Raw genomic sequence first — 144,179 nt, forward strand, 5'->3', positions numbered from 1 at the left:
CCGAGTTCATCCCATCTTGCCACGGCCGTTTCATTTTGACGCGCAGGCTTCATTGGGCTAATTGAAATTTCATTACGCGAAAAAAAAAACACCTGGGAGGAATTCGCCGATGGGAAAGCCAATTAGAAATCGTTTTACGTACAAATAACTCGGAGAATAAAAAAAAAAACCCGTCCGAACTGTGTACACATGCGTGGAAGAGCTGATGACCTCAGCTCTATGCAGAGAGAGAGAGAGAGAGTGGCAGATTTAGTTGTTATCCTCTCAGATTGCAGTGAGCCCTTCAAACCTCTCCCGAGTGGCAGACCAGACGGCGGCCCGCCGCTCTGTATGCATGCCGGCGCGCGCACATTCCCCTAACCCTTTCACCCGCGGCCTCTTTGTCGTCGCATTTTTACCCGTGACCCGCCGCTAACGCACGCTATTGCCAATTAGTGCTGGCAACGGAGCCGAGGGCTAATATTGTTGCACGTGACCCTCTTTGCTGCGGCCCCCCCACCCCCATCAACCGACCAAACCAAAAAAAAACCCGACCGCCGCCTCTTCAGTCTCGTGGGATCAAAGCTGCGCGGATTATCGCGCGCGGCAGTCTCTGCTGATCGTCGTGTCGTCGCCACCGCCTCTGATGGCGTGGAAACGAGTCGAGGAGTTGGAACCAGGTGCGCCGCGGAAGACGAAGGAACGCTTCCCAAGATCGAAGGGGAGTTGCCATGCTGAGGTGGGAATGAAGGCGTTGAATAGCAAGTGCGGCTGGCGAGGGGGGCAGAGATCAGAATCAGAAGATGTATTTCTACCGGATGAATCCGATGAGCCATGAAGATCTTTTTCACACGTGTCCAGTCGGGGCGTGTAAGAAGGTTGCAACAGCAAAGAATACAAACGCATGATCGGAGTGCAAAGTTGAAGCAACGTAGACAAATCACCAAAACACATGCAAATAAAACTAAACCATCCCCATCCTATCAGACAAATCCCACTGAGCTATTAACTATTTTTTTCAAAAGCGACCTTAAAACCGTGACTTATCATTTTGGACATTTATAGCAGCAAAAAATAATTTAAATACTTTTAGTCAGAGCTCCGTCAACAGATGGTCTCTCGTTGGGCTTTAATTAGCAAACTGATTTATATCGAACAGTTCTGAGAAGGCGATGCGAAAAAACAACCCTTATCTTAAAAAAAGTAATATATATTTTGCACGCAAAAAAATCCCTACACGTAATCTGTACTGGAGGCAATGTCAGAGTCTTAAGAGATACGGTCACACTCCCCAGAAAATAAAAAAAATAAAACCATTTTTGTATTTGATGCCTTTAATCACAGCACTTGGTCGTGACACTTTATTATAAATATCTGATCTCGGGGCCAAATGGTAAGCAGGGAAGTTATGACGGGGACACTGTATCTGCCCGATGCGTTATTGTGCGCTCTTATTACAATAACGCGTCTTGCGATGCACACGGAACCGAGACGCGAGCGGGTAGAGCGACCATCATCATTCGCGCGCGCGCGCGCGCACGAAAATAAATCGCTAAGGTGTTTTCGCCGGGGCAATACATTCAGTTTACCTAATTGTTCTGCATAATTTATGATTGGAGCCATTACACCGTCATTCGTTCTGCCTCAGTCGTGTACCTTACGAATAACCGCATGTGCAATATTTCCCGTTTGCGGACAGCACTGCTTATTTGTGCTATATTTTATGCCGCAGCCAAGCCAGCAAATTACAACCTCGCTTCACCGCTGCGGATTCTTTTTTCTTCCTCCCCCCTTTTTTGTTTTACCCCTCTTCGACAAGCAGATATGGGGAGAAATTAAATTTAGTTGCACCGCTGTGTGATAATGTATGTCATGAATGTTGGCAGTCGCAATGGCCCGTGCGTGTAGTTTTTTTTGTAATGCTGGCTGGCGAATGAGCGAGCTTGCGAGTGAGCATGGTGGCCCATGGAGAGACAGAGACGTGGATTGTCCTTTTGAGCAATGCGGCTGTTCATAATTAATACCGCCCGTGCTCATCGCAGAATGCCCCCCGCCGAGTGGTGGATGTGCGGACACTTAGCTCGGAGCTTTCGCGTCGTTTTTTAATCCCTTGTTTTTTCTTGGATATTCCCTAAAGCCACCCAGCGTTTATTTCAGGGTTTCTCAGACGCCCAGTCCTCGCGACGCACCACGCTACCTCTTTCTGAGTTTACAGATTTACACAGATTTACTTCCCATAAAAAAAAAACTCGTTTCACGCTGCACGCGCCCGATGATTGTTCGACAGGTCCCACCTGATGCGCTAAGCTATCGACGCTGGCTGCGCCACATGGAACACGTGCACACGCACACTAAGACCTCGATCTTAATTCGAATCGGTTATATTAACGCAGGCCTCGTCAATTGCTTAGCGCGTCACCTGGAAGGTGTTTAACAATCATCGGACACGTACGACGTAAATTGGTGAACGCGGAAAGACGTCGGGTGAGGGGTCGTGAGAACTGTGGTCTGAGAAACACGGAATATTTTTTCAAGGTTCCCCAACACCCTCAACCCTGCCACCTTCCACCGACGGGAGGGTCGGGGTCGCACATTTTTTTTCTGTAGCTCAGCCCCGGACGGCTCCTGCTGAAATTAAACTCAGCATCCACCGGTCCGGAACCAATGCCGAAGGGTTCAATTTACTAGAGCAATCTTCTTGTTGCTGTATTGAGACAGCTGGTTAGAGTTTAATTGTGCAAAGAGATAAAATAACTTTTGAATTAAATATACATTTATTTATTTTATTTATCTAATGTGATCGTGATAGCGATGATGATTAAATGCATAAATGCGAGGGCGTTTTTAATTTAATTTTCCACAACAACTCCATAAATTACCAAATGTTCAGCAATTGAATTTAGGGCTTTTATTTTTATTACTATTATTAGACCTGGTCATAACATTTACGAGGCAATTGCCATCATTTGGTAATCTATGTGTGCTGCATATTTATAAATATCACACGCGAGATGTAAGGCTATTCCATAAAGCATCATTAAAAGCTAATTTGGCCGTGTAGAATGAAGCATGCGCGCATTAAATTTTCAGATGCCTGCAGATCTTCGTGGTTTGCCGTACATTATTCATCGCATTCCCTTGTTTAGTGCAGAATGACTCCATCACGGGGCAAAAAGGGCTTTCATCACGCACGGTAATTGCGCACGCCGTGTCAGACGAGAGTGCTGACGTCCAGGTGATCAATTAACGGTAATCTTCCTGCAGCACTGCCTACTCCGGTCAGGTATTCAACTTGAATTTTGGTCGAAAAAAACATTTGGTTGAGAGATGTTTTTTTCTCTCTCATAACCGTTATTGCCACGTGTGTGTATGTTTCCACCCCCCCCCCCCCATCCGCTTTCACCGCCACCACCACCACCACCACCCCACTGTCGCTCCCCCCGATGGGGGACAAAAGCCTGCGCTGGAAATCAGAACCTGGGCCCATCGATCGCCGCAAAGCTGCCGGCTTATGGCGCCTGCCTATCTCTGTAATCCGGACGAGAAAGCCAACGATAATTGGCCTGCCGGTTTCCCCCCTCCCTCCATCCCTCCCTCACTTTTTTTCCTCTTCTACAAAAGTGTCGCCTAATTCCATGCACGAGAAATCCGATACGCCGCGGGCGCGTGACTCGTCAGAGAGAGGCGCGCGCGTGGCGAAGAGTGGCACAAGATCGAGGTGGCTTGCATCAACATTCCTGTGGCGGAGAGTGTCTCACGCCCGCTCTCTCCTTCGCCTCGTCCTTCTCGCTGATTGTCCCTCTTACTCGATCGGTCTCGCCGTCTCGCCTCACGAACCGCACCTCCACCAACCCACAGACCCTCCCACCGTCGCTCACTCCATCTTCTTACTCCCCCCGGTGTCTGCCTTGCGATGACTTTGTAAATTGACCTGGCACGCACCATCATCTTCGCCTCTCGCTCTTCCGTCTTTTCCCCTCCCCTCCTCCCACCCGGCTCCCGTCTCCGTAACAGGATAAAATAACCATCGAGAAAAATAAATACATGGTGTGTGTACGTGTGTGGTGAACTTCTTTTAGCACCGTGCGTTGCCAACCGTGCTAATCGGAGAACGAACGAAAGTGAGATTTTACAGAAGAGTTAAGTGATACATGCACAATTACGACTGTGCAGCATTGTACGGCATCGCCACAACCCGTTCAATGTGTTTCTTTTTTTTTCCGCACGAAGGAGACAAATCAGCTTGTAGTCACGTGGTGGGGGGGGGGGGGCTGCCCAGGTTAAACGGAGGCCCTGGTGTAGCACAAGTGGTGAATGTTTGAATGTTCTGCTGGGGGGGGGGGGGCGCTGACATTCATGACTATTATGTTTGTATGTTGAACTTATTTCGCACCGTAAGTTATCAACCGTGCTAACATCTCTCTCTCTCTCTCGCACTCCCCGCGACTCTGATGTCCAGACGCGTGGGACATTTTGTCCCACCTGATTTTTTTTACCTTCCACCTACTGCCACGGATAAATAAACGTGCACAACTTTACACGCAAACACCCCTTCCACCCCCCACCAACCCTTCACTTGCTATTTCTGATAAAAACACATTTTCCGTACTCGGCACTCGTCCGCGTAGAAGCCAGATCATCATCATCATCATGATCCATGGGCAGATAGACCGTAGGTGTCCACTGTACATTTGTTTCCACTTTCCTCTGTCTTGTTGCCAATATGATCAAGCAGTGCAGCCTATAGGAACACATACATACATAAATCATAAAATTCTCAAAGGATGGAGAGGCCTCTCCATCACAATGCTCGGTCATAGCTGTTGATTTTTTTTTCTTTTGTTGGACCTATTCTTCAGCACGCTGGTGAGTGTGTGGGTTGGTGAGGGTTCATGGTCAAGGCGGGGCGGTTTGCGGCAGAGAGAGAGGAGAGGAGGGCCAAGACGGGTTCACAAATCACTCCACTGATGTTTCGCCACTCCACAAATATCACACTACACCCTCTCCCTCCGCCGTGGTCGCGTGGATTTTTTTTTCTTTCTCCAGGTCCTCCGGTTTTCCCCTCTACATTTGGACACATACATTGAGATTGTTTACGTTCTTTTGGTGCTATAAATGTCCAAATTATGGGCCACTTTTGTTGAGCTATCATTTGTGGCCGGTTTCTTTTGAAAAATAAGCTAATGCCTCGGTGGGCTTTGCCTGGTTATGATGGGGATGGTTTAGTTTAATTTGTATTGGTTTGGGAGGGATCTGCGTTGAGTTTGTTGTTGGGATATCCTGGACATCTGTGAAAAAGAGCTCTTTAGCTCATCAGGATTTGTTGCAGTATAAATAAATCTTCTGACTCTGAACTCTGGCCGCGGGGTTCACAAGCCATCACCCGGCATTCGTCTCGGTGCAGCGTCTTAAAGGAATATACAGGGTGGAAGATTCCTTGAAGATGCTCCAGATGTCTTGTGACTCACCCCCCCACCACCCCCTCAAATTAATTTCTACAAACCAATTTTTTTAAAGTCACGTTTCATTAAAACAAAATTGAATATGCAAAGGAAAAAAATAATTTCTGGGTCAATTAATTTTTGGAGGGGGGGGGGGGGGTCACAAGACATCTCAACCACCCTGTAGTGTGCGAAGTTCTCGATTGGTTCTGTTTATGAGTGCGGGGTATGGAGGGAGGGGGGCCTTGCCGAGATATTAAAGCGCCCGGGGTGCAAGGCTCGCACGAAGGACTGTCCGGACAATAGCGGCGACGCTTGTAATTAATCCGAGGCACTTTGGGGGGATTTAGGCGAACAATAGGGGGGCTTGAATGGCATCCGCAACAATCCCGCGGCACAAATCTCATTAGTGACAGCATAATCAGTTACTTAATGAGCGATTGGACGAACCGGCGGGGGGGAGGAGGGGAGGGGTTAAGACGGAGCTCCACCGTCCGTTAATTCCCCCGACGTGTCCTGCCTGAATTACCACAACAGGGACTCTTTGCTCTCCTAATCCCTCGGTGGTGGCGCCTTCGTTTGCCAACGCCGCTCCTTGCAGTGGTTCACGGTTCGAAACCCAGTGGCCGCCATAGTTAATTCTACGGGCGTGTTAACGGCCAGGTATAGAGTGGGCGGCTCGCAATTGGGACGTTGCTAGTTCAAATCCTGATTGGGGGTTGACCCGGCTACATCACCACACCAACCTCGAACGTGCCGCGGTGGCGAGATGTTAACTCCCTCGCCTGCTATGCAGGCGGTCGTTGGGTTCGATCCCGAACCTGACGCGCGCTATATATTTGGAGTTTGCGTGTCTCTCTCCCCGCGATCGCGTGCATTTGTCTCCGAGTCCTCCAGTTGTGTCCCTCCTCATTTAGAATCTACACGCGTTTTGAGCATTTGTCTGCTATACATTTCCACAGATAAGACATTCCGTTGAGCTATCATTTGTGGCCAGGTCGCTTCTGAAAAAGAGCTAAACAGCTCAGTGGGCCTTACCTGGTAAAATAAAAACAATGTTTAGATGGTTTAAGATTGATTGAATGAGTACCATCTTGCTATAATCACGAGTGGTTGTCCGATGGCAAAGGAACTCCCTGGCTCAGCACTGTAAAAAGGAGATGAAAACCCGCTATCAGTTATCGCTTTGAGCAGGAAATAAATAATAATGTTTTTGGTATTAACTGAAAACATGCACCAACCTGCTGCACAGTGGGCCTTAAACATCCCGTGAAGGTCACGTGTGGCGGTGTCACGGCCCAAAAGTGCCACAGTTGAAATATTACGCTCGGCTACGTAATCCATGATACAGGTTTTTTTTTGGGTTAGATCGCGTAAATATCAATGTGTCGTTAAACCCGCTACCACACGACACAGCCAGTAAATACATTGTAAATGTTGTGGATTTAATCTCCAACACACCAGTGTGCTGTGCTAGAAACGAATTGGCATGTTCTGTTTAATGACACAGTTATATTTAGATTTAAAGCTTTCGTGACTGCAGGGATTCATCTTCTTGGTTCTTTCGGTAAAGTAACGTAGAAGGGAAATAATAAAATAATAATAAAACATAATAAAATACAATTCTCACGACGTTACGGCCACAACGCAAGCAGCCGTCCTCAGGTGAAGAACAGGACGGCTGCTTGCGTTGTGGCCGAAACGTCGTGAGAATTGTATTTTATTATGTTTTATTTTTATTATTTTATTATTTCCCTTCTACGTGACTTTACCGAAAGAACCAAGAAGACACAGTTATATTTACGCGATCTAACAAAAAAAACTGTTATGGATGATAATGGTCGCGAAAGCTTACGTGTTAATTGGCTGCATAAGGTGATCTGATTGGGACGCCACATGGCAACCTACTGTGAAATTTCTGGAGGCACTCCTAGTTGGTGAAACATGAGTCGAATTCGGTCTCTGTGTGAGTCTGTTGGGTCTCCGTGTGAGTTTCTGGGTCTCTCTGTGTCTCTGGGTATCTGTGCCTATGGATCTCTATGCAAGTGTATCACTCTGCGACTATGGTCTCTGCGTGAGTCTGTGGATCTCTGCGTGAGTCTATGGGTCTCTGTGTGAGTCTATGGGTCTCTGTGTGAGACTCCGGGCATCTATGTAGGCTCACGTCGCAATTGTTCTGTAAAGCTTGCAAGGTATAAACATTGCAGCACCTTTGTGACAGCCTTGCATGGGCTATGAGAATTACCACATGTACTATGATTGGTTGATGTGCTTACAAACCAATGGCAGCTTGCAGCCTTCATCGATGCAAGTTAAGGAGGAGGCACAAATGCATATTAACACAATGTCCCGCACAAGCAGCAGTTGACAAGAGCATGGCGTATCAGCCACGTCTGCTTGAAAGACCAGGCCATTTGTTAATATGCCTCAGGTTAAATAAATATGCCACGCAGATTAAATAAGGTAACACGATAAAGGTGCAGGCCTGCAACGCCTCGCTCCAGCCACTGCTGGTCGAAGGGGCCTGCTGATCTATAGAGGGAGCTCTAGAGAGCCTCCTCTAGAGAGTATTTGGCCTACTCTTCCACACTGGAATGGTTAGGAGGGCCCACACTCTGCTGCACCACACGCGAGCTGCCGATAAATTTAACCGTTGGGTGCATTCATATTACAATGCCAAGCGGCCATTGGGGAATTTTTGTTAGAAACTTGCAACGTTGTTTCAACCGCCGCGCCGGGAGGTCGAATTGACCGGCGAACTCCGAATTGCGAGTCAAGGTGTGTCGAGAAACACCCCCGTACACTGCAGGAGGATCCTATCTCACAGACAGGAGTAGCCGTCTCGTACATTTGGCATCCGTGCCGTGCCCGTTTGCGCTCGGTAGGCGATGAAAGAGCCGCTGTGTTTCACAGACACAGCCCGCCAGCAGTTTTTAACACGTAACTTTTCGCGATAGATAATATCAATAATTATAAATGTCGTGGGGTTTACTCACCAACACACCGGTGTGCTGAACTAGTGACTAATTGGCTTTCATAATAGAGTTTTTTTTGGGTTAGATGGCGTAAATATATGAGTGTGTCGTTAAAACCCACCACCACCCCACACAGCCAACTAGTAAGGGTTGCCACGTAAGCGGAACATGCCAATTCGTCACTAGTACAGCACTAGTGTGTAGTGTATAGTGTAGTGTATAGTGTAGTATACTAGTACAGCACACCGGTGTGTTGGAGAGCCAAGCTACAACATTTACAATCTGAGTACGACGTTTCGCCAGTAATTACAACGATCTTCATCAGGCGACAGCCAGATTTGTGGAGAAGTCCACCTGTTTCGTTCCTTATATCGAGGCGTAGACGTGGTGACCACGCTTCTGCGCTCTTGCACAATGTGGGGGGGGGGGGGGGTATTACTGAGGCAACGTACATTATGCACGTGCATTATACGAGCCATTTGATCTTGTCCTTCCTGTATATTGTGTGTATTAAAATAGTCGTACGAACGGTAATCCCGATTGAAGTATGCTGCCTTTCATAGGCATGCAGTTAAATAATGTATTATTTGGTAATTCGCTTCCATGCAGCACTAAGGCGGTAGCTATTCGAAGGGTTAAACTAAATTGTATTTCTTTCAATTTCGATAGATTATCTAATTAGTTTGCCAGGAGTAGCTAGTTTTGCACAGAACTTCAACATTATCAAAATCATATTCTTTGGTTCTTTCATGTAAAGTCACGCAGATTGAAAACAACAAACTAAAAAATAAAAAAACAAAAACTCACGACGTTTGGATCGCAACACAAGCGGTCGTCGTCAGGCGGAGAGAAAAGGGGGGCAGGCCTCCAACTGCAGCTGTTTCTGAAGACTTGGAATGTTCGTAGCCCAAGTGTCAGAAGGAGTGGGCACAGGAGCCGCGGCGCAGCATGAATGAGCGTCTTGATAAGAGCAGATTTCTGTTACGAAGTGATGGCGCGACTCTGCATTCAGATAGGCGTCAGTGTGCATTTTTTTCGGTAAACGCTGTGTTATTTTACAATTTCTACCCCGTCTGAGCAGAATATCCAGAAATGGTAGAGTTCTGTCAGCTTCCACTTCCATGGTGAACTGGATGGATGGGTTTTGCGAGTTGAGATGATTTAGAAATTCGTTCAGTGTATCTTTGCCGTGTGGCCAGACAACCAATGTGTCATCCACATATCTAAACCAAGCAGATGACTTTAGTGTGCTTGAAGCTATTGCTTTTGTTTCAAAATATTCCACGTACAAATTCGCTATCACAGGAGACAAAGGAGAGCCCATTGCTGCTCCTTCCTTTTGTTTATAGAAGTCACCTTTGCACAATAAGTTGGTGTTCTTTAGACAGTGTTCAGCTAGTCGTGGGGTATCTTTGGCTAAACCTTTGTTTGTTACCAGAGAGTCGAGTAATTTAATTGACTCGTTGACCGGAACCCTCGTGAACAGAGAAGTCACATCAAAACTTATGATAATATTATTAGGGTTAAGTTTAATATGTGTAATTATATTAACGAGATATTAATAGTTTTTTTATGAAATAATACGTCCTAACGGTGTAGGGGTGTATTTGTTTCGTTACGTATTGTGCTCATTTGTACGTGGCAGAGCCTATTGTGCTAACTGTGGGTCTTAAAGGGCAGTATACTTCAATAGGGATTACCGTTGGTACGGCTATTTTAATACACAATAGACAGGAAGGACAAGATCAAATGGCTCGTATAATGCATAATGTACGTTTGACTCAGAATCCCCCCCCCCCCCCCCACATTATGCAAGAGCACAGAAGCGTGGTCACCACATCTTCGCCTCTATATAAGGAACGAAACAGGTGGACTTCTCCACAAATCTGGCTGTCGCCTGATGAAGCTAGTTGTCATTACTGGCGAAACGTCGTACTCAGATTGTAAATGTTGTGGCTTGGCTCTCCAACACACCGGTGTGCTGTACTAGTGACGAATTGCCACGTTCTGTTTACGTGACAACCCTTACTAGTTGGCTGTGTCGGGTGGTGGTGGGTTTAACGAAACATTTATATATGTTTACGCGATCTAACCCCCCCAAAAAACCTCTATTATGGATGATATTGGTCGCGAAAGCCTACTACGTGTTAAACTGGCATGCGTTGTTTACGTGACAAACTTACTAATTGGCTGTGTCGGGTGGTGGCGGGTTTAAGGACGTAATTATATTTACGCGATGTAAACCAAAAAAAACCACACTCTTATTATGAATCTTTTTCGAAACTTTGCAAATTTGGACCGTGGCACCAGCGCAAAATGAACGAACTAATTTCGACTGAAGTCACGGGGATTTCTCGCACCCACTGTGGTTAAAAGTCAGGACGGCCTGCCTCGGGACTCGAACCGCAAACCTCCGCCACCAGCGGCGAACGCGCCTCCACTGGGACATATTCCACGTCCACAGAATGCACGGCGATTGTACACGGATGGTCCAGATGTCTTGGGACCCCCCCCGCCCATCCCACCCCCATCCCACCCCCATCCCACCCCCATCCCACCCCAATTAATTGAACCCTAACATTGTTTGTTTGCCTTTGCATATTAATTTCTGCTTTAAATAAACGTTGCTTAAAAAAAAGACAAATTACGTTTTAGAGAATTAAATGGGGCTCACATGACATCTGGACCACCCCCTGTAGGTGAGTCGTTGCAGAGCCCTCTTCTCTCGGCAATGAAAGTGTATGCAAGATGATAGCGCAGCCCTACCCTGAAGTGATCTCATGCTGTCCTCTCCATCTGCCCCACGCTGCCTCGTGACGTCTACAGAAGCGGTGGAGTCGGGCAGGGGGGGGGGGGGAGACGCATGGCTCCAAACTGGGCAGGATACAAACCCCACTTTTGTTTTTTTCCAATCTCGGGTAACGCGTGCAGGTGGCTTAATTGATCATTGCAATATGAAGGCGACGTGCGGTGATGAGTGAATCAGGCCTGGGTTCCAATTACGGTAAGCCTCCGGGGAAGCTGCATGGGCTTCGTTCGCCCGTCTGGAGAAGGAGTTGATGATGATGATGATGATGACAAAGAATCCACTGCCAGCATATTCCAGTTTTTTTTTCATGGATCCCTATGTGAGTCCATGGGAATTTGTGTTCGCTTATGGATCTGTGTGTGGGCAAATGGGTTAACGTATGGCTGTCTATGTGAGTCTGTGGGTCTCCATCTGAGAAAGCATTGATCATTGAAGCCACGGCCATCACACTCCACTGACTCAATGTATCCGCCAGACAGTGGGGAAACCTGAAGGCAAAGGAATTTGTAGCCTCCTCAACCTTGTGCTGGGCAGCAACACTGAGACGTAGCTCTTGTGAGTGGACAAGCCCAGGGTGACCCCAGTGACCCTGAAGACATGCGGGGTGCCAGGGATGCTTTTGCCTGGAGGTAGAGCAGCAGCCTCCCTCTCGGCGCCACTCAATGGACGAGTGGGGGGCTCAGTGAGTGGCCTCTGGTCCAAGTGGGGAGCAGACGTGTCGCAGTTAGCGCTCCGAACCCGGCGACCCGAGTTTGATTCCCCGTCACGGCCAACACTGGCGATAATTATCTGAACCGGTGCTGGGTCTCTCCAAGGTCGACTCAGCCTCGAGTACCTGGTATGGTGTATTAAAACATCGCCACTGGGGAGACAAAGGCGGCCGGGCGTGGTGTTGTCTACCCACACCCTCGTGTGCCGTGCGGCGTTCATAGTTGTTCGCCAACATCACTTTCCGCCAACACTCTGATAGTACGGGTCATCGGGTTCATAGTGCAGCGCGCTAACCGCTGCGCCACCGCTCCCTCCTCACACACTCACACACTCGCCCGGCGGAGCGTGCGCCACAAATCACCGCGCAGGAAGTAGCAAAGACAAAAGTTTGAGTTTATTTGAACCTTAAATTCCGCAGACGGACGATGCTACTAAGTCTCTAAAGCGTTCGGGAAATGCGGATGTCGGTGACGGTTTGTAATCCAGCTAAAGCTAGGATGAGTTTGGTCCATTCATAGACAGTATCACATGCTTAAACAGGCTGCATTTTCACTTTGTACACATTGCCAGTTAGAATACGAAAACACAAACAAACGAAAAAATGGTCACCGTTTAAAGAGACACTGCATATTTCGTTTAAGTGGTAATGGTTATTTATTTACAAGTGCACACTTGTTTGTGCCATTGCGAATGTCTGGCCGTGCCCTCTTGCGGGACTCTGTTGGGCAGTTGGAAACCGAAGACGGGCCTACCGGTTTACTTTCTGGAGATGGCGTTCGGCCTGCTTGTGTATACTGGATATCTGCGAGGAAGAGCTTCAAGAAAACGAATTCCATGAGTTTTGAACGTTTTAGCGCCAATCGTGTCACCGGGCGATCGTAAATAATGTTTTATTTTAGGTGGCATATCTCTCGACTGAAATTGACGATTTCGTTGCCGTTTGCGTGAAGATGCGCAAGGGGCGAGAGTTTAGTTTGCTTTGCTTTGCTCCGTCGGTTGAGAAAAAAAAGATGCTTCGATGATCGAAACTAACATGCATTTCTATTTTGACCTTATGGGATTGCTCCGTTTTGCCAATGCGTTGGCCTCGCATACAGAGAGTGTAATAAAAATGTTTTACGTACACAGTGTCTCTTTAATGCATACACGTCCACGTAATTCATTCACACGCAGTACTCAAAACTCATTCATTCCGCGTTTGACTTTGAAACGGAAGGTTATCTAAAACAGTATTGCCACCAAAGCAAAGTATTCCGTGTATTTGCAATAATTTAATTACCTAGCTCTAAATTTAATAAAATCGTTCTTCTAAACAATATTAACCTGCTTTAGGATGTCCTTGAAAAAAATGTATTCTTTTCACTCCCCACTCTGTCCTTTACCCAATAACCTTGAGAAATTACACCGTTAATAATTAATAGCAAAACAGGAGTGGGATGTCCAATAGGGATATATATATATATTTTCTCTCTTGCCATTTAGTTTGCCCGGGATAAAGACGTCTTGCTGCGAAGGAAAGGTCATTTTTTTCCTTGGATTTAATGTGGCGTTCATCATTTGCGATTGCGGATTTACGCGTTTTGTGACTTCCTAATATGCGTGTTACTGTACGTTTGTTGCTGAGATTGTTGTCAACGTATTTGGTTTGAACTTTGCAATGTGGCCATTGCCAGTGTAATTGACATTTCGACCATGCTATTGTTCAGAGGAAATTCGGCAATTAGAGGCTGAGTTTTTCTATCTCTCTCGATTTTCAACATCCGAACAACGAAGACGATGGATTTATCTACGGTTTAAAATTCATGATCGTGATTGAATCGTAAAATCGACACGGTGACTTTTAAGTTTACTGTAAGCACGTGCGTACTTTTAAATGACAACAATGCCGAGTAGCTACATGTACAATTATTTAAGGTGTGACGTTCTCATTCATGTACCAGATGTGGTCACCCATCCTATCCACAGCCAAAAACAATCATATTTTTGAAATATAATTTAAGATTCGAATACAAATTTGGAATTCAGAGCCTAATATTTTATAACTCTGCGTTGTGGCGAAATATATATCATCCCTATTATCACCCGTGATCAATCTATTGCTGGATGAAGGCCTCCCGACGGCACGTATCGGCACGTGTGCACGGTCACCCCCAAAAAGTGAGCACAGAGGGGGAAATAAAGGCTCCTGTCGATACAAAACCATTATAATCATCATCGTCATTGAAAAATCCTATATTGGAAAAGTGCTATGAGTAGGCATCTTTACGTACACAGAGAATGAGATGAGCAAACCCTCTCTGCTCTTTGACGATCGTGGAAAAACAAAACATAGACTCAAAGGCGAACAAAAAACTCATGAATATAAAAAATGTGGCCTTTTGTCTATCGTGCCTGCCACTTGATCAATAACATAGACCACCCTCCATCCTCTCACTCCCCTCTCTCTCTCCCCGCCTCCCACCCACCCAACAACCTCCCTCCCTCCGCCCAACGCCACACCCGTCAATCCCTAAATTGAGCCATCATCAACTGAGCAAACATTCCGTAAAGAACAGCCTGCCTGGGTCGCGAGGCTGTCCCGCTCTCTGGGTTCCCGAGAGAAGGTGTAAACTGCCACTTTCGCCGTCAATCCCGGTGTCCAATGTGTTTGTGGTCTGTCTTGGCCTGGTTGCGTTGGGGAAACTTGCATACTGCGTCTACCCGAATTCGATGCATTTCATCAGTCGGGGGATGAGAACACCGACATTGATTTCAGATTGCGATGGGTGGCATACACGAGTGGGGACCATCTCTCGCTCTCTCGCTCCTTAAATATCCCAAAATGCGAGTGGCGTTGTTGTCAGAATGTATTCCGAATGTTTGCTTTATTGGAGTTAAGAAGATATGATGTTTTACACAATATTGCTGACTGCCAAAGTATGATTTTCTACAAATGCGATAAACTGCACACGTCGGAGCTAATATTATTAAACTATGCAGTAAAAAATAAACATAAAGATAAATTTTTGCACTCATCGAAACAGCCGAAAATTGGAGCCGTTTTAAATCCCCTCGGGATTTATCGGGGCGGTATTTCGGAGTGCCCTATACGCTCGGGGTAATGGCTGCATTGGGCGATTTATTTATGTATTTCCGTAATCATCGCGGGACAATAAACCCTGCCTGCGTAACGTTTGGTCTATCCCGTGGGAAACGTTGGGATTCCTCATCGCAGCACGGCCGAGCATTTGTACGTGGCAGCACCAGTGGTCCCAATGTGATCCCCTAGCGTTGTTTTTGTTTACGGTTTGCTTGTTGTTGTTGTTATTGTTGGTGCCACATCGCTCGTATTAGGGGCAGTAATTGACCCCAGGCCACGTGTGTGGACGCGTTGATCACGCGTCGGAATAACCGCGCTCAACGTCGCTCCTCCACCGTGTGCCAGGAGGTCTCTCGCTCCGTGGCCGTGGTCAGAGGAGGGGTGTTGGGTAGAGAGAAAAAAAAATACTTCAACCCAGGGTCAACATTTTTTCGTTACCATCCAACTTTGATTATAGCTTAATATTTTTTGTTATGCATGATGTTGGCTTCATATGTCACTCCCTAAAAGAGTCTCTTTTCTTATTCCCCCCCCCAATAACTTGCTTTATTACTTATATTTACAGAGCATCCGCACGTATAATAAACCTCCACACAACCAACGTGTTTTGAAGGTCTCTTTTTTCTTTCTTTCAAATTCAAATGACCCCAAAATAACTGAGGAACCTTCTCGCAAGACGACGTGGAGCGATGTCGGAATGCGGCTACACTGCTACACTCACTCCCCCGCTCCACCTCCTCTCCGCCATCCTACTCCCTCCAACTCCGCCACTAATCTGGGGCTTTCCGGGGAGATCCTCATCATCGATGGATTCGGGGCGACGTCACCGCCACCACCGTGCGGTTTGACCGCCGCCGGTGGCATCAAGCCGTCCTTCTCAATACACTCTTACGGCCACCACCCGGCTCCACCGTGCTTGCTTGCTTGTGGCTCGTGACGCCGTGGATGTCTGTGGCAGCGTCTCATTGTAGATGTGCCCGCGTGTGTGTGCGTGTGCACACGCGTGTGCGTGCGTGCGTGCAAATCCGCTGAGTTGCGAGAGCTCCTCCGGAGTGACAGCAACACATCTTGGTAAAAGGGGTTTCGCCATCGAATCAGAATGTTTATATCTTCTGGAGGAATCTGGTAAGCTATAATGCTCTTTTTCACAGATGTCCAATAAGAACGATTTATTTGACCAATTAAGGCCCACTGAGCTATGCAGCTTTTTTTCAGAAGTGACCTGGCCACAAATGATAGCTCAACGAAGTGCCTTATCACGTGGAAATTTATATCAGGAGCCAAATACTCTAAACGCGTGTTCTTTCTAAATGTGTAGGGAAAGAACCGCAGGAGCCGGAGAAGAATCCACGCCACCACGGGGAGAACACGCAAACTCCAAATATACAATAGGCGTCAGGGTCAGGATCGAGCCCATGCCTCCTGCATACCAGGCGAGGCAGATAACATCTCGCCACCGTGGACTTCACAACAGCATCAGCGCGGCGATTCTTTGTATACACGTTGAACTTCTTTCACACCGTACGTAGCCAACTGTGCTAATCGGAGAGGCGGGATCTTCCGTCTGTGGAACCGGCCACCCTGCAGATCTGTTGCCGTTTGAAACTGGAAACTGCCACATTCCCCAAAGGGCTCCACCGCTCGGCGAGCTGCGGCACCGGCGGCGTCGGTGACGGTGATGACTTCCGCGTCTCCGGCCTTACGAAATTTCCCCGGACGGGTTTCCTCGCGAGGTCGGAGCTGAACGGCCCGGAGGTCGGAGCTCGCAGAGCCGATCGCTTGGTGGGTTGTGGGAACAAAGCATAGCGAGCGTCGCGCCAATTTTGTTTCATTAACCAACGAACACACGCAAAAAAAAAAAAAACGAGTTATATATTGTCACGCGCACACAATGAAAGGGGTTGTCAGCAGGGACCGCGTATATCCTAATTGAAAGTGAACTCAAGACGTCGAAGGCGAGATCCGAGCGTCGCCACGCCACGAATCCCTGACGGCTCCTCCGTCTATCACCGAGCATATGACGTGAACTGTGATCTAAGGACGATTTACGCCAAATGTTGATATTTTCACTCAAGATTGGCTGCTTTTGTATTGCCGTTTTTTCGTTTGTACTTTGCCAATTAAGAAAACTGGACGAAGGAGGAAGACAAACCTTCATCTTACAAGTAAAAAATGAATATTTACATCTTAACGCACAGATTCCGTGTTTGCGAGAAGGGTGACTGAGAAACACACTTTGTCGCGGCATTAAAAACAAAGGGGTGGATAAAGGCAGAAACAATATCATCCTGCAGAGTGTAATTACACAGGGGCTTCGATGCAAGTGGGGATTCAACGTTTTTTTGTCGTCGTGTTTGATGGGCGAGTGGAAGCAAAGGGCCACTTGCTCCGTCACGAAGGGATTATTGCCACGTTCCCCGTTTTGTGTCGGTGTGCGGGGATGGATCGGGACCTCGACGGGCGGTGGGCGAGAGTTCGGAGCGAGAACGCAAACATCGGAAACGTTCCTCCGCTCGGTGGCTCCCCGTCCTGCTCTCGATGTGACAACCGTCGTCGGTGGAGCAGCTTTCGTCGTCGTTGATGCACTTTTGTTCCTTCTCTCTCTCTCTCTCTCTCCCGCGTGGATTCAGTCTCACAGATTGTCCGACCCACGCAATGTTGTATTCTTTTCCACTGCGTTTCTTCTTCACGGTCTCTGCGATCGCTCTGCCCGACGTCGTCGTTCCTAACTCGGCTCCTCGCTCCCTTTACAAATTCAGCCGCTCCGATCGTCCCACTTCACGCGTCGCCGTTCTCTCGCTCGCTCCCCTTGCTGAATGAGTCGACGCGCCCCCCACCCACCCCACTCCCCCCCCCCCTCCCATACCCCGCCCCCCGTCCCCCGCCACTTCCCGCCGCCGCTCCCCCCCCCCGCCCGAAACCCGCGGCACCTCCGTGCTCACTCACACGTTGTTGTTTGTGGCGCTGCTGGTGGCCACGATGTGAAAGAGCGTGACGTTGTAGAGCACCTGGTGGCCATTGTTCCAGGCGTAGAGGGCGCGGTCGCGCGGGTTGTAGTCCAGCATGGAGATGTGCGAGTACATGTTGTGGAAGGGGATGTCCACGTACTCGTACGTGCTCGAGTTGGTGCTGTACGTGTAGTAGACCTTGGCGCCGGCCATGTGCGAGTTGGTCACGTACAGCTTGCCGCAGATCATGAACGCCTCGCCGGCGCTCCGCTTCGGGTAGCCCGTGTCCCACGAACGGATCAGCTCCAGCGTGTTGGGGTTCAGCTTGCCTACGACGATGTTGCCCGCGTTCTGGTTGGTCGAGTAGACGGCCCAGAGGCCGTTCTCGTCCACCATGAGGTCGATGTCGGTGTGGCCGCCCCACGAGTAGGGGAAGATGTTGTTGTAGCCGGCCTTGTCGAGGACGCGCTGCATCAGGATGGTGCGCGTGGTCAGGCAGTAGCGCACGATCATGTTGCTCTGGTACTTGTTGAAGTAGAGAGACCCGTTGAACACCACCTGGCCCGTGCCGGCCCACGGGTGCGGCAGGCGGTGCAGCACGAAGGTGTCGCTCGTGGCGAACTCCGCCATGGAGCGGTACTCGCGCACCGAGCGCGTGTTCAGGTAGCTGTCCATGTACCACACCTGTGTGTGTGTGGGGCGGGGTGGAGAGGGGAGGGGTGAAAGGGGTGAAAGGGGGAGATGGGGTCACGCGAGGGGTCACGCGAGGGGTCACGCGAGGGGTCACGCGAGGGGTCACGCGAGGGGTGGGTCCGCATCACCAGTGATTCGAACGCAGGGGGGATGGACAGGACCAGTGACGAATGTTGGGAGGTGCCTCCTGGATCGGTCCGCAGTGCTGCAAGGTTGGCTGTCACCCTAAATGGAACCTTGGGGCACCATGGTAGTGAGATGTTAACTCCAACGCCTGGCATGCAGGAGGTCGTGGGTTCGATCCCGACATTGACCCCCTGCTGTATATTTGGAGTGTTCTTGTCTCTCCCCGTGGTCACGTGGAATTTTATCCAAGGTTCTCTGGGTTTTCCCTCCACATTTAGATACGTGCGTCGAGGATATTTGGCTGCTATAAGTTTCCACGTGATTAGCCACTCCGTTGAGCTATCATTTGTGGCCAGGACGCTTCTGAAAAAAAAAACATAGTTACGTGGGGCTTTCCTGGCAAAATAAAAATAGTAGTTGAAATCGTATAAATATTCAAGGATTTCATATTTGCGCCATTCTCCCCGAACAGTATCCCCTGCGAATATTAAGTGGTCGCTTTATTTTGAAAAATTACCCGCAAATTACTCAATTGGGAATTACATGCTGCGATCACCCCCCCCCCCCCCCCCAACCGTCAAACGGCTACAGACTTTGCGTGACATCCAGCGCCGCCGCGATAGCCTCGTGTTACGGGAATTGCGGCGTGAATGCTAAAAGTGTGCAATTATTATTGTGAAGCAGAGGAGAGCATCCTTGCAAATAGGGCTTGAAGTTCACTCATTGTCAGCATCTGACCGTCAATGTGGCTGTAATAACATTTCCATTCCACAGGGGCCACTTAAGCAGAAACCGGGAGAATGACCTCATACTCTCTCGTGATAAATATAACGTGAATTAACGAGTATTAGTTTGCCTTGGACAACAGTTAATCCTTCAACATGAATTCGTACGAGCTCTTGTTCGAGATGTAGGATACGTGTCTTGTTGGTGCCACTTGATATTTTGAAACGTATTGCTCAGCGACAGCATTTTTGACTTGGGAAAGAAATCGATGTACAATATCGAGCGGCGAATTTGCAACAAGAAAAAATTGGATTCTGCAAAACTCTTGTGCCTCATTTTAATGGGTGCCCCAAATGTATTTTTCAATTATCATGCTTCAACATTTCTCTGCTGCGTCTGGCGTTACTTAGAAAACATGTTAATATCCACATCATTGTTTCTGCGTTTGGTGCTTGCTATACTTGAAATTATAATTTACAATTAGCACTTAGCAACGCTGCTTCCCCCACCACCCCTACCCACCAGCCACACCCCTCCCCAAATTCAAGAATTATATTGGATTCATTTATTCGGATAGTTTTACTTTTGTTCAATTTTCTGGTTTAATGACAAACGGCTTAATGAGAGTCCCGATTGCGTAGCAAAAACATGTGGGGAAATAATTATCGTCAGTCACTTGGCGGCATGTGGGAATCAGTTTAAAGTCGTCATCTGACCTAAAATTAATAATAATAAAAAAATGGGTACATCCTCAACGAAATGTCTAACAAACAGATGGGAAAATTCTCACATGAGCTCACACGGACTTGCAAAAATTAACACGTGCACATCCACTTCAAATAAACATCAACGTCAGCGCACGGCAAGAATAGCGGTCAATTAATTTGAATTGGACAGGTCAGCATTTTGTCAGGGAATTTTTTCTTTCGATAGCCGGCAGTCTTGTCGCAAAACTAACATTTTTTGTTTCGATCGCTTTGTTCTTAAAAAAAATACGACAGATTATTGTCTGGAAACTTTTCAGAGCCGCTGCTTGTGAGTGTGGATTTCCACGGTGGCAAAGATGTTCACTACCTCGCCTGGTATGAAGGAGGTCGTGGGTTCGATCCCAACCCTGATGCCTTATATTTGGAGTTTGCATGTCTCTCTTCCCATGGTCTTGTAGATTTTTTTCCTGGCCCTCTGGTTTTTCCCTCCACATTTAGAAATGTATTTACAGTATTTGGCGACTTATAAATGTCCACATAATGAGCCACTTCGTTTGGATCTCATTTCTGGCTAGGTAGCTTCTGAAAAAGAGCTACATACCTCTAGTGGGTCTTACCTGGTAAAAAATGTGAATAATGTAGTTTTTGTTTTTCTAGCTTGGGTTACGCGTTGAGCATTTTAAAAACAGCGCAGATCGCTTAATTTTACATGCGATCAAACTTTTGGCACGCACTACTGCGGCCATCCGTGAGGATATTGAAGACACCCACAAGCGTCTCGTGGTGAAAGCTTGGGCCACGTGGAAACCCCGGGGCAGTTGCTGAGCCTTACGCTTGGGTAGAGACATGCAGCAAAGCGTGCACGCAATAGTGTACAAACTCTCGTTTGTTTGTCAATTTAAACGAACGAAAAAAAGAGCTTTAATTGCCAAATATTGTTCCATCAATAGCGTGAGACGTGATTTCGTGCGATGTTCAATTGTACCACGTGGCAGTGCCTGGCACTTCGGGATGGCAGGCAGTTATTTACTGATGAAGGGGAAGATAATTGTGTTGCCATCTCCTAGATGTTTTGCTTTATTACTGTTTGGGAGCACTTGTGTGAAAACTGAATATTGAAGAAGAAAACAATCACATTATCCTATCCTCTACAATCCCATAGAGACTGCATTGAATTTCGCAACCTATTTATTTTTACCCACTTCCTTGCTGCAGGCAGACCTGTAATAACCCATCAATAATACATTTTATATAATGTTCTTAAGAAGCGTTTATTCTTAATTGGCCATGGGAATTTAAAGGCCTGGATTTTGTTTATGAAAAATCTGCCACATTAATTTACGACAGTAAAGGCATCACAAACACTGGGATTGAATTAACATTTCCCAGCATAAAACATCGCATCAAGAGCCGGGGGTTCCTTCCCTTAAAAGCACAATGGATGATTAATGCGGTCCCCAGAGTAATAAATTATGAGGCGTTATCACTTTTGCACAGGCCCCACTTCTGGGCGCCATGGCGACGCTAATTTTGGTGCTGGTCGCCCTGGCAACCACCTGCTCCCCCCACCCCTCCACCACCTTTCCTACGCCCCCACCCCCCGCCCCCCACCCAGGTGGCTTACCCGGTTGTCTTTCTCGGAGGCGAGTGGGTCCGTCATCCACGCGCCGAACCGCGAGCCGGATGTCTTCACCGTGTCCGGATTGCTGATCCCCGTCAGGTTCCCGCAGGCTACCGGCACGGGGGGGTGGGGGGGAGCCGGAGAGGATCGAGCGAGTTAGAGGTGCACGGAGAGATGGAGAGAGATGGAGAGAGAGACGCGGAAAGAGATGGAGAGATGCACGCGGAGAAAGAAGGAGATACAAAGTGATGAGTAAAACCATAGAGAGAAAGAGAAATGGAGAGATGCACAGAGAGAAAAATGGAGAGAAGCACACAGAGAGAGAGATGGAGAGAGATGAAGAGGGAGAGAGACGTGGGGACAGAAATTAAGAGATAAAGACCAAAAGAGATATGGGGCGAGGAAGAGAGAGACGCGGAGAGATAGATGTATGGAGAGAGAGACATGGCAGGTTGAGACACAGAAACAAATATTGAGAGAAAGATGGGGAGGGAGTCAGAGTCATGCTACAGAGGGAGATACGGAGAGACACCTAGATGGATTTAGAGAGAGATACGTGGAAAGACAGATTTTGACAAGCGTGCAGATGCGACACGAGTCACTCAGGTCTCTATGGATCAAGTCGAAGCAAGGCAATGCATAATTGAAAGCAGTTAACAGCTGTGCACTGTGTTTGACTGATGTAAATATTTTTCAACACGTCACGTAAATATGTACTTGCAGTTGAATATAAATACAGCTTGTGTAGGCTGCATTTTGCTACATCTGGTCAATTTTGCTGTACAGAGTAGAGACGTGGACACTGACAACAACAGCAACAAAAAGGCTCGAAGCTTTCGAAATGTGGCTGTATCCAAGGATGCTGAAAATCCCATGGACAGCCAAAACCACCAATACACAAGTTGTGCAAGATATGGGCACTGACAGGCAACTGCTGAAGACCATCATTAGCAGGAAGTGTTACTACCGAGGCCACATTGCCCGAAACGACCACAAATACCAGCTATTAAAGCAAATCCTGGAAGGAAAAATCGAAGGGAAAAAACGACCAGGACGGCCAAAAACGACATGGCTCAGTAACATCAAAATATGGCTACAATTAACAACAGCACAAACTCTACACGCCGTGCTAGACCGGGACCAATATCATCGTGAAGTCGCACACGCCGTTAGGCAGCACTAAAGAAGAAGAAGAAGAAGAATTTAGAAGGTTGTAAGTTAGACTCGTCCAACCATCCATCTGCAGTGAATAAAACATAACACTGCCTTGCGAAAGTTGGTGTTCTCGGATGGAGAGACTAACCCCCACCATACGAATGTGGATTTGCCAAAACTGGCTCGAGGTCACCAATGCAGATGAGTGCTATGCCACGCTTGTTTGAGCATGATTTTGAAAATAATTCAGTATTCATGAAATCGTAATCATTATTATTTTCAGACCATTGTCGATCAACTGCTGGGTGATGGCCTCACCGCACTGCATGCTGGTTGTGCGTGTGTTTTTATTTTAGTTACCATCCTTAACCACACTCGTCAGCCGTGACTGGGACATCAAATTCTGGCCGACAGGCTCAGAGCACGGTGTAATTACCTCTGCGCGACAGCTCCATTGCAGCAAACATCCATTACTGTACTGTACTACTGTGCTCCCACATGTGTGCTCCACACCTTCACGAATCCACATGGGGGAGTATGGTTTGGTAACTCGTTTGACCCGCGCGGGTGTGGGGGAGGCCTTCATCCAGCAGCGGATTGACAAATCCCCGTACGTGTACATTGTATATTGTCTATAGGTCCATGTGCATCAACTTCCAGCACGGGTTGTTAACTAATACGTAAGCTAACTTGAATTATTGCCGCTTCGGTGATCATACACGGCGTTATTGAATGAACATGAAAAAGCAAGGACGTTTTCCTTCTATCGCTGAAAGGAAAATGAAATCTCAGAGTTTTGGCCCCGCTGGGCTCTGTCTTGATATTGTCAGAGATTAAAGTCGTGCGGCTAAAATGTCAAAACTTTATAAGAAACCGTTCCCTCCCTGCGATAATGGCAGCAGCAAACAGCAACGAGACCAGTCCGCGTTTTTTTTTTTCACATGACCGTCCAAACACACTTCCCGGGAATTTACAAATTACGGATTTCTCCGGCAAAGGTGTGTGTATCTTATTGATCGCCGCGATACAAAATCTAATCTGCGCTATGGAAAAAGATCGGTATAGATATTTATTTTTTGTTGGTGCGGCAGACGCACGCGTTTCCCGAGCGTGCTCTGCGGAGATTAACGTGGTGCGTTAAAGCGCCCAAGAAGGCTGCCTGCGCGCAATTCTCTATTGACTGCTACCCGGCATCACCGCGGGTTATTCTCCAATAAAGCATTGACCCCCCCCCCCCTTCGCACCCGCCCTCCCAACCCTCGCACCCTCCACCCACCTTCCCTAGCCCCTCCGCCACCCATATTAAAACCCCAGCCTCAATCGAATGCCTCTGTTAAGGTGAGTCCACACACCTGAGTGTCATCGGTCTCGCAACTCGGTCGCCGCGGTGGCTAGGAGATGTGAACTACCTCGCTTGGGATGCAGGAGGTCGTGGGTTCGATCCCGACCCTGACGCCTGCTGCTGTATATTTCGTGATTTTACCGAAAAAAACTAAGAATATGAATCCTTGCAGTCATGAAAGCTTCAAATCTAGAATGTATATTTGGAGTTTGCGTGTTTCTCCCTGCGGAAGCATAGATTTTTCTCCGGGTCCTCTGATTTTCCCCTCCACAACTAGCAACGTGCTTTTAGAGTATTTGGCTGCTTATAAATGTCCACGTGACAAGCCACTTTAGCAGGACTATCGTTTGTGGCCAGGTGGCTTCTGAAAATTGAGCTATGTATACTCAGTGGGCCATGCCTGGTAACATTTTAAATAGCTAAGCCTCTAGGGCAACCGCATCCTCGTCTGCCCCCCCCCCTACCAGCGGAGCGGTGGGAGATGTCTACCGCTTGCCGCGCGTGATGCGCAGCAGCAGCAGCAGGCGATTTTTGCGCCGTGGGAGGAGGCTTCTTTGCGTGACGTTTGACGCGACCGAGCCGATGGGGAAGACGAAGCCGAGGCAGGCGCCAGGCGCGCGACCAGGGTCGATAACGCAACGCGCCCCGGTGCGACGGCGGTCAGGACGAAGCAATAAAGAATACTTAACGTGGCGGGGAGACGCTTAAACACCGCGTGGTTATTACTCCGAAAGGATGGCCTGGTTTATCTTAAAGTGGTGGTGGTGGTGGTGGGGGTTTACATTTTAGTAAAAAAAAAAGAGAGATTTTTTTCGTTGGCGGCTCTTATTTTCAGAGTGACCAATTCCATTAATTGAATGACTGATGGGAGCCCAATAATTTACAGCGCGGCGTTCATCACGAATATTGGCCTCGCGAGAAAGCCGCTGTGAATCACTGCGAGGCGCGTTTACCCAGATTAAAACAATCCAGCGAGAAGTCGCGGAGCAATCGAGCAGAATGCAGGCGAGGGGAAGGGCTTGGGCCCTCTGTGGATTCACTTTATAAAATGTTGACCCTTAGCAGCAGAGAAACAGGATTTTGATCAGCCTCGGGGGGATGCGGGTAATTATAATGTTTATGAGAGCACAAAGGGACCCGAGGAAGAGCGTAGTTATTGCCCCTATAATTAAAAATCTCTTTTCGCTTGGCATAATTGTTTTGACAGTTGCCTCTCATCGGTGAGCACGCATTAGCCGGTTGTTATTTTGTCGTGCTGTGTGTCCCAATATGCCGCTATTCGCTGCGGTGTTATTTACGCGACCTCTCCCTACCGCCCACTTATTCCATAACCGCAAAACCTGCACAGTGGAATAGGGCTGAACGGTTTGGGGAAAATGTCTAATTGCGATTTTTCTGACAGATATTTCGATTGCGATTAAATTTTTTAAAGTCAAGCTTCAGTTCAATATTAACTTTGTAATAGATTGAAAACATGTGACGGAGCATTACCACATGATACCACCAAATATGGACTGCTCTCTATATTCTAATGCAAGGATGAGAACTTAAAATATATGAATTGCTTCCAACGTGTATTTATCAAAATGTTTTAATTGAAATAGAACAATCAAACATAGAACAATTGTTAAGTTAAATAAATTAAGTTATACTAACTAAAAATAAAACAATTCCAATAAGAAAGTAACATGACATTTCAAATCGCGAAAAAATCGCAGCCTTTGCGATTCGCTCAACGCATTGTTTCAAATTGCGATTTCGATTTGAAATCGATTAATCGTTCAGTCCTACAGTGATGTTGGCATGCGAGGGTTGAAATAATAAATGAAACGAAACAATTTCCGTCATCAATTGGAGCGCCGGGGCGCGATCTCATCACATGGAAAGAGTCAAACTGAGTGGATTGGTCACGTCTCAATTGTCGGACTGCCAGGAGAAGTCTACAGTTTGCTGGAGGAAACCAAATCGACTCGGTTTGTCAGGGTATTCCCCTCTTCTCCTGAGTGACAACCCAGCCCTGTGCCTCCCAACAAACGTTGCGTGCCTCAGAGCCGTGTGTGTGTGTGTCTGGAAGAGATGTAAAACTGATGTTACAGACACTTCGCCACTCTTCAATACACAGCAATGTTTTAACCCTGTCAAGTCAACCTAACTGGAATTCACAGAGTAAAAACAAAATCTATGGGCTGGAAAATGTAGTTTGTTTTTATCTCTCTCTCTCTCTGACCAACTCTTAAAAATGAGGCCCGCTGAGACATGAATCCCCGAGGGAAGAGGGGGACCTTGTAGTGAGCTGTCTTCAGAATAAAACAACTAATATTCGCGTTGGTGCTGGAGGAAGCTCAGCACTAACAGCAATGAACATCGGTACAAAGCACCCACCTACACTAGAGCTGAACGATTAATCGATTTCAAATCGAAATCGCAATTTGAAGCAATGCGATTAGCAAATCGCAAAGGGTGCGATTTTTTTGCGATTGAAAAGTCCTCTTACTTTATTATTGGAATTGTTTTATTTTTTATTACCATAACTTTTTTTTATTTAACTTAACAAATGTTCTATGTTTCATTGTTTTATTTCAATTAAAACATTTTAATAAATACATGATGGAAGCAATAAATATTTTTTAAGTTATCATACTTGCATTAGAATATATAGAGCAGTTCATATTTTGATGGTATCATGTGGTAATGCTCCATCACATGTTTTAAATCTATTACACAGTGAATATTGAACTGAAGCTTGACTTAAAAAATTTAATCGCAAACAAAATCGCAATAGAAATGTCAGAAAAATCGCAATTTAATATTTTCCCCAAATCGTTCAGCCACACCGCTGATCTGCGTGTGTGTGTATGTATGTAGGACTTTTGTCCAGAGAACATCTTCCAGACGGCTCCACCAATTTTTCTGAATGACGATGGGTCATTTTGCCTCGCACTCTATGCGAACAAGGTTGAAGAATAAAATACCTGAAATAAAGCCGTCGCCCTCATAATGACAACAATTTGGCTCAATGGCTCCAGTGCTGCTTATTCCAGCCACCATTCACAATAGCCACATTTCAAAATCATACAATGGACAGAATACATGTTTTGTAGTTAGCATTATACATTTTGCGCACACTGTACACTTACACGTATGCACCCAGTGAGGCTGTACAGTTTGCTTGGTGAAGCTGCGCTGAGCGGTGACGTTTGCGCCTGTGTCTGAGGGCGGTTAAACGCTCCAATGCTTTTGACACGCACCGCTGCCTGGCATGTTTCAGGATATCAGTTCGACTCCTGAAGATGTCCAATCCGGAACACCGCGAGCTTAAAGTTGTACATTTACTCGCAAAAAGAAAATTGTGACTTTACCGAAAGAACCAAGAATATGAATCCCTGCAGTCACGAACACTTTAAATCAAAAAAATATATCCATACTCGTTGCTTCTTTCGGTAAAGTCACGTATGTATAATTTTATTTTATACCTACGTGACTTAACCGAAAGAACCAAAGAGTATGGATTCCTGCAGTCACGAAAGCTTCAAATGAAGATTGAAAATTGTATCCTTTGACAGACGACATCGACAAGAACAAAGTAATAGAAACAGTTGCCCCCCCTCGTTTTGTTTGGAAACATTTAGCTCCCGGAGGTTATATTTATCCGTGTGTGTACATATATCTTCAGCAACGATGTAGTCCAGTAGTTATAGATGGAGGCTGCCGGGGTGAATTGGGATGGATGCGTAAGGGAGACGGGGAGGGAAGGGGGATTGATTTTCCTTGCCTCGTCAGTAAACAAAAATAAAAATAAACGACTGCGATGGAATGTTCCGTATCGAACCCCAGCACAGGCCGTGGGGGGACTTAACAAGAAGAACGGCGACTGCGAGGGCGTGACGGTACGAACCTCCAGGGGGGGCGGGTGGCAGGGAACGTAGCAAGTGCCTCGAGTGGTGAGCACAGCACGGGAACGGGGACATCGTATCGTTGCGCGCCTGCACGCCGCCCGTTCGATGTCCACCATAAATTCACCAACGCGGACTAAAATCACCGTGGGACACCTCCCGCCACCACCTCCCAGCCCCCTCCTCGTCCTTCGGGGGGGGGGGGGGTGCTGGAGTGGGGGGGGGGGGGCGTCTGCAGCTCCTAAACCGCGTGCGAGGTTTCTGCGCGGCCGCGTTGACAGGATGGCATCGTGTCGTCGCGATGATGAGGTTGAGAGCTCAAGGGCTCGAGGTGCGGCTCGCTGCTGGTGGCAGAGGGGCCTTCAAGAGAGAGAGGGCCCCCGAAGTGGGTGGCTTTGGTCTACTCTTCCTCACTGGCCAGGCGTCTTGGAATAGGCGGACGTACCCACACTTTATCCCACCACACGCGACCTGCAGGTCGATTGACCGTGGTCTGTACCCACTTACACTGCTGAGTAATGGTAGTCAATGCTCTTTATTAACCAAATAAGCTTCACATCCCACACTTATTCGGATGGTGAAGTAGGCTCAAACAATGTCTGTGACGGACATAGCATGAGGAGGTCTCATTCATTAGTATAACGACAAAAAAGTGCAAATCTACTTGTCATTATATTACTTGCCCTGGAAAGTTTCACCGAGTCTCTCGATTCGCTTTTAACGAGAGTCCCGCATAAGGGTATTTGACCAATTGCATTGGTAAGCATTTGTCGTAACGTGCGGCGGAAACCAGAGTGCCTGGACAAACACCACGCATATGAGGAGGAAACACTCAAAATTCTACACGGTTAGATTTCGCCCAGTGCCGGACTGCCATTCGATAGTCATTGCTGGGTAAGCCTGAGTCTCAAGGCACCCTTGCAAGAGAGCCTTGCAAGCATTTGGACGTTTGGCCAATTCCACGAATGCAGCAGCATTTGGTCTTCCCGAGCGGCCACCGGTCCACAAACTAAACCGAGCCCAGCCTCGCTCTTGAGCCCCTGAGCTCGGCTACGCTCAGGGCCGAATTGGCCAACGAGGTCGTGCAGGGTGCGGACGACTGCCCTGAGCATTCGACGTCAGCCGCGAAAGGTGGCGACGATGCCCTATCGTCCGGGGCTACTGCCAGGTACGCGCTGAGTGAGACGCGAGGTCACGATGCTGTTTGGACGAATCACCACCCCCCCCCTCCACACCCCACAGCACTGAGTTATATATATAACATGTCCGCACACCCGGACAAGCTGCTTGGATTTCAAATGAAATTTGGGGTACAATTTGCCGAAAAATGTTCGGATCTCGATCGGATCCGGATAACATGTCAGCGGCGTGCTGTCGACGTGCCCCCCCCCCACCCGCCCACAGCCCCCCGGGGTATGGCTATAAACCTACACTGATAAAAAAAAATCAGCGAGTTGAACGGGGCAACGGAGACCCAGTTATACCTCCAACCCCTTTGGCTGCGTCTGTAAAATGCGAACGTCGATTAGCATCCGTGGCCGAGAAACAGGGGACGGTTTTCGCCATATTGTGCTCGCGTTTCAAGCGTCGGAAATAATAATCACATCCCTTATGCCCGAGATCTTGTTCTTTGAAAGGTGTGAGAGGCGTTGTTGTTGCTGTTAACGCAGTTAATCGTGGGTCCCAAGTGTCGGAGCGTGCGAGTCCACGTCTAACGAGAGTTGATGAACATATCTGCTTCTCATCATTCATCCAGGCATTTGGTAAACACGCGATTTGGATGAAAACTAAATTGTGGCATGATGAGAGTGTGATCAACGCGACGATTTACGGCCCTCCGTGAATTCACTGCTTGATGAATCCCATACCCGTGCCGTGTGTCGGTCATGGGGCAGTTGTTTGACCATACTTCACCACGCTGGTCAGTGCAGCATATTAATTATTCGTGGAATGTTGTACACAAACTCATTATCTAGTATTATCCAGCAGCCTTTGTTTAGGCGAGTTCTGCAGATGAGACCCGGTCCATAGTTTTGCTTGCTTTAACAAATGCTGCCGAATTTGTCTGCAAGGCCAAATAGGCGGACAAATCAAACGTTTGTTTCGTCAATATCCCCCCCCAAAAAGATGTTTAAGTGATTTCTTGCTCAAATGAGCATCGTAGGCAGTCGCTCCTGAGTCAGTGATGGATCCCACAGAACGAACAACCGTTGATGTACGGGCACAAGGTAGTACTCACGTGGAAACAGAAGAGAAAGGAGGGTTACAGAGGGTGTTTGTAGCCTACACGTCTTGGTAGAGGTGGGGAGTGCCCAGAATTTAACCCACCGTGAAAGAAAAAAAATGCGTCAGGTGGCGATGCAAAATTATTGGCGTGCGAAGAAACGAGGCTTGGCACCAAATGGGCGCTATAGGGCGCCACGGTGGCGAATTGTTAAACTGCCTTTCCCGATATGCAGTGAGGTCATGACTTCGATCCCGACCCTGACGCCTGTATATTTGGAGTTTGCATGTTCACCCCGTGGTCACGTGGATCTTTCTCTGGGTCCTCCAGTTTTCCCCCCGCACACTTAGAATCAGCATCATCCGTTCAGGAGTATTCGGCTGCTATAAATGTCCACGTGCTGAGCCACCTCGTTGAGCTATTATTGTTGTGGCCAGGTCGCTTCTCAAAAAGAACTACATAGCTCAGTGGGCTTTACCTGGTAACAACAACAGGGTTAATAGTTTTATCCATGTAAGTTTGAACTTCTTTCACACCGTATGTAGCCAACCGTGCGAATCGGAGTTGCGGCCGCCGCGATTCTGGGCATCCACGCGCTCAGCCGCTGTCCGTGTCACACACACACACGCGCGCACGAGAGAGAGAGCACGCAAGTGCGCGTGTGTGCGCGTCTCGGGGTTCTCGTCTCCGCGATCTCCCAGTGGGCCGCACGAGCACGCGAGCGTGGGCAGCGGAGCGGGTGGCCACCGAGAGCTCCTACCTGGGACAACACAGTCCGATTCCCCCAGGCAACCGGAGCAAATTACCATCTCCCAAAAAAATCAGCCTTCGCCGTTTCCCAGAAATATAGTTCACGTTGGTGAATTTGTCCAATCTGTCCGATACTATTTTGGTGATCTACTCGTACAGATATCTCGTATTGTTCTGCAGGGCTTTGCATTTGGGCACGTTAGTAAGCACGGATCTGTCTCTGCCTTTTGCACCCCCACCCCCTCTCTCTCTGCATGTCAATAAAACGTGATGAAAACATAATGAGCTGCGGAAATGTATACTGAATCTGTATGGACACGTACGGTGGTGTAGCGATCGACTGTCCAGGTGGTGGACAACAGGGCCAGAGGCGTCCAGATGTCAGGCTGCGAGGAGGGGTGGGGGGGTAAATAGAATGCCCCCCCCCTCCCAATTTAATTCCTTGCACCAGGGCCCATTCCAACCGCGCTACTGTGCCATTATCCACGTGCTTACAAGATGATTTAAAAAATACACTCTGCGCTTGTGGGGAACGTCTACTATCGCGTGCGTGTAAACACAAGATGGAAACATAAACAATGCCATGAGTAGCGGCACGCATCTGTACCTGGAAGTCCCTTTTTGTGATTCATAGCTATTACGTCGAGAATGTGTACATAACGTTAAATTGCATGGCCATTCCTGTAATAATTCAGGCACAACGGTCTTGCAAACATATAATTTGCCAGCATATATTTTTCCCCAGTCTTAAGCCATTCTGCAAATTATTTGGTGGTGGTGGTGATGCTGCTGCTGCGTTGGCAGCGGTGTACAAGCACAGATAATATCGTGACACAATAGACGTGTCAATAAAACTGCGTTGAAAGGAGAAACAATACAAATATATATTTTCCAGATAATGCCAACTGAGATAGAAAGCTATTTTTCAGAAGCCACCTGGCCACAAATGATAGTTCAACGAAGTGGCTGATTACGTGGAAATGTATCGCAGCCAGATGCACTAAGCGCATGATGTTAATTCTAAATGTGAAGGGAAAAAAACTGGAGGAGCCAGAGAAAGATCCACGCCACAACCATGGGTGAACATGCAAATGATAAATATACAGGCATCAGGGTCTCCGGATCGAACCCACGACCTCCTCCATGCCAGACGAGGTAGTTAACATCTTGCCACCGTCACGCCCACAATAGGTGACGTTTCAGGCAATCACCCTTCTCCATAGCTTCATGTGCTACGAGGAAGGAACATTGCCCAAAATGTTGCCTATTACAAGCGTTTCCTTGCAAGGCCGTACCTTTAAGGAACGTGACATTTGTGTCATCCTGAGTCAGTCGTTCGGCAAGTCCCAAGTCCCATGCGCTGGGGTAAAATGTGGGTATCTCCTACTGTTTTTGTTCCAAAATGTCTGACCAGCGTGGAAGAGTAGGCCAAAAAACACGCGATATAGATGAGCTCTCTAAAACTCCCTCTCGTAGAGGTCCTTTTGCCAGCAGTGGTGCGAGTAAGCAATTGCAGGGCTGTACATTTACAACTTACCTTTTTAAAAATATATAATTCTACCGTTCTGAGTGCAAGGTCATGTTGTTCTCAACATGTAATTAAGCAAATCATGAACTAATTAAACTCCCTCTGTGATCCATAATTATTCTGATTAGATACCGGAGGTAATTTTTGAAACTTTTCTTTAGCTACAGTTAGGGGCCGTTCATAAATGACGTCACGCGATTTTGGATGATTTTTGACCCCTCCCCACCCCATCGTCACACGGCGTCACAAAAAGTCAGACCCCACCTCAAATATGACGTCACAAAGCTCTGCCCCCCCCCCCCCCAAAATAAAATAAAATATGCTTCAAATCGCTTTAAACTATTGTCATTGTAGTGCGTATTTAATGTGGCGCTGCACTCTGATGTTGTAGGTGAAACAAAAGTATATTTAATTAAGTAGGACGTGTTGTCTATATTTATTTAAAGTTACGCATATTGATGTGACGTCACATTTCTCAACCCCCCCCCCCCTCGTCACACATCGTCACAAATGTCTGACCCCCCCCCCAGGTGCGTGACGTCATTTATGGACGGACCCTTAACTTTTTCTAAGGGTTTCATAAATACATTTAGGAACGAATAATTAATATTTTTAAAATCCACCCGTTATCTATTGTGGAATTATGAACGAAATATTTGAAATGTACCCCTTTGTTGATTATCATTAATTAAATGATTAAAAGTAAAACAAATCCCTTTCATATTACTCCCTCTACTGCATGTTTAATTCAACAAAAAAACGTTTTTACAGGCCTCACATGTTTTGCTTTGATACGTAATTAGTTTATTTTTCGGTTTACATCCGTGGAGGTTTAACGTCAATTATAGTCATAACTCTCCACCACCCGACAGAGCAAAACATATCAAGTTTTCGTTGGGCAGAATGTGCCGAATGATTTTCTATATCAGCAGGCACCGGTCACGTTTAAAATCGATCACAATTTTCGTTCTCAACGTTTTCTTTTGTTCGTTTCGCTGGAGATCATACCCTGCATCGTTGGCGATCGTGAGAGCCTCGGTGTGAAACATTTCTTTGCTTTGTTGTTAACGGCGGTTAACACACCTGGACTACGAACATCAATGAACGAAGTTCGATTAGAATCCATGACCAAGAATTGGTGGCAAGTTCTCTCCGAAACGGTGCTGGGCACCCATCCCCTTTCCCCACTAAATCCACACTGACCGGTCTGGTGAAGTATGGTCAAACACCCCTCACAGGACCTATATGGTGGGGGGGGGGGGCTCATCTTTGTCGTCCTTCATCCCACACCTCCGATTAGCACGTTTGTCTACGTACGGTGTGAAAGAAGTTCAACACACAAACATCTGTCCAGAAGTTGATAGGCAAAGTTGGTAGAATGCTTAGTAGTAAGATGCCTCATGGCCCTTCCTTTTAACTCAACACAGGGTGGGGGAGGCTCTTATCCAGAATGGATTTATAAAGCGCTGGAAATTAATTATCATGATGATTAAAAGTATTATAATATGCCTTTAAATTGTTCTGTTAATTGCTTTTACGGTGTTTTCTTCTTCTTTTTACTTTCACTGGTGTTTCTAGTTTAAAATAGCATGTCTGATGCCTTACAAATGCACTTGCAAAGGTGTTCCCGATGGCTGCGCATTTAAGACCCGTGGTTGGTAATTGGCACGTGATGAATAAATACCTGATTACCATAACTGTGCTGATCTAATTCCCTCCCACCGAGAAATTAAATGAATCGTCGTTGGAATTTAGCGATGCAATTTGATCGCGACAATGTCGTGATTGCCGTGATCGCTTATTGGCCGCAGAGATTCACGCCATCAAATTATGTACAGATTATCTATCATCAGTCGTGCTCTATCCACTGCTGGATGAATGCCTGCAGACACCGACGCCATCACACGCGGTCTCACAATGCCACAATCCATCCCCCTACTGCACATGAGCTGATCTTGCCACTCCATCTCCATTCCAGCAGTCCTCTAGGGTATGTTACCTCTCGAGGGCGCCGTGGTGGTGAGATGTTAACTACCTCGCCTGGTATACAGGAGGTCAAGGGTTCGATCCCGACCCTGACGCCTGCTGTATATTCGGAGTTTGCGTGTCTCTCCCCCCGCGGTCGTGTGAAATTTTCTCCGTGTCCTCCGCTTTTTCCCTCCACATTTAGAATCGACACGCGTTGAGATTGTTTGGCTGCTGTAAGTTTCCACGTGAAAAGCCACTTTGTTGAGCTATAATTTGTGGCCAGGCCGCTTCTAAAAAAAACACCCCCAGCTTTTTAGCTCAGTGGGTCTTATCTGATGAAATAACTAAAAATAGTTTTCAAAAAAGTGTTCCGCAGTGTCCCCTGCCCTGGCTGCCATGCTCTCACCGTCGGCTGTGATCTCCTTCAAGCGACATGTCCTGCCCAAGCCCATTCAATCTCCTAAATCGTGGTTGCCACGTCGCTAACTATTGTTGCTGCATGTCCTTAGATTCAGTCCGTTTGTCTTGCCCATTACCATTCCAAACATTCCTCTCTCTCTCACTCTCTCCATTGATTTACAAAGCTTGTTCCATGTTCTTTTGTCAGTGTCGACGCCTCGGGTTGCCATATATCCGCCGTTGAAATAATGCAATCCCAGCTGAGGGGGAAGTCTAATAAAAAATATGTTATATTTTTGATACAAAGGATCAGATGTGTGAAATAGGCTTATTATGTGCTTGTTTGTTTTGTTACTCATATCATCCACAGCAATGAAAATTGTGATCTTGTGTTACGTATTTTAGAGTATTGCATCTAACCCTCTCTAGCGTTGCCGATGAACATCTGGCAAGTTCAGCCAGCACCGGTTCAACGAAGCCTGACTCCACTAATGAGACGCCGAATGTTGAAACCGCCATGGAGGTTACTTGCGTTGAACAAATGCTGCTGGAAACAATGCACTCCCCAAAGGCTGCGTGTGATTTGATGAGACGTGACAACGTTGCTTGGATGCATTTTATTTTTACGTAGCGCGACAGATATACGAAGAAGGTGCTCTCGTGTGCTTATCTATTGATACCCTATGAAGGGTAATGTGCTCTGATTGATAACCTCATGCTGACATTTTGGCAAGTACATTTTTTGTTATTTTCACATTCACCTTTACAAAAGCTGCTCATCCTTCTCTCATTTGCCTCTTTACGTCATAAATGAGGTCTTAATCCTGCCTTCAGTAGACACCCTAGGAATACAGACTTCTCAACCAAACGGTAATTTCCCTCCCCGTGTCTTTGAACTCGTTGGATAACTAAATAAACACCTCAGCTGTGGCATGACGCTCCAATCATTATCCATTCAGTGTAGATGAAAGATTTAAATAATTACACTCATTAGCTTCCGATGGTATGTAAATAAAGTGTACGCGAAGATCCATAATGTAATTGAATAATGGGCAATTTAGAGGTCTTCTAACGGTGTGAGCAAGCTGAGTTTAGAAGGGATTTTTTAAAATCTATCATTAACCAAACGCATACTCTCAATCGGACGTTAAAAAAACGCATTAATTTCAAATGAAATTATGCATGCGTTTTGTAGACCGTGGAAAGGCATTAGATTGATTATAAACGAATGCAGTCATCTAAGGTCTCACAAACCAAGGCTTTCATTAACTAAAGAAATTTTTAATATAAATATTAGAAGCAATCATGAAGATGGAAAGGCTGCCACTGCGATTTCGTGATGAAAGTGGCGACGTGGAAGTCGGACAACTCGAATTCGATTCCTGCTCGAGACCATCATGGCCAATATACAAGCTGGTCCCTTACCTCCTAACACGGTCCCACGAAGACAAAAGCATTGTTCCGGCCACACCACCGCCTCACGTGCCGTGCAGGTTCAACAGGCGCTCGCTAACAGCACCTGTCCCTTTGGTCTGTGTCAGGGGTGTCACCGTGGCGAGATGTTACTTACCTTGACGTCTGCTGTATATTCGGCGTTTGCTTCTTCTCCCCGTGGTCGCGTGGATTTTACTCCAGGTCCTCCGGGATTTCCCCTCCACATTTAGAATCAACGTATTTTTGGCTGCTCTTAATTTCCACGCGATAAGCCACTTCATTGGGCTATCATTTGTGGGCCAGTTTGCTTCTGAAAAAGAGCTATGAAGCTCAGTGGGGCTTACCTGGTAAAGTAAAAAAAAAACAGCGAAGCCCTACGGAGGATCTTTTACCCCATTTCCACTGGCACATCCGAGCCGAGCCACCATGTGGGCCTCTCATGCTACGGGTGATTTATTGTTTCCAACTGGCTATTTTGCCGAGCTGATGCAGAACTAAACGGTTAGACGTTGTTCTCCCGCGAAATGGCTGAATGTGGCTCGAGGGGGCGAGCAGGCACACGGTGGGGAGGGGGTGGTGGGGGGGCGGTGCGGGTGGGGAGGCACAGTCGATCATCGCCGTTGCCCTGCGACATCGAGTCGTTGATATTGAACTCGCGTCATCGCCTGGTTTCCGCGCATTCGGCCGCTCACGACGTCACGGCTCTGGCTTCCCGGCAGTGGGAAAAAAAAAAAAAACTGGCCTCGGCACGGTCCGGTTGTGCAGTGGAAAAATGAACAAATACGCCCTGGTCTGTGTGCCACTCACCTATCTTCTGCATGCAGCTGTGCAGCCTCGACTCGAGGTCCAGCACCCGCCGCTGCAGGCTCTCGAACTCGTTGCCACCGATCTCGTCCTGGATGCTGCCCAGCACCACCGACAGGTTGTTGAGCTCCGCCTTGAACTGCTCTATGAGCCGCGTGTCGGCCTTGTACTGCTCCAGCACGGGGATCAGCGGCACCAGCTCGTCCATCTTCTCCTTCAGCTCCTAGGGCGACGGCGAGGGGAGAGAGGAGGAATGGATCGGTGAGCGAGATGGCAAAATGGAGTTTTGGAGTTTGTCGGCGGTGAGCGAGAAGCCCCGAAGTTGTTCCATGATGACGGCACAAAGGCACACTATTTACATCCATCAGCTTTGCAGAACACTTCCAACTTGAGTCTACTCGGAAATCCGCGGACTCTCACAAGAGGGCCATGGACTGACGTAGAGATGCACAGATCTCCATAGCTCAGCGGCTGTCTACGATGATTGAGATGTTACACTTTTGCAGCCTTTTTATGAGCCACTTCTGGATTAAAGCCTTCCTCCCCACGGCATCCCTTCACATGTGCTTGTTAGCGTGGCGGGTTCGTAAAGGGGGTGAGGCAGGACAGGACCGGCTCAGTTGACATCACTCGCCGATAATGCTTCCCATACATTGTCTTTACATTTGCAGTAATTGCACGTTTACACTGAAGGACATAGGCTACTGCGTGTGTGTGCACGCTGTTAGTGGTACTGTTGTGGGGAGCGGTGGGGTAGCCGTTTGCACACTGCGCAACGAACACGGCACCCCGAGTTTGATTCCCGCTCACGGCCAACATCGGTGATGTTCATCTGATCCAGCCCTTGGCCTCCCCTAGGTCGACTCGGCCTCAAATAAGTACCTGGTGCGGTGTGTAAACATCACCGCCAGGGGAGAAAAAAGCGGCCGTGCGTGGTCTTTGCCACCCACCCCCAGTGGCGATTATTTGAACCGGTCCTGGACTTCTCCTACCCTCCTCGTGTGCCGTGCCAGCCTTCGTAGGTGCTCGCCAGCAACGCTTGCCTCCAACAATTACCAATTGCTAAATTACCGAACGGCATTCGCCTCTCGCGAACTGACGGCAGTTTGTAAACGGCTGCTCCCCGACCCACAGCGGTGCCGCCCTCTATCGAAGGGCACCTCACAGCAAGGGAGCCGAGTGGCGCCGCGGCTTCAAAGGACGTTGCTCCCCGGTCGTCCTTGCAGCCTTTGACGGGTCGCTTTTGTTTCGGCTTTTGTCATTTACGCTGAACTTTAATGGCCGTGAAAAATGAATGTCGGCGGCGACTTGGACAAAATTGCGCAGGCCCCCGTTGCTTAATTTTTTTCTATATATACGTCAAATATAGCGGCCGTAAGGAATTCAGTCTCGTCGTTACGTTAAGCTAATTATTAACGGGCAACGCTCCCACTCGCCTGGTCGTGTCTTAGCAGAGGCAACGTCTCACCCAGCGCACTTGACGTGCTGTAACTCGCAAATCCTCGCCGTTTGCTATTTTCGGGGATTGTTGAATCTTTATTTAATTTATTTTCAAGCCGAAACTTTCTCGCGAATGTTAAAACAAAATTGCGCGTCCCAGCTAGAGGTCACGAGCTTGCATTGGAGATCGATCTTACAAAAAAAAAAGATAGCGATACAGACGTAAATGCGTTTCAGGTCTACGACCAAATCTAAAAGTGTCTCCCGGCTGGAGCAACCAAATACTGCGTACGGCTCTCTGGTGCCCTTTTCTCCCAGCCTCTGCCCACCATGCGGTGTAAATCATTTTGGTATTGGCAGTGATGCACAAACAAACATAGCGAAACAAAACTCAACACATTCATCGATACAATTGTGGCCTGAAAAAGGAAACAAAATATATACAATGGCGACATTTTGCCCAATTGCCCTTCTGCATCTCCAATTAGCTCAGCTGGATACGTACGGTGCGAAAGATGTTCAACATACATACGTCAGAGAAGCCGTCCGTAAGAGTATTTCGAGGAAGAATGGAAAGTGGAGGTGGGCTTCATCTAAAACTATATTTTTATTTTACCAGGTAAGGCCCACTGAGCAAGCGATAGCTCAACGAAGTGGTTTATAACGTGGAATCTTACGAGAAAAAATCCACTCGACCGCGGGGAGAGAGATATGCAAACTCCAAATATACATCAGGCATCAGGAGCGGGATGGAACCCAGGACCTCCGGCATACCAGGCGAGGAAATTAACATCTAACCACCACGGCGCCCTAGATGATGCACATACCCTAGAGGATGGATGGCATGGCGTAAGAGTGGCAAAATCAGCTCACGCGCAGGAGCGGAATGGATTTGTGGCATCGTGGGAATGCGTGTGATGGCGTCACCAGACATTCGTCCAGCAGTGGATAGAGCGTAACTGATGGTGAATATTCTGTATGTAAATAGTGGTGTGAATCCCTGCAGCCAAATAAGCGGTCGCTAGATTCACAACATTGTTAAAACGTGCACGACATTGTCAAAACGATATTTTTGTTTGCACGTTGTTAAAAAGAAAGTGACTGTTACGAGATGTTTAAAAATTCACCACCCCCCCCCCTTATGTATTTCTTTCCACCGGGTGTACCTGAAAGTGCCGAGCCAGCAGATCCTTGCGGTCCTCCTTGGCCTCCTGGAACATCTTGTCGAGGGCGTTCATCTGCTTCTCGATGCCCTCGATGTACTTGATGTCTCGCTGTGTGCGCAGATCGAGGACGGCCATGGACTGCGAGATGTTCTGCACCTGTGTGTGAGAAGGATTTCGTGGCCCCGTGTCGGTCGTCATTTCGGTGATAGCCGTCGGGGAGAAAACCTTCTTGTGGAAGCGTTAGGACGATGCAAACGCCGAGGCATTAATAGCCCGCGATATTAATGCACGTGTGTACAGCTTGTTCTCCTGGAACGCGTAGTTTTCACAACGCGAATTGGATATGACGGGATGAATGTATTAGGGAACACTTTTTTTGTTATAACGCGGACGCAAATTGGGTATAACGCGATCGAGTGGACGGAACTACGTCGCATGAGTAGGAATAAGCGGCTGTACGGCTGCTAAGGCATTGGGAAGCTGCTGGATCCTTCTAGATGCTAACCACGCATCTCACGTGTTATTGCGGACTGTGCTTTACCCTATATTATTGATTATAATGCGATTTTTCCATAATGCGGCCGCGTTATAGGATAACAAACTGTACGTTGAATTAATTTTGCACCGTACACGGCCAACCGTGCTAATTGGAGGTGCGGGGGAAGGACAACAAACTAAACACAAAAAGCAGTTCTAAAGGAATGAGTTTTCAATGCATATTTAAAAGTAATGCTTTAGCGTGTGCATTGTCCTTGAGCTGTCCGCCTTTTGGCCTTCTTCTTAGCACCTGTGAGACAAAGTCATGAAGGAGGCTGTCTCTGGTGTAGGACAATCAGTGACACAATGCGTACACTATCAAAGCATATTTTGTTTGCATGTTTTACCACAAGCATGTGTGGTTAATGCAAACTTTGTGCCTCGTAATTCTAGGTATCTATTTGGTGTTTGAACATTTTAACACCTCCCGTATTGTTACCAGAAATAGGGTAAAGCCCATTATTTTTTTATCATCCAAATACTGCCCAAAAGACTCATGTAGGCACAAACACTTTGTCCCGCGTTAGGGCGGTGCAGTGGTGCAGAAGGTTGGTGACCAGAGTTCGATTCCTGGCCATGGCTGGCATGAGTGGCAAGTGATGTTTGAGCTAGTTGTGAGCCCTCCGCCGTCACCAACCCGCACCGAGCAAATGGCGTGAAGTATGGGCAAACAGCTCCCATTGTTACGGGACGATGTGGACAAATCCATCGACTGTCAGTGGATTAATAAAAAGTGCCGCATATATATGTTTTCATTCTGCTTCTGTCAATAGAGTTGGTTCGTATGTCATCTACGCAGTGTGTGTGCGTGTGTCCATCCTGTACTATATATGGCATATATTTGTATGTATCCTGTTGTTCCTAATCGATAATAACACCACGCTGGTTGTTGTTGTTGTCGTTGCTATGGGCAGGAGCAGTGGCAGTCACTCAGACAAAAAAAAAAACCTTACACGAATGGGAAGGAGAGGCCATTATTTTTAGTTTCAGGATTAATGGACTGATCGTTTCACGTTTGCAAATGATTTAAAACGCCGGTTAATGAATACAACAGCGGCACAATGACGCTAATCATACAATACCCACGTTTCTCAACACGATCAAACCGTTGTAACTGCGGTAATTAAACACTAAAATAAAATCTCGCCTAGCTTGTCAGATGCGTTCGGCGAAAGCGACAACGCATCGACAGCGCGAACCCATCAACCGCCACGTCTCTCGCTCCACATCCACACGTGCCACCTCCAAGGGGCCTGGCGGGTGGTGTGGCGACGATGCCCGCCGGAGGCGGTTATTATAATTACGGCGGCAGGTGTTGTCAGGTTAAATGTGGTGGTGGTGGTGTTTTTGTTTTTATGCTCAACAGTGGTGATTAAATTATTTGCCAAAGGCTGCGCCGCCATTATTGGCTCCGTCATCCCCAGCATTTGTTTAACGGTCTTGCGAGAAAATGCAGTCAGTCGGTTTCGGTGCCGCTGCGGATCGGCCTGCTCATGGAGGGTAAAAATCGCTGTATGACAATACGTGTAATTAATGTGTGCTCGGCATATGTAAGATATGCGTGTGCAAACTAGAACGTGTGTGTGTGTGTGTATAGATATATATCTATTATGGGGAGCAAGGGCACAGCGGTTAAAACGCTGAGCTACGAACCCGGCTACCCGAGCTCGAATCCCGCTCACGGCCAACAGCAGCGCCGATTATATTTGAACTGTCCTGGGTCTCTCCTACCCCCACGTGTTCCGTGTCAGCCTTAATAGGTGCTGCTCATTAGCAGCACTTGCCCCGACAATTTGTTTAGGCTATACGGGGGATCTTTGTCTGTTTTTATATGTGTGTGTGTGTGTACATATATATGTATAGGGCAAATACACACTCGCATATAGAAAGTGTTAAAACGCATTAAGAAAAAATGCCATCCCATCACTGGCAAGGCCTCCAATAGCCAACACCAATTGCGAGATTTCATTGCGTAGGTGTTCTGCCCGATGCGGTTATTCCCCATTACACTCGACACGTTTTTGCCAGTGGCAGGTGTTAGTGTGGCTCTGGGAACACGGCGCGGTGGGAGGGGGGTGAGGGAGTCTCCTGGCGTGGGGTGGAGAATTGTGCCCTTTTGTGTGACCCTGGATTTGCTCATCTGCTGCAGAAATAACTGCTGTGTGCAGGCTAAATCGTTACACCATTATGATATTTTTAATGAGCAAATGAATTCCCATCTTTTTTATGTATCTGTGGTTTTTTCCTCTTCTTCTTCTCCATTCGGTCTCCCGATGGTAACCCCTGCAGTCCGTTGACCTTCTGCTCCCCATTTGTTTGTGAACGTAAAGCGTTATTTTTTTTGTATTCGCTTGATACGATCTGAATTTATGCGCAAGCGACAACATTCGCAGGCCATTAGCTTTACCGAAATGCACCTTCACTTCATTGTTTTTTTGGTAATTGAAAGACACGCACGTATGCATGCACGCACGCACGCACGCACGCGGGTACACGCGCATGCACTACGTTGGGGCCTGGTACGCATTAAGAAACCGTCGATAATGGTGATGGCGGCGATGATGACGACGACGATAGTGGCAACAAGAGTAAAGGGCCAATACCGGCGGCACGCCCGTCGGTTCGAACTCTGGCCACTGAGTACCGCTGGCTCAATTATACGAAGGGAAATGAATCCATCCATCGTGCGCAGCCACGGAGGCAGCGCAGGATTGAGCGGGGGTGGCGGCTCGGCACGCATGTGCGCACGCACGGGCGCGTACGGTGGGACGCGCTTTCCTTGACCCTCTAATGGCCCTGCTACCTCCCCTTAGCTCTTCCACATTCACCTCGTCTCCGCTCTTCTCCGCTCCTCTCCCCTCCCCACGCGATCCTCTCGCATCGCGAAAGAGCGAAAAACCAAACGACGACAACAACAGCAAAACGTAGGCAGGTTCCATGCAATTCTTTTAAAAGCGATGACAGACCAGGCGGGGTGATTCTCGGGATCGTTTTTTTTTTCTTCTTTCACCACGAGGCAGAGCGGGCGGTTGGAAGCGGTGCGGGGCCGGTGTGATATCGCTCCATGACACTACAGGTGACATCACCCCCAAAATGCTCGGCAGAGCCTCCGCCGAGAGAGAGAGAGAGGGAAACTGCACCTGAATGAGAAGTGCTCCCCTGTGAGCGTGGGGTTTCCGACCCTGTACCCCCCCCCCCTACCCCCAACGCGCACGATATACCCGGCGGTTAAATTTGAGACGGTCTGCCGCCGCTGCTGCTGCTGCTGCCATCGAGCGCTATATAACCCTCGGCCCGTCCGTCCGTCCGTCGTCAAGGTTACGCGCTTTGCAATTATAATTGCAAAGCGAGCGCACGCTGCGCACGGCACAGGTGTCCTGGACCAGCGGCGTGGGGCTTCGTTGGCATCGGCCCCGGCGCAAAAAAATTCAAATGGGAACCATCCCCCCCACCCCCACCCCGGCTCGGTCCCCACCTAACTGGGTTCCTCCTCCGGCACCCAGGGGGGCCCCTGGTACAGTGGCACCACCTGCAACATCGCTGCCCTCGGAGCCGATATTTGATTGACAGATGCGCCACCCGTGCCGCTAAGTGGCACCGCCCGCCCCCCCTCCCCCCCCCCACGACACGTACCTTCTCAAGCAGCTGGCGAAGCTGGCGGGAGCGAGCGTCCCGCGAACACACGCTCTGCTGCGGCGCCACCACTGTGCACACGCACTTCCCGTCCGCGTCCTGGGCCGAGGTGAACACCTGCCAGCCCTCGTCCGGGTTCGGTATGAAGCCCTGCAAGCGGGGAGAAGGGGGTGGGGGTGTGCGCGGAGGGGGGCACACAGGCCGAGCGAACGTGGTTGGGTCCATCGGTCAGCCGGGTGTGCGCGGTGCGCGTGTGTGCGTGCGCTGGGCACATGTGTGCGCGCGGGGCGCGTGTGTGCGTGCGCTGGGCACATGTGTGTGTGCGTGCGCTGGGCACATCTTTCAAAACCGCCATCCAGGAAATTGCTGGCTCGCGTCGCTGCTGGCGGAATTGCCTATGCGAGGATGTTTTTGCCTACTCTTCCACGAAGGATGGCTGTCTCGGAAGAGATTGGGGGTGGGAGGGCATGCTTATTTCCAGGCAGGCACCGCGGTGGAGAGATGTTAACTACCTCGCCCGGTAAACAAGAGGTCGTGGGTTTGATCTCGTTCCTGGTGCCTGTATACTTATAGTTTGCGTGTTTTGCCAGTGGTCGCGTGGATTTTTTTCTCCGGGTCCTCCAGTTTTTGACCCTCCACATTTAGAAGCAACGTGCGTATAGAGTAATTTGGCTGCTATACATTTCCGCGTGATGAGTGTCTCTTGATTGGGCAATTATTTGTGGTCAGGTCGCATCTGAAAAAGAGCTAAAGAGCTTAGTTGGCCTCACCTGGTAGAATAAAAATATAAATAACTTCAACCGCGAGACAGATTTGCAACCGAACCATTCGTAATCCGTTCGCATTCACCGATTTGTTCCCTTATCCCCTCCCCCCACCAGTTGCACGTTAATTTCCCGATCGTTTGAGTCTGTTAAAATGACGAGAGACTCCATCGACGCACGCGAAAATGTCTGCAGGCTGGAAACAAGTGGGTCAAACGACACGGCGGTGCGCATCGCGCGTAACAAAAACTCCTCCAGACCACTCGGCTCAAAATAGCTGAGAGTGTGTGTGTCGGAAATGTTATCGTTCGTCGAGAACAAAATGTGGCCAGCTGCTCGCTTGGATGAGGGCGAGAGCGCTTGTGTTCAGTTCGTCCTGAGTATCTCTGCATTGTGACCGTAGATGCTGAATATAAGCATGGCCCCTGCAAGAGCCAAACGCAAGGCCATCATCCCTGGGTTTGATGGAACGTTAAAAACTCTCCGGTAGCGTGCGACTGCGATTATCCGGAACAGATCGTAGACTCAGCCGCTCCTGGCGTGGTTATCTGGCTTGGCCACCTGCATGTGAAATTGTAGTTGTTGTTGCTCTGCATCGACATCCGCCGTACGGAAGAAGAACAAGAAGAAGAAGCAGCAGCACGGCCCCTTTGGGGAAGAGCGTGGGCACTGCCACCTCTGCCAAGTCGTCTGGCCAAGGTGGTCGAGGCGGTAAAAAATAGCCTCCCCGGAGGGGCTCTCAAGACTGGCAGCGGTGGCCACCTGGCGTCATGCGGCTCTTTTAATCCACCACGTGCGGCTCTATCGAAGGGGCATAACGTAGACCGAATGTCTCTAGTGCTGTGCCGAAAACTGTCATTATATATACACTTATATATATAGACACTTGGCTCTTTGCAAAGCTCGTGAGCACATTTTTGTCTCTTGGCCTGTTAGAGATTGGCCACCCCTGCTCTTCAGAGTCTTTTACACACCTCCGATTAGTGCGTGGTTGGCTACGTACGGTGCGAAAGAAGTTCAAATTGATACGTACGTACATAGAGCTCCCTCTATTGGAGACATTTCCACCGGCAGTGGTGTGAGCAATTCATTGCAGGGTTGCACTTGTACCTCATTTCCTTTCGAGCGTAGGCCAGTTGTGCTTATATCAGAAGTTTCCCTTCACCCCTCCCCCCCCCCAACGTCAGGATAACGTAAGCGTGCGTCGCTAATGCCGTAGGGTGTGCCAATCGCCATCGTCCACGGCCGTCTGGAACGTTCTTCTTTCCAATGTTCGGAAACTACTGGGAGCTCTGCACTTTTAGAATCCAGATTGAAAACTCATTTCTTTACAATTGCTTTGTGCGTTTAGTTTGTTGTCCTTCCCCCGCACCTCCGATTGGCGCGGTTGGCTACGTACGGTGCTAAAGAAGTTCAACGTGCTACGTGCGGACGTCGAGGAACGTTCTCAGAGTAGAAGAGATTTAAGTTTGCATTCGTTTGGCGCTCAATTTGCGACTGCAACGCAGGTGGCGAGTTGCGAAGCGCACACAGAAACAACAACGACAACAACAATAACAACAACAATGATAACAATAACAACGATAACAACAGCAATAACAATGATAACAACGATAACAAAAATGATAACAATGACAACAACAACATCATCGACATTAATAGCAGCAACAATAAGGACAACAACGATGACAACAATAAAATAATCGACAACAATAACAGCAACAATAGCAGCAACAATAACAACAACAGCCGCATCAGCGGCATCGGCACATCGATAGGGCTGTGGTTAGACAGGAGCAGATCAGCAACAACAACAACAAAGCCCCCCTTGTTGTCCGGCCTGCACATGTTTTTCATCAAATATTCAGAGCCCTGCGAGAGCAGCTTCGTCCAATTGGGGGGCAAATGCTCGAACCTAGTTCGGCGCCGTCGTCATTAGCAAAATAAGTTTGAAAAACAACCCTCGTCTCGTACCCAAAGCAATGATGTAATCAGCTAACGGAGAGGAGGGGAGGGGAGGGGGTGGCGGTGTCTCTCCGGACGACAAAGGGGACTTCTGGAATCGCGGGGTCGAGAAGGATTCCGCAGCGAGCGAAGGGTCGAGGGGTTGACGGTACGGCCCAAGTTGGCAGGGGCGCACAGGTGAAGATAAATCAATGGAACGTTACCCACATTTTTCTTAGGTTTTGTCGGTAAAGTCACGTAGGTAAATTTTTTAAAATAAAATTAATAAAAGTAAAATAAAATAAAAATCACGACGTTTCGGAGGCAACACAAGCTTCCGTCTTCAGGTGGAACCGTCACATCACGATAGCTGTATCGACACGTCGTGATTTTTATTTTATTTTTATTTTACTTTTATTAACTTTATTGTTAATTTTTTACCTACGTGACCTTACCGAAAAAAAAACCTGAGAATATGAATCCTTGCAGTCACGAAAGCTTCAAATGTAGAATGTTACCCACGTTCATTATTGGCGCTGTCCTCGAGCGGACAAATATAAGGGGACTAATGTGGCAGCCGAGAAGGACACATTGCCAAAACGTTAGCCAATTATATTGTATTTAATATATGTAGAATTGTGTTTAATATATAAAGTACTACATATCAATATATATAATTGCAAATGTGTTGGAGCTTTTCTTTTTTTAAGCGAACGTTCGGTAACGTGAGAGCATTGCGGCAATTAGTGACAACAGTTGCAACGTGAATTATTTCCACGAGCAGAGATTAAGTGTGAAAAACGAATTTTTAATAAATGGAAATGAAAAATAAATAATGGGTTTTAATCATTCTCACCCCCTCCCCACCAAAAAGTTTGCAGTTTATTTTTTAAATGTGTCGGTACGCATTAAATGAAGAGTTTTAAATTTAATTTAAACCCCCAATGGCGGTATCTGTAGCATCTCAAGCATAACTTTGGAGCTCCGACACGATGTGGTCACTTGCTGTGCCCTTTAAAATCTAGGTTGAACACTGATTTTTATTTATAACTGCTTTTTGTGTTTAAGTTTCTTGTCCTTTCCTCCGCACCTCCGATCGGTACGGTTGGCTACGTACGGTGCGAAATAAGTTCAACATACTTACTTGATATTCTTTGGTTTTTTCGATAAAGTCACGTAGGAAAAAAATAAAATAAATGAAAACAACTAAATTAGTTTATTTTTTACCTACGTGAGTTTAACGAAAAAACCAAAGAGTATCAATCCTTGAAGTCACGAAAGCTTCAAATCTATACTTACTTGACTTGTTATGTAAAGGTGACCAAAACATTGTTGAAGCGGACAATTCTAGCTGCCAGTCCAGGCGGCTGCCAGATTTCACTTAAAATGCCAACTCTTTGGTAAAGGTTGCTCGATAAGGTGACGTACAGCCCAAGTGACAATCTGAACCTTTGAAGAAGCTGCCTGCTGACCTCTGAACTGTTTAAGTGCACCACACTGCGAGTTCCAGTGACAACGCATTAGTCAGGATTCCCTAAATTGTTAATGTTGCGAGCTGTGATTTTGTACTTTGGTTATCTGATGTGACAGTCCGCTCCAGGGGAGGCACAGCGTTCATTTGTGCGTGTGTGCATGTGTGTGTGTGTGTTGGTGTCACTGAGTGAGTGTGTGCGCGCACCTCTGCGTGCGTGCGTGTGTGATTGTGTTTCACGCCGCCGTGTGCACGTGAGCGTGTGAGTGTCTCGGTGTACGTGCGGTTGAGTGAGTGAGCTTGTGACCGACTGCGTATAATGAGTGTGTGTGTGTGTGCGCGCATTGGTGTTGCGTGTCCAGTGGAGAGCGGCGGTGTAGCGGTTAGCGCGCTGCGCTACGAACCCGGCGAGACGGGTTCGATTCCCGCTTACGGCCAACACAAGTGGCGGTTATCTGAATCGGTCCTGGGACTCCCTTAGGTCGACTCAACCTCAAATGAGCACCTGGTGCGGTGTGTAAATATCGGCACAAGGAAGACAAAGGCGAGCGGGCGTGGTATTGGCTACCAATCCCGTCGTGTAGCGTGCCAGCCTTCGTATGTGCTCGCTAACTGCACTTACCTTTGAGAGTCTGCTAACGCTATACGGGGGATCTTTGTAGTTGTCTTTGTTCTGTGTCCACGTGTTGCGTGTCTTTGTCTTTTTGGGGTATTAATGTCTGGCCACGCTCAAAACCCATATCAATTGGAATTTGAATCAGTTGTGGGCCACCCCCAGGTTGTTTCAGCACAAAATGACCGCACTGAGTACACTGCGGGGAACATCAGGACTGGATATACAAATCTGTCCACCCATTCCCCACGTCAATGCACTCCAACATTCACAGGTGCCCGCTAACAACATCTTCCCATTCATTTGTTTCACTCTGTCACAAATTAGCAGATATTCACGAATAATTGCCGGATTAAAAGAGACGTTATTGAGCTGAGTCACGAAAAAAACCGGTACTGATGAATGCTGGTAAATGTCACTGGTGTGAGATGATGATTTCGCCGTTTGATAGACAACGCCCTTTGATGCCAACAAAGTAAGTGTTTAAAACAGCAGCGAAAAGTGTGAGCATGGCACACTTCCATTGGATTGTTAAAAGTTTTGACCTCGTAAGTGATATTTATATCTGAATATCACGCGAACTACGACCGTAGTACCGTCGTATTAGTAGAAGTGGTATCCTTTATTTACCGGACCGATGCAAATGCAGGTCTATTCTTTTACAAGGGCAACCGCAAAGAGGACACTACCTATAGGATAAATTCAGCCCTAAGAGAAATTACGAGCACAGTGGACTGTGGGTGTATAAGATGAGACAAAGGGATGGGATTCTTTCATGCATCACATTAATCTTACGAAGTACAACAAAGCCCTACGAACAGCTCCAGTGAGGCTGGCGTTACAGACTACGTGAAATTCCACGTGTCGTATTCTACAGCTACAGCTGTGATTCCATTCCTGTGGAGCTGAGCATCGCCATTATCATCAGCAACAGCAGCAGTTATGGTCAAACCACTGCTGGACAATTTAACTGACCGACTCTCTTAAAAAGACCACATTGCAGTATTCGTTGTGTGAATATCGTGCCATACGCACGTGTCAGACGCACGTACATCCGATAACAAAACAAAAGCAAAGATCCCCCACCCCATAGCCTTAATAGACTGTAGGGGAAAGTGCTTGTTAGCGAGCACCTATGAAGGCCGGAACGGCACACGAGGGGGTGGGTTGCCAGCACCACGCACGGCCGCCTTTGCCTCCCGAGTGGCGATGTTAACACACCGCAAACCAGGTACTCATTTGAGGTTGAGTCGACCTAGGGGAGGCCCAGTACCAGGTTCACATAATCGTCACTGGTGTTACGCCGCAAGCAGGACTCGAATTCGGGTCGTTGGGCTAACCGCGACACTACCACTCGTCACATACCAGCACCACGACTACCACCAACCACCACAACCACCACGATATCAGGCACCTCTCTGCTGGCTTCAAAATTAAATTGAAAATGAATGTAGGGCTCCCCTCCCTCTGTGGGCCGCGTAAAGATGCCAAGCAGCACGATCAAAATTCCCAGTAGCCCGCACGTACACCAGAAGACACAACGGCAGGCGGGCGGGCGGGCGGTCGAGTGGGCAATCATGCCTTCTCTTTGCAAGTGAGAGAGAGAGAGACTGAGAAAGAGAGAGTGAGAGATCGCAGCTCGTCAAGGGTTAACATCAGCCAGTGCGTCAACCTCACGCGTCGCGCCTTGCGGAGTCAAATGGAGTGCGGCTTTTTTTTTTAAATGTGATTCACAGTCCATTAGCAATCTCTTGAACGGCTCATTAAAGACTGTGTGCCCCGGCGAGCACAAAAAAGGAATGTTGAGCCCCCTTTGAACCCAGCGCCGAACGCCGCGAATGTAATGGGACCTGAATAAATACGATGGGTTAGCGGTACTAAAATGTCACCGTGATTTCTACTGACACGTGTTCTCTCTCGCTCGCTCGCTAGCTCTGCCAGCTCTCTTTGCCAGCCCCTTTGCTCTTTTCATTACTTAATTAAGCAAGAAAACCATTCCTCAGAAACGTACATTTTTTTTTGCCGGAACTCATGAGCGAAGCTGCGCAGATTAATACCCGGCTTTATTATGACACGCGAGCATGAATTATTAACGTGGCATTCGAATGCCTAGATTTGCACGCAGTGTGGCTTATGCACCCATGTGTGTGGTGTATACATTAGGGTGACCTATTTTTTACATCTTTTTAAAACAACAATAATAATAAAACGATACACAAGGGGAGGGTGGGGTGGCGTGGTTACAAACGGAATGGAGCTAACACAAATAATGAAACAATAACAATAATTGTAGTTTGGTGCAAAAAACATCCCTTTCCAGGGTCGCATGGACACGACCCACGATATAACTGGAGCGTTGCTCCAAAGCTGGTTGGTATACGGGGAGTGGGGTGGGGTTGAGGGGGGGGCTGAAATTACGTAGCGACCGCTGTGTGTGTCTCTCTCTCTCTCTGCTCAATCACAGCAGCAACCATGTGGGTCTCTCAGGCGAGATGGAGCTCAATGCTTTGGTTGTTTGGCTACGCAGCGCGCCAGAGCACAGAGTCCCCGAATGCAGATCTCATCACATCCCTCACGTGGCATATGCAGGGGAGAGATTTTTGTTGCTGACCGTGTGATTCTCAGTCGCTCACATATAAACCAGCGAAATGAGCGCGCTGACATATTGGTCAGTTCTTCTCCCCAACCGCCCATCCACCGCCTTCTAATCCCGCTCCATCCATCCCTCCCTCCCTGCCTGCCGCTCGCCCTCTCTCCTTCGCCCCCCACACCCCTACCCTTATCTCTCTCCATCTCTCCCTCCCTCCCTCGATTTGCCGCTCGCTGGCAGTCGCACGCCAAATCCCATCCTCCCATGCACACAACCTCATAACGGCCACTGTGACTGTATCACTCCTCCACCCTCTCCACCACCCCCGCAGCGCAACTAATGATTTTCGTTATTTTTATGTAATCTCACAATGCGGCCGATGAGCTGACGGGCACAGAGGTCGATACGAACAAAACAACATTGACCGCTGTTATACACTTTGCATACTCGGTGGACTGAGTGGATGCTTGCCTACCGCATACCCACAGCCACTCATGCATACACGTGCGTTCCTTCTTTTGGCGTTGACGCGCTTCTGCAGAGAGTGGCCTTAATAATTACGACAGAACCACCACGTGCCAATCACGATCAAACGTGTCCGGTAATTGCATTAGCGCTCGCTCGCTCGAGAGAGAGAAAAAGAGAGAGATCTTCCAATTCCCGTGTACAGTGTACCGAATCAATGCACTTTTCAATTATGGTTGCGCGCCAAAGAGAATGGCAGACACTTCATCGCAAATTATAAATCCCCCACGAATCCATAATGTTCAGTTGCCCGCACGGGCCAATATACACCCCGCACACACACGTACGGATGGATGCATACAGACAGACAGACATGGACGAGCAGGTGGGCCCAGAGAAAACACAATTAAGGAGCGCGCGAGCAATTAACAGAATCGATAGATCTATGAAAATTGATTCAAGTGCAGACACAAAGACAACGATCCCCCTGTATAGCCTTTGACATCCTTTCGGGGCAAGTGCTGTTAGCGAGCGCCTTTGAAGCCCGGCACGGCACAAGTGCAAACACACACAAAGACAAAGACACAGACGCGCGCGCGCGCGACTCACGGATGAGATCTTGTCCATGTCGGGATCCGAAGCGCCAGCCAACTTTGTGAGGTTTAGGCCCACGAGGCCGGGCAGCGTTTGCGACATCCAGTTCGTCACCATGGCCATCGTGCTGAGTACCACCCCGAGCTTGAGCAAGGGAACCGATGCCCCGATGCCCGTCGAGTTCGTGGTGACGTTCAGACCGTGGCTGGAGGCCTGGGGTAGCCCATCGGAGGACGAGCGCGCAACGTGGCCGCACAAGGTCACGCACAGGAGCAGCACCGTCAGCTGCGGTCGCGCTGACTTCGTCATCGTGACGACGGTGACGACGGTGTGACACGAGATCTTTGTTGTCTCGGCTTCGCGTTGCCACCGTTGTGTGTGCGTGCGTGCGTGCGCGTGCGTGTGTGTGTTGTCGTGTGTGTGTGTGTGCGTGTGTGTTGTCGTTGTCGTGTGTGTGCGTGTGTGTTGTCGTGTGTGATCGAGGGAGGCGGCAGGCAGAACGACGCCACCAAAGTCGCGTCTCGCCGCGTGTCCACGATGCCACGACCCAAATCCCTGACGCCGGCGCGTGTCGTCAGTCCGGTTTGGCTGTCGCGGTCGATGACGACGATGTTTCTGGCCACGTTATGATCACAAGGTGCCCATGTATTGGCGACCAAATTGTTGTTGGTTTATGTAGATATATTGTGAATTGATGAATTGCAATAAGTGGTAGTACTGGTAAGTTTTTTTTTCGTAAAATTTGAAAAAAAAGCGGCTGCTGTGGTTGATGGGAGAGCTCCTCTCTAACCCGGCCGCTCCGTCACACGAGCGCGTTGGTGGCAGACCACGAGGAACGCCAAAAAACAAACTTCGTAACTTTCACTTCTCGCAGAGTGGAGCTTCGAAGACGCAACTTCAGCAGATCCAATTCTGGCACCACCACCCCCCTCCCCGCCCCCCTCTTCCCCCTATTTCCCTTCGCCAAACCTCTCGGCCTTCTCTTCCTCCCTCCTCCTCCGGTAGCAGCTTACGTGAGAGTCATGTCAGCCGCGCCCTTTGCTGGAGCTTGGGTCCCGCATCGGATGTGGTATACGACTGGAACGATGCAGCTGCTACCGTCGCTGTCGCTGCTGCTGCTGCTGTTGCGTCCACTTTCATGCCCTGCGGGTCGCTGTCACGATGATGGAGCGAGAGGCGCTCTCTTCGTAGCTGGAAATCTACAAAAGGTCTCACTTGACGTTCTCAATGATGCTCGAAGAGCGTCGGTACGTGGCGGGTCACGGGAGATTAACAGCACAGTGTCGCTTTGTGAAAGCTCCGCACGTCGTCGCGCGCTCGCTCGCTCGCTCTCTCTCTCTCAGTGCGCTTCCCTCTATCGCCCTCTCTCCGATCGCCCTCTCTCGTCTCGCTCTTTTCGCTTGGCCCTTACCCCCCCCCCCCCTTCTGGCGTCGCCTCGCGTTTGCTAGTTGAAGGATGCGGGGAGCGCGCGCTCGGGTCGCGCGGGGGCTGTTTAGCGCAGCGCGGTTATCGCAAGAGCGCTTGACCGAGCCCCCCCTATCTCGCTAGCGATCACGGGCCGGGCCGGCGGCAACAACGAGACGCGGGCAACGGGCGAAACAAATGAACGTATAAATAGCACAGATGCATGACATGTGGGAGAGAGTGAGAGAGTGTGTGTGTGTGTGCTAGAGAGAGAGAGAGAGCTGCGCGTCTCAGGGCAACGCGAAACAAACACGCGAATCTCACGTCCGTCTCTTCCGCCGAGATGACCTGCCGAGTGATCAAGGATGCGCTGTGACCGCGAGGGAGACGGCGAACGAATGTACGAATGTATATTTGAACAGATGGAGACTGCAACTCGCAATATAGCACGGGCTGGCTGCTACAAAGTTACACGCGTTCGGGCTGTCGGCTGGAGCTATCGCTGCTGCTGCTGCTCCTACTGCACTCATTCGGATAGATGATGATGATACTGCTGCTACCGGACGATAGAACTGCAGAGAGAGAGAGAGAGAGGCTCCCGATACGCGAAATCGCCCCTGCGTCGGCTATAAGGCGGCCCTGTCCGCTTCCTCTAAACCCCGCGACAGCACCCAACACTTGGCGATGGAAGAATTGAGAAGGGAAAAGCAACTCGCGGTGGATAATCTATTTTTGTCTGTTTGTTTCCTTTCGTCCTAAGGCGCGCTGAATATTACATGGAAAACGGAGCGTGACGGCGGCAAGTAGCCTGATTCGAAAACACAATAGCCCAATACGGCTAATAAATCTTTACCGCAAACACATCGATCGGCAGCGGAGTACAAGCAGAGCACGGGACTCACAGTTTCCAGTCGCGTCTTGCGGTGTGTTAACGCGAAATCGAATTCCGATACCCAGGGACTCGACTGATCTTTTTGGGTCGCTTTGAAGAATACGTACGCTGCGCCAATTTGACTGCGAGCGAGCGAGCGATCGAGCTATAAGGAAATAAAATAATAAAACTGTAATTAACGCGCACACACACACACAAAAAGCAACACACCTGACCGCGTTCTCTTCTACGAGCCGGGAATTTGCCTATTCACCCTCGCGGCCAGAATGGCATCTCGAAGCGAGGTGGATTTGTTGTTGTTGTATTTCTTATTAGAGCCACTCTTGTATTACAGCACCGACGTAACAACTCGTATCCCCACTCTCTCTCTGGTGCGAATCCAAAGCGATCGCAGCGCACACAATACGGCATCAATCAGACGCGGAAGCGCATGCGCGCACGGCCACCTCGGGACGGAGATTTTTTTTCTCTCCCTCCTCTGAGCTTCGTTCATCTGCTGCTCTCAAACAGCAGCAGCAGCAGAGTCCCAGGCATGCGCAAAGACGGGAGAGCTTCCCTCCTCCCCCTCCGTCAGGGCTTTGCTCTCTCTCCCGTTTCACTCTCCCTAACCTCTCCCCGTTTCTCTCCCTCCCCCCCCCCTCTCTCTCTCTTACTCCCGTAGGCAGCAACGCCTCTCCCCACCACCACCATTCCCGCCCTCCCTCCCGCTCTTCTCTCGCTCCCTCCCTCCCTCTCGCTCGCTCGCTCTCTTCTTATCTCCGCTACCCTTCCTCCCCCAATCCTACCCGCTTCTCTCTCCCTCCTCAATTTCTCTCTCTCTCTAGCTCCTCTCTCTCGCTTTTCTCGGCACGCTGACTTTAACCCTCCCCGGCTCCATCCATCCCGAGCGTGCCATGCCAGCGACGCGATAGCGCGAATTGCGCCTAACCACAAACAATGCCTAACAACAACACGAAGCAGCAGCAATCTAAGCTTGCAATACTACTACCACCACCACCAATAATAACAATAATCGACGATCAAGAGGCAGGCAGTTGTTAAGGCGTATGCTAATCTCGCGTGGTTGGGGGTCCGAGTTGTGTGTAGCTCGCAATCGGGGATGTCGATGCGAATTAGCGCGACGCGAGTTCGACTTGCGCACAGACACATTGTGCATTAGCCGCGTAGGGGCACCGGCGACGACTGCTCGCCAATGATTCCCGAACATCATCACGACGTTCGGCTGCCATTGAGCAGACGGCGCCACCGCAACGCCGCGCGCGGGTTCGGAAGAAGCCGCCGCAATGGATGCGGCAATTATTTTTAATTAATGTTTGCGCGTTCGCCTTGGCAGCGGCAATGTGTTCACCGGGGGAGCCGATGACGTCGCCCCCGTGATAGCGAGGGACGCTCGATGGGTGCTGACGTGTTTTATAGAGGAGCAGGCGACCGCACGCGCACTCCCCTTCCTAACTGTTACTAATAACGGTGCCGCTCACATCGCCACGCCTTAGGACTCCTCGTGTTGATAGCCCGTGGGTGCGATTGTCTGTGTGTGTGTCTGTGCATATTCGGGGTCGGAGAAGATGGAACCGCAGGACTCTCGTTCCGTATCCTCTCTCTCTCTCTCTCAATTTCTCATTCGCTCTCTCTCTCTCTCTCCCCAACTCTTTGCCGCACACCTGAATGGGTCTTTCAACGCGGGAACCGCACAGCCATCGTCAAGAGCAACTGCGCGCACTGTACGCGTCCGTGCGTGCGGTTTCTACGATGGAGCGAGATAGGGGGAGCGTGGATGTGAGAGGTCGGAGGAGGTGTGGTGGTGGTGGAAGGAGGGGGGTGGTGGGGGGGTGTGAGAGATGGAACGGGTGGGTGGGTCCCGTGAGATGACTCGGCGTGTATGTGTGCGCGCGCGCGCGAGAGAGAGAAAGACGACGGGGGAAGGGTAGTGGTGGTGGTGGTGTTGAAGGTAGGGGGGTTTGTCATCTTCACGTCAGCGACCTGCTCTGCGCAAGCGCACTCGCGCGTTTAATCAGAGGCGGCGAGCGCAGCAGCGCCGGTAATGCGATGCGGAGCGAGTGAGCGAACCCTGTCACTCAAAGGTGCGCGGCCGAGCGAGGGGTGCTCGTTAGTCACGGGATTCAATCTGTGCGCTGATGGCGACGATAATGACGCCGACGATAACGACGACGGCGACGACGATGATGACGATGATGATGACAACGATGATGATGATGACGACGATGATGACGATGACGACGATGATGACGACAATGATGACGACGACGACGATGATGACGATGATGACGACGATGATGACGATGATGATGACGACGACGATGACGACGACGACGACGATGATGATGATGATGACGATGACGACGATGATGATGATGACGACGATGATGATGACGACGATGACGACGATGACGACGACGATGATGATGACGATGACGACGATGATGATGATGACGACGACGATGATGATGATGATGACCACGACGATGATGACGACGATGTTAAGTGACGCAACGAGGTGTCCTCGCACAGAACAGAACAGCACCGATTTGTTCTGGAGTTTCATTTTAGCAATGCAGTATATCCGTGTTTAAATACTGCACGATCAGCTGTAGAAATGCCCAAGAGTAGCCGAAATGATGTGGATGAGAGCACACCTGCGCTATCAAATATGTATTTTGATGCAGTATATTTGGTTTAAAATATACAGAGAGTTGGTATTTTTGGCGGTGCACGGCTACGATCCGGAGCGCTGGATGCAACGGTTGTTGGATCACGTTCAGACTCAGCAATTGATTCTAGAATCTATCCGTGCGGAACTTTGAGTGGTTTGCGTGGTGGTATATCTCCGGGTAGTCCGATGTCAGTCTAACGCGAAGCAGGACATGAAACAATGACATTGTCCCAACCTCCGAATGTAGCAACACCACCTTCAACAGCGTGTCTTGAGATTCACTCGGCCTTTCCGAGGTAATTATTGGACAAATGCCAATACTCATTCTTCCGAACAATCTCATAATTTTGAAAAATACGATTTTGATATGAATGATTTGACCTGATCCATGGAGCGTGATCGTCGTAGCGGCAACGTCTCAAGCTATCGCCCTCTTGTCTCGATTATAAGACCCCCCCCCCCCCCATTTGTTAATAGGGGAAATAATGGGGTGCGTCATATAATCCAATAGGGGGGGGGGGGGGTTGTGCGCCTTTCTTCCCGGAGCGTCTTATTATCCAGAGAATATGGTATTTATCTCAGTGTGTAGAGACGGTGAGAGACGGGTTTTTCCATCACTCTAGAGAGCAGGCAGATTACTTTCTTTGTCGAAAGCAGTAATCTCCAACATCAATGTGCTTATTCCTTTTTCATAAAATATCAGTTAAGCACAGATGAGACTATCAACGACAAGACAAAACAATCTCCCAGTTCATTATGCCATCACCACTCAATCGTGTCTGGGCATTATTCTGTACGTGCATACACAAAGACAGAGATCCACCGTATAGCCTTTGCAAGACCGTTGGGGCAAGTGCTGTTAGCGGGCACCGATGAAGGCCGGCACGGCACACGAAGGGTATGGTTGGGCAGCACCACGCCCGACCGCCTTTGTCTCTCCAGTTGCGATGTTTACACGCCGACAGATGTATAGCCGGACATCTGACGTCAGCTGTATTTCTGAGCATGCGGGAACTCATTGAGGACGTCTCTTTATCAAGTGAGACCTGGGTTACAGTATCAAACACAATGCAAATAAGTATAGAAGAAAACAAAACCACATCTGTAAGAATTTCAAAAACGTTCACAAAATACCTTGTTACGAATCGTTAAGAATGTTGCTTTCAAACATTACGGGCTGTGGAAAAAAACAAAATGCAAATGGTATATTCGTCCTCCACGTGTCAACTTGATTTGATTTGCTCTGTCGGGTGGTGGAGGGTTAGAGTTACAACTCCGACACGATGCAACCCGAAATAAACGAATCATGAGTCGTCGTGAATGCTTAAGCTGCTATTCACATACAGACGTGAATTTGGATTTTGTTTTCAGCCAAAAAATACGCGAGGACAAGTCGATAAGATAAAGAAGATAAAGACTCCATGAGCTGGAACGCAATGATCATGAGCATTCTCATTCAGGTTGTCCAAGCAATTCAGTGTAGAGAACGGATTGACAGGGAATACTCCCGCAATGGAACTTAACCGTTTCATGTGAATAGATATATCAACAGATAAATACAAACACGGAACCTCTTCGTCAATCAGCTGATGAATGAAGGCACCCACATTCCGTGCGCGCAACGCGGCCATGTCGGTTTGTTTGGCCATACTTCACCCCACTATGGGCAGTGCGGGTTAACAAAGGAGGGCGGGGGAGTTCATACATCACTCGCCACTCAACTGGCATGCATCGTATGTACGTCGAACCTCTTTCGCGCCGTACGCAGCCAACCACGCTCATCAGAGGTGTGAAAGGCCGCTAGCGGCACAAGGCGGTGGTGGGTTGGCCGCAACAACATGGAGCGGGCGTCTTTTCCCCTAGCGTGCAATGCTTCAGAATATCAGAATATGTACTTATATTGGAGGAATCCGATGAGCTATAAAGCTCTTTGCCACAGATGTCCAGTAGGGGCACGGGGTCAGAACGTTCTAGCAACAAACAGTTCAAAACACAATCGTAGTGTAAAGTACAAGAAAGGTAAATAAATCACCCAAAGACATACAAATAAAACGAGACCATCCCCATCCGACCAAACAAAGGCCACCTGTTTAAAAGCGACCTGTCCACGAATGACAGCCGCCCAACAAAGTGGCCCAACATTTGGACACATCGCACTGCCATGGCCTCGGCTATCGACCTCGGACGAACGGGGAGAGGAACTCGGATCGCAGGATTAATTGCACTTGCACAAACCACTAACCACCGTGGAACTGTAACCCACGCGGCCCGCTCCAGTTGAACGCATGAGACACCAGGTTGTTCCACCTTCGTGATGCGTCGCGGATAACGGAGCATTCTCCGCATCTCCCGACTATGTATTACCTCTGGTAACCGTGGGGGTCGGAATGTGTGGGGGGGTTGGGGGGGGGTTGGCAAATTAAACGCTCCGCAAGAATACACGCGACCTTATTCTTTTGCTTGTTGTCGCGCTTATAATCCGTGCCATATAGCCTATGTGGTTTTTTTTTACTTGTACACTACGCGCACTGATACCACACAGCGCATATAACCCCATACATCATCATAATAGAAAGCATTTGCCCGGAACTAACAGCACGAAAGGTGTTTTTTTTTTTTACCAAAATGTAAAATTGATGTCACTTTGCCCCAACTACCTCGCATTTCATCATTAACTCGCGCACGGAAACGCGCACGAATTTCTGGAAGAGCCAGGGGAAAATTCATCGCTCTATTCCTGCGGACGCGAAATACCTGCCGGAGAATAAAAAACACACACACTGCACCAACACTACCTTCATACTGCTGCTAGATGGGATGAGGATGATGATGATGGCCGGCGGTGAAGACGAATAAGAGAGTGGCAGTCGAAGGAGGGGAAACCCAGCCGCAGAGAGACGTCCACATGTGAGAGATGGAACGACCACGTGAAATCAGCTTCGTGTGCACACCAACGTGGCTTGAGGCATCGAACGGATCGTGGGGGGTGCGGGACGATGGTGATGATTGCGCTCCCTTTATCTGCCGAATCCTTAATCCAGCAGTGGATTGATCATGATTATAATGACAAATGCAATCTATGACTATCATACTTTTTTCCTCTTCCGATGGAGTGATTGTATTGTGTTGCTGAGAAGTGGCGATGACATCTATGACGCATTTCACAATCTCGCGGCCGGGTCACTTTCCCGTCCGTGCAACATCACGCCTGCGGATAGACTGATGAGCAGCGCGCGGACACACACACACACACGCAGCTTGTAACTCCTCATTCGATATTACTGCACCCGAGGTGTGACACGTGTTCTGCAGGATGTGTCGAGGAGTGTGATTCATTTTATTCCTGAAAGACAATGCTATTCACCCCCCCCCCCCCTACCGCGCGTAAGACGATGATGCGTGTAATAGAGAATGTATGTACCGCATTTTGAACGTGTGCGCGAGTGTGAGACATTGCAATCAAATTCACCGTTGTGGACAGCGGTAGTGTAACGGACGACGTATTCTTGGTTCTTTCGGTAAAGTCACGTAGAAGGGAAATTATAAAATAATAAAAATAAAACATAATAAAATAATTCTCACGACGTTTCGGCCACAACGCAAGCAGCCGTCCTCAGGTGAAGAACAGGTCTGTCTGGAAGACAGCGTCTGAATCTCATTCGAAACGTCGTGAGAATTATTTTATTATGTTTTATTTTTATTATTTTATTATTTCCCTTCTACGTGACTTTACCGAAAGAACCAATAAGATGAATCCCTGCAGTCACGAAAGCTTTAAATCGAAATTTAACGGACGACGATTATCTGAACCGGTCCTGGGCCTCTCCTAGGACGACTCAGCCTCATTTGAGTACCTGGGTGCGGTGTTTAAACATCGACACCGGGGAGACAAAGGCGGCAGTGCGTGCTGCTGGCTACTCACCCCCTCGTGTGCCGTGCCGGCCTTCATAGGCGCTACTCGCTAACAGCACTTGCCTCAACAGTCTGTTACAGGCTATAGGGCGATCTTTGTCTTTGTTTTTGTCAGACGTTTCACCAAATACTGCCTTCATACTGCGGTTAGATTGGATGGTGGCCGCTGGTCTAGACTAATAGCAGAGTTTCAGCCAAAGAAAAAAAAACGATGGCCACACCACGAGCAGCGCCGCGAGCACCACCAGCAGCACCACCAGCATCAGCATCACCACCACCACCACCACCACCTCAAACACCACTACCAGCAGCACGTCGTGTGCCTTACAGGCAATTCCCCCTCGGGATAAAAAGGTTTTACGGGCGATCTTAGCCTTTGAGTGTTTGCAAGGCATTCTGTCCCTGCCTGTTCACGACATTGTGTTGCCCATCATCTATCGAATTCACGTGAAGTTATTGACCTTTTTTTCTGTATGGGTACAGAAGAGAGCACAGAGAGTACGCATTCGTGCGCATGACTGTGCGTGAGTGTGTCCGTGACTGAATTACATTTCTCCATTTCCTCTTCATTAAATCGTTGGGTGGAATGAAATGCCACGTGTAAATCGCCCGCATTTCTTATTTTTATAGAAAAAAGAACAAAAACCATCATTCGCACATTATGGCTGACGTCTTCGTGCTATGTACAAAACTCACATCCAATCTCCAGCAATCAAATTCACCGTTTTTTTTGCAATCCACCCGACCCAATCTCGGACTGTCTGCCAGCAAGCCGCATCATTTGCGGTCTCGCCGCCTCTGAGAGACTGATGGATAATTGAATGGCAAGTGGTCTGGGTGTTGGCAGTGTGGCGCAAGTGCATTCTGAATTTCTAGCGTTGTGCGTTCTGTGCAGAGCCCCGAACCGCTTACTCCCGCTCCCCCCTCCGCTCTATCTCCCCCTGCTCCAACCCCCCTCTCCGCCCCCACTCCAACCCTCCCCGGCACCAACGCTCTTAGCTCCCCCGCAATAATGAATTGTCACCCGTGTCAATGATGGAACAGCACTCGGTGCCACGTGACTGCATCACGATAGGTCGCGTGCGCTGGGTCCGTCACGTGTGTAACGGGTGCGGTTAGTGTGGGCCATCAGTGGAAAGTGGTGTGGTATACGACAGCCCATTACGAGATGGTGATGATGGTGGTGGGTGTGCAAGGGTAATTATGATTCGCCAGCTCATTTCTAGATGGTGATGATGGTGACATTGATGACTGGCTGCGTGTCGATTTAGAGGAGCATTCGTCAATGTGTCCCTTGGTAAGATTGTAAATTAGACTGAAAATATGTGGGCTAGTTGATGAGCATTTAGCAGAGTGTGTTTCGTATTGCCATTACTGACAACACCGTTATAAATAGGAACACTTTACCCAGGAAAGCCTCGCTAATTCCCAACAGGCTACCTTTTGGTGTTGTTCTTAGGAGGGTTCCGCATTGCGATGCTTTGGTCAATTCTGGGAATGATGGCTTACGGTGTGGGAGGAAACCGGACAATCCGGATACAACTCACGGCCACGAGGAGGCGGGCAGCCAACGAAGCGCCGCACAGATTGATTCAATCGCCCTCGCTGCACTTGCGTCTTGTAGCCACACCTTAGGCGATGTGGCGAGGGTGCGGTTTTCGCCAATCCGCGTAATTCAACCACCCACCCACTTGCGACAATACAAAAAACATAGTAAAAATCAAGCTCCATAACGATTGGAACCACATGTATTCACATAATGACTACAACACGGACATGAAACGCGTACGTGTCTTTTTATTAATTATTATTTCCCTTACAAGTGGTGCATATTTGCAGTACGTTACTACATTAGATTTGAAACACGACAGGCTTACTGGTGATATATTACAGCTGCAGCAGCCGATGCCCAAACATGAATAATACGGCACGTGGGTGGGTACAGGGATGTCACCAAACACGGGTCTCGGTCGAGTTCCCGGGGTGTCTAAAATTAAATTTCTGGATGCTCTCTCTTAATGCTTATGTATCGTGTGATATATATATATATATGTGTGTAGTTTACAATATAAATGAGGTCGGGCTTTCATAGTCCCATTACGATCGTCAGCATTATGGGCTGGTTGAGATTAATCTTGGGATAAACGCACGTGGCCACGCACGGGATAACGACGGAGATGATGACGGTGATGCTGCACTCGCGTAAAATCAGCAGAGGATTGACAATGACTGCTGCTCTTGATGACACGTACGGTTGGTCAAAACAGTCTGAGATCGAGGTGATAAACGGATGCATCTAATTGCATCGTAAGTATATGACAACTCGATACCCCCAACTACGTCTCCCCCCGTTTACGTCGTTCCGCAAATTACGTCGTTACTTTGTCATGAACACAGTTACCCGATTTGCGTGGCCTCAACGCCCCACACTTACGTCGCTGACGGCATCGTCCGTCCTGTTTCGTTATCCGTCGCCTCTCAGAGCCTTCGCCGCCACCACCACCACCAGCAGCACCCGCCACTACTACCCCTGTTAATCGCTTTGATTTTATGTCGTTTCGACATTCGTCGTCGCACATTTCAGGAACGCATCCCCGACGTAGACCGGGGTGTATACTCGAGTATATTTGTATGTAGACTTGTACGTCGACTTGTATGTAGACTTGCATCCATTCATACACCGTGATGAGCCATGATTCTGTTCACTATCGCGTACGGTGATAGCTGCGCTGGTGCGTCCAGAGGTTAGCGCTCGGCGCTCTGAGTGTCAATTCCCGGCTAACGTCAGTGGCGACGTATATCGGAACCTGCTCTGCCCACTGTCGTTAGTAGGATGCTCTTTGGACTGTGAGGTATCCTGAGGTATGGTCAAACATGCCCCATGGCCGTTATCGCGCGGGAGGGCATTCATCCAGCAGTGGATTGACAAACACCCGTAAATCATGGCATTTTCATTATTACCACCACCACCACCATTGTGAATGAATAAGTCCATTCGTACAGTAAATAGGTGACCCCCGAAATGTATCAAAGCAACGAACGAGTGGTCGAACGGCATTTCACATGCGCGTCTCTCGGGTTTGCATTGTGCGTGTGAGTAGTATACACACTCCACATCCACAGCTTTAAAAAATCAAAAAGGTCTGTCAGCGATTTCTGAAATATAAAAACATATATATATATATATCCTCGGCTGTAAGCACCAACATCGCTCGCGTGCCGTGGGTCCCTTATCCGCATTTTCGTTTTATTTCCGTAATCTTTCCTCCCCAATGTTATAATCCCGATGCTGCAAATGCGCTTTGCCATTACATAATTTCTTATCTGCTAGCCCGGCAGCGGTGTAAGCCTATGTCTGTGTGCGTGTCTGTGCGTGTCCGTGGATCTGTATTATACGTCCAGGTAACGCGCCTGATGCAGCCTCAATGATCATCGCTTTCACGAGAGTAGCGCAACAGCCACCATTCACCACCGAATGACGGTGATCACGGCGCTTGTGCCAGGCTAGGTGCACCGTTGACACCACGCGAATTGTCGACGGTTCTCGCTGCTGGCCGGAGGTTGTGGCACAGACCCACGTGCCCATCATGAGTTGACTAAGATGACTGGCAGATGCACCGTGACCTGTGCTCCCCCACTGCAAAATGTCTGCGTTTTAGCCGCCTGGCGCTGCGCTCGTTGTTGTGAGCGTCGCTCCTCCGCCCTCTCCTGATGTTATGGAGGGCGACTGCCTCCAACTACCTGGTCGTGTCCTTCATGAGCTTCCCCCACCGCCTTAACAAAGCGCACAGCCGTAGTACGCACATCGTCACATTTTGTGTCTTCTTTGGCGACGTTTCGGCTTCAATGGCCAATTCTACGTGGCACAGAGTTAAGGTCAGAGTGATCTACATTATCTTGAATAATTAAAGGGGTGATTGAATGTGGTGGAAGCAATTCCTCCGTATATTACAGATTGTGAAAGAAACGCAAGAAGAACATTGATGGGAGACATCAAGCGAGGCTTTGAAATGGATTGCAGTTATTTCTTATTCCATATTATATTAGTGGGTTATCTATAAATGGATCGCCTAGTATTAACTCATTCAGGGGAAATCGGAAGCCGTCATGAATAATCGATTCATCGAGTAAAATCGATTCTTTAGAGGCTCGTAATACAGCAACCCAATCGCGCGCTCTAATCAGAATTTGTGTGTTTTTACTTGAATTCATATCTTTGTGTTATTTTCCGGCGAATTGTATCAAATCCGTCTTCAACAGTGCTGGATGTTATCGGGCGCTGGGCGATCGGGTCCATTGCTCAGCAACCGTGATGGTGGTTGTTGTTGTTCTTTCTTTCTTCTTTCAAGAAAAATTGGCTATCGTTGCGCCCAGAGAGCGAAACTGTGTAAACAAAACGCGAACAACAACAAAAACCAAGAACCACGATGCAATAGAGACGAGACGTTTAAAAATAATACGAAAAAATAACACGTAAAATAAAAATAAATCCGTGAATCGTCGCGGGTTTTTTGGCGTGGGTAGGAGCGCGCCGACTCTTTCTTAATATCACCCCGAATAGAACCCACGAGACACACGTACACACACTCTCTCTCTCTCCTAGGTGATGTTAATAGCCATTGCGTCACGATATAAATAGCGGCCATACAATATTAATGATGATAATAACTTGGAGCCCTCAATGCCACACTTACGCGATGAAGGCCTCTCGCTGTGAAGGGTTATGGGGGGGGGGGGTGTTTGACCATACTTCACCACGCTGGTCAAGTGCGGGTTAGTGAAGTTGGTGGTGGCCCAGGACCGGGTTGTGATATCACTCGCCACTGATGTTAGCCGTGACCGACAATCCAGCTCGGCTACCTCCCCGTTGGGGGGGGGGGGGGGTTCATCCGTGCAAGATGCTCCCTAACCGCTGCGCCACCGCTCCGCTACCCCGTGAATATAAAAAAAACACGTGTTTATATGTTCTCATTATAATTTCCAGGCCACGCACTATATACGCAGCCCGTATATCCCAACGCGTTGTAAAAAAAAACACGTGTGATTAAATTGGATTGCACGCTAAGGCATGAAACCGCATTCACAATTAAGGCCATTTGTAATCGCAGGGAGCGATAAGGAGCGGGTTGCGCGGTTTTGCCTTCGACCAATTCGCCCGCGATGCGCGTGCCAATCTCCTGGGATGTCTAGAAATCTCAGCAGGGGTTTTTGAGCATGCTCGGTGCTTGGATGGGTGAGTGCAGCACTGCACTTGGGCTTCCCACGCGTTGTGAGTAGCCAGGGGTCCGCGGACGGCAGCAGTGCTGAGTGCCCACATCCCTCGTTATACAGCGCGGCGCTGGGGTTTCCCCCCGCTCCGCATCTCTCGCACGCGCAAGAAGCCAAACTCTCACGAATGGAATTATCCAAACCTCCCAATGCAGCATCACCCCACCCCCAGCCCCGCGCCATCGAGAAGTGTTGTGAGTGATTTAGAGCAATCGTCACGATTTGATTCGTTCTAATTATTCTTCCCGGTGACTGCATGACACGGAATGTTTCCAATCCCATCGGGTCTCGAAAGCTAAGCGTGGCTGAACCTGGATAGCGTGCACGGGCGGATGTTGACCCGGGACAGGCTGGTTGTCGTTGGCGGCATAGAGCCAGTGGCTACGTGTAGGTCAGAAGATGTCAGCACAGAAACACACCCATTGTTGTCCAGTGCTCTGGATTCTATGCTCCCTCCGCCTTCACCGACGCGCGCTTGACCAAGTGTGGTGAAGTATGGCCAATAGCCACCCCCCCCGCACGGCGTGGAAGAGATCCTCATCCAGCAGTGGATGGACAAAGGGCTGTATTTAATGTATCATGCAATACTACTAACCAACCACCCGCCCCCATCTCTACCACCGGTCCCATCAAACCAGTGTGCATACAATCGCTGCAATGCCTCACACTCGCTGTCAAAATAAATGTATTTTCCCCCCACCTATCTATTAGCTCTAAGCCATTTTCTCCTTCTTTGATAAACAAATAGATCTATATATGTGTGTGTTGACGGATGTAATGCTGAATGAACTCCGGCTAACGTGGGTAACAACGTGAATTAATTATCGGCAGCGCGCACTTATCCTTCCCCAGTCTGAGCGAATGGCGCCTCCGTGTGGAAGCTTTGAGTGAGATTTCCACAAGCGTCGTTATGTCTGGGGCCGATACCAGAGCAGGGTAGGATAGGGTTGGATAGGGTTGGATGATTCATACTCTTAGTTCTTTCGGTAAAGTCACGTAGGTAAAATTAATAAAAATAAAACAATAAAAATCACGACGTTTCGGAGGCAACACAAGCTTCCGTCACCTGAAGACGGAAGCTTGTGTTGCCTCCGAAACGTCGTGATTTTTATTGTTTTATTTTTATTAATTTTACCTACGTGACTTTACCGAAAGAACAAAAGAGTATGAATCCTTGCAGTCACGAAAGCTTCAAATCTAGAATGGATGGATGATGTTTACGGTCAGCACCAACGCACTTGCAATCCACAGGGAGTAACCGCCTGCTTCGACTCCAGCCACGGGCGCGGCAAATGAAATGATGGGGGTTCGACTTTGTCGATTCTCCCAGCAGTGCGAACGGTCAAGTCAGTCGCGTGCAGTGGGGTAAGGGGCCGTCCATAAATGACGTCACGCGATTATGGACGATTTTTTGACCACCCCACCCACTCGACACACGGCGTCATAAAAAGTCAGACCCCCCGTCAAATATGACGTCACAAAGCTCTGCCCCCCCCCCCAAAAATAAAACATGCTCCAAATCGCTTTAAACTATTGTCATTGTAGTGCGTATTTAATGTGGCGCTGCACTCTGATGTTGTAGGAGAAAACATTTATCAAAAAGTATATTTATTTAAGGAGAACGTGTTGTCTATATTAATTTAAAGTTGCGCATTTTGATGTGACGTCACATTTCTCAACCCCCCCCCCTCGTCACACATCGTCACAAATGTCTGACCCCCCCCCCCAGGTGCGTGACGTCATTTATGGACGGCCCTAACGTGTTGGTGCCCACCAGCCTCTTCGAACACGTCTGATTGGTCGGTGCTCGTGAAAGAGGAGACCACATACCACTCTTGAGTTCGCTCTGGTAGTGGAGGTCCTTCCGTCAACAGTAGCGTGTGTGAGCAGTTTCAGGGCTGCACCTTTACCCATGTATATGTTATAGCCGACATCCGCAGAGATATTTGCGATTTGCGTTGTGTTGGTGGGCATGCGTTAAGCTGTATGAATACTGACGCTAGGTTCCATCCAGAACCCGGTGGTACGTATACCACATGCTCGCTTATCGATACGACTGCTACTAAGCGCGGTAAAAATTTAAATCAATGCTAACCGCTGTGGTGATGATATGAACGTGAGCAAAAACAGACCATTCGCCATCAGCAGCAGCATTGGTCAATCCAAGGCGAGATGTTAACGACCTCGCCTGATATGCAGGAGGTCGTGGGGTTGATCTCGACCCTGACGTCTCTATATTTGGAGTTTTCATGTTCTCTTTCTACGCGGTCGCGTGAGTTTTCCTCCGGATCCTCCGGTTCCCCCCCCCCCCCTCATATTTTGAATCAACATCACGCGTTTAGAGCATTTGGCTGCTGGGCATTTCCACACGCGAAGCCACTTCGTTGACCTATCATTTGTGGCCAGGTCGCGTCTGAAAAAAAGAGCTAAACATCTCAGTGGGCCTTACCTGGTAAAAAAAAAATGTTATATAGAATGGCTCACTCAAGCCCACACACGTAGATGATGTCATCGTCGTGTGAACATCAACGTAATACCGAAGACGATTCCACTAATTGTATTCGTGGTACCGCCGTTGGCAATGGTGCATGAGCATAAAAAACAACAACAGTCGTCAAATAACACTGCGCCCTAAAATGACCAATACAAAAATCACGTAAAAGCTGACGTTAGGGCAATAATGACGTTTAGAGAGAGAGAGAGAGATGACATGAAGGACGGTGTTCTGTGACCAACGGGACGAAGAGAGTGAAGAGCAAATACCAGAGCACGACATAATGCACTGTGGTAGCAATGTCTTGCACGTGGTGTGCGAGTGTGCGACATTGATCAACCGCACACTGCGGCTTCGGCCCTACCCGAAGCTTAATTGAGCCACTGTGCATAGTAATATTACATTAACGACTGCGATGATGTATGCCTTTATTTTCAATCAACACGAGCAGTGGGAGGGAGGGTGGGGGGGAGCGGTGGTGGGGGGTGGTGCTGTCCCTTAATTGGAAACGCTCAATCATACAGCAATTTGCCTTATTAAGATCTGGTGCTTGTGCGCGTCGTCCATTAGGAGCCGGTCACGTGCGCTAAGTTCTGCTCAGCCTGTGTTCCCCGTCGTCGACACTGCGATTGGGAGCGACTCGCAGGAGCGATGGGCGGTAACATTCCACTTCAAACGGTGAAGGCGCGCAGCCCTACATATTTGCTTGCTTGACGCCAAGACGGTAGCTCGACAGAGCCCGACTGTTTAGAAGGAACTTTGGCCTACTCTTCCGCTCGCTCCAGACGTCTTGGAAGAGGCGCGAGTAGCCACACTTTGCTCCACTGCACGCGACTTTCAGATCGACTTCACGGCGGCATTTCACTTATACGGCAAAAACTCCACGCGTTTGTCAATTACAATGTGGCCTCAAAAGGAAAATATATAGAAATATTGGTGACGTTTTATGACAGTGGCCCTTCTTCATAGCACGTAAATATACATATATCATATACACATACATACATATTATATACCCATACATATATATTATATACCCATACATATATTTACGTCCTACTTGTGTGCTATGATGGACAATTGACCACAATGTCACCTATTATATATGTGTATTTTATTTTAAGGCCACGATGTTATCGATCCATGTGTCGAGTTTTGTTTTGCTTGTGCTGGTGCACCGCTGCCAATGCCAAATCATTGACACTGCTAGGGTGAGGAGGAGCTTGAGACTGAAATTTCAAACTGCCACGCCGGGAGATACGATCAAACCGGTGGGCTGTGGATTGCAAGTCGACAGCGTTGTCACCATCACATCCCCAGCGGCACCCACGTTCAAGTCAACGTGTTGTTAATTTTATCACCCCCCCGCCCCCGTCCCCACGCCGCGCCGAATAGGCGAGAGGAATGCAAATTTAAAATCGGGGAAATGAAAGCGAAATGTGTTTTAAAACGAAAGGCGCAGTTGATTCCCGGGAGGGAAATATAGCAAGGTCAATAATGCATCAACCGTGTTTTTTTTTAAATTCTGCTTCTTCCCTCTCTTCTCACGAGCAATTTGTTTCGCATCTCAATGTTTGGTTGAAGCCATCACTTCCACGCGCGCGTAGACGCACTCGAGAGAGTATTAATGGCATTACGTGGCAGTAATGATGCTCGCGGTGCCGACTGTTGAACCTCGATGAGGGTGGGTGAAAACCGCCTGCACGCAAGCCAAGTGTTGCCGAACTCGCTCGCAGAGTAGGCTGCTCCTGCCGCGCGGTATTGCATGTCACGTGGGTATAAAATAAAAAGATTTAAATCTCGACGTTTCGATTGCAACGCAAGCAATCGTCATCAGGTGCATTGCGGTAAATCTGAAAATTGCAAGCGAAAAGCAGACCGCGACGTGATATATTCATTGCATCAATTCTTGTGCAATTTGTACGGGCGCGGTGACACAGACCTATTTCATTGTAAGGTTATAATCCTTTGTTCATCGTTATGTCTTTTTTACTTCGATGTCTCAACAGCTCAACAGCGTGACAGAGATCGCGTGACGTGAGGGTTCTGCCTTTGTCGTGAGGGTTGTAAGTTGACGCCGAGGAGGGGGGAGACGCCTCGCCCCCCACCCCCATGTGGAGTGATGTCAGCCGCTAATTATTATGAATGGTGGGGGGGTGTACATTTGGAGGACGTCAGCTTATAATGATTTTTAATGAGGGGGGCTGTTCGATGTGGAGTGACGTCACGACAGACATTCCTGGGTGATGGCCACGTCTTGCACCCCCAGAAAGGGCATCTCGCACCACTGCGTGTGGTGGAGGCTAAGACGGGGGTTACTCGAGCCAGGCCCACGACGGTCTCGCCACCGTGGAAGAGTAGGCCAAAGCATTGGGAGGCCCAATTATGCCAGGAGTCGCGTGACCGTGCACTGCGGTGTGTGCCTGCGACCAAGTCAACCGTGGATCTCGTCAGAACGTCTTAAGCTAAAGCAGCGCGTTGAGATCTGGATAGCGATTGGATGAATCCGATGAGCTATAAAGCTCTTTTTTCACAGATGTCCAGTCGGGGCGAGTCAGCAAGCGTGCCGGAAGACAAGCACTGACCTAATATCTGGAAGGCACCCGACCTTGTCGGATATCAGAAGCTTAGCCGAGTTAAGCCTGGTTAGTATTCGTATGAGAGACCACTTGAGACTAACAACTGAGGTGGAACCAACAACAGGAGTGGAACTCACCCAGCCTCCGAGACCTGCAATCGAGAGGAGACTACCAGGGCACAGACCGTATGTGAAGTGGCCTGGCGCCAGTGACAAGAAGTTGTGGGAAACAGTGAATACTGACCTTACCTTGACCCTCGAGAAACTTCGAGGCACTGTGGAGAAGAAGTTGGAGAGGATGGGGGACATCATCTATGAGTACGGGGCAGAAAGCTTTGGAGTGCAAGAGGCAAAAGGCGGGAGAAAGGTTCCAACCCCACCAGTTTCCAGGAGGCAACAAGAAATCAAGCGCCTCGTTCAAGAAAGGAGACAGCTTAAGAAACAGTGGAAGAAAGCCTCTGAAGTGGAAAAGGAGGGCATAGAGGCACTTCAGGCTGACATCAAAACCCGGTTGGCATCCCTCCGTAGAGCAGAGAACCTACGGAAGCGCAGAAGGAAGAAAGAACAAACTAGAACTCGATTCTAATAAGATCCCTTCAAGTTCCTTAAAAGTCTCTTCACGAAGGAAAAAAGTGGAGTTCTAAAAACAACAAAGAAAGACCTAGAAGAGCACCTGAGAACAACAAACTTTGACTCAAAGCGACATGAACATCTGGCCATCCCATCAGATATTCCACCCATTGAACCCCCGGAACATCATATTGAGACCAGCCCTCCGACATGGAAAGAGGTGGAAAACACAGTTCGAAGGGCAAGAACAGCATCAGCCCCGGGGCCAAATGGAGTCCCGTACAAAGTGTATAAGAACGCACCAGACGTCCTGAGGTTCCTCTGGAGGCTTATGAGAACAGCTTGGCAAAAGAAGATAATACCCAAAGTGTGGCGTAGGGCAGGCGGGGTCCTGATCCCTAAGGAGAAGGATGCAGTGAAAATCAGCCAATTCCGCCCAATCTCCTTACTGAATGTCGAGGGTAAAATCTTCTTTAGGATCATTGCCCAGAGGATGGCCGAGTACCTGCAAAGGAATGCGTACGTCGATACATCTGTACAGAAGGCAGGAATATCAGGGTTTTCTGGCTGCTTGGAAAATTCCAGCATGATCTGGCACCAGATCCAAATGGCCAAGGTGGAGAAAAGGGACCTCCATGTAGTCTTCCTCGACCTCGCCAATGCATTTGGCTCTGTGCCCCATGAACTCCTGTGGTCTGCCTTCAGATTTTTCCACATACCGGACACCATCACAACCCTGGTGAAGTCGTACTTTCAGGATCTGCAGTTCTGCTTCACCACCTCAGAGTTCACCACCTCATGGCAATGCCTGAATGTAGGTATAATGGCGGGATGTACCATTTCTCCATTGGCATTCATAATGGCAATGGAGGTTATCATCAGATCCTCAAAATGGGTTGCTGGTGGACAGCGAGTCGACTCTGGTTTTCGCCTCCCTCCACTCAGAGCCTACATGGACGACATTACAACATTGACCACCACTGTCCCATGCACCAGGAGACTGCTCAGAAAACTCGAGGAGAACATCAGTTGGGCCCGTATGAAGATTAAACCATCCAAGTCACGCAGCATCTCGATTGTGAAGGGAGTACTCTGTGACCTGAAATTCTTCATCGGAGATGACCAAATCCCAACAGTGTCTGAGCAGCCGGTAAAAAGCCTTGGAAGGTGGTATGATGCAAGCCTGAAGGACAAAGACCAGGTGCAACAGCTGCGCAAAGACATCAGTAGTAGCCTACAGTCCATCGACAACACCCAGCTACCTGGAAAGTTAAAGGCCTGGTGTCTGCAGTTTGGTCTCCTACCCCGGGTGTTGTGGCCCCTAGCAGTGTATGAGGTTCCAATCTCAACAGTGGAGAAGATGGAAAGAGGAGCCACGAGCTACTTAAAGAAGTGGCTCGGAGTTCCACGATGCCTTACCACCATAGGCCTCTATGGAGATGGTGTCCTCAAGCTGCCCCTCACCAGTCTAACCGAGGAATTCAAGTGTGCAAAAACCAGGCTCCAGATGACACTGAATGAATCTCGAGACCCAGTGGTGAGCAACAACACGCCGACCTTGGCAACTGGGCGCAAATGGAGGCCAGGAAAAGCAGTCCAGGAGGCAACAGCAGCCCTCAGACATGCTGACATTGTGGGTCATGTTCAGCAAGGGAGAGGAGGCCTTGGGCTAACTAGCCGTGCTGCTTGGAGTAAGGCCACTGCACCAGAGCGGCGGAAGATGGTAGTGCAGGAAGTACGCCATCAGGAGGAGGCTGCAAGGTGGGCCAAGGCAGTCTCTCTTGCCAAACAAGGACAGTGGACTCGATGGGACAGTGTGGAGAAGAGGAAGATCAGCTGGAAGGATCTGTGGGCCATGGAAGCGAGGCGGTTGAGCTTTTCCATCAGAGCAACATATGACATCCTTCCAACACCAGTTAATCTTCACCAATGGTATGGTGAAGATCCGGACTGTGCCCTCTGTTCCATGCCAGCCAACCTCAGGCACATTCTCACAGGGTGTAAAACAAGCCTCACCCAAGGACGCTACACTTGGCGTCACAACCAAGTCCTTAAAAACCTTGCGTTCGCCCTGGAGGACAAGCGAGCTGCCACCAACTCCCTACCACCCCCAGCAGCATCACACCCCTTACGGACGACCTTTGTCCGCGAAGGGGCTAAACCACCGAAGAGCGGCTCTACACCAATAGAGCGAGACCAGCTGCGCTTGGCCCGCGACTGGAAAATGCTAGCTGACATTGGCCGGCAACTTGTGTTTCCTCCGGAGATCGCAACCACCACCCTAAGACCTGACATGGTGCTCTGGTCCCGTTCGCTCAAGAAGGTCTTCATCATTGAGCTCACAGTACCCTGGGAGGACTCAGTAGATGAGGCTTATGAGCGAAAACATCTGCGCTATGCCGATCTAGCTGCCGAAGCACGGCATCATGGCTGGAACACAGAAGTCCGACCAGTGGAGGTGGGCTGCAGAGGTTTTGTGGCAACATCTACAACCAGACTGCTTAGAGACCTGGGAATTAAGGGCCAGAGCCAGCGTTCGGCAATCAAAGCTGTATCGGAGGCGGCAGAAGGCAGCAGTCAGTGGCTCTGGATGAAGAGGAAAGACCCCAGCTGGGCCCCAAAGTGAGAGGGCCAGGAGGTATGCAGTCAACAATGCTTGACTCAGGGAGGAGGACGCCCCTGCCATGCATAGTCCCATGGCATGTTGGCTACCAACAACAAGGCAACTCCTATGACTAATTGGGAATGGGACGCAAGCGTAGGATTGATCACCCTGTCGCTGGCCGCCTTTGGGGAGGGTGTATAGTATGAAAGGCCGAAACACCCTAGGAACCAAAGGGTTACTACTGATGATGCGCTCCGCAAATTTCACCAGGCTCACTGTTCATGAACTCTTGGAAGTGCTTGCACAAAGGATAGTAACATCTCATCCTGTGTTCTTTGGAATCTGAATATCTGGACTTGTCCAGTGACTGCTGAGAAAGATCAGCTGACAACAGGGGAAAGTCCTTGTGGCGGCACGGAGAGACGGCTGACAGGAGGGAATAGACCCCACTGGGACAGTCATGGGTTAGCTTCCCATTTCTGTAGTTTCCCATGCTTCGCAGTATGTTGGAAACACCCGATTTAGCTACAGAAAGTCAACATACGAGAATACCCCTAGAGTCTGCGAGAGCGGGGGCGGAAGATGACTCATCGACTGACAACATGGTAACGACTGGACCGGAAACGACTACGAGAAATGAGAGCACAGCACAAGAGAACACCACAGCAACTGTCACAAGTTCCGCTGCAACAGCAGGCCACAAACAGATGCAGGTTTGTGTCTGTGGTTGGAGGAAAGTTACATCACACCATGGGTTGAGGATCCACCAGGGGAAGAAGGGGTGTTTGGGTAAAGAGAGACAGAGGCCTCGCATTGATTACTTTCTGCGAAAGCGATCAAATCAGTCGAATGAAGCACAGCAACTGGACGCAAACCATAGTTTGCAGTGCATCAGTACCACTGTCATGGAGGACGTAAACTCAAGCACCGAAGTAACAACTGAGGTGGAACCAACAACAGGAGTGGAACTCACCCAGCCTCCGAGACCTGCAATCGAGAGGAGACTACCAGGGCACAGACCGTATGTGAAGTGGCCTGGCGCCAGTGACAAGAAGTTGTGGGAAACAGTGAATACTGACCTTACCTTGACCCTCGAGAAACTTCGAGGCACTGTGGAGAAGAAGTTGGAGAGGATGGGGGACATCATCTATGAGTACGGGGCAGAAAGCTTTGGAGTGCAAGAGGCAAAAGGCGGGAGAAAGGTTCCAACCCCACCAGTTTCCAGGAGGCAACAAGAAATCAAGCGCCTCGTTCAAGAAAGGAGACAGCTTAAGAAACAGTGGAAGAAAGCCTCTGAAGTGGAAAAGGAGGGCATAGAGGCACTTCAGGCTGACATCAAAACCCGGTTGGCATCCCTCCGTAGAGCAGAGAACCTACGGAAGCGCAGAAGGAAGAAAGAACAAACTAGAACTCGATTCTATAAAGATCCCTTCAAGTTCCTTAAAAGTCTCTTCACGAAGGAAAAAAGTGGAGTTCTAAAAACAACAAAGAAAGACCTAGAAGAGCACCTGAGAACAACAAACTTTGACTCAAAGCGACATGAACATCTGGCCATCCCATCAGATATTCCACCCATTGAACCCCCGGAACATCATATTGAGACCAGCCCTCCGACATGGAAAGAGGTGGAAAACACAGTTCGAAGGGCAAGAACAGCATCAGCCCCGGGGCCAAATGGAGTCCCGTACAAAGTGTATAAGAACGCACCAGACGTCCTGAGGTTCCTCTGGAGGCTTATGAGAACAGCTTGGCAAAAGAAGATAATACCCAAAGTGTGGCGTAGGGCAGGCGGGGTCCTGATCCCTAAGGAGAAGGATGCAGTGAACATCAGCCAATTCCGCCCAATCTCCTTACTGAATGTCGAGGGTAAAATCTTCTTTAGGATCATTGCCCAGAGGATGGCCGAGTACCTGCAAAGGAATGCGTACGTCGATACATCTGTACAGAAGGCAGGAATATCAGGGTTTTCTGGCTGCTTGGAACATTCCAGCATGATCTGGCACCAGATCCAAATGGCCAAGGTGGAGAAAAGGGACCTCCATGTAGTCTTCCTCGACCTCGCCAATGCATTTGGCTCTGTGCCCCATGAACTCCTGTGGTCTGCCTTCAGATTTTTCCACATACCGGACACCATCACAACCCTGGTGAAGTCGTACTTTCAGGATCTGCAGTTCTGCTTCACCACCTCAGAGTTCACCACCTCATGGCAATGCCTGAATGTAGGTATAATGGCGGGATGTACCATTTCTCCATTGGCATTCATAATGGCAATGGAGGTTATCATCAGATCCTCAAAATGGGTTGCTGGTGGACAGCGAGTCGACTCTGGTTTTCGCCTCCCTCCACTCAGAGCCTACATGGACGACATTACAACATTGACCACCACTGTCCCATGCACCAGGAGACTGCTCAGAAAACTCGAGGAGAACATCAGTTGGGCCCGTATGAAGATTAAACCATCCAAGTCACGCAGCATCTCGATTGTGAAGGGAGTACTCTGTGACCTGAAATTCTTCATCGGAGATGACCAAATCCCAACAGTGTCTGAGCAGCCGGTAAAAAGCCTTGGAAGGTGGTATGATGCAAGCCTGAAGGACAAAGACCAGGTGCAACAGCTGCGCAAAGACATCAGTAGTAGCCTACAGTCCATCGACAACACCCAGCTACCTGGAAAGTTAAAGGCCTGGTGTCTGCAGTTTGGTCTCCTACCCCGGGTGTTGTGGCCCCTAGCAGTGTATGAGGTTCCAATCTCAACAGTGGAGAAGATGGAAAGAGGAGCCACGAGCTACTTAAAGAAGTGGCTCGGAGTTCCACGATGCCTTACCACCATAGGCCTCTATGGAGATGGTGTCCTCAAGCTGCCCCTCACCAGTCTAACCGAGGAATTCAAGTGTGCAAAAACCAGGCTCCAGATGACACTGAATGAATCTCGAGACCCAGTGGTGAGCAACAACGCGCCGACCTTGGCAACTGGGCGCAAATGGAGGCCAGGAAAAGCAGTCCAGGAGGCAACAGCAGCCCTCAGACATGCTGACATTGTGGGTCATGTTCAGCAAGGGAGAGGAGGCCTTGGGCTAACTAGCCGTGCTGCTTGGAGTAAGGCCACTGCACCAGAGCGGCGGAAGATGGTAGTGCAGGAAGTACGCCATCAGGAGGAGGCTGCAAGGTGGGCCAAGGCAGTCTCTCTTGCCAAACAAGGACAGTGGACTCGATGGGACAGTGTGGAGAAGAGGAAGATCAGCTGGAAGGATCTGTGGGCCATGGAAGCGAGGCGGTTGAGCTTTTCCATCAGAGCAACATATGACATCCTTCCAACACCAGTTAATCTTCACCAATGGTATGGTGAAGATCCGGACTGTGCCCTCTGTTCCATGCCAGCCAACCTCAGGCACATTCTCACAGGGTGTAAAACAAGCCTCACCCAAGGACGCTACACTTGGCGTCACAACCAAGTCCTTAAAAACCTTGCGTTCGCCCTGGAGGACAAGCGAGCTGCCACCAACTCCCTACCACCCCCAGCAGCATCACACCCCTTACGGACGACCTTTGTCCGCGAAGGGGCTAAACCACCGAAGAGCGGCTCTACACCAATAGAGCGAGACCAGCTGCGCTTGGCCCGCGACTGGAAAATGCTAGCTGACATTGGCCGGCAACTTGTGTTTCCTCCGGAGATCGCAACCACCACCCTAAGACCTGACATGGTGCTCTGGTCCCGTTCGCTCAAGAAGGTCTTCATCATTGAGCTCACAGTACCCTGGGAGGACTCAGTAGATGAGGCTTATGAGCGAAAACATCTGCGCTATGCCGATCTAGCTGCCGAAGCACGGCATCATGGCTGGAACACAGAAGTCCGACCAGTGGAGGTGGGCTGCAGAGGTTTTGTGGCAACATCTACAACCAGACTGCTTAGAGACCTGGGAATTAAGGGCCAGAGCCAGCGTTCGGCAATCAAAGCTGTATCGGAGGCGGCAGAAGGCAGCAGTCAGTGGCTCTGGATGAAGAGGAAAGACCCCAGCTGGGCCCCAAAGTGAGAGGGCCAGGAGGTATGCAGTCAACAATGCTTGACTCAGGGAGGAGGACGCCCCTGCCATGCATAGTCCCATGGCATGTTGGCTACCAACAACAAGGCAACTCCTATGACTAATTGGGAATGGGACGCAAGCGTAGGATTGATCACCCTGTCGCTGGCCGCCTTTGGGGAGGGTGTATAGTATGAAAGGCCGAAACACCCTAGGAACCAAAGGGTTACTACTGATGATGCGCTCCGCAAATTTCACCAGGCTCACTGTTCATGAACTCTTGGAAGTGCTTGCACAAAGGATAGTAACATCTCATCCTGTGTTCTTTGGAATCTGAATATCTGGACTTGTCCAGTGACTGCTGAGAAAGATCAGCTGACAACAGGGGAAAGTCCTTGTGGCGGCACGGAGAGACGGCTGACAGGAGGGAATAGACCCCACTGGGACAGTCATGGGTTAGCTTCCCATTTCTGTAGTTTCCCATGCTTCGCAGTATGTTGGAAACACCCGATTTAGCTACAGAAAGTCAACATACGAGAATACCCCTAGAGTCTGCGAGAGCGGGGGCGGAAGATGACTCATCGACTGACAACATGGTAACGACTGGACCGGAAACGACTACGAGAAATGAGAGCACAGCACAAGAGAACACCACAGCAACTGTCACAAGTTCCGCTGCAACAGCAGGCCACAAACAGATGCAGGTTTGTGTCTGTGGTTGGAGGAAAGTTACATCACACCATGGGTTGAGGATCCACCAGGGGAAGAAGGGGTGTTTGGGTAAAGAGAGACAGAGGCCTCGCATTGATTACTTTCTGCGAAAGCGATCAAATCAGTCGAATGAAGCACAGCAACTGGACGCAAACCATAGTTTGCAGTGCATCAGTACCACTGTCATGGAGGACGTAAACTCAAGCACCGAAGTAACAACTGAGGTGGAACCAACAACAGGAGTGGAACTCACCCAGCCTCCGAGACCTGCAATCGAGAGGAGACTACCAGGGCACAGACCGTATGTGAAGTGGCCTGGCGCCAGTGACAAGAAGTTGTGGGAAACAGTGAATACTGACCTTACCTTGACCCTCGAGAAACTTCGAGGCACTGTGGAGAAGAAGTTGGAGAGGATGGGGGACATCATCTATGAGTACGGGGCAGAAAGCTTTGGAGTGCAAGAGGCAAAAGGCGGGAGAAAGGTTCCAACCCCACCAGTTTCCAGGAGGCAACAAGAAATCAAGCGCCTCGTTCAAGAAAGGAGACAGCTTAAGAAACAGTGGAAGAAAGCCTCTGAAGTGGAAAAGGAGGGCATAGAGGCACTTCAGGCTGACATCAAAACCCGGTTGGCATCCCTCCGTAGAGCAGAGAACCTACGGAAGCGCAGAAGGAAGAAAGAACAAACTAGAACTCGATTCTATAAAGATCCCTTCAAGTTCCTTAAAAGTCTCTTCACGAAGGAAAAAAGTGGAGTTCTAAAAACAACAAAGAAAGACCTAGAAGAGCACCTGAGAACAACAAACTTTGACTCAAAGCGACATGAACATCTGGCCATCCCATCAGATATTCCACCCATTGAACCCCCGGAACATCATATTGAGACCAGCCCTCCGACATGGAAAGAGGTGGAAAACACAGTTCGAAGGGCAAGAACAGCATCAGCCCCGGGGCCAAATGGAGTCCCGTACAAAGTGTATAAGAACGCACCAGACGTCCTGAGGTTCCTCTGGAGGCTTATGAGAACAGCTTGGCAAAAGAAGATAATACCCAAAGTGTGGCGTAGGGCAGGCGGGGTCCTGATCCCTAAGGAGAAGGATGCAGTGAACATCAGCCAATTCCGCCCAATCTCCTTACTGAATGTCGAGGGTAAAATCTTCTTTAGGATCATTGCCCAGAGGATGGCCGAGTACCTGCAAAGGAATGCGTACGTCGATACATCTGTACAGAAGGCAGGAATATCAGGGTTTTCTGGCTGCTTGGAACATTCCAGCTTGATCTGGCACCAGATCCAAATGGCCAAGGTGGAGAAAAGGGACCTCCATGTAGTCTTCCTCGACCTCGCCAATGCATTTGGCTCTGTGCCCCATGAACTCCTGTGGTCTGCCTTCAGATTTTTCCACATACCGGACACCATCACAACCCTGGTGAAGTCGTACTTTCAGGATCTGCAGTTCTGCTTCACCACCTCAGAGTTCACCACCTCATGGCAATGCCTGAATGTAGGTATAATGGCGGGATGTACCATTTCTCCATTGGCATTCATAATGGCAATGGAGGTTATCATCAGATCCTCAAAATGGGTTGCTGGTGGACAGCGAGTCGACTCTGGTTTTCGCCTCCCTCCACTCAGAGCCTACATGGACGACATTACAACATTGACCACCACTGTCCCATGCACCAGGAGACTGCTCAGAAAACTCGAGGAGAACATCAGTTGGGCCCGTATGAAGATTAAACCATCCAAGTCACGCAGCATCTCGATTGTGAAGGGAGTACTCTGTGACCTGAAATTCTTCATCGGAGATGACCAAATCCCAACAGTGTCTGAGCAGCCGGTAAAAAGCCTTGGAAGGTGGTATGATGCAAGCCTGAAGGACAAAGACCAGGTGCAACAGCTGCGCAAAGACATCAGTAGTAGCCTACAGTCCATCGACAACACCCAGCTACCTGGAAAGTTAAAGGCCTGGTGTCTGCAGTTTGGTCTCCTACCCCGGGTGTTGTGGCCCCTAGCAGTGTATGAGGTTCCAATCTCAACAGTGGAGAAGATGGAAAGAGGAGCCACGAGCTACTTAAAGAAGTGGCTCGGAGTTCCACGATGCCTTACCACCATAGGCCTCTATGGAGATGGTGTCCTCAAGCTGCCCCTCACCAGTCTAACCGAGGAATTCAAGTGTGCAAAAACCAGGCTCCAGATGACACTGAATGAATCTCGAGACCCAGTGGTGAGCAACAACGCGCCGACCTTGGCAACTGGGCGCAAATGGAGGCCAGGAAAAGCAGTCCAGGAGGCAACAGCAGCCCTCAGACATGCTGACATTGTGGGTCATGTTCAGCAAGGGAGAGGAGGCCTTGGGCTAACTAGCCGTGCTGCTTGGAGTAAGGCCACTGCACCAGAGCGGCGGAAGATGGTAGTGCAGGAAGTACGCCATCAGGAGGAGGCTGCAAGGTGGGCCAAGGCAGTCTCTCTTGCCAAACAAGGACAGTGGACTCGATGGGACAGTGTGGAGAAGAGGAAGATCAGCTGGAAGGATCTGTGGGCCATGGAAGCGAGGCGGTTGAGCTTTTCCATCAGAGCAACATATGACATCCTTCCAACACCAGTTAATCTTCACCAATGGTATGGTGAAGATCCGGACTGTGCCCTCTGTTCCATGCCAGCCAACCTCAGGCACATTCTCACAGGGTGTAAAACAAGCCTCACCCAAGGACGCTACACTTGGCGTCACAACCAAGTCCTTAAAAACCTTGCGTTCGCCCTGGAGGACAAGCGAGCTGCCACCAACTCCCTACCACCCCCAGCAGCATCACACCCCTTACGGACGACCTTTGTCCGCGAAGGGGCTAAACCACCGAAGAGCGGCTCTACACCAATAGAGCGAGACCAGCTGCGCTTGGCCCGCGACTGGAAAATGCTAGCTGACATTGGCCGGCAACTTGTGTTTCCTCCGGAGATCGCAACCACCACCCTAAGACCTGACATGGTGCTCTGGTCCCGTTCGCTCAAGAAGGTCTTCATCATTGAGCTCACAGTACCCTGGGAGGACTCAGTAGATGAGGCTTATGAGCGAAAACATCTGCGCTATGCCGATCTAGCTGCCGAAGCACGGCATCATGGCTGGAACACAGAAGTCCGACCAGTGGAGGTGGGCTGCAGAGGTTTTGTGGCAACATCTACAACCAGACTGCTTAGAGACCTGGGAATTAAGGGCCAGAGCCAGCGTTCGGCAATCAAAGCTGTATCGGAGGCGGCAGAAGGCAGCAGTCAGTGGCTCTGGATGAAGAGGAAAGACCCCAGCTGGGCCCCAAAGTGAGAGGGCCAGGAGGTATGCAGTCAACAATGCTTGACTCAGGGAGGAGGACGCCCCTGCCATGCATAGTCCCATGGCATGTTGGCTACCAACAACAAGGCAACTCCTATGACTAATTGGGAATGGGACGCAAGCGTAGGATTGATCACCCTGTCGCTGGCCGCCTTTGGGGAGGGTGTATAGTATGAAAGGCCGAAACACCCTAGGAACCAAAGGGTTACTACTGATGATGCGCTCCGCAAATTTCACCAGGCTCACTGTTCATGAACTCTTGGAAGTGCTTGCACAAAGGATAGTAACATCTCATCCTGTGTTCTTTGGAATCTGAATATCTGGACTTGTCCAGTGACTGCTGAGAAAGATCAGCTGACAACAGGGGAAAGTCCTTGTGGCGGCACGGAGAGACGGCTGACAGGAGGGAATAGACCCCACTGGGACAGTCATGGGTTAGCTTCCCATTTCTGTAGTTTCCCATGCTTCGCAGTATGTTGGAAACACCCGATTTAGCTACAGAAAGTCAACATACGAGAATACCCCTAGAGTCTGCGAGAGCGGGGGCGGAAGATGACTCATCGACTGACAACATGGTAACGACTGGACCGGAAACGACTACGAGAAATGAGAGCACAGCACAAGAGAACACCACAGCAACTGTCACAAGTTCCGCTGCAACAGCAGGCCACAAACAGATGCAGGTTTGTGTCTGTGGTTGGAGGAAAGTTACATCACACCATGGGTTGAGGATCCACCAGGGGAAGAAGGGGTGTTTGGGTAAAGAGAGACAGAGGCCTCGCATTGATTACTTTCTGCGAAAGCGATCAAATCAGTCGAATGAAGCACAGCAACTGGACGCAAACCATAGTTTGCAGTGCATCAGTACCACTGTCATGGAGGACGTAAACTCAAGCACCGAAGTAACAACTGAGGTGGAACCAACAACAGGAGTGGAACTCACCCAGCCTCCGAGACCTGCAATCGAGAGGAGACTACCAGGGCACAGACCGTATGTGAAGTGGCCTGGCGCCAGTGACAAGAAGTTGTGGGAAACAGTGAATACTGACCTTACCTTGACCCTCGAGAAACTTCGAGGCACTGTGGAGAAGAAGTTGGAGAGGATGGGGGACATCATCTATGAGTACGGGGCAGAAAGCTTTGGAGTGCAAGAGGCAAAAGGCGGGAGAAAGGTTCCAACCCCACCAGTTTCCAGGAGGCAACAAGAAATCAAGCGCCTCGTTCAAGAAAGGAGACAGCTTAAGAAACAGTGGAAGAAAGCCTCTGAAGTGGAAAAGGAGGGCATAGAGGCACTTCAGGCTGACATCAAAACCCGGTTGGCATCCCTCCGTAGAGCAGAGAACCTACGGAAGCGCAGAAGGAAGAAAGAACAAACTTGAACTCGATTCTATAAAGATCCCTTCAAGTTCCTTAAAAGTCTCTTCACGAAGGAAAAAAGTGGAGTTCTAAAAACAACAAAGAAAGACCTAGAAGAGCACCTGAGAACAACAAACTTTGACTCAAAGCGACATGAACATCTGGCCATCCCATCAGATATTCCACCCATTGAACCCCCGGAACATCATATTGAGACCAGCCCTCCGACATGGAAAGAGGTGGAAAACACAGTTCGAAGGGCAAGAACAGCATCAGCCCCGGGGCCAAATGGAGTCCCGTACAAAGTGTATAAGAACGCACCAGACGTCCTGAGGTTCCTCTGGAGGCTTATGAGAACAGCTTGGCAAAAGAAGATAATACCCAAAGTGTGGCGTAGGGCAGGCGGGGTCCTGATCCCTAAGGAGAAGGATGCAGTGAACATCAGCCAATTCCGCCCAATCTCCTTACTGAATGTCGAGGGTAAAATCTTCTTTAGGATCATTGCCCAGAGGATGGCCGAGTACCTGCAAAGGAATGCGTACGTCGATACATCTGTACAGAAGGCAGGAATATCAGGGTTTTCTGGCTGCTTGGAACATTCCAGCTTGATCTGGCACCAGATCCAAATGGCCAAGGTGGAGAAAAGGGACCTCCATGTAGTCTTCCTCGACCTCGCCAATGCATTTGGCTCTGTGCCCCATGAACTCCTGTGGTCTGCCTTCAGATTTTTCCACATACCGGACACCATCACAACCCTGGTGAAGTCGTACTTTCAGGATTCTGCAGTTCTGCTTCACCACCTCAGAGTTCACCACCTCATGGCAATGCCTGAATGTAGGTATAATGGCGGGATGTACCATTTCTCCATTGGCATTCATAATGGCAATGGAGGTTATCATCAGATCCTCAAAATGGGTTGCTGGTGGACAGCGAGTCGACTCTGGTTTTCGCCTCCCTCCACTCAGAGCCTACATGGACGACATTACAACATTGACCACCACTGTCCCATGCACCAGGAGACTGCTCAGAAAACTCGAGGAGAACATCAGTTGGGCCCGTATGAAGATTAAACCATCCAAGTCACGCAGCATCTCGATTGTGAAGGGAGTACTCTGTGACCTGAAATTCTTCATCGGAGATGACCAAATCCCAACAGTGTCTGAGCAGCCGGTAAAAAGCCTTGGAAGGTGGTATGATGCAAGCCTGAAGGACAAAGACCAGGTGCAACAGCTGCGCAAAGACATCAGTAGTAGCCTACAGTCCATCGACAACACCCAGCTACCTGGAAAGTTAAAGGCCTGGTGTCTGCAGTTTGGTCTCCTACCCCGGGTGTTGTGGCCCCTAGCAGTGTATGAGGTTCCAATCTCAACAGTGGAGAAGATGGAAAGAGGAGCCACGAGCTACTTAAAGAAGTGGCTCGGAGTTCCACGATGCCTTACCACCATAGGCCTCTATGGAGATGGTGTCCTCAAGCTGCCCCTCACCAGTCTAACCGAGGAATTCAAGTGTGCAAAAACCAGGCTCCAGATGACACTGAATGAATCTCGAGACCCAGTGGTGAGCAACAACGCGCCGACCTTGGCAACTGGGCGCAAATGGAGGCCAGGAAAAGCAGTCCAGGAGGCAACAGCAGCCCTCAGACATGCTGACATTGTGGGTCATGTTCAGCAAGGGAGAGGAGGCCTTGGGCTAACTAGCCGTGCTGCTTGGAGTAAGGCCACTGCACCAGAGCGGCGGAAGATGGTAGTGCAGGAAGTACGCCATCAGGAGGAGGCTGCAAGGTGGGCCAAGGCAGTCTATCTTGCCAAACAAGGACAGTGGACTCGATGGGACAGTGTGGAGAAGAGGAAGATCAGCTGGAAGGATCTGTGGGCCATGGAAGCGAGGCGGTTGAGCTTTTCCATCAGAGCAACATATGACATCCTTCCAACACCAGTTAATCTTCACCAATGGTATGGTGAAGATCCGGACTGTGCCCTCTGTTCCATGCCAGCCAACCTCAGGCACATTCTCACAGGGTGTAAAACAAGCCTCACCCAAGGACGCTACACTTGGCGTCACAACCAAGTCCTTAAAAACCTTGCGTTCGCCCTGGAGGACAAGCGAGCTGCCACCAACTCCCTACCACCCCCAGCAGCATCACACCCCTTACGGACGACCTTTGTCCGCGAAGGGGCTAAACCACCGAAGAGCGGCTCTACACCAATAGAGCGAGACCAGCTGCGCTTGGCCCGCGACTGGAAAATGCTAGCTGACATTGGCCGGCAACTTGTGTTTCCTCCGGAGATCGCAACCACCACCCTAAGACCTGACATGGTGCTCTGGTCCCGTTCGCTCAAGAAGGTCTTCATCATTGAGCTCACAGTACCCTGGGAGGACTCAGTAGATGAGGCTTATGAGCGAAAACATCTGCGCTATGCCGATCTAGCTGCCGAAGCACGGCATCATGGCTGGAACACAGAAGTCCGACCAGTGGAGGTGGGCTGCAGAGGTTTTGTGGCAACATCTACAACCAGACTGCTTAGAGACCTGGGAATTAAGGGCCAGAGCCAGCGTTCGGCAATCAAAGCTGTATCGGAGGCGGCAGAAGGCAGCAGTCAGTGGCTCTGGATGAAGAGGAAAGACCCCAGCTGGGCCCCAAAGTGAGAGGGCCAGGAGGTATGCAGTCAACAATGCTTGACTCAGGGAGGAGGACGCCCCTGCCATGCATAGTCCCATGGATGTTGGCTACCAACAACAAGGCAACTCCTATGACTAATTGGGAATGGGACGCAAGCGTAGGATTGATCACCCTGTCGCTGGCCGCCTTTGGGGAGGGTGTATAGTATGAAAGGCCGAAACACCCTAGGAACCAAAGGGTTACTACTGATGATGCGCTCCGCAAATTTCACCAGGCTCACTGTTCATGAACTCTTGGAAGTGCTTGCACAAAGGATAGTAACATCTCATCCTGTGTTCTTTGGAATCTGAAACCGGCATTGGCTGTAAGGTGGCCAGCGAATGGGAATGCGGCAGTGAATTATTGAATCCATCTGTGCTGAGTTTTGATCGTTACCCTTCCCCCCAATCCCCCGTCTTATTTGTGGTGGGTGTTTCTATCAGGTGCCCGCTCTGGTCTCTGGCTCCTACACTCCAACAAAGAAAATGTGCAGTCGCGGAGTCAGCCAAACCTTCCAATGTATCAGGCCAACCCTGAAGCAGAGTTTTGAGACGCAGTGGGGCCTTTCTTGGCTTAATGATGAAAATAATAATATACATTTGAAACTTTTACACTATGAGATCTCTTTTACCAGTGGCAAAATATAATAGTAGGTTTTTACCCTTTTAACTGGTACCAGTTAAAAGGATAAAAACCTACTATTATACATTTGCAAAGCGGTGAATTTTATATCTAGATCCCAAAGCGCCTCGTGTATGGAAAGCAGGACATCTACAAAACCCGCAGGCTAAACGGCAAGGACTCGTGTGAATTAAAGGCCGGTTTAAAGCGGTGCGTTTTCAAGACACATTTTAAATATACCGAACGACTTTGATCGTCTTGTCAGCAAAGGCAAAGCGTTAGTCAAAAAGCTTGGGAATTGAACCGGCAAAAGCGCGCTCAGCCCAGGGAACAGAGCCTTGACCTCGGAGTCCTTAGAAGAAGGCGATCCGAGTAGCTCTGGGGCCTCGTTAGCGTTTAATAATAAATGGGCGTCACGTATGTACGTATGTTGAACTTCTTTCGCACCGTACGCAGCCAACCGCTCTCGGGGAAGGACAACAAACGATGCATCATCGATCATTATTGATGCTTAACAAGGTGGTCGATGGCCAACATCAGTGCTGCTTTTACACATTGCACCAGGTACTCATTTGAGGCTGAGTCGACCTAGGGGAGAACTACGACGAGGTCAAATAATCGCCAGTGCTACTGTTCGTGAGCAGGAATTTAACTTGGGTTACCGGGTTCCTAAAACAACGCGCTAACCGCGACACTGCCGATCCCCACTCACACAGAGACACACACATGCATACACACGCAACGCATTCACAGACAATATCCACAAACATTAAACACCGGCAAAGACCCTCTAAATAGTCCACCTAGACCAGCGGTCGGGAACTTATGGCTCGCGAGCCATATATGGCTCTTCCGGTGACGGCAATATGGCTCCCAGACAATTTTGAGTTGAAAAAAAAAATAAAAAAAATAAAATCAGTTTGGAACGGATATAAAAAAAAACTTGTAATATTGCTTAATAATACTGTGTCATTTGAAAGTAAACAGAAATTAGTTTTGAAGATAAATTTCACGGGTCCCGTGACCAGAAGTCGCATTAAAAGTAAGACATATTTAATTTATTATATGTTAAAAATACTATATGGCTCTCAATGAAATATATTTAGAAATATTTGGCTTTTATGGCTCTCCCAGTAAAAAAGGTTCCCGACCCCTGACCTAGACCATTGGGGCAGGTGCTGGTATTGAACACCTCTGAAGGCCGGCATCGCTCAGGAGGGGGTGGTGTGTGTGTTAAGGCGCTACTGTGGGTGTGTGCGTGTATGAAATTAGTTGTGAGATGCAGCCATAACAAGGCCCCTGTTTGTGATGAATGTGCATTGGAAAGTCATCATTGCGTACTAAACAGCATTGCGTGTAAGTTACCAGTACTAACTTAACAATCGAACACATTGCTTAGTTTATCTCTAGATATTTTATGGTAAGCTGCTAGACTGGCTTGGAGTAGGGGTTGTCAGTGTAAGGCACTACAACTAGATTACAAGGTATGCCTAGCCATAATAAGCCGATATTAAAGTACCCTATCTTCAAATAATCGTATGAACATGTGTATAAAAATATGGTGAGTTTACTCAACGTTATTATTAGTCTCATGAGGACAAAACAAAGCGAGACAGATGATGTGGCACATCAACATTAGTCTTGGAATAAGCATTACGCTCTGCTTTGGCTGAAATCTACCAACTGCTTACTGTATATATCGATTATTTGCTTGTCCTTAATTTATAACCCGGTGAAAGTCCAACGAGAATTTTTTTTTTATTTCAAGGGAGATCTGAGTAACCTAATGTACGCACATTTTAATTTATTGTAACATCAAACGACACGAGGGTCAACTGGACGCGCAGGCATTCGCCACCAGCACTGCGATCGTTTCATATTTTGGTGGTGCGGCCACGTGAATGTCTGGCCGAGTGTGTGTCGTGAAGACACGGTGAGCGCTCAGCTGTTAACCGAACGTATCAAACGAGATATGACGTGTGATTCGAACCCACGCCATCGGACATCATCTGCATGAGGTCCAGCAAAGTTCTGGGTAGCTGTCGACGGAAGAAAACTCTGACTTGGACGCTTTAACCGCCGCCTGTACACGATGTGACACTTCACTTGCTTAGCTGCGTTGGGTGCTGGAGGGTTCTTAATGACACGGATTTGGTCGGATCATTACGTAGCCTATAACCCCCTCCCCAAAAAAAAATATTATAAACCAAGGTCACACTAACCCTCAAAAAAATAAAATGAAGACCGCATTAAGTTTAAACAAGGATTGAATGAAAGCAATTAGAGTGAAAGCGCAATTCGAGCCTTCGACTCAATTATAATGTGCGCATGGCTTTGGGGTTATGCATCCCGGTTCATTGTGTCCCTGTACTGCTTGCTGTTCAAATAAATACGGAAAAATGTTTGCAATATAGGATTTTTGAAGGTGGACTAGCTCACGCAGACTTTACTCTTTCGCATTCATTTTCTTCTCCCGCACTTCCTAAATGTCTTATGTACGTTCATTTTGTCTGACTTACACATGTTTTTTTTATTCGTGAATGAATGAACCGGCTATTCTTTTGCTCCTCTAAGACGGATTCTGCTGACCATCGTGAATCCGCCGAGCCCTTGACACCCCTCTTTGACCCCGCTCACCCCTAACCTTCCCATTCGGGACCCCATCGCCCATTACAGATGGAGCACTTTGAAACATCCTGCGATGTTTACCTTTCGTCTGTCCACACTGCACGTTTCTAAGGCGGTCTTCTGGTATTTACAATCACATTAAAACAGGCAAAGGCACAGGCCTGCAATTTCTCGAGCCGGAGTCGAACCAGCGACCTAAGGATTTCAACCACAAACCAACTACAATCCTCCACTCTACCAACTGAGCTATCGAAGGAACCTTGTAACGTATTCTATCACTTCACTACTAGTACATAAACCAGTAGCAATGCAGAGTCAAACCTGCATCCAGTCCTTACACAGCCTGTACAGACAGGTCTGACAAGAGCTAAGTAACATGGGGCCAGTGGCGCAATGGATAACGCGTCTGACTACTGATCAGAAGGACCTCCACTCGGATGAACCCGAGAGGGCCTTTGCTTTGCTCTTTCAGGTTGACCAGAAGTGCTGGAAGCGACTTGGCGTATCCACCGCTTTACCCCACCGCACGCGAAGCTGCCGATCGACCAATTGCGGGCGCAGGGCGACTATACCACTGGGTGGACAGCGGCTGAGCGGGGAGTTTGAGAAAAGCTCGCCCACGTCGACTGCCCCGCCAGAGTACGCAATGGAACAGGCGACCTCAGAATTGCAAGTGCGGCGCGATGACCATCACGCCGCGGCAACTCCCATTCCTACAACATGCGGCAAAACCACCGCTTTCTGAAAAGCGCCTCTCTGCACCAGCGTGGACGGCACCCTCGTGTTCACCTTCTGAAGCGCTCGCTCGTCACCGTGGAGTGCGCGATGACCACCAACCACCACCACCACCACGTGACTTTTCTTTCGTGTTGTGCGCGCTGCATTTAGCGCCACACAGCGCGTGGATTTAGAGCGTTTATTTGTTTGTTTGCTGGTGACTTTGTGCATTTCATATCGGACTCGCCTCCAGTGCTGCTGGCGGTTTAAAAGTCTGAGAGGCTCAACCAGACCACTTGGGGACAGTGGCGGCTCCTGCAAAATCTCTCAGGGGGGGCAAATGTCTGGATGATTGATAAGGATAAGGTCCACCCATGCAATGGATAAATTAACAGCTTAAGCATGTAAAGGCAACTTCACTTCTTTAATATTAATGAAAAATAAAGTGACTCTTACAATACATCTTGTTTGTTTCTATACTCACTATGAATACAATCCACTCAAGTTTCTTTTATTAAAGATTCCACTAGGTGGCGACAAATTATATTGTTGGATGAAACGTGCTTACGTATGATGACGTAAGCACGTTAGGGCGAGCCCTCCCGGAAGCCATAGAGAATGCATTGCAGCGCCCCCCGGTCGAAAAAAACATCTTTGAATGTAAGTCTATGGGGCCACTCGGGGCGATTCTCAGCCGGAGTGAAATCGCCCAAAAAGAGGCGGTACTCCACAGAACGTGACATGACGCTGATTGGACTATATCCAGAGGCACAGTGACGGCTAGCGTGACTCTGTGGTTGAATGACATTGGTGGTGCATCGCCCAATCGCCCTAATGAAGAAACCGCCCCTGCTTGGGGAGCTGATCACGCTCACCTTTGCTGGACCACACCGATTTCGATAACCGGAGAGCTATGTTATTCTAGACCTGTTCTTTGTGTTTACAGTAGAAGCCCTCTTAATGGCGGTAATTGGTTTCACGAAACCGGTCGTTGAGTGATTTGGTCATTAAGCGAGTATAGGAAATACGCGTTAAAGGATTAATTCGTTCCGCATCGCAAGTTAACATTTTTCACCCGAAGAAAACGTACTTTATAATGTAAAAAATGGGTATTAATACATAAGGATGCTAATACAATTATAAACATCATATTAAGAGAAACATGGTTAATCAATGCATTAATTCATATTTACTGTACATACAACAGCCCATCGTCAACAGGATAATTATCGATTAGAGGGGTTCTACTCTACCCTACTACACAATACAATACACATTGTGCTCTATGGAGGCACTACACTACTTTACACTACACTATACACTACTATACACTACTACACAATACACAATACAATACACAGTGTGCTCTATGGAGGCACTACACTACTTTACACTACACTGTACACTTCTATACACTACTACACAATACACATTGTGCTCTATGGAGGCACTACACTACTTTACACTACACTATACACTACTATACACTACTACACAATACACTATACACTGCAAAGTGGGCTCTATGGAGGCACTACACTACTTTACACTACACTGTACACTTCTATACACTACTACACAATACACAATACAATACACAGTGTGCTCTATGGAGACACTACACTACTTTACACTACACTATACACTACTATACACTACTACACAATACACTATACACTGCACAGTGGGCTCTATGGAGGCACTACACTACTTTATACTACACTATACACTACTATACACTACTACACAATACACTATACACTGCACAGTGGGCTCTATAGAGACACTACACTACTTTACACTACACTATACACTACTATACACTACTACACAATACACTATACACTGCACAGTGGGCTCTATGGAAGCACTACACTACTTTATACTACACTATACACTACTATACACTACTACACAATACACTATACACTGCACAGTGGGCTCTATAGAGACACTACACTACTTTACACTACACTATACACTACTATACACTACTACACAATACACAATACAATACACAGTGGGCTCTATGGAGGCACTACACTACTTTACACTACACTATACACTTCTATACACTACTACACAATACACAATACACTGTACAGTGGGCTCTATGGAGGCACTACACTACTTTACACTACACTATACACTACTATACACTACTACACAATACACTATACACTGCACAGTGGGCTCTATGGAGGCACTACACTACTTTACACTACACTATACACTACTATACACTACTACACAATACAATACACAGTGGGCTCTATGGAGGCACTACACTACTTTACACTACACTATACACTTCTATACACTACTACACAATATTTACACTACAAACTATACCACTACATATCCACTACATACACTAACAATACACATTGTGCTCTATGGAGGCCCATCGTTATGTGATTGAGTCGTTAACAGAGTGGTCGTTAGGAAGGGTTCTACTGTAGATTGTTTGTCCTTCAAACTAAACACGGTTGGCTACGTACGGTGCGAAAGAAGTTCAACATACGTGTGGCCCACATTGGCTCTGCCCTCTCCTCTGCCCCCCCCCCCCCACCACTACCCAGGTATACCCCCTTCCCCCCCCCCCGTATTATGATGAGTTGAACATTGAGGCCACGGAACATTTTTAATTGTCACAAAATCATTGATTTTTTTCGCAAACGGTCCAGAATTCCGAAGTTTGCAGTCTTTCTGAAACGGCGGGACTGCCAAATTAGGGCGTTTGGTAAGCCCGAACATTGCATGAGGGCACGGTTTACGATGGAATGAACATCTTAATCATGCCTTTACGAGAATTGTCCATATCGCCCTGAGCGGGTAAGCATGTTTATACACCATTATCCTGATACCCTTTTAAATAACCTCTGCTTTTTTATAGGTAACAACGACATTTGTTATTTGAAAAATTAAATAACCGGTAATTTATTGTACAATTTCGAGGACAGTAAAAAGTCGCTTTGAAATTCTGCGTAAATAATGCAAGACTTGGATACAAATTACATTTATTCTAAATTACTTAGCGGAAGCATTTATATTTATATACACGTGTGGTTTAAGTAGCCGTGCATATTTAAAACGTGTATACATAGTGCGGGTGGGCAGGGTTTCACAGACGTAAACATGCCAAAACATTATTGCAGTTTCTTTCTCGTCCTCCATACGCACGCACGTAGACATTCCTAGCGCCATTCCACTGCTGGATTGACGCACGACCTGCACTGCTTGGGGGGAGGCGTGATTTCCTTCGACCATACTTCACCGCGCTGGTCAGGGCGGGTTGATGCATGCGGGCAGCACGGACGCGCAGACGACGAGCTGTGGAGGTTTGTGCCGGAGCGCGTGAAGCCACAACGAGTCTCCACTGTTCTCAAATGTTATTTGCTCGGCGGCTGAAATGGATGGGCGAATCGTCTGTCGCAGACAGATCGTCCCGCAGAGCAACGCCGATGCCGGTTGAATTATTGAATTCCGTTTTTTTTTGCAGAAAGGTTCCCTGCTTAATGTTGCGCAAAAGTATTCCAGGCGAACGGCATTTTCCAATTCAATAAATTACCTCATTTGACCTCGCCCTACGCAAATAATGTCTAAAACAATCAGCGGAAAACACGGTCTTCTAGAAGGAACTTTACGTGAGACTACACCAGCTAGAATCCTGGTGAATGCAGTGGGGGCGAGGGGGGGTTGGAGGAGAGGTGGCGCAGTGGTTAGCGCGATACCACACGAATCTAGCAAGCTACGCTTTCTTTCCAGTCAGAATCAGAATATTTATACTGCAGGAGGAATACGATGAGCTATGAAGCTCCTTGTCACATATGCCCAGTTGGGGCACAGGGTAAGAACGTTCCAACAACAGTAGAAAAAACACGATGTGATTGCAAAGTCTAGGAAAGGTAAGCAAATTCCTTTAAAATTCCACAAGTAAAACTAACCCATTTTTTTGTATCTTACCATGTAAGGCCCACTGAGCTATTAGATTATTTTTCAGAAGCGACCTGGCCACAAATTACAGCTCAACAAAGTGGCTCATTGTATGGAAATTTAAAGCAGAAAAATGTGGAGGGAAAAAACCCTGAGGAACCTGGATTAAAAATCCACGCGACCACGGCGTGAAAGAGACAACACACAAACTCCAGTCGCGGCTAACATCAGTGGCGAGTGATTATCTCAATCGGCCCTGCCACTGCCCATCACTCCATCACCCCCCTCGCCCCACCTTCGGAAACCCACACTGCCCAGCGTGGTGAAGAATGGTCAAAGAGTCGTGACCGCAACAGCGTGGGCCGAAGGTCTCCATCGCCTTTGCCGTTGATGGGATCCGGTCTCTGGGTTACATTTTTGAGGCTTGGTTTAGGAGTCGTGGGCCGGGAGGTCGCTGCCTCCACCCCCACTTAACGCGGGGGTTGCGTTTCCGACGAAAAAATTGCCTCGCAAAGGGAGTTGGCGTTAAGCGAGGAGCGCTTATTCACGTGCAGGAATAACGTTGATGGTGGGGGGTACCGTTCCAGTCCGTAATGCAGTTGTTGTTAATTCTGACAGCACGCTGTTTTACATATTTCGCTGTACATGTGTTGCGTTTATATCGTCGACAAATGAGCTATGTGTGGCAGTCGTTAATTTAAGAATAACGTATGTCAGAGAGAGAGAGAGATGTCTTGCACGTGCAAACGATAAGGGAGTTAGATGACGCTACTCGCACAAAGATGCTGCGGGAACAAAGACTGAGGAAGAACAGCACGGTGGGCCGTGTATCACGGTGTGGATCACGATGTGGATCACGACACAGTACCAGTAATATAGTACTACAATACCAGCACTACAGTACCAGTACTACAGTACCAATACTACAGTACGAGTACTACAGTAACAGTAATATAGTACTACAGTACCAGTACTACAGTACCAGTACTACAATACCAGTACTACAGTGACAGTACTACAGTACTACATTGCAAGTACTACAGTACCAGGAACTACGGTTCTACAGTACCAGTACTATGGTACCAGTACTATGGCACTACAGTACCCGCTACCACCATCAACGACCAACGCTGATAACACCCACGCTACTCATAAAAGTAGTCCGTCCTGCACAAGATTCGCGTTATAGCGAGTAGTCACGAGCTAGATTCGCGTTATAACGAGTAAGGCAGTCACGAGCTAGATTCGCGTTATAACGAGTAAGTCACGAGCTAGATTCGCATTATAGCGAGTAGTCACGAGCTAGATTCGCGTTATAACGAGTAGTCACGAGCTAGATTCGCGTTATTACAGGCGTGGCACACGTGAAGCCAAATACGTTCCGTGGGATTTGCTTTACACTGCCTCTTTACCCCTCGTCTCGTTTCCATAGCACCCGATACAAACTCATCATCGTGAATCGCAGTTGATCATTATTAACCTTTGCTACTAAGACAAACAGCATCGTGAGCTATATTTTCGATCTGTCTTGAAAAACTCACCTCTGTAGAGGCAGTGTAAAGTAAACCGGTGGGCTAAAGCAGTGAACTATTTGTCTTTTGTCAACGTGACACTTTTTTACTGATTGGCCGTGTCGGGTGGTGGAGGGTTACGACACATGTATAAATAACGCAATCTAAACCCAAAAACGTTGATTATGAATCACCTCTGTAAATTGGCCTTTCCTCCCTGCCTAGTCCTGCTCATGTACCCTGCATGTTTTCAATTTCCTACTTTCCATTCACAGTGGCGCATTGGGATCTATGGATGAAACGTGCCCTACAAACGTCAATTATTATTTACGTGGAACTCCGATCAGTGTCACCACACAAAAATGTATTTAAAAAATGTGTTAGTCCATGCTGCCAATCCTGCTTTTCAGACCAAGAAAAAAAATCTCAGCTCAGATTTCATTTCCTAGTTCAAATTGTCCTTCCACGCATGACCGTATGTCTGTGTCTATATATCTGGATGGCTTCATGAACGAATCTTTGTTGATAGCCAGTGGGTTTGCAGAGTACCTTCGTCTCTGCAAAGCCACTGGCTATCAACAAAGATTCGTTCATGAAGCCATCCAGACATATAGACACAATTTCAACCGAGAAGATGGGTACAAACTGAGCAATCATTGGAAGGACGTTATCAACCAGTTTAAGTCATAACTGGCTGGGATGTTTCCATCCTACCTCCCGATGTTAGTTATTTTCGACTCTCTGATTTTCTATTAACAGGTGAAATGTCTCACTAACACAATCACCATCGCACGTGGCCTCGAGGTGGCGGCGGCTCTGCGATCTTACATTGACATGCTAATCTGTCACAATACAATGGCCACCTCCGTATGCGATCTTACATTGACATGATAATCTCTCAGAATACAATGGCCATCTCCGCATGCGATCTTACATTGACATGCTAATCTCTCACGATACAATGACCACCTCCGCATGCGATCTTACATTGACATGCTAATCTCTCACGATACAATGGCCACCTCCGCATGCGATCTTACATTGACATGCTAATCTCTCACAATACAATGGCCACCTCCGCATGCGATCTTACATTGACATGCTAATCTCTCACGATACAATGGCCACCTCCGCATGCGATCTTACATTGACATGCTAATCTCTCACAATACAATGGCCACCTCCGCATGCGATCTTACATTGACATGCTAATCTCTCACGATACAATGGCCATCTCCGCATGCGATCTTACATTGACATGCTAATCTCTCACAATACAATGGCCACCTCCGCATGCGATATTACATTGACATGCTAATCTCTCACAATACAATGGCCACCTCCGCATGCGATCTTACATTGACATGCTAATCTCTCACAATACAATGGCCACCTCCGCATGCGATCTTACATTGACATGCTAATCTCTCACAATACAATGGCCACCTCCGCATGCGATCTTACATTGACATGCTAATCTCTCACGATACAATGGCCACCTCCGCATGCGATCTTACATTGACATACTAATCTCTCACATTACAATGGCCACCTCCGCGCCCTCGTCGTGGAGGTAGCTCCCCGATCTTACATTGACATGCAAATGTATCACATTAACATAACTAGCCCTGCCCACTTCGTGTATGACCCTTGGGCTACACCCATTTCAAACCTTTTAAACAGCCTGTCTCAGCAGCTTTCCCCCTCTTTTTTCTCCTGATGACGATTGCTTGTTTTTTACTTTTATTCACTTCATTTTCATTTTTATTATTTTATTGTTATTTTTTTTCTATCTATGTGACTTTACCGAAAGACCCCAAAGAATAGAATCAGAAAATGTATGTATACTGGAGAAATCCGATAAGCTAGTAAGCTCTTTTTCACAGATGTCCAGGAGGGGCGGGTCTGTACGTTGCAGAAACAACCAATACAGAATCACGATAGCAGTGGAAAGTATAGGAAAGATAAACAAATGACTTAACAACATGCAAATAAAACGAAACTATATTTTATCTTACCAGGTAAAGCCCGCTCAGGTATTACCTTATTTTTCAGGAGCGATCTGGCCACAAATGATAGCTCAACGAAGTGACTTATCGTGTGGACATTTACAGCAGCAAAATATTATCCCAATGCATGTTTCAAGACATCCTATATATATATAACATATACGACGCTGACTCCTTTGAAGGCAAACAAAAGACTTGCACAGGAGGAGGCACGAACAATATTCGCCGTGATGTAGCACAGATCATAAGCACGGCAGCCGGGAACTCGGAGGCATCGTAGACCTCCTCCGGCAACCGATAAATAACCGCTACAGAAATGGTAGCCTTGTGCTTCTCGGTGCCTTAGCGTGGTTGTTGACACGCGTGCTGGCTCGCACGCGTTGTCACTGCGGGGCACAGGTGTGTAGGAGATATACTGCCGTACATATATAGAGATATATACACACACACACGCGTGGGCTTTTGAGAGCAGTCGATTTAAGCCGCTGGGACTCCTTTACCCCACCTCTTTCCCCGACCCCCACCACTGCCCCCCACCGTTGCCCTCCACCGCATCCCACCTCGGGTGGACCTGACCTCAACCGTACATATATATATATAAATAATACAACAAGTGCCATCTCCGGCGACTGCACCATGTGGCGCGTGCCCCAGATGCCGTTGGGGAGCGCGAGACACAGCGATCAAGTGAGATGCAGCACAGGAAGTAGGTTGATGATCCCATTGGTTACAGGGTTGTTGTTGTTGTTGCTGCCCTTAATCCCCTTGAGTGTGTTTGGGGGTTTTCCTCCAGACGCTATGTTTTCATCCCCCATGAGAAAATAAAGTATATATATATATATACGTTCGATAAGGATATTGAATAAACGTCTCGAGCGCGAGATCCCCACGTCGGCTAAAAATAGAGCGAGAGAAAGCGCCCGAGAGGACAACCACTGCGATGAGATGGAGCGATGAGATCGGCTCAAGAGCACCAGGGAGATGGATTGTGGCACCTCAGGACCGTTGAGTGATGGCGATGACTTGGAGAGAGAGAGAGAGGGCCTTCAGCAGCGGGGAAACAATGGCCGTTGCTGCTGGTGCTGCCGATTATGAGTATTATTGACTTAATTATAATTACAGTAATGCCATTCATTACTTGCCCTCGAGAATCTCCCTGAATTACAAAATTCCCCTCGCGCCAGGTTCCCGCGATGGGCGTTTGGCACGTGGGAGAGCGTGGAGAAAGCGCACCACGCAAACAAAAAGGAGGGGCAATGGAAGTTCCGCACAGATGGATTTCGTGAACCCATCCGCCTTAACGCTACTGTGGGGTGGGGAGGGGGGGGGGGCACCGCGCAGCTCACTTTCACATCTGCGTGGTCTCCCAAACGCCGTGGCCCCAAACGCGCTCGATCGCACGGTCAAATGTCGCCAAACGTACACGTGTAACTCCAACAAGGCTTTTTTTTTCCTTTAGAAAAATCTATTGCGCTTCTCCGAGGCCACTTGCACTCTTTTCCGTCTCAGTTTCAGGAGCACCGCCGCTCTTTGGTGTGGCCCTCACCGCTGCCACGAGTCACTTGAATCTCGAATGCCGCAGGGCTCGCTGTAGGTCTGTCTGGAACGTCGCACGCCCCAGGGAGGAGGGAGGGAGGGAGGGACGACTGACGAAGCAGTTGGAACAACATGTGACTCGCCCCTGATCATTCCGTTTTGAGCAATTGCTTAGAACCTTCTTGTCAGAGGGAAAAAAAATACGGTGTATTTTTCAGTCGGTATTTTAATTTTCTAGTGTGTGTTTTTATGCTTTGGTGCCATTTTTGCAGGTACGGTGCGAAAGAAGTTCAACACACATTCATTTCTTGCTTTGTGTATTTTCAATTCTTTTCAGAGGGGTTTTATTTTCCTGGTTGTTGCTATAAATAGTATATGTAATGAGTGTACAGCGTTGTGGGATGAAATTAGCACGAAGGACGCCATATACAATGCCATTATTATTAATTATGTTGTAATCAATGTAGAAGTAGTAGTAATAGCAGTTAGTAAATGACAGCGCTGTGTAACTGCGAATCTATCTGCAGGACGAAGATCTGTCAACGTCGCTGCGTGTTGGTTGTGATGGTTAGTTTGACTTCACCATGCGTTGGTTGTTTGGTGACACCCAGGACCAGACTTCAGGTCTCAGAATTAGAATATTTATTTAGACTGGGTGAATCCGCTTCGCTAAGAAGCTCTTTTCACAGATGTCCAATATAGCTGAAGTGAACGGCAGCTGCCGGGTTAACAGTGCAATGCGCGAATCACTACTCTTCCGAAAGACAAATGCAAAGATGCCCTATATAGCCTTAACAGACTTGTTGAGACAAGTGCCGTGAGGAAGCACCTCTAAAGGCCGGAACGGCACACGAGGGGGTGGGTGGACAACACCACGCCCGGCCGCCTTTGTCTTCCCAGTTGTGATGTTAACACATCGCACCGGAGTATTCATTTGAGGCCGAATCGACATAGGGGAGGCCCAGGACCGGTGTATAAGTCACTGATGGTGGTGGTCAGCGGTAATCGAACCGGGTTCGTAGCGTAGTGCGCTGTCCACTAAACTACCGCTCCACACACTCACAGGCGCACTTCATGGAGTCGAGTAGGGCGTTCTCGTCTTCATGATTGGCCATTCAGTTGTCGATGATACATTATTTACTCTTAAACTCGCTCCTCTTGCCCCATTAACACTGGCGAGTTGAATTTCGATTTAAAGCTTTCGTGACTGCAGGGATTCATCCTCTTGGTTTTTTCGGTAAAGTCACGTAGAAGGGAAGTAATAAAATAATAAAAATAAAACACAATAAAATAATGCATGGGCATAATATGACTTTGAAAATCCCCCGCCCACCTCCTACGCATTTGCCATGAATATGCTAAATTCCTCTTGATATGCACATTCTTTTCTTAAGGCGCTATTCTTCCACCTCCAACTCAGCTTATATATAAGCGCCTAGCTTGGCAGTGTCTCATTCTTCACCTGAAGACGGCTGCTTGCGTTGTAGCCGAAACGTCGTGATAATTATTTTATTATGTTTTATTTTTATTATTTTATTACTTCCCTTCTACGTGACTTTACCGAAAAAACCAAGAAGACTGGCGAGTTGCTTGCACGAGGACACGCCAGGCCGCGTCGCAGTCGATGGTTTCAAACGTGTGGCGCATTACGCATTTTCGAACCAAGAATGAATATCGCATTCCCTCGCTCGCTCGCTCCCTCTCTCTCTCTCTACGCTCATGCCAAATGCCACATCGCCGTATTTTGTGGGTGCCGATGTGACGGGCTCTGAATGGACGGGTGTGTGTGTAGGTGCGTGTTAAGCGGTTAGCGCGCTGCGCTATGAACCTGGCGACCCGGGTTCGATTCCCGCTCACGGCCAATACCGGTGACGATTATTTGAATCGGTCCTGGGCCTCCTCTAGGTCGACTCAGCCTCAAATGAGTACCTGGTGCGATGTGTAAAAATCGCCACCGGGGAGACAAAGGCGGCCGTGCGTGGTGTTGGCCACCCACCCCCTCGTGTGCCGTGCCGGCCTTCATAGGTGCTCGCTAACGGCACTTGCCCCAACAGCCTGTTAAGGCTATACGGGGTTCTTTGTCTTATTTGTAGGTCGACTCGGCCTCAAATGTGCACATGGCGCGGTATGTAAACATCACCACGAGGCAGACAAAGGCGACCGTGCGTGGTGTTGGCCACCCACCCCCTCGTGTGCCGTGCGGGCCTTCATAGGTGCTCGCTAACAGCACGTGTCCCCGACAGCGCGGCGTCGGTTCGCGCGTGAGCGCTTGTTTGGCAGGAATATCCGCGGATGACGATGTTCATGAGCAGCCAGCCATTACCACTAGTGGGCGATGCTTAGTCGCCTAGTCTTTCCGTTTCTGACAAATCAAAGGGGACCTTTGCCAAACCGCTGAATCTCACGGAGGAATACAGTGTGCCGCGTGTCCGTAAATGTATCGCTCATTGTAATATGATTATAATTTAGACGGCGGTCTAAAAAACTAGATACACACACACACCACATACACGGTAGAATGTATATTTTATCGTCAGAGTCACTTATACAGCACCACGAAGTGTCCGCGGTGACATTCGATGTGATAGACCCAGAGGTTTGTTTGTTACCACCTCGGATGTGGTTGATTTGAATGCTTTAGTTTGGTGATGTTAAGGGTCAATGTGGGGAATTGGCAACCCTCCTGCCTCACAGCATGAAGGCGACCTGGGTTCGATTCCCGACTCGGGTGCTTGTCTGTGTTGAGTTTGTATGTTCTCGCCCTGTTCTGCATGAAATCTCCTCCGGATTCTTCGTTGCCTTTCTACAGCTTAAACAAAACGTAAGCATACATTGGTCAAACATATCCCATTGCAAAAAAATACCTGCAAATTACCCCGACTGCAAAGACTTGGCAAGACCCTCCTGATAAAGAGTCTTGAGATAGCAGTGAGGCATTCCTAGGTAAACGCGCGTAATAATGATATTATGAATGAGTCAACATTTACATTCTTTGGGTCTTTCTGTAAAGTCACGTAGATAGGTTCAAAGAAAATATCTACGTGACTTTTTTCCGAAAGACCCAACGAATATGAATTCCTGCAGTCACGAAAGCTTTAAGTCAATATTTAACTCAATTTTTTTTGCTAATAATTACTTTTATTTCACGTAAACTCAACATTCAGCCACGCAGTTCGCAACTGCTGCCTCTATAATCGTCCATTATTACGTCAAAAAGAGGCACCCTGGATTTCAGCCCACGTCGCCGTTTCGTCGCGAACATTGCTGGCACAATGTTCAAAATAAAACAAACAGAACAATGTGAAGATCAACTACGGAAAAAAAAGTGCACAACACCGTCGAGTGTACTTTGAAAGCACACGGTGTGCGCCAACGGCTTTATGCTCGCGAGCACGTGCACGCGCATGATATTATTCAGAGCTCCTTTGGGAATCTACCGCTGGATGACGGCCTCCCCAAAGCAGTGTGGGTCATGTTGGTTTGTTTAATCGTACTTCACCGCGCTGATGAGTGCATGGTTTGTGAAGTTGTTCAGATATAATCATTGGGCACTGATTACGTATTTCCACGTCGCTTGTTTACCCAAGCAAAGACTCGGCAGTTCTAGCGACTCTTCTTCAGGAGGTATCCTGCCAAGCGTTCACAGTCGGGGGGGGGGGGGGGGCGACGATCCTTACGTCAATTCCAATTGAGCGATAACCAGGGCGACCGCCGGATTCGAACCGCGAACGCGAACCTAACGCGCGGGGGCGAACGCGCTTTCAGCCAGTGCACAACCGTGGCCGAGACTCAAACTCAGGTCACGGGGTTCGTTGACGTTCGTGTGCGAACCTTCAGCGATAATAGCGTGGCCTCCACGAGGTTTACGGATCGCTATCTGTCTAGCAGCTGCATGCAATACCTCTTTATGCAATGCAGTATTGCCTACTGGACTCATGCATAATTAATCGGAGCCCGATGGGAGCGACCAGAGGTAAATGCGGACGTGGTTTGTGTGCGTATGTATGTGGGGAGCGGTGGTGTAGTGGTCAGCATGCTGCGCTACGAATTCAGCCACCCAAGTTCGATTCCCGCTCACGGCCAAGACCAGTGACGAGTATCTGAACCGGGCCTGGGCCTCCCCTAGGTTAACTCGGCCTCAAATTAATACTCGGTGCGGTGTGTTAACATCGCCACTAGGGAGACAAAGGCGGTCGGGCGTGGTGCTGTCCACCCACCCCCTCGTGAGCCGTGCCGGCCTTCATAGGTGATTGTTAACAGAACTTGCCCCAACAGTCTGTCGAGGCTATACGGGGGGAAATATTTTTTTGATACATTTAAATTCATCCGAGCATTTTCATTATTAAATTAAATCGGGTACATAGGGTAAACTTCGGAGCCCAAACTAACACGCAAAAAGTGGCACGTGTCACACATAGGATGCAGGACTCTAATAAATGTGTAGAACAAACCCAGTACAGCCACGCCGCCTGTCACTTACCACGACTTGCCAAATTTATTGAAATGCTCAATTATTCAGTTCTTGACCCATGGCATGGGTGGACTTACAAAGATGGAGGGAGGGAGGGAAGGGGAGTGTTGGATTGGGGCTGCTGGAAAACGCGAGACACGGGGAGAGAGACAAAGACGGATAAGAGGAACCGTGTGGGTAGTCGGGAGTGGGCGGGTAGAGAGGGACGTGGGAGAACCATTTACAGAAGAGAAGAGAATATTTCCCACCACGATGCCCATTTTTTCGTGTGCTCAGTCGTACGGCGCATCTCGCCGCGTGCACGGCTTGCAGAGATGAGTGCCTAAAGGACCAATTCCAACTGCATCTTCTTGGTTCTTTCGGTAAAGTCACGTAGAAGGAAAATAATAAAATAATAAAAATAAAACGTAATAAAATAATTCTCACGACGTTTCGGCCACAACGCAAGCAGCCGTCCTCAGGTGAAGAATGAATGAATCTTCACATTCTTCACCTGAGGACGGCTGCTTGCGTTGTGGCCGAAACGTCGTGAGAATTATTTTATTATGTTTTATTTTTATTATTTTATTATTTTCATTCTACGTGACTTTACCGAAAGAACCAAGGAGATGAATCCCTGCGGTCACGAAAGCTTTAAATCGAAATCCAACTGCATCGTTCCGACATCATGTGAGCGTGGTTCTGCCAACTCACGGGCATCTGAAGAGCCACGTTAGGCGTGAGAGTGGATAGGACAATGTGGACGAGTGGAAAAAAACAAGACGGCTCTGTCAACAGCGTCACCAACCATATCAGCATACGCCTACGCGCAGCACTGCTACAATCGCGACGTTACCTAAAATGCAACGATTGCAAATCCGATTGCGCACTCGCTTGCAACCGATTGCTTTTTGAGCCCACAGGCGAAGTACTGAGAGCTTTATTATTTTGTCACTTAATTTTTAGATACAATTTTTTTTAAATCCGGGTCACCGGTAGGTAGTCGACTGGAGTAAGTGGCACGTGACTTGGAGCCACGAAAAAAAAAACACCACCATAACGATGGGTGTAAATATATGGATGTGGTGTGCCGGGTAAGATACATATTTACCGGGGGGGTCACCGACTCGGCTGTAAGTGTACTCCTAACGTCACTCTTTACACGCAAAGAGAATCAATTTCACTCCATTGCCCCCCCCCCCTCTCCCCTCTCCACAGGGACGGACGTCTCTGTGCATTTCAAGGTAGGTGACTGTCTGTCTGTTTAGTTCTTCTCTCGCGCCGAGTAGCAGCCGACCTGTCACGTCGTGACAACGCTTGCACCGGAGAAACAAAGGCGGCCAGGCGCTGGTTACAACACCACCCTTGGTGCGCGATGCCACCTTTAAATGGATGCTCGCTAACAGCACTTTCCCCAACAGTCAGTTAAAGGCTATTCGGCGGGTGGAAACCTTTGTCTATTGGAGTTTCTAATTTAAAGCTTTCGTGACTGCAGGGATTCATCTTCTTGTTTCTTTCGGTAAAGTCACGTATAATGGATATAATGAACAATAATAATTAAACATAATAAAATAATTCTCACGACGTTTCGGCCACAACGCAAGCAGCCGTCCTCAGGTGAAGACCAGGTCTGTCGGGAAGACGCTGTTTTCGGGGGGAGGAGTGGGAAGCGGTGACACTGTGGTTAGCAGCGCATGTTCATTTCTCTCGCGCCCTGTGTACGCAACTGTTGTTGTTGTGGACATGCGGCTGACTGGCCACATTAATGATGAACGCGCGGCGCGAACTGGCAACGCGTTTCTCTTTCTCGGTGCTGGAGGAAGAAGAGCGCGTTCATTATTTACACACACACGTGCGTGTGTGTGTACATGTGTCAGTGCACTCCTGGACGAGGGCCTCCCCGCACGCACGCGCGGGTCGTGGTGGGGGTTACGTGACCAACACCTCACCATGCTACTCAGTGCCGGTTGCTGAACACGGTGAGCACACACACACCACAGAGGTAGAATAAAAACACTGACAACACTGGATTTTAGCAGCACTGCCATCTCCTCCCCAACGCTTATGACCTCCACCCCCCTCCCGCCTCGCAGCAGCCCTGTGAGTAACCCTGTCTGTGTCCTTGGTGGGCACCAATGCGAGCAACTCTTGAGACGTCCGCTCTGCTTGAGCTCGTGAGATGCGACCAGATGGGGCGCATGCCAGATGAGTCAGATGGTTTGGTTAACGGCTTGTTCACACTCACGCGCACGCGCGCGCGCGCATGCATGGATCGTAGGTCACAGGCATGCTAACACCACGTGTCTGTCTGTCGTCTGTGTGAACGAGTGCCAATCTTCGCAATAAAAGCGATCATCCAACGATGCTCCCATCACCCCCCCCCCCTCCCATTCATACCCCGCTCCCAATGACACGCAGGGCAAGCCCGCGTAACCTTCACGATTTGTGCTCTCGAAGTCAGCAAAAAAGCGCCCAGACACCACAGACCCAAGCGAGAGTAAGTAGTAAATATATATTGAATTCACAGGTTATTATATTTGTGGAAATTACACCCTTCGCTAAGTTTAATTAGACGTCTCTCTCTCTTCGTTATTGCGGGGTTGTGCGGTGGGGGGGGCGTAATATTCCGGTCTCGTTTGCGGGAATTACTTTTGTCCCAAACACCGGGTTTGAAATCGTTCAAGCAATTGACGCGTAGATAAAATAATAAAAGTGTTCACCGAGAGACAGCTGCGCGAGTCGAGGTGCGACACTCGATTTTTGCTGCTGCGGCTGCTGTTCAGGGTGGCGAGTCGCAGTACAAACAAGTGGATTTATTACCGCACGGAATGATATTAATCGCGACTGCGAGAAACCGGAACGTACAAAAAAAAAGCGCCCACCTCCACTCCCCCCCTGTCTTCCGGCCTTCCTTCCATTTGCCTCACCCCTCCGCATGGAACCAGCGGAGGGGAATAAAGAAGGAAGATAACGACCCGGGGCTCTGATAAGGCTGGGAATGTGGGAGATGCCTGTGACATCGCAGATTTAGTTACCGCTCGGAGCGAGCGCCGAGAAATGACACGAGTGGGAGAATAATTGCGACCGGATGGCGCGGCTCGATTTAAAATGCAAAGCAATGCTTTGGCAGAGAGTGGTGCACCGACCGGCGGCAGTCTCTCCAATCAATTGGTAGAAGTCCCTGTCCTCCTCCTCTCCTCTACCCTGCAAACCCTCCCTCACCCCACCCCCCTCCCTCAATTGGAGGTGGGGTGGGGGAGAGGGGGAGCTCCCTTTAAAAACGTTCCTTCGTGGCGGAGGAACTCACAGGCGTGCTTGTCGCCAATTGATTGCGCGAGGCCATGAATTCATCAATGTCGTGGCCCTGAGCGTCTTTTATGATCGCAACTCGTCCTTAGGGGGGGGTGGGAGTAGGAGCCCTCTGTAGAGACTCTGAAGCGGCCGTAAAGGACGCTGGGTGGGGAGGGGGAGAGGCAAGGAGCATTCCCCCGCCTTCTTCAAGCCAGATCACGCCAGCCGGTTTCATTTACCAGTCGTCTGACACGGAGAGCCCCCGTGATATTTGAAGGGTTTTTTTTCTTTCTTCCAGACACACGTCGCGGTCCCGCGAGTGTACCTTGTATTTGTTTGCACGTGTCTCCCCCCTCCCACGTAGAACGTCTTTCGTGCAAAATATGCAGTAACCTATACCTTTAACCCATTATACCTTATCACATTTTACTGCGCATTACTCTAACATAATCTGACACGAGGCAGCGATGCGCATGCGTGCTCGCAAAGCTGTCACGCCAACTTATTGTCTGCGCCGAGGTTGAAGTCTGCTTCATGTACATTCGGTTGCGCTTGCCTCGAACGCCCTTGGGCCAGGCGCGCGTTCGCGCGACGCGAGGTCCAAGCGGGCCGCGCGTAACCGAGCGGCGTCGCGGACGGAGCGAACGGACCAGACCGGACGGAGCGAACGGACGCTTCGCGTCGCATTGTGAATAGGGGGCGAAAAGTGCCGTGGCGTTCTGAGTCGACGTGCACCGGCCGGGAAAGTCTTCGCTACCCAGCGACCCCCCCAACCCCCCCCCCCCCGAATGAGGAATATGACGTGCAAAGTACCAACAATTATCGTCGATTTCCTCCAATGCAAAGCGAATTTGCGGGGGGGGGGGGGGGTCCGACACGTTGACAATTCATCACAAATATGCGTGAGGCGGAGGGCTTGGGACGTGCAGGAAATACCACCTCGAAGGGGACTTCAGCTGTGAAGGAGCTCGCTTGCTGCTACTGTGAAGCGAGCGACTGGCTGGCTGGCTGGCTGAGGAGTGGTGTACACTCGCAACCTCGTATTCATCTGCTTGCTCCGAGTGTAATCTCTCTCTCACACCACACACAGCATCGAGACGGCGAGGACAGCGAAGCCATGGCGTTAGATGTTGCCTTCAACAACAACATCAGGTTTTAATAACACAATCTTTTTTTAAATGCAATGTAGCGGGACGTCAATGGAGATCTGTCTCTCCCCCGTGATGCGCGACACCGAACGCCGTCGCGTTTCAAGGCACGTGTTGAAGGCGGCAGAGAAGAAGGAGAATTAACCATCGCCTTGCTCGAGCGTTGAGAGCGCTAAGGGTCTCTGCTCGCCTCTTACACCCGTAAGAGGCGAGACCCGTGTTGGACACACGTCTCGCGCGGGGTCGGAGTTTTTTTTTCGCGTTCTGCATAGAGAGCGCGTCTCGTGCACGAAAGCCATTGCGGCACTGCTGGTCTCCTATCGATTTTGTGTTTGCTGTTGAGGCGCACTCTGGAGGCAACGGGAGAACACGTGCGCGCCATTTCCCAATTCTGATGACCATAAATCAGCGGTAAATTGCCTCCGCTCTTCCTCGTTAACGCGCGCGGGTTGCGCGTTAAGGACGCGGACTCGCGGCTCCGAGATCGCGTCGAGGAAGCACCGCCACTGTATTCCCGCCGCTCGGTGATCCGACGCGAGCGTTGCGTGCGATACGCGGCGACGTGTTTTGCGCTCGGGAATTTTTGCAAAATGCATGACGGCAAAACAGCAAGGTTGCGCAATCAACTGCCGCCCATGTGTTTGTTTTGAAGACGCACCCGGTGTCGAAGTGATGCATTTCTGTAAATGTGATCTGTATTATCGCAGGCGTGAGCACAATTGCACTCCTATAGACAAAGATCCCCCGTATAGCCTAAACAGACTGTTGGGGCAAGTGCTGTTAGCGAGCACCTTTAAAGGCCGGCACGGCGTCACGAAGAGGTGGGTGGCCAGCACCATTCCCCGCCGCCTTTATCTCCCCAGTAGCGATGTTTACACACCGCACCAGGTATCCATTTGAGGCTGAGTCGACCTAGGGAAGGCCCAGGATCTGTTCAGGTAAATCGTCACTGGTGTTGATCGTGAGCGGGAATCGAACCTGGGTTTTCAGGTTCACAGCGCAGCGTGCACACACACACACACACAAACTCAACAACCAAATAGACACCGAGCTTAGGTATCCACTGCGATAGATTATTTTCCTTACTACGTTGAGAAACAGCATTAATCACGACAGCTGACGGTTGTGTTGGCATGAACTGTTATCAACGATCCAGACAAAATGTGTCATTAGTGTTGGTGGGTCGTAATGTTGACGGCCCCTTTTTCACACGTAACAAAAAACACATCGATTTGGCAGTGTGCCTGGCATTGCACCTAAAAGTTACCTCCGCTTTACTGATGTGGATGTATGGCTCCTGAATTATGCATCGCATTGCACGATGCAGCATCCCCACGAGGATACGATTGTGACTCCCCAACGCAAAGCAGGTTTTACTAAATATAAAAAACACACGCGCCCGCACACACACACACACAGGTGTGGTGTGTACACTTTTTTGCAGTCCAGCACGCACGCGCACGCGCGTGGGCACACACATAAACACCCAGCCGTGCGTGAATGTGTGACTGTGTGTATTTTTCTACGATTTTATTCCACCAGATTAAGTTGCACAAGCACATATTCAATGCCGCTGCGATCCCCCACTGTACCGTGGTGGAGGAGACTGTATGCATGTCACCGTCGATGGACAATCAGGTGCGGGAAGAAGCGAGTTTAGAATTTTAAGGCAAAAAAAACACCGTAGTTCAAACCCCCCCCCCACTCCCCCCCGGTTTGTGTACACACGTTTGCTTCGGCAATATCTGCATTTAAACAAACAAGCAACAAGAACAACAAGAACAACACCAACAACAACAAGAAATATATACCGCCGCAATTACAATACAGTACAATTAAAATGCCCGGCCCGTGCACACACTTACGTGCGCCGCCGTGGTAGCGATGGCGAGGAGGACGAGGAGGCGAACGAGGAGGCCGAGATGCCGAGTTGCAGAAGCCGGCCGGGGCATCCCCCGCGGCCCAAGCGGCGGCGACGGCGGCGGGCAGACGAGACGCATCGAAGCATTGCCAACAGCGGCAGCAGCCATCGCGGACGGCGAGAGTCGAGCGGGGGCCATCATTGCACTTGTTCCGCCGAAAGGCGTCTCGTGGTATCGCTCAGCCTTGCCCGTCTTCCCCGCCCGCCCGCCCGCCAGCCCGCCAGCCTCTTGCACCGCCCTGCCCGTTAGCCCCGAAATCCCGTCTCGAATCCCGACCGCAGAGAGAGAGGGGGAGAGAGAGGGAGAGAGAGAGAGGGAAGGAAGGGACGGGAGGTAAGGACGTACGAACGGACGAACCGACGGACGGGAGGGAGGGAGGGAGGTACGGGAGGATGGGAGGGATTCTTGCGAGACGCTGCTCGCGAGTGCGCAACTTAATCATTTACTGTGCCGCCGCCGCTGCCGTTTGCCGAAGCTTCAGCACCAAGGACAGCGACCTTGCGTGGCTGCTCGCGCGAGGGCGGGGTGGGCGGGGGCAGTCAGCTGAGAGCGCGAACACCGCTGCCACCAGCTGCCGTGAAGATGCAGCAACAGCAGCAGCAGCAACAACAGCAGCCGCAGCAGCAGCAACAGCAGCCGCAGCAGCAGCAGCAGCAACAACAGCAGCAGCAGCAGCAACAACAGCAGCCGCAGCAGCAGCAACAACAGCAGCCGCAGCAGCAACAACAGCAGCCGCAGCAGCAGTGATGCCTCGCTCTCCCTTCCCGGAGTCCTGCCCCAACGCTCTTCCCTATATACCCCCCCCCCCCCTATCTCCTACACTCGATACACTCCCAGCGCTACAGGGTGATGCGTGTAAGTATGCGCGGCGCAGGTATCATCGTAGTTATTTGTTTTAAATTATTATTATTGTCTGTTTAGCGGTGGCGAGCGCTTCTGTACGTGGCTATATATGTGTGTGTGGTGTATACACGGGGCGAATTCCAAGGCTTTCAGCCGTAAACAAGGGTAGTGATGAATGAAGTCTGACTAGCTAGTACGCGTGACGAGGACGGCGCACCGCTAGGCGACACGAAAGAGCGGGGAGGAGGAGGAGGAAGAGGAGAAAAAATATGGGGAGGAGAGACAGAGAGAGAGGGGTGGTGGTGGTGGTGGCGACACGTTAGTTATAATTATATTTTGGATCCACGCTTATTTATTAATTTATCTCATGCACTATTTCAATAGCTTTACCCAAAAAAAATATGTTTCTCTTCCGCGATATCTGTGCCGGCCGATGCTGCTTCTGCTGCTGATGCCGCTGTAGCGCAGTGATCCCAAGCGAGCTATAGCACCCGATATTGAACGCGATTTTGAAAAGTAGCGAGGCTTCTCAGACATGGCAGGGGTGGGGGGGAGGGGGATGATGGCATAGTCAGACCCACGGCTACCTTGTACGGAGACAGCGAATATTCGCCCAGCTGTTATGAGCGCTGTGTGAATAGTACCGTACAGCATCTGAAGGCGGTGGTAGATTATCATTAAAATGACTCACATGTATATGCATACATACATACATGCGCACGTGCATGTTTCTGTGTGGGTAAACCTCACCTTCATATCTGCTTTCTAATATGACTTGCCCCAGTAGCCTAAATGACTATACGGGGGGTGGGGGCGGTAGGGGATTGTATTTCGCTGTACAGATTGTGACGTGGCCAACGTGTTTCCGTCGAAGCTTAGGGGATTGCAACGCGAGTCGCAGTCAGTAGAATGTTGTGGCAGATCCACCAATTCAACCCCAACAAATCTTGGCCACTGTTATTCTGTGGGAGGCCACCCAGCTTTTAAAGCTGGCAGATCCTTCAAGTATATAAAAATTTTTCTTCTGGTCGCCATTTGGGGGAGGGGGAGGAGGAGGATTTATCCTTCGACCCAGACATGATCAGGCCCAGGGATAGCCAGTCCAGCGTATCCGCCTTTGGTTTACACGTGTCGCGTTGCATCATTGCGTGGGCGTGCGTTGCTCGTGTGCATACATATGCATGCATTCAAGTTGCTGCTCGAGTCAACTTATTCATACAAAAGAACATGTTAATATGACATAATGGCAGGCATGTTTATACCATCACTGAGAAGAATGGAAGAGGTTGGCGTTTCAGGCCATCAACCTTCTGCAGAACTGCTCTGTTTTTTTTGTGATGCCAAATTATTGCGTTGTTTCTTCCCCGCCCAACAAATAATAAATAAGTTTGATATTAGAGGTGGAATAAAATGTGGGTAACATTTTACCCCATGTCTATTTCCACACACACACATACACCTCTTCTCCACGTGACCAATGTGAATGTGGCAAGCAATTACATTCTCCAATCTAAATTTGCCAAATAGACCAAACATTACAATCCAGCACTAACCACCTAACTCCACCTTGCCTCCACAGTATTTTTAAGACTACTTCTCTCTGTAAACTTTCAATAAGCCAGTCGGATATAATATCGAGATTTTCCCTTTGTCTGAGTCATGATACAAAAAAACCCTCCCTCCGCATAATGGTATTTAACAAGTACTATATTGGATGTATCCCTGTTTTTTCTGTGATGTACAACGCCCTGTTGCACTCTGTAACATTTAATTTATTCTTCATATTATTCAGTTTTGTGCCACATTCTCAAATTAGTACAAACGCCTCGTTATGTTTGCGCAAGAACGCGATAACCGGATTCGCGGAACTGGATTTAGATTTGGAGCACTGCCACGTCCCGTGACCTAGCTGGGCTAACTTCCTGATAAGTATAACCCGTAAAAACGAAGTTTTTCACTATAAATCCTTTATATGCGTGGCAGCGAACTTAATATAAAGGATTTTAAAATATATTCGCCTGTGGAGGACGCGGGAATCGATCCCGCGACCTTTGGCATGGGAAGCGAGGGCGCTACCAACTGCGCTACTCCGCCACGGCCTGTGGAGGGGTTACGCTCTGGGCTCTTACACTGTGCGTTCTATTTGAATATATGTAAAATAATTTTTTTTTGCCTAAAAAGTGTAAAATGTTGGGAATTTTTTTTCACGAACATTAATTGTCTCGCACAACGAGTCTGTGTGGAAAATGTCAGCTCGATTGGATCACGGGAAGTGGGTTAAAAAACGACTGAAAGATTTGCACGGTCGCAAGCACGCAAGCAAGCACGCAAGCAAGCACGCAAGCAAGCAAGCGAACTTAATATAAAGGATTTAAAAAAGCACCTCCCCCCCAGCACGTGAAGCGAAACGTTGGACCATCGCGCCGAACACCACGTGGGACACAACCTCGAAATCCTACGCAGCAGCAGCACAAGTGCGAGAGATGACTTCATCATGAATGTGTGTTTACGGTTCAAACTATGAGCAAACCCCAATATTTGTTTTGTTTTCTTTCCTTTCAGTCAGCCTCATTTCAAGCTGAGCTTTGACTCCACCGTTAGAGCTGCACAGTGTGGATAATTGTCACTGCACAACGGTGGTATTTATATATAAAAACGACCACTGTTTTTCAGCCAAGCGCCACATGAAGCAGGGTTTTTTCGCTGGTTCATAGCGACGCCCCGTTTGTCAATGAAATATGTGCGCTGTTGTTTATTACGTCAACTATTGAATACGATTGCAGAGAGAGAGAGAGAGAAAGGCGGGGGGGGGGGTCGTACACTGACGTGGACGTGGAGTGATGACATCAGCCCGTGGACCGGTGTTAGGTGGATCGTTACATCATCGCAAGATTGCGGGATCACGGTGGATTGGGGGAGGCTTTCATCCAGTCATGGGTTGACCATGGCTGACGACGATGATGATGGTGGTGGTGAAATTTGTATTATTTCTACGGAAAGATGTTCAACACTTTTTTCTTCGCGAATAACTATTGTCTTTGGGATATTTGGCCAATGCTGTTTGAGTATGTATGTTTATACAGAATATACACAGTCTAGGCCTATGTGTGCATCGAGGCAAAAGCAGAAGTTGCCGCATCACAACCACTCGCAAAATAATGTTGGCCCTTATTGTGAATCGTCATCAGCCGCGGTCAATCCCCTGCTCATTTCATTGCTCCATCTTTCCCGGTAGAGACGTCTGCCCGTGCATCTTTAATTATTTTACTGCCACGCCGTTACTGTTCTTGACATTGGCGATAGTGTCCTCGAGCCGTGAAGGGTTCGGCCCCCTAGCCCTGCTCACCGGATGTTTTTGTAACATTTATACAAAATGTTAATTTTTTCACAACAACAACCGCCATTCGCCACAAAGTGGAGTTGACGTCACCACGGCGCTTTGTGCCGGGCTAAGTGCACTTTCAGGCCACGTGAAGTGTCGAACGCCCGCTGGCAGGAAGTCACGGGACAGACCCAGCAGGTGCCATCATACATCAACATTCTGATGCTCCTGGCGCTAGTTCCAGAAGGACATTGACGGTATCAGGCACACCGGGCTCATCAAGTTCAAGTTAATTTATTAGGTATAGCCCTGTGAGCCATTCGGCTCTTGAATCGGGTGCAACCGCAACAAACAAAAAAACAAAAACATGAACAAGAAAAAATCGTAAAGTGAATATGTGACTAAGTGCAAACAGAAAATCCAAGAAAAGACAGCAAAATATTGCAAAAAAAACACCGTACACCAACGCTGTGTGCAAAAATCCCAGTGGGATGCAAGTCAAACAACAACAACCACAAGACAACTTAGATTAAGGCCATCAGTCTTACTCCGTACTACAACAAACAAACATGGCCAAACCAGTAAACTTTTCGAAATCACCAAAATAAAGCAATGAAACAGTGATCATAGGAACTGTGATGGAATTTTCACAATAAACGACAAACAACATGTACTACCAAGGAGGAGACGGGAGGCTGAAGGGGTTCTTCATTGGTAATTGAATAATGTCAAGAACTTGCACATGCTCCTATTTTAGTTTCTCAATGTAACGATGCAATATAAAAATAACTCACAATTACATTAACATCATTGTGATTTTTCTTCTTCTTTTCAAAAGCAATTTCAGGAGTAAAAAAAAAAAGTCCGTTAGGCTATTAATTAGCACGTAACGATTTACTGATGAGACTCTGTGCAATCCCCAAGGTAGTTTCAGTTTAAGCAAAGTGGCAACATCACTACCATTAAAAGAGAATGCCGGCTTCTGTGAATATACATTTCTTATTGTGTTCAGTAATTTCAACTGTAACAAAAAAAAAAAACTACGTTTTGGTACTCATTAACGTTTAACGATTTGCTCATGAGAAATGCGTGAAGCATACAACCGACCCGGGTTCACTTAATTTAAGAAAATGTCAGCGAACCCTTGGTTGGGAAAGAGGATTCATATGAAACAAAAATGCATACAATGTTACATTGTTTCTGGCGATTACACAAACAATCGCGGCTTTTATTTTTTCAAATGTATTTTTCATCATCACTTTGCCCGCTTGATTGCGTCGAGTGGGGCATTCTACACGCATTTCACGCCGAAATAAAGTTCCCAAGTTGTAATGAAATGGACGAGTCTCACGTTTCTCAGAAGCGAAGTATCCTGTGGACATTTCCGTGTGGATATAATTGGCAGTAAAATTTGGGAAGAGCAAAGTGCAAGAAATACAATTGGAGCCGCAATTCACTTGACTTTTCGCCAGATACATTACGACGAACTTTTGGTTAAAGTTTTAAGATACCAGGGCTACGAAGCGTTAAAAGGTAAATATTTTTTATTTGTTCTTGACTTTAAAGTTTAACTATTGCTCAGAAAGCATGTTGGTTTTTTCCGTTATTAATTTTACATAACTCAATTATGGCTGTGTGTGTATATATACGATATTGTGTAACAGAAGGTAAAGGCGGAACCCTGCAATTTATTTCTCACGCCACTGCTGGTGGAAGCCGGAGGCAACCCCTCCGGAGCGTTTATTGGCCTACTCTTCCATGTTGGCCAGAGATCTCGGAAGCGGTTGCAGTACCCACACGTTATCCAACCACAAAGCCGTCCACAAGGGGTAGGGGGGGTGCAGAGCACGGAGCAAATCCCCCCCCCTCCCACGCCTTCAAACTAAATCGGAAGTGTTACATCTGACACCGTGACGTAGAAGCGCTCCACCCCCCCCCCCCCCAAAGCACGGGGGCCGGGACGGCCGCCCCGATTCGCCGTGTACCCTAGAGACGTCTCTGGCCATCGTTCAACTCAATATGGTTGTAGCTATTTGTACTGCTGGATGAACAGAAGCGAGGCATTTAAGAAACTAGCCCAATCTTTCAACTTCCACGCCGGGTGAGAGACAGCGTGTTACGGGTATAAGCTTAATATTTTCTCAAATTTTCCCGATCAACGTGCATTGTGGAGACGCTGGCCTGATTTTAGACAATTCGCATCCCGATGTCAGGTCCACTCTTGCCCTGTGGTACAGTACTCGTCAGGAAGTGTCAAGTCATCCCAGCTGAATTACCACGGCAACTGCATTCAGCAGCATCAATATAATGACAGCTGAACCAAACCTGATGGACTTTTCACGCGCAAGTCTGGATTGCTACCAACCATGCCACAAGGGTTTTCATGTTTTCGTCTTACGAACAAAATAAAGGACAAGTATATCAAATGAAAATAGACGACAGAGAACACGAACAAATCCACGTATTTCCTTCCCTGCAGACGTTCAAAACTTCCACCCACTATTTGTTTCTATGATTTAGAAAAAGTGAACTTTCACTTTTCATTTTTCTCAACACCTTTAATATTCTTTTCGTAAACCTTGCCTGGTAACAGGTCTATTGTTGAACGCTCGGGGAAATAAGGGATCGACGCAAGCTGCGTACACAACACGTCCACACTTCTACCAATCTCTCCACGTGTACTTCCTTTTTTTAGGGGGTGGGTGGGGGTTTAATAAGCGTGACTTTTCATCTTTTTTTTTTATCTCTCAACACGTCCGCTGCTTCTTCCACGCCTGCCCCCGCGCGCACCGCCTCGCTCTGACGGCGGTGAAGCGCAGTCTTATATCGTAGGAAGAGTGAACTTGCAACCAGAGGTGTGCCGAGTTCCATTCGATCTTACGGTGTGGCAGTTGAAACAATTGGTCCAAGTTTTTATTTTTTTTATCGACTAACCACCCACCCCCCCCTCCCCGGCTTCTGTCCACTCCGCGGTCGGACGCGTGTGGTGGGGTAAAGTGTGGGTACTCCATCCTCTTCCAGGATGTCTATGCAGCGTGGGGAGGGGGGGAGGTGGAGTCAGTTAAGGGACGCTCTATATTTATCTCTGTGTGTTGTGGGAGAGGCCGTGGCCGCTAGCCGTGGCGTGAGCAAGCAAACGCAGGGCTGCACCATTCACCCTTTTTTTCCCTTTCGAAAAGAGTGGTGGTGCATTGGGGACGCAATTTTGCAGCGGGGTCATTGCCCGTGAGAATTGAGTGCCGGAGGCATAGAAGGATTTGGGCTGAAGTGCACGTGCATTGATCGGTCCGGTGGCGTCACGTGAATTGTTTTATATATTTTTTTTTTCTTGAAAGAACTAGGGCTGAAAATTATAGGCTCGTCACACGCTTTGTTGTCGCAGTTGTGTGCTCATGCGTGGAAACACAGTCCGTGGGCGAAGCTTTGAAGATGCTTTTCGGTGTTTTTCGATGAAGACAATTCAATTTACAGCTCAGTTCCCTGTCATTCGGAGGCAGATGAGTATCTTTTTGGGATGCAAAATCTCACTTTCAAGCGAGGACTCGGTGACGATACACATAGAATAAAAATCCATGATTGTTGTGCTGTTGCTTTGCGTAGATTCAACAAATGACGAAGATGTCCTCACGCTGCTAAGCTGCCTTGGAGTAGGCCTTACCCACGTAAGGCACTGCCACTAGTGTACATGTTACCCATATCCATAATAATTATAATTGGCTGTGTCGGGTGGTGGAGGGTTACGACTCATTAATACTTACGCGATCTAACCCAAACACCTTTATCATGGATGTAGCGTGCCAAGACAATTCCCCTGAACATCGTTTCGGATTCATCATTACAATGCGTGAATTGCAATGGATGACACCAGTGGTTCTTAACCTGGGGTGCACGCACACCCTGGGGGTGCGAGCTGCCATTTCTGGGGGTTCGAGACATGCCGGATCTGTTTAGGAGGTAAATCATCGAACTACAAATTAAGCACAAGCACGTAGATACAACTACTTTGTTTCATCAAACCTATGTATTCAATAACGTTATGCACTTTTTACTGGTAGGAACCTCCTGGTTCCACCAGCCCACAGGGGATTATTGTGTCCGTCCGTCCGTCGTGCAGGGAGGGGCTGGGTGGGCGGAGGTAGGAGTTTGGTGGAGAGGGTGGGGAGGGGCTGGGTGGGGAGGGTGGGGCTGGGTTGGGAGGGTGGGGAGGGGCTGGGTGGGGAGGGTGGGGCCGGGTGGGGGGTGGGAGGGGTGGGGCTGGGTGGGGAGTGGCTGGTCACCCCGTGGTGCCCTTATAAAACTCAACGTTTAACCTACTCACGCCGGCTTGTGCCCGCCCTCACAGTCGGGCATATTTGCGGAATACACCACTCCGCCGTTGACCCTGGCCATTGACTGAGCAACCCAACGTTCCTACCAGCTCCCCCCGCAGGAATGTGTTTAATCAACGAGAACCAATGGGATGCAAGGCTGCAGTAAAGGTGAAGAACCACCGGATTACACCGAATAGGATCGTTATTACTCATACGCACTGTGGAGAGTTTACCAACCCGTCGTGTGCGGTGTGGTTTCAACGTGTGGCCGTCCACACCGCTAGCACGAGTCGTGCTCGCAGAGGGCCTCTCTTAGCACTCGCTCTTGTGGAGGCACCTCCCGCCAGCAGTGTCGTGAGCAAGGCACTTGCAAGACTGCGTCCTTGCCGCTGCGTGCCCTGTTGGGGGTTAGTGGTGCCGTGCTTGGCACGAGGAGGGGTGATACGGAGCCAGTGGTCGAGACTGGTGACGGCATCGCAGCTAAAGGAAGGGAACGCACCCGGGAGGGCGACCACAGCGGAGATATCTCAATAGGTTTTACCATTTATGGCAATTAAATATGTGTTAAGATGTTAAACACCAAACAAAATCCTTTTTCAATGAATCATGTGTGCATTTAGCTGCCTCTGGTGTGGACCAATCAGTTAAAAAAAACAATGCATATGTTGTCGGTTAATGTTTTTGTTTGTTTGTATCTCCACCACACGACGTGCGTGTGGTCAATGCAGACAGGATTCCTTGAAAATGGATTCTGTTTGGTTATTTAACATCTTAACACACCTGTAAAAAAACCTATTGCTATATTTTGATACTGGTTAAGAAAGGTCCCATATCACAGCAGAGATGCAGGGGATGATATGTGCTATGAACCCAGGCCCCTGAGTTGTGTCCGCTGGTCATGGCTCCCACCACGAAACTAAACCGATCTTTGTTTTTGCCCAGCGAAGGTCCACTGAGCTGTGTAGCTTTTTTTTTCAGGAGCGACCTGTCTGTCACAAATGATAACACAAACGAAGTGGCTTATCACGTGGAAATGTATAGCAGCCGAATGCTCGAAACGCGTGATGTTGATTCTAAACGCCGAGGGAGAAAACCCCCCGAGAACTCCGGAGAAAAATCCACGCGACCGTCGGGAGAGACATGCAAACTCCAAATACACAGCAGCAGGCGTCAGGCTCGGGATCAAACCCACGACCTCCTGTATACCCGGCGAGGTAGCAAACATCTCGCCAACGCCGCTCCCCAATCACCAATGTGTGATGATGCCTGCACCCAGAAGTATATCTACCAAGGGCTGCGTGTTATTGTATTAATTTGAAGCACAGTACGTCTAACTCTTTTTTTGTTACGTAATGGGTTCACATGACCTCTAGATACCACTAGAGGCCACTACATTCGCCACAGAATCGATTCTTCAATTGTGTCCCCCGAATGGTGACAATTCATCAAATCGTGTGCTGGTTGGTTGGGGGTTATTGTTAGAGGCCTAGAGGTGGTTAGCATGCTAACCACTATCCCACTAGACTTCAATAGCTCCAGCAAATGCATGAAGCAAAAAAAAATAGAGACCTTTGTGCTCAAATGTATGCTAGCAGGCCACAAAATGTATCATTTTCTTTACAAAAATATATAAATATATAGGTTAGATTCATTGCTCAGACCAGCAATCAAAATCCTTTAAAAAATCTATACATATGGTGGTTGGTAGCTGCTGAAAGGTTTATTTTTCGGAATGTGGTCCCACCCGCCTTCTATGGATCCACCTCTGTATGCTGCATTAAGTTTCTGATGTGCAATTATCTAGATGGTAGCTGGCTTAGCAATTGCTTGCAAACCTTGAGGGAGTAGCAAGTGACTGCAAGTGACTGACTGAGCTTTGCCAAGAATGTATTTACGACATCACGGGGAGCAAAGAGGAATAAACATAAATGTGACAGATATGCGTAAGTGTTTATCTCACTTGACCTCACGGGAAATGTTCTTCAAGGGGTCTGAATTATGTTTTCAATCTTCAATAGATTAGGGTTTTTGCGGGCAGCGGTGGATGGTGTTAAATGTGTTTAAAGAGTGAACGTCATTTTGATCATTAGTGTGTACGAATAACCGAGTGTGATTGTATAACGAGCTGGTTATTGCTGAGTGGAAAATTTTCGCATACAGCGTTAGCACGACACAGAATACCCGCGGGCGTCATTGTGGAGAATTCAAATACTGTGACAAAATCAAGAAGCACGCTGAGAATATATATTTGTTAATTTTAACTGACTGCAGTGTGTGTGTAGATGCTTCGTGAAAATGTTTTCGACTATTTTATAAACGATTGGCAATTCGGTATAAACGTTCGTAATAAGGACGAAACGTCAATGTGTCGGCGAGGCGATACACAAAACAGAACTAGCGCGCGATACGCCTCCTTCACGTATCCATCCCTCCGCATCCCATCAGCCACACGGCCTTCTGGGAGAGCCTACTTTCAGGGGCAATGGTTCAACACAAGAAAAACTCTTGGGCCAGTGTTTGACATTCAGTGTCTCGTGAGCCGTCCAGGCTTCGGTTGAACCAAAAGTTGGCGAACTGCCAGATGTGTCATGACAGGTGCCCTATCAGATGGATATTGGTGTTAGTTCGACACGTAACTGTGTGGTACATAATGCAACATAATCACGCGCGTTGTCGCGTCACCATAGCATTGTACGAATTGAACACAGTGAAGACGTATGTGAGAGTGGAACTAATCGGGGGGAATATCACGACGCAATTAGCCGAGGAGTCGTGGCAGAGTGGGTTAGCACACTGCACTATGAACCCGCAAAAAAACCGAGTTCATTTCTCCACCACAGCCAATATGAGCGGTGAGTGATGTCTGAACTGGTCCAGTGAGCACCACCCCCTACCCCCGCCTCTCCCAGCAAACTCGCACTGACCAGCGGAGTGAAAAATGGTCAAACAAACCCTTATGACTGACAGCGTGTGGAGGACTTCATCCAGCAGTGGATTGACATATCTCCACTCCATAACTAAATCAGCTCGAAGCTTCCCGTGAACCACGTGACTATTATGTCCCCCCCTCCCCCCACTCTGAATCCTTCCTCTGTCCCCGCCCCCTATGACAGCAGACGCCATTCCATGCAGTGTCGAGGCCCCTCGTGCAGACTCCTCGTCCAATATTCCTCATCTTTCCTGAAATTTTTGTCCCATCTTTACGTTCCCTTCCCATCCTGTTCTTCTCGTTTCCCATGATTTATCTTTGCCCTTTTCCCTTTCCAGTTCGGTATTTTTTCCCTTTTCTGCACATTATATCATTGACTCAACTCCCATGTGCCGTGGGTACAAATGTTGCTCGTTATTATCACATAACCACAGCACCGACATGCTCTCTCTTCTTCAGCCCCACAGCATCATCTCATCTCGCGCTCTACTTACACATGGTGGCCCGAGAGTCAGAACACACAAGGTAAGTATACTTATTTTAATAAAGCACGAAGGGTTATTTAATTTATTTTCACACATTTTCAAATTGACTTCCATTACCATTCATTATCTCATCTCACTATCGTATAATGTACAAGGTGGCTCAAACGTCAAGACACATAGGGTTATTATCCTTATTTTAACAAATATCAGAGTGTTATTTAATTTATGTTAACACATTTTCAAGCTAACTCCCATTACCTTTGATGCTTGCATGAATTCTCTTTTGTAATTAAACTAATTAGATTACAGCTTTACAGGTGTTTGTCAATTTTGTGAATTTTCTTTCCGTATTTAAACGTCATCTGAAAGGGGGAGACGAAAACTCCCTGTTAATAATGATAATAGATAACATCTTACCTTAACGAAGAGGCAATTAAAATGTGCGATTTCCAGTATCAAAACAAATGAAATAACCCTGTGTGCACGTCCTGAATTTTGTGTCACTCTTCACGAAGTATCTTGCACAAGTGGCAAAATGACACGCCGCTAGCCTCCACGATATTTCCCCAGCTCCGCCGTGACCATCATTTGTGTCTCTTGCGGTGGCCGTGGCATAACTCACCAGCACGCACCGCTGAGAGAGGGCAATACGTTTGGGCAGAAACTTGCCAACGTGGCCGCTGCTGCAACCATTGTTGCTGGATTTATCAGGACATCTCAAGGGGGGTTCGAATGGGTGTGAAAAAGTGTAACAATAAGAGTTGTTTTCTCTCCCCACGAAACAAACGTTGCGTCAGTCGAAAATATACTTTCAATTTTACTCCGTTGACACCTATTCGGAGGCATTTGAATAAAATTGAAACGAAACAATATTTGTTTTTTTTTATTTTAGCAGGCAAGACCTACTGAGCGATTTCGCTCTTTTTCAGAAGCAACCTGGCCACACATGATAGTCCATTAAGTGAAAATGTATAGCAGCCAAATGCTACAAACGCATGTTTCTAAATGTGGAGGGAAAACCCGGAGGACCCGGAGAAAAATCCACACGACAACGGGGAGAGAGACACGCACACTTCAAATATACAAGAGGCGTCAGGATCGGGATCGAACTCAAGATGTCCTGCATACCAGGCGAGGTAGTCAACATCTCGCCACCACGGGCGCCCATGATCGATGTTACCGACACTGGTAAATAATACTCGTTCTTAAATAACCCCTTTACATCACACTCACGTCCGGAACCCTGGGGCACGGCGCCACTGGCACACGCACACACCTTGTTAATTACATGAGACCCCCCCTCCCGCCTCAATCAACTTGCGGGGTTCTTTACCATTCATAACCGCCCCCACACTGAATACTTTTTTCCCCACTTCTCTTGCATGCATCTATGTATATTGAACTTCTTTCGCACCGTACGTAACCAACCGTGTTCATCGGAGGTTTGGTTGGAAGGACAACAAACTTAACACAAAAAGCAGCTGTAAAGCAATGAGGTTTTCAATCTAGCCGATGATAAAGCCCATCGCTCCAGTGGCCTCCTATATATGATCTGAAGAGCGTTCCAGACGGCCGCAGAAGCGCATCTGAAAGCGCGCGATGCGGTGGCCACCGCCTTTGTTCGATGGCTCGGCCAAAAGCCGCCGCCGCTGCTGCGGCGAGGACGACGACCCGAGTGCCGCTTGATGGTGATGCTTTATGCTCCTTGACGAGATCGGCGAGGTATTGTGGTTCATTCGTGTCGAGCACTTGTTCGGGTGTGCAATGAGTGCGAGCTCACGCATGGTATTTGTTCGGCGACCAGAAGCCGATGCAGCCCGTTCGCGTAGGAAATCAGACGCTTCGTCAAAACATTCGCGGTGGTTAAATCTTGACTTAACGCTTTAGTGACTGCAGGAATTCATATTCTTTGTGTCTTTCGGTAAAGTCACGTAGATAGGTTCAAAGAAAATGAGAAAAAACTACGACGTTTCGATCACAACACGTGTTGCGCTTGTGTTGCGATCGAAACTTCGTAGTTTGTTGTTATTGTATTTGAACCTTTCTATGTGACTTTACCGAAAGACCCAAAGAATATTCGCGGCGGTGTCGACAAACATGGTCCCAATCATGCCAAAGTTCTAGCCGTGGGTGGGTGGGTGCGTTTGCCGCGCGCATTTCGGCCACAAAAATCTAAAGCAGCCACGTTTAATATCGGTAGCGTTTCACTAAATTGCACTAATCGGTACTAAACAGCTTCCAAATGAGCCAATTAATTTAATTGCCATGCATTCGCGTGATGATTTACTCTCCTCGACGAGATCGGCGACGTATTTGCGGTCCATTTGTGGCGAGCACGTTGCCTGTTGTCTGCCAGCCGAGTCGCCCTTGTAAAACGAGCGTCTTAGCTGTATATTTTTTCAACTCGGGGTAAATAAACTTCCGATTCTGATTATTAAAAGTAAGGAAGGGGCCAACCCTGCGACACCCCAACGATGGGCTGCGTGACGCAGTCCACGTACTGCTACCCGTGACGTCGCGCGGCCTGTGCGTATCTGTCGTTGCAATGCAATCATCGACGTGCATAACACACAACAATTTCACGGGTCCTTTACTTTAGCCAGTATCAAAGTGTGAAACATAAGAATAGCTTTTCACCCTTTCTGCAAAAAAATAAATAAACAGCTGTTAATGTGTTCAAACGTCAAAAAAAAATACATTTTGCGATGAATCAAGTCTTCGTTATCCGCACGTACTTGTAGTGAAAATGCAAACAAAACATGGTCTGATAATTATAAATGCATTGTCTTTGAAATTGATTGGCGTCCACCAGAGGCAACCTTTTTTAGAGACGGCCTGACGAGACAGCCGAAAGAAGAGAGAGCCATAAAGAAGGATGTCTCTGGTGTAGGCCAATCAGTTCCAGAGACAATGCCACATTGAATAATAAGAGCGTGTTTTGTTTGCATGTTCACCGCAAACACGTGTGCTAAACGCATACTTGATTCCTTTCAAAAGGTATCTTTGTTTTTTGAACATCTTAACATCTTTTGATGTCAAGCTTTCGTGACTGCAGGGATTCATATTATTGGTTCTTTCGGTACAGTCACGTAGAAGGGAAATAATAAAATACAAATATAAAACAATAAAAATTCTCACGACGTTTCGACTGCAACACAAGCAATCATCATCAGGTGGATTTCACACCTTGGTTCTTTCGGTAAAGTCACGTAGAAGGGAAATAATAAAATACAAATATGAAACAATAAAAATTCTCACGACGTTTCGACTGCAACACAAGCAATCATCATCAGGATTTCACACATGATGATGATTGCACAGGTGGATTTCACACCTGATGATGATTGCTTGTGTTTCAGTCGAAACGTCGTGAGAATTTTTATTGTTTTATATTTGCATTTTATTATTTCCCTTCTACGTGACTTTACCGAAAGAACCAAGAATATCTTAACATCTGTTTTATTGGCAGAAAGGGTCATTTTATTAGTATAATTTAAAATAAAATAAAATTTCGCACTGTCCGACTCTCCTCGGTGTTTGCGAGGTTGTGGACCGCGTCTCCGTTATTCAGTTAAATTCTTGAGGAGGTTCATGAAGAGACTTGCCAGCGCTTCGAGCGAGGCGTGAAAACATCAACACCGCTGTATAACCCCCCGAATGCACATTGGAGGGTTTTTACCAAAAAAAAAACATCGGAGGCCTTGCACTTTTGAGGCCATTTCAATTTGAAAAGGAGCCGTGAATAATTGCAGGGATTCTGATATTCTGCCTTTGGTGGCGCTATGAAGTTTGAATTCGTAATGCCTTCACGCCTATGGCAATTGTGCGCGCGCATTCCCACGGGCATGCCTGCGAGTTTGCGAACAAAGGGGGTTGGGTGAGGAAGAGGAAGGGGGAGAGACCCCTATTTCAACTTGACCTCAGCTTTGCAAACACCGGCGCCGGATTTACTTTGAGTAAATACCTCGGGCGGCGACCGAATTTAGTAGAAAATCCTAATTTTTGTCTAAGTCAAAAATCTCATTGTCTTGAATGTTTGTGTTGCTGGTGAGTGTTGTGTCCGAGATGTCAAGGTTTCTTTTTCAAGAAGATTAAAAACGAACTCGCCTGCCACGTCGGAGCAATGGGCGAGCGTCCGATCTTTGCCACAGCGTCATTTTCGCCGCTTGATGTTTCGGAGCGTGGCAGGGTTTGTTGGGAGGGAAGTGTTAAGCCGTTGAAGATCGCTCTTCGCACGTTGTGGTTGAGCGACAGACAATTGAGTGATCAGACTGAGGTCGGGGGGGGGGGGGGGGTAGTCCTAAAATAAGGGGGAGGGGGTCAACCGTTAAGGGGTGGAGAAATCCCCCCCCCAAAAAAATAAGGTCCCATAGATGTAACTGGTCAACCCGTGATATGAATATTTTGATACTTGCATTGACTTTGTCCTGTTCAACTTTTGGCGTTGTTCTCTGATCTGCCGCTGGTGCGATAATGTCGCAAGGAAGGCCGTCTCTGGTGTCGGCCAATCATTTTCAAAGACAATGCACACATTATCAGAGCATGGGTGTTTGCACGTTTTGCCACACGTATGTGCGGTTTATGCAGACGCGGTGCCTTGCAATAGGTATATATTGGCGTTTGAACATCTTAACGCCTATTTAATTGCCAGAAAGGGTTAAAGCCTATTCTAATTTTTTTCATCATTTTGATACTGCCAGAAAGGTCCCATATATAAACCCACCCATCCCCACCCCGGCCCTCTCACGTAAATTCACAGAATCGCCGAGGAAAATTTGCGTGGAGCGATTCGCTCGCCCCTCTCCACTCGATTTATTTGAGAAGGAGTTCAAATCTCTAACATTACCATTCATGATCAATCGTGGCACAGGTATAATGCCAATGTTAAGCTACGGCCTCCGTCACCTGCCAGAGGCAATCTTCTAATGAAGTTGTCACGTGATGTGCAAATATGCAACATTGACTTGGTGTTTCTTTTTTTTAGTATCAACCCGGAGCATGATATATGTGGAACCGCGAACGATTGGCACGGTTGGCTACGTACGGTGTGACATAAGTTCAACACAGTACGTGCATAAAAAAAAAAACTTAGACAGATTGAAACTTAGGTTTCGCTGGAGGTTACATCCGGCATCATCAGGGGTTAGGATCAGCACTGCACACTCCGGGGATAGAGCGTCTCCATCCGTGATTGTTAAGTAGGCCGGGTGACGCCATCAGCACGATCGTGCACGCGATCCAATTTAAAAATAAATTAATCGGACTTGATTGGTTGTGATTGGCAGGTTTAATGAGTTGAATCTATTTGGCGGTTCTTGAGAATGGGCAGTCCTTAATTGCATTAAGGCGCAACTGTGTTTGGCAATTAAGCTGAAGTGTTATTGCTATTGTGATTCAAGTTAACAAACCATAACTCTTTACACCTGGTGCAATCAATTATTCCTAATTATACCTTATGCTGTACCTCCTCCCGAGGTGAGATTATACACAATTAAACTTTGCAATAATTAATATCAATCATAACCAGTGCAGCACACTTTAATATTATTACGGATAGCCCATTTTCACTAGCAATTACATTGATATATCGTATTGCACTGTTTTAAATATTTAAATTACAATCAACCAAGCAGCAATCAACTCTGATTATTCACGCGGTTCAACCGCGACGCTGTCTTGATGACGTCATTGCACCTACTTTAGGACCCAGATCAGCAATCGATCAATCCAAGATTACTTCTGGCAGGTGGATGTTGGAGGGTTATGGCCTCTAATTGTCATTTTTTCGTCTCCTTCTTCCCTCTACACGATTTGGCCATGAATTAAACCGATTATGAATCGTAATATCTGTCGTGAAAGTCTTGCACGTGAAACGTAACTTCACCGTTTGCATCTGTAATCCCCATATTACTACTACCACTACTACGACGGCAATCGGGTGGAGGTGCAGTGGTTCGTGCACTGCACTATAAATCCCGTGAGAAGACTTCACTTCCCAGCCACGGCTAACATCAGCGGTGAGCGATATTTGAACCCGTTATTCTCTCGAGGCCAACCCACCAAAACCACGATGTCTTCCTTTATTTTTCGTTATTTTGCTTTCCTGTCCCCACTTTTTTTTTGCTTAATTTATTACCCAATAACGTTTCGTACATCGAGATGGTAAGATTTCTGTTTGGCGTTGTATTCATGGCCGGTGTAATAAAAAAGCGGATTTTCTTGTTACTTCCGTGTTTGTTGGTGGGTGGTGTTGTTCTCAACCATAAGATGAACTCGTGTGCCTGTGCGGGTTGATTTGTTGTGCTGTATGAATCGAGAGCAATTGCTTCGGCTTGGGGGAGAGGCTTTCGTCCATCGGTTGGATCGATCATTGTTCATCGGTGACGATTACTCCATTTTTTTGCACCTGGCAAAATGTTCAGGGGTGAAGTGCCATTCTCAAGGATTTGTAGCCACGAGATGCTATTCTAGGAGAGAGTTCGTGGACTTTTGCTACGCTTCCATTTGCACACTACAGTGGTTCACTATTGGATCCATTGCTGGGGTTTCATTGTCATAGTCGCACTTTCCGTTTTTAATGTTCTATCTGTGGATGTGCGCATCGGCAAAATGTATATGTTGATGGTCACACCAGTGTCTTCGAGGAATTTCAAAGCCAGGAGGTGTGATTGATTGGGTCTCGAATGAGGCGTTTATTCTAGACGTCCGCATTGTTGCACTCTGCTGTTCACCAGCATTCTTAAGCATCTGGATGAATATTAACATTCCTTCCCTTTATTAATTCTAAACTTATTCCCTCCCTTTGATACTGCTAATCCTGCATAATGCACGGGCATAATGACTTTAAACCCCTCGCCAAACCTCCTACGCAATTCACAAGTAGTACTAATCGCATATCTGCATTTCCCATAAATATTTTAAATTCCTCTTGATATGCAAATTATTTTGTCAAGACGCTCTTCGCCCCTCCATCCCAGCATAAATAGTCGCTCCAAGCCTGGAGCGTGCCATTCAGACTCTGTCTACTTGACAGACCTGTTCTCCACCTGAAGACGGCTGCTTGCGTTGTGGCCGAAACGTCGTGAGAATTATTTTATTATGTTTTATTTTCATTATTTTATTACTTCCCTTCTACGTGACTTTACCGAATAAACCAAGAAGAAGACATCTGGATGAAGTTCGCCGATGGCGACTAGACAAATGCAGAAGGTGGATATGATGATGATGATAACACAACACACTTTGCATTCATATAGCTGTCAATTCAACCGCATCTCCAAATGCTTAACGTAATAGAAAAACAACTGTAAGCACATGACGACAAATTGGGTTCTCGATATTAACTTGAACACGGGCAGTAGAGTCTGAATTGCACAAAGTCCAAGAGAAAGATGATTCCTGCTACAGGACGAGAAGCTCAGCAGGTGCCATCTCTCATGGAAGGAACGTTTTACCGTGGCTGGCTTTGCAAGAAGAACACATTTTTATTGTTACTGGACCAGAGACCATGTGCTGGAGAGTAAAGTGAGACGAGAAAGGAGAGAGGTAGCCAGAGCCTGGACCGTGAAGATGTTTTGTTTTTAAATCTCTGCAATCTTAAAATGAATCTGAGACCTTTTTAATGATCGAAAACACTGGAGCCCGCAGACTTTGTTTGGGGTGACCTGTGGCAGTAGCACGGCACGTACACACATCTCAAAGTGTTCTCTAACTTTACACTAAAACCGGTTGAGCGCAGCAAATGCGAAGAATGCGGCAGTTAGCGGCGTTAGCGCTGCTCTGGGGCTCGTTAAACCATAAACAGTCATTAAGTATAATGTGCTCCAACCTCACGAGAAGAAAAAAAATCCTCCTGCTTAGCATTACTAAATGATGATGATGAGAGACTGTGACTATAATTATAGTTTTGTTTGTTTTTATTTATTTACGGCGTGTCAGATATAGTCCATTAGACAGGACCTGCAGGGACATTTTAGATGTTTTTAAAATATGTTTTTCTTTTATCAAGGGGGAAGGGGTAAGGGATTGGATGACTTTACTGCACAACTCGTAACACTGCAATTAAATTAATTAGTGTGTTCAAGAGACACGAGTCACCTGATACAACAGGGCCCTGGTAGTATTATTTTATGCATCGTGCAAGCAAATTGGATGTTGTCGCGGGGTAATTGTTAGCACATTGTGCCCGAAATTCAGAGGTCGCCGGTTCGATTTCCCGACGCTGTAGTTGAAACGATTTATCCCCTCCCCCCGATCTGTATCCACCCAGCATTGTAAATGAGTCGCATCCAGGTAATCGTACGCAATTGGGGGGGGGTGAGCGGGTGGTAAAGTGTGGGTACTCGGACACCTCTGTTAAAGACGTCTGGCCGGTGTGGAAGAGTTGGCCAAAAATACCCTCTCTGGGAGCGGAACTCTGGATCTCCTGCCAACGAGTGGCACAAGCAACGCATTTGCATGGCTGCATCTTTACTTTCCCGAACGTCCGATTTAGCACGGTTGACTACGTACGGTGCGAAAGAAGTTCTACATCATCCATACTGTTAACATATACTATGTGCTTGCAGCACATGTGTAATTCATTGCCACACATGAGCGGCATGCACTGTCATTTAAATTTCTCATCTCCTTTTTTTGTCTTGGTGGTCCAGCCCATTTTACGTCCTGAAACTAAGCCCTTGCTTCTGACCCGAGTTTAATGAGGGTCGCTCAGTCTGTACCAATAATGCTGCATGCACAAGGGTTGTGCGATGTTTACAGGCACTGCTGTACTCGTCGCTGGCCCGTGCCCACGTTTCCTGCCGATTTGTTTTTTAAAGACAAATTTTAAAGAAAAAAAATGCGACTATTTAAAACATTTTGGATCTGAATGTTTTTTTGCACGTTTTTAGATTGATCCGAAAATGCTGCGTCACGTGACGTGATTTCCCCCCCCCCCACCCCGCACCAACCTTTCTTCCAGATATTCTGTGACGTTGACACAGAATATCGTGCTTAATTCACCGAACAAGACGATGCAGTTGCATTTTATAACGCTATTCTGTTGCTCTACATCTTTAAAAAATTTAGTTAATCATCATTCGGTTTCTAGTCTAATATCCAGCAGCATTTGTTTCAGCAAGCAAACTCTGGACCAGGTTTGATCTTCTGGGTTTCTTTGGCAAAGTACGGCTTGTTCAACAAATGATGCCTGGGTTCCAGGAATGCCAAGTAGGCTGACGGCTAAAACATTATTTGTAATGAGAAGATTCAGACCTGGGTCTTGCTTGCACTGTATATTCACTTGTATCCATAATTCAACACAACAGTGTGTATACATTTGCATATAGGGTCTCCCTTGTGGTATTTTGAGATTATTCTTCCCGTGATTATGTCCTGGATATTTGCACCTCCAGAGATGGCAAACATAAGTGTGTTTAGTGTGAAGTAATAGGCCTGGGGCCTGGTGGGCAAGTGTGGTTAGTGTGAAGTGTTAGGCCTAGGGCCTGTTGTGCTGTTGCTGTTATGGTTATCGTGAGATTATTCTTCCAGCGATATGTTCCGGTTAGTTTATGTCTCAGAAGTGGCAACCCTTGTCCTCTCGGCTCCTCGCATTTTTGCAAATCGTGGAGATGCAGGGTGGGTAAAATTCATCATGGAGCACATAATTGCGTCTGGGAAATCCATACCAAACAGTAATCGATGTGGAATGCCAAACAGTAACAATTAGCAAGACGTACAGCTTAATACCACATTGGAAAAGTGGTTGCAGTGGCAGATGGTGCATAAGTAGTGCACATTCTCAGAGCATTTAGCTCTGCGTGCTGGCAATTGTAGATTTCGCACACACGATATAATAAAAACAACGTGAGTGTTTGTATGGGAAAAGAGTTTAGCTTTTTTTATTCATCCATGATAACCTTAGCAGGTGTATATAGGTAAATTACACTCCAAACAGACTGAGAGGATAGCTTTATTTTGAGCAGCACACTCTTGCAAATCAATATATTCGATACATAAATTAGGCAGTATAGCAGTGGCTTGATGAACAGATTTGAATTTTAAGTGTCCTCGGTATAACATATTAGTTTCCAAAATTCAGTACTCATTAGTAGTTGAGTTTTAATGCAATATCGGTGGCATTCAAATTATAAAATTATAAATGCTTAATAATGCTGCGTTTTTTCATTACACAGGGTAATCATAGCAATGTTCTCCATTAAACCAAAACCTTTTAAAGGCAATTCTTTTCTGAGTCATGCCCAAATATCACATTGTTGTGGCGTTTTGCACTGAAGTATTCAATGTTTAGTGGTGATGTGGCCGAGCGGACGTGTCTTCTCCATTTGTTACAGATGTTCACGGTTCGAACCCGGCGGTTAAGCTGGTTAATAGTGCAGTGAATGTTCATGATCTATAGTGATGTGTGCTGGCGTCGCGATTTATACATTTTGCCAAAATGTAAACAAAAAATCGGCAAATTTACTTAATTGTAAAACCGCAACAGCATCGCCCCTACCTGTAGACTATACCAGTCTGTAAAATTTATTGTGTTTTTGTGATAGCCTTGTGCTATGCCAATGGCATGAATTACCTATTATAATCACCCAGAAATGTCTGTCCTTCCCGTGCGTGACGTCACTCCACATTTGACCCCCCCCCCCACGTGACGTCACTCCACATGAGTGGGTGAATGTTTACACTAACGCGAAGGTCTAGCTGAATTAAATAATGTATTACGCAAAGTTGCTTCAAATATGACGTTTCTTTACAGAAAGTGATGGTAATAAATAAATCTATGCAGCACAGTGCTACGTCTGTGCATTACGTCACTGGAAACCCCTCCCCCCTTCATTAATATTCATGCCCGCGTGAAAATGTACACTAACGCACGAGAAGGTCGCGCACTCAACATGCCGCACCCCTCCCCAATAACCATTAGCGGGTGACGTCACTCGACATGGGGCAACTCCACCCCTCATTAATAATCAATGGGTTGAACAATTTGTCTATTGAATATTTCAGATTAACTGTAATATACACCCGTCCGTGGACGGGCAAAAAAGCTGGTTATTCGAAAAGTTAATGGTGCAGCCCTGCAAATTTCTCGCTCGCGACACTTTCTGCTGGAAGGGCTTCTACTTGAGGGTGCTTCAGAAGGTAGCTGTGGAGGGTATTTTGGGCCTACTCTTCCACGCCGACCAGTCGTCTTGGAAGTGGTCTGTGTGGTGTCACCTATTTTATACCGCTGGCAGATGGTGGTGTATTCATGACAACCTGCACCATTGTTGTTTCAACTATTGCAATCGAATCAAACTGGCGACCTCCCCTGGGTTGCACATCCACCGCGAAACCAATGACGCCACCGTAACATCCAGTGGACCCTTCGAATGTGCGCTACGTCACGCACGTGTGTGTGTGTGTGAAGACACACACGCTCTTGCACTGTGCGGGCCATCACAGCTGCGCTGCGGCAATGTCGAGGGGATTTAAGAAATTGCTGTTGCTGGACAGGCGGGTGGAAATCTGAGATGGCATACACAAGGGGGGGTAACACGTTGGGTGCCAGCTGCCAGCTAGAGGAGGGCTGTTGTTGCGTTCGGATTTAAATGGCTTTGTTTCATCCGGCGCCTCCCGTAAAAAGAACCCAACAATATATATATAATCCTCCTTATCGTCAATTACATAGCAACTCCGCGGGGCCCCCAGAAGGGAAATTGAATTAGATGTGGAGATGTGGCCACAGCTGCGACGCTAATGCTTCGCGACATCACAGACGAGCGACAAAATAGATCGGCGCGGTCGAGAGGCAAGCAGCGGGCACGCCGCTACCGCCGCCGCTGTGATTTTAGCGGAGTGGGAACGACGCAGAGCGGCGTCCACCCCCCCCCCCCCCCCCCCACACATCTCGTCTGGCAAACGCCGTCGCCTCGACAAGCAGACGCCGGTTCGTTCGCTCAGCCCCGCGCACGCGGCAATTCGGCGATTTGTCAGTGTGTTTGGTCGCGGGAGTGGGAGGGGGGGATTCGAGTATCCTCGTTAACATCACGGAGATGCGGCCCATCGTGTTGTGGTCAGAACCCTGGACTTGCAACTCGGAATAATTGTTTTTTTTTATTTTCTGGAGGAAACCGATGAGCTATGAAGCTCATTTTTTCACAGGTGTCCGGTAGGATCACCCAAATGTTGCCGGTTCGATTTGACCTCCCGGCGCAGCAAGTTGAATCGCAGGGTCCAGGTTTCTCAAACCCCCGACAACATCTCCCCCCCTGTCCCCAGCGTCCTCTGTTCAGCCAGCAGTAGAAATGGGCACGCCGCAGTTTGTGGATTGGTGGGTCGTGTGTGTGGTGGGGTAACGTGCGGGTACTCCCAACAAACACAATCTAGAGCAGTGGTTCGTCTTAATCTAGGAGTGCGAGATGCCCTTTCTGGGGGTTATTAGACATGGGCAGATATTTTTTTGGGAGGGAAATCTTCGAAACACATTCAGCACGGCCACGTAAGTACAATTTGCTTGCTCGAGTGGAGGTCCTTGCTGCAGCAGTGGTCCAAGCAATACGTTGCAGGGCTGCACCATTACGTTTCCACTTTTGTTTAACCATCTCGCTTGTATCGTTTTTCATTTTATTTTGTCCCCCTTTTGTAGAGATTCGTTTGCACTTTTTATCTCATTAACGTTAGCTTAATTTGCTTACATTGTAGATGATCAGTTCTTATGCACACTTTCGATGCGTGTTAAAATAACGTAACAACTGATTTTAAACCTGGACTCTCCAATGAATGAATTTTGCGATTAGTAATAGATTACTCCATTATGAGTAATCTATTACTAATGGTAATCTATTACTAATCTAGTAACAAAATATAGTAACAAAAAAGGCAACCATCGCCTGTGTTTTCCACATCTGCCGCGAGATGACTAATCATCCCATCTCTAGTTTATGTGAATCGATTGAAATCGATTCGTTGTTACTTTATTTGAAAGGCCATGTATTAGCTCAAGGGGAACTGCTGCTCGCTGTCAGCAGAGCTGGTCAAGAATCACGACGGGAGGCCAGGCACTTGCGGCTTTCTCTCCACAACTCCACACACACAGCCACCTTACCACGGCTCACTTGAAATTGCCTGTAGTAGAGGTGTGTGTGTGTGTGTACGAGTGATCACACACGACTCGCATCGGGCCCAATGAGCGATATATGTGAACCAGTGCTAGGCCCTTGTCTAGATCAACTTGGCCTTAAATTTGTTCAGCAGTCTCACTACTGGATTATTATTTTTCCGCCTGAGGACGACCGCTTGTGTTGCGATCGAAACGTCGTGATTTATTTCATTTAATACCCACTTGACTTTACCGAAAGAACCAAAGAGTATGGATTCCTGCAGTCACGAAAGCTTCAAATCAAGATTCAATCAGGATAGTACCCGGTATTAGGTGTGGAAATGTCAACACTGGGTAGACGCATGGTGCTGGCCACCCCCACTCCGTCAACCGTGCTAATCACACGTCCGATTGGCACGGTTGGCTACGTGCGGTGCGAAAGAAGTTCAGCATGCGTGTACCGTGCGGACCTTAATAGGTGCTCGCTAACGACGTGACGACGAAAGGGGTTCATCTTCTTGGTTCTTGCGGTAAAGTCACGTAGAAGGGAAATAATACAATAATAAAAATAAAACATTTTAAAATAATTCTCACGACGTTTCGGCCACAACGCAAGCAGCCGTCCTCAGGTGAAGGCCAGGTCTGTCGAGGAGACTATTTCCCTTCGACGTGACTTTTTCGAAAGAACCAAGAAGATGAATCCCTGCAGTCACGAAAGCTTTAAATCGAGATGAAAGGGGTCTTTGTATTTTGTTGAAAACGGTGTCATTGAAGTTTCCAGACTTCGCTACAATCCTGATGACCTGGAATAGAAACCATGGCCACACACATCCACAGTGGGTTATCCTCATCCGAACGTGACTCGAGAATGCAAGAGGTTGACTCTGTATAAAATTAACAACTGGATATTGATTGCTGTGGTTGCCTGCGCATTTAAATATCTAAAACCTACAGCGTCCCATGTGTTTGCCCGTAACAAAACGATGAATGGGTTTCCTGTTGAACGTACATTTTATGTGGGGAAAAATGCACGTATGTATATTGTGTGTGTGTATATATACACATGGATATATGGTAGAACTTGATTACATGAATTCTTGGTAATCCTGAGGTGGCAATCGACCTTATTTTAGGTCATGTTAGAGGGACAAAAAAATTCGCAAACACTTTTTTTTTTCTATTCAACCTCGATCTCCGTACAATGAAGTTGGAGCTGAATTGTTTTTCGCCTCAGAAATAGATTAAAGGCAGATTAAGGGCAAAAATCCATTAAAAAACACATTTCCTGCACATCGCAATGTCTGCGATGGGGACCTATAACTTCGCAAATGTGTGCGATTTGTGCTTCTGTGCCAAATAAGTATTGTGTTTTTTTTCTATTCTCTGGCAGACGGTGAGAAAATCCATCCCATTTTGAGTGATCCGGGTGGTGTTTTCCATCCCTCTGTCTTTCTCTCTCTCTCTCTCCCCCATTTGCATTATTCACGAGCATCTGTACCACCGCTTCCGCAGAGTGTGATTAATAGACGCTCTTATTTTGCCGCCAAAAGCATTTAACGTGAAGCGATTTCTCGTCACGCTCATTGGAAGTGTCGAACAGTGTATTAAATGCGTTTGTGTTTTTTGGTGAGCACATACGGTTAATGGATGCGCTGAAGGGGAGACGCTGCGTACGTATTGGGGGGGGGGGGGGTGGTAAGAATCCACCGATTCATAGACTTGCAACAGCGATTCTTATGTTTGAAAGAAAACACACGTTTTTTTAGGCACGTGTGTGATAATGGTATGCTTAGCAGGGCCGAGCCTGGATCGTATCTTTTTTAAATGAGTGACCACCATGCCTAACAGGTGTTATAGGCTTCGGAGATGTGTTTTTGGGCAGTCCAGCAAGTACTGTACCACAGTAATGCTCCCCTCCCTTTACTAACCTGCGTGGTGAAGTATTACAGCGTCTGTGAAGTGTTTTACTGGAATGGGCAACCTCATCCTCTGCAGCCGCCAGTGGCTCCTATTAAAAATCGTGGTTCTTTGTTTTTTTTAGTTTGTTATCCTTCCCCACACCTCAAATTTAGCACGGTTGGCTACGTACGGTGCGAAAGTTCTACTCATTAAGCACAATTTTCCTAAAATAAATATCGATTCTTGAATTGAATCGTGAGCCAGAATTTCGACATCGTCGATAGGAAAGTGAAATTTCTCTACCTCGCTTAAATGATGTGCAAACTCAATTTGATTTTTACGCGACCAGCCGAATTGAGTGAGACTCGAATAAGTGTTGCATTCTGGAGATTTTCAAATTAATCCAGAATATTTATTTGCAGTCCTTTATCAATCCACCGCTAGATGAGTGCCTCCCAACACGGTTGCAGTGGTCGTTGGCCCACACTTCGCCACGATGGTCGGTGCAGCTTTGTGAACGTAGTGCCAAGGAGCAGTACAGATATCGCATGGGAATCGAATGCAGGTTTGCTGGAGTTGTATAGCCCAGTGCGCTTACCACTGTGCCACCACTCTCTCTACCTTCCTTGCATTTGTTTTGTGCGCATTACATTTGAAGTTGTTAACTTGTGTCCGTGCCAAATATTTTATTTTTTCACAATCTTGATGCTTTTTTCACAGCTAATTAATACCACGCATGCGAAGTTTGAAAACAAAACAACAACAACAGAAAGAAGGAAAAAACCTCCTGCATTGCAATTGCAAATCCCTTGCAACTTTTCATTTGGCAACACACGGGCATATTCACACCAAGTTGAGCCATGTGGAACACAACACTGCTGCCATTTAGCCGGCTGTGCCTATCAAGCCCCGATTGTTTGCGCACTTTACAAAAACGCAATCTGCATGTGCGTCCACGGTGCCAAATTGCGCATAAATGCACCGCAGAGGGTTGTTGTTGTTGTTGCAACCCCTTTGATAACCACGGGAATCGTGAAAATGTAACCTTCGTTAACTGCCGCTCTTCAAATGACCAAACATCTCTGTAATTGCGCGACTGGATAAAACGAATCCACCATTTTCGTGGGCGCACACGTGCTTGTTAAATTTGGGCGCGTTCGCACGCACATGCGCCTATGACCAGATCATCCAACATTTCCCTGATCTTGGATCTCCATAAGCTAATCGAGGTTGAGCCCTGGTTACTACTTGGATGGATCACCACCAACCAACAGGGCTTGCAAGGGGTTGTGGGCGTGCGGGGTTGCGAGTTGTGCCCAAGAGCTCGCGGTGCTGGATGTCACCACACCCTCCTTGTATGCAGAGCCGTGTTGAGTATTTTCTCCCGGGTTTTTCCGGATTCCGTCTCACTCGAAGCCAAATTGTCATAAATGGAATTTGCCACACATCCCAAAGCGTGACTTCCCCACCCCCAAAAAAATGTATTGAGATTTGTGGAGGTTTTCCTGGGCGAATCATTCATACTATCATATACACTGCACAGTATAGTACTGTATATATACCGTGTAATATATTAAGCGTCTCATCACATGCTACTCTTACTCTGCTGCAGCAATCAAGGGCCGCCTGTTGAAATCCCCCACAGTCAAACTTTTTCCCAGATGGATGGTCACCCATTCTCCTCTGCTGCCCCCATTGTCTGGAACTCCCTTCCTGCAGCCTTCAGTGCTGTCGGCTCCTTGTCTCTGTTCAAGTCTCTAGGCGTACGATCTTTCATTTACCCCCTTCCCCACGAGTGCCCGCCTCGACCAGCAAAGCCGCTGTGTCCAGCAGTGTTTCTGCGTAGCGTCTTGGCATGCAGGTTGTGTATCTCCGAGATGCAATGTAAATCCACGTTGTATTGTACTGGTCAACTCGCCTTCAACTGAGTACCCGGTGCGATGTGTAAACATCGCCACAGAGGAGACAAAAGGCGATCGGGCGTGGTTGATGCTCACCACCCACCCACCAACCCCCTCGTGTACCGTTCCGGCCGTCATAGGTGGTCACGGGCAGCACTTGTCCCAAACGTCTGTAGAGCCTATACTGTAAGGGGGAACTTTATATTTTGTACATTTATATATTTTTTTGTTCTAGTGGTAAAGAAATGCTGCTCCTATGCAGGGCAATGACAAATCAGAGCTGCCATCCCTAGAGGTTTTGACCCACATTACTCAAAGCCCAATGTTGCTAGCCTTGCTGTCTTGGAGACTTGCTCACCCTAAGTGATCAGCATTCGGATGTCTCAAGGTTGAAACCTATGGCCTGCATATGAAACCATTGCACCCACGGCATCTAAATTTGCCATTCTTAGACAGAGCTGTACACAATGTTTTGCACCTGGCTTCAAAATAAAAATAATAATACTGTCATGCTTTTTATTTATCTGGAAAAGCCTTTGAAGCTAACGACTCCTTTTTTGCATTGGCAATATTGACCTTTTTCGTGAAGTGATTTGTTTGGGTTTCGTCTGGCAAGCAACCAATGGTCGTCGTCATCAGCCTTGGTCAATCCACTGCTGGATAAAGGCCTCCCCACAAGCCAGCCATCGTGTCCCGCGACGCTGCGGCGTTAGAACAAAAGAAACTCCCCCGAACGCCTGCGCACGCGCCAGCCGACCTCGTCGCTCCACCATCGCCGCCGCCTCGCCAAGCCTCGCGAACGCGTTTCGATTCTTGGCTGCCACTCCCGCATGTGAAATGATTGCACGGGTAGATTCGAGAAAGCCATGTCGGCGTGCTGACGTCTCACTGCCACTGTTTGCAGATGATGCCTATAACATTAATATCGGGAATTATGTATCGCCACCACCACCCCCCTTCTTACGTCGTTTCGCAAATGTCTTCACTTTGTTAACACCGCTACATGATTTTGCGTCGCATCCACCCCCCCCCCCCACACACACTGACGTCGCTGACGGCATCGTCCGTCCTGTCTCGTTATCCGTCGCCTCTCGCAGCCTTCGCCACCACCACCACCCGCCACTACTACTACCACCACCACCACCACCACCCGCCACTACTACTACCCCTGTAAATTGCTTTTGATTTTTGGCGTTTCCATATTCGTCATCGCAAATGTTTTTCGTGAACGCATCCCCGACGGAAAAACCCTGGTATCACTGTGTTTCCAAACATCCATCGAAGTACTTATGCAGGCTCAAATCCTGCTTGGCTTCGGAGATCGTCGAGAATGGGCGTGTTTAATTACGATTTGGACGTAGCCTTCGTTGTCGGGGGACATCGCCACGCACTGCCCTCTTAAGCATAAAAAAACAGAACTTCACTCTTTATTTTTCATCTGTGGATTAGCTCAATTAGCATGACATGTTATAAGCCCATAAAAGCAGCAGTTGCGTAAATTGGTGTTTGATGATCTCCTCCTGTGTGTGTGTGCGTATGTTATTATTTGAATGTATTGCAATTATATTAATCTCATTTGCAAGCTGTTTAGGACCAATTAGTGCAATTTAGTGAAACGCTACTGATATTAAACGTGGCTGCTTTAGATTGTGGCCGAGATGCGAGCGGCGGGTCGCACGCATGGCTGGAACTTTGGCACGTTGGGTGCATTTTTTTGTCGACATCGCCACGGACGTTTTGACGACCTGGCAGATTTATACGCAAATGGGCTCCATTGACTTCAGGTGACCGAACGAATCCGTTGTTATGAGGTCGCACTCATTGCGCACAAAGTGCTTGCCACAAAATGAACCAACAATAACATTGTTGATCTCCCAAGGAGCATGAACCATCACGTGAACTCGGGTCATCCTCGCAGCGGTGGTTTTTGGCTGACCATCGAACAGAGACGGTCACAGCATCGGTGCGCTTTCGGATGTTCTTCTGAGGCCGTCTGGAACGCTCATCTTTCAGTTATTAGGAAGCCAAGATACACTTTTTTTTAATCAAGATTGAAATCTCATATCTTTAGAACTGCTTTTTGTGTTTTAGCTTGACCTTCCCCAGCACCTCCGATTTCGCACGGCCGTGCTACGTACGCTGCGAAAATAAGGTCAACATACATTAACCTCCCTAATGTTGTGGAATGTAGACGCTCGAGGGTGGGCCACAGTGAACGCAAGACTTTTTTTTTTTAGCCATCAATTTGCAGCCGACTCTGGAAATCGGCATGCGATTGTTAAACGGCCTATCTAACCGTGTGTATTGTGTGTGTGTGTGTGGTGCGGCGACATTTGTACAGTGCCTGGAATTAAGTGTGGCAGCACTATCGCTCAGGCGGCGAGCGAATGTCCAGCAGCCAATGTAATGCATTTTGCAATGATTCTCTCCCTTTGTGCCCCTAACGTGCCGTGAAGTCCTGAAGGATGGGGCCCATCCGGTCCGCGCGAATCTACGCACCAGAAATTAACTTTATAAAGCTTTTAAAATTTTTTGATTTAAAGTTTTCGTGACTGCAGGGATTCATTTTCTTGGTTCTTTCAGTAAAGTCACGTAGAAGGGAAATAATAAAATAATAAACATAAAACATTATAAAATAATTCTCACGACGTTTCGGCCACAACGCAAGCAGCCGTCCTCAGGTGAAGAACAGGTCTGTCGGAAAGACAGCGTCTGAATTTTTAATTTTTTTTTATTTTGGACGCAAGATGGGGCCGATAGTGGCCCGATCTTAACATTCCCCAATTTAACAAAAACACTAAACATGCATCTGCGATGTATGGCTATAGCCATGATGTAACGGGCTGCAGCACCGTGACTTGCAATCTCAAACGTTGCAGATTATATCTCCTGGCGTGGCAAGTTTCTTATATCCACCCCCGCCTCTGTGCACGCAGCAGGATGAATGGGTGCACCACGGCCAAGTCGATCGGTAGGTTGCATGCGGTGGGGTAAAAAATGTGGGCATTCCCACCCACACTGAAATGTCCGGCCAGCGTGGAATTGTCGACCGAAAATGCCCCAATAGAGATGCCCTCTAAATCTCCCTCTAATTAGAGCCCTTCTGCCATCAGTTGTGCGCAGGAAAAGTAAAGGGCTGCACATTTTTACCATTCCAATAACTTGCTGATCTGCCTTCAACAATGATACATTTTAAAATAATGTTGGTCACGTCGCATCTCCGCGTTGGCATTGGATGACAAGGATGCAGCTGAACCTGTTAATCGACGGGAATTTGTATTTTACAGCCTGATAGCTCCACATTTTAACCTGTGAAATTACGACATTGGAAGTTCAAGACAAGAGGTCGAATACCATTGCAGGGCAAGAAGTTTCCGTTACTGGCATCACCACTGCAAAGCCTCACGATTGATCCACCTTTTGTGCAGAGTTACTAATATGTCACACGTTGAAGAGTAGGCCAAATAGCATCTATGGAGAAGGCCCCTCTCGAACTCCATCTCGTCAAGGTCTTTTTTGCAGAAGTTGCACGAGGGCTTCAGATTCGCATTTGATGAGCACGGCACTGAAGAATGCAATGTGCAGCACGCCGCTGCTCAGTTTCGTACCGTATAGAAATTAAAGCGATGTGCCGCTTTCCGCCTGCCTTTGTTAGTCAAGGTGCTTGACGGCACACGCGTTTGCAACCTTCAGTCCCGTGCAGAAAATGAGAAAAGCTTCAAGTGTTTCATTTCCCAGCCGTCCGGCTGTCCCTTCAAGTCATCCATCATTCAAACCACGAGTCCAGCCATCCATTGATCCATATACATCCGGCCATGCATCCATCTGTCCACTTTTATACACGGGTGCAGCACATGGTGCTGTGACGTGTGGCTCCGTGATGGAGAAATTCACGAATGCATGGACGCCTCCAAGGCCTGTCGCCGATTGGCACGGGCACCATTTTTAAGACCGCATGGTAAAGTGGTAAAATGTTTGCCTACTTTGCAAATCGATTGATTTCATTTTCTTGACGAGTCTGCATCAAAATAAAATTTGCGAATCGATCAAAAAAATGTCAAGTTGTGGATAATTTAATGGACTCGTGGCTGGAAGCGTCACGAATATGTTACGTGCAGCAGACAATTCGCAGCCCTGCAATTCTTTGCTTACGCCACTGCTAACAGAAGGGCGTCTGCCATCCGGGCATCGAGAGGCCTCTCCAGAGCAGTAATTTCCAACATTTCTGGAGTTGCAGATCATGATCAACCGTCAATATAATCGTTTTTGCGAACCACCATTAAAATAAAAAAGTGGTTTATGAAAAGAAATCGTATCTGCAACAGTTCCACGAACGGCCTCCTCTGGCCGTGCGTGCCATGCGTTAGGAGCTGCTGATCTGGGAGATTTTTGGCCGCCTCTTCCGTAATGACCAGATGTGTGTTTTTATTAGAGGATGCAGTACCCACACTTTTCCCCATCACGTGCGAATCGATTTTAACAGGTACCAAAGGAATATATATATATAACTGCTGGGTGAGCAGAGGCAGTGGGAGATTTTTAAGAAACTTCCCCCATTGTTTGAAATGCCACGCCAAAAGATATAACCGGTGACCTCTGGATTTGCAAACCATTACCGCCACGGCAGCTTCTCTCCAATACCACAGACATACAG

At 48.2% G+C, this 144,179-nt stretch overlaps 1 protein-coding gene and 1 non-coding gene across 3 annotated transcripts; both read right to left on the reverse strand.

Annotated features, from left to right (window-relative positions):
- Positions 1 to 14,402: 14,402 nt before the first annotated feature.
- Positions 14,403 to 111,499, reverse strand: OLFM2 (olfactomedin 2). 2 transcript variants are annotated; one of them, XM_061550441.1, is made up of 6 exons: positions 52,545 to 55,419; positions 44,089 to 44,238; positions 39,919 to 40,074; positions 37,316 to 37,535; positions 21,819 to 21,925; positions 14,403 to 18,626 (listed from the first exon to the last, which is right to left on the reverse strand). In XM_061550441.1, the coding sequence occupies exons 1-6, from the start codon at positions 52,836 to 52,838 to the stop codon at positions 17,937 to 17,939; spliced, it is 1,617 nt and encodes a 538-aa protein (XP_061406425.1). In that variant the 5' UTR covers positions 52,839 to 55,419; the 3' UTR covers positions 14,403 to 17,936. The 2 variants fall into 2 exon arrangements, with proteins under 2 accessions (XP_061406425.1, XP_061406426.1); XM_061550442.1 differs by lacking the exon at positions 52,545 to 55,419 and adding an exon at positions 110,702 to 111,499 and having other exon boundaries at positions 17,891 to 18,626.
- On the reverse strand, positions 90,406 to 90,496 carry TRNAY-GUA (transfer RNA tyrosine (anticodon GUA)). The gene is given in 2 exon segments: positions 90,406 to 90,441; positions 90,458 to 90,496. It is a non-coding gene; the product is annotated as a tRNA-Tyr (tRNA).
- Positions 111,500 to 144,179: the final 32,680 nt, after the last annotated feature.

The sequence above is a fragment of the Lethenteron reissneri genome, chromosome 12 (assembly GCF_015708825.2).
Source record: "Lethenteron reissneri isolate LAM-NWPU_2019-01 chromosome 12, ASM1570882v1, whole genome shotgun sequence".
Classification (NCBI taxonomy): domain Eukaryota; kingdom Metazoa; phylum Chordata; class Hyperoartia; order Petromyzontiformes; family Petromyzontidae; genus Lethenteron; species Lethenteron reissneri.

Excerpts from the sequence above, each read along its gene's own strand:
- OLFM2 (XM_061550441.1), bottom strand. The coding sequence starts at position 52,838 with ATGACGAAGTCAGCGCGACCGCAGCTGACGGTGCTGCTCCTGTGCGTG. Across the intron at positions 37,536-39,918 it reads TGCTGGCTCGGCACTTTCAG|GAGCTGAAGGAGAAGATGGA; the intron begins GTACACCCGGTG and ends CCGTCGCCCTAG. Across the intron at positions 18,627-21,818 it reads CCTCCGAGAAAGACAACCGG|GTGTGGTACATGGACAGCTA; the intron begins GTAAGCCACCTG and ends ACACACACACAG.